General features: G+C 41.7%; 2 protein-coding genes, 2 non-coding genes and 1 pseudogene across 5 annotated transcripts; all 5 read left to right on the plus strand.

Moving 5' to 3' along the window:
• Positions 1 to 12,484: 12,484 nt before the first annotated feature.
• On the plus strand, positions 12,485 to 82,937 carry PPP4R2 (protein phosphatase 4 regulatory subunit 2). 2 transcript variants are annotated; one of them, XM_050781355.1, is made up of 9 exons: positions 12,485 to 12,744; positions 13,756 to 13,837; positions 60,999 to 61,169; positions 72,825 to 72,918; positions 74,807 to 74,844; positions 77,446 to 77,520; positions 77,776 to 77,919; positions 78,600 to 78,889; positions 79,145 to 82,937. In XM_050781355.1, the coding sequence occupies exons 1-9, from the start codon at positions 12,711 to 12,713 to the stop codon at positions 79,468 to 79,470; spliced, it is 1,254 nt and encodes a 417-aa protein (XP_050637312.1). In that variant the 5' UTR covers positions 12,485 to 12,710; the 3' UTR covers positions 79,471 to 82,937. The 2 variants fall into 2 exon arrangements, with proteins under 2 accessions (XP_050637312.1, XP_050637313.1); XM_050781356.1 differs by lacking the exon at positions 77,446 to 77,520 and having other exon boundaries at positions 12,486 to 12,744.
• Positions 44,708 to 44,773, plus strand: LOC126949486 (uncharacterized; annotated as a pseudogene).
• Positions 74,857 to 77,097, plus strand: EBLN2 (endogenous Bornavirus like nucleoprotein 2). Its single transcript, XM_050781359.1, is given in 2 exon segments — positions 74,857 to 76,037; positions 76,039 to 77,097. Coding segments are annotated over 2 exon segments (810 nt in total). The 5' UTR covers positions 74,857 to 75,870; the 3' UTR covers positions 76,682 to 77,097.
• Positions 82,938 to 95,791: 12,854 nt separating the features above from the next.
• On the plus strand, positions 95,792 to 95,895 carry LOC126949538 (small nucleolar RNA U13). Its single transcript, XR_007723816.1, has one exon. It is a non-coding gene; the product is annotated as a small nucleolar RNA U13 (small nucleolar RNA).
• Positions 95,896 to 122,759: 26,864 nt separating this feature from the next.
• On the plus strand, positions 122,760 to 122,955 carry LOC126949579 (U2 spliceosomal RNA). The gene has a single exon (XR_007723852.1). It is a non-coding gene; the product is annotated as a U2 spliceosomal RNA (small nuclear RNA).
• Positions 122,956 to 135,923: the final 12,968 nt, after the last annotated feature.

Consider the following 135,923-nt stretch of genomic DNA (forward strand, 5'->3'; position numbering starts at 1 on the left):
AGAAGACACATAGTTCCTTAAGGATATGGTCCTTGCTGATCCTGTTCTCTGCTCTATGCCCATCATCAACTCAATGGCTAACACATTTCTCATGCTCAAAAAATATTTAAGGGCCGGGTGCGGTGGCTCACGCCTGTAATCCCAGCACTTTGGGAGGCCGAGGCAGGCAGATCACCTGAAGTCAGGAGTTTGAGACTAGCCTGGCTAACCTGGCGAAACCCTGCCTCTACTAAAAATACAAAAATTAGGTCGGGCGCGGTGGCTCATGCCTGTAATCCCCGCACTTTGGGAGGCCGTGGCAGGTGGATCATGAGGTCAGGAGATTGAGATCATCCTGGCTAACATGGTGAAACCCTGTCTCTACTAAAAATACAAAAAATTAGCCAGGCATGGTGGCACGCACCTGTAATCCCAGCTACTCGGGAGGCTGAGGCAGGAGAATTGCTTGAACCCGGAAGGTGGAGGTTGCAGTGAGCCGAGATCTTACCACTGCACTCCAGCCTGGGTGACAGAGCGAGATTCTGTCTCAAAAAAAAAAAAAAAAAATTAGCTGGGTGTGGTGATGGGCACCTGTAATCCTCCCTACTCAGGAGGCCAAGGCAGGAGTATCGCTTGAACCGGGGAGGCAGAGGTTGCAGTGAGCCAACATCATGCTATTGCACTCCAGCCTGAGTGACAAGAATGAAATTCCGTCTCAAAAAACAAAACACAACAAAACAAAAAACACTAAGGAATAAATAAATGAAATTATTCATCTGCATCATGAATTGGGACCAATTCCTATTGGCAAAGCTTTGCAATACCCTGTATTGATTTTGAGTGTTCTCAGAAACCACTTTTCCTGTAAATGTTGGTGCTGGGATATAATAACCAATCCTATCAAGTCTTGGCCAGGCATGGTGGCTCACACCTGTAATCCCAGCACTTTGGGAGTGAAATCCCATCTCTGCTATAAATACAAAAATTAGCTGGGCATGGTGGTGCACACCTGTAGTCCTAGCTACTTGGGAAGCTGAAGTGGAAGAATTGCTTGAACCAGGAAGTAGTGGTTGCAGTGAGCCAAGATTGCACCACTGCACTCCAGCTTGGGCAACAGAGTGAGACTCTGTCTTACATAAATAAATAAATAAAGTCTCATTCAGTTAAAGTATATTGAGGCCAGGTGCACTCCAGCCTGGGCAACAGAGCGAGACTCTGTCTTACATAAATGAAGTTTCAGTCAGTGAAAGTATATTGAGGCCAGGTGTGGTGCGTGATGCCTGTAATGCCAGTACCTTGGGAGGCTAGGCAGGAGGATCATGAGGCCAGGAGTTCAAGACCAGCCTGGGCAATATGACAAGACCCCATCTCAAAAAAAAAAAAAAAAAAAAAATCTTCAGTTTGCTGGGAGTGATGGTGCATGCCTGTAGTCCTAGCTACTTGGGAGGCTGAGTCAGGAGAATCACTTGAACCCAGGAGGTCAAGGCTGTAATGAGCTATAATTGTACCACTATACTCCAGCCTGGGTGAGAGAACAAGACCTTGCCCCTAAAAAAAAAAAGAGAGATAATGTATTGATTGATTGTTTATTTACTTATTCATAAAATGACATGGTTAGGTCAGATGAGGTTAAAGTTCCTTATTGTGTAAATGCTCTCTATTTCCATAATCTGTTTTTTATAGCTCTGTAATAGATATTTGTGGGATTTTGGCTGCCTGGAAACCACCCCACTCCTGGTACCGATTTCTTTAGTCATTAAAACTCTTTAAGTTGTAAGTGACAGCAAATACAACTCAAACTAGTACAGAGAAAAAAAAGGTCTTGTGTAAGTGAAAAATCCAGAGATAGCTCTATATTCAAAGGCTCAAATGATGCCAAGGGAAATGTATCATTTTAACAATGCTTTTTTCATTAATATTTTATTGAAAACCAGACATCCTTCTAGAATTCCAGCCATAAAATTTTCATGTCATTTTAATAGAATCATTCCATCTTTGGAAAAATACCTTGTCTTCATGTTCAGATGAAAAATGGTATTGCCAACCTGGGTCAAAATATCAAGAAAATTGTTCTCCTGGTGTTTGTCTTAAGACAACAATGTCTTTTTCCCCTCATTGAAAACTATCATTAACCAAATAAACCCCTCATACCAGAAACAATTCAGTAATCTAAAATGAATGAATGATTTGGGAGGGGGTGGTTCCTTATCATAAATCTGATCTGTTGGACAAGAGTACTTTAACTATTCCTCAGTTCCACAGTCCCCATAGACTCCCAGAGGTGATAGTCAAATCATAAATGTTGATGTATCCACTATACTCATATAGGCTCTATGTCATGTATATGACATATAGGCTATAACTATAAAGAGACACCTGGGAACACCTATGCCTGTCTCATTATGGAGCACTTAGAGTATATCAAAACAATAGCATTTCTTTTTTCAGGATTGCTATTCTGGATCAAGTGACTGCAAATCTAAATGTCATATTAGGAAATTGAATTTTTCTAAATTATTGTTATTAGGAAAGATTGCAAGCAGCCACGTGCAGTGGCTCACACCTATATCCATCCCAGCACTCCAGGAGGCTGAATCGGGCAGATCACCTGAGGTCAGGAGTTTAAGAACAGCCTAGCCAACATGGCAGAATGCCAGTCTCTACTAAAATTACAAAAAAAAAAAAAATTTAGCCAGAAGTGACGGCGGGCACCTGTAATCTCAGTCACTCGGGAGGCTGAGGCAGGAGAATTGCTTGAACCCAGGAGGTAGAGGTTGCAATGAGCCGAGATCGCGTCACTGCACAACAGCCTGGGCGACAGAGCGAAACTCCGTCTCAAAAAAGGAAAAAGAAAAAGAAGATTGCAAGCCCACAGTTGAAAGAAAAGTAAAAGGACTGATACTAGCTTAAAAAAATACTAAATGTTTAAAACTTGATCATTGTTTATAACAGCTTCTCTGATATTCTATTGTTTGTAGTGTATTGTGCTTTTAAAACGTAAAACCAATATGTGCTCAAATGAGAGGAAATTCAAATAAAGTCAATAATTAAGAAAATAGTTGGTGTACTGTGTGTTGGAATTTAAGCTTCCTAAAGTTGCCATCTGCCTATTTAGAACCCACAATTTCTGGCATATAATAGATGACCAGCATAGCATGCCCTATCTTATTCCCTTAACATACATTATTTCCATGCATGCCAGCTCAAATTCTGATTCCCAACCTGTGACTCTGCCTGAAGACTCCCTTTTGCCACTGCAGCCTGCTCTGCTTACCTACAGAAAGCCTCAAAGTGTTGGGAAATTAACACCTCTGGGAGTAGTAACAATCGCTGACTGACAGGAGTTGCGGTAGATAAATACCTCAGCTCCTCATCTTCTCTGGAAGGTAACTCTGGTCTGTTCCATAATTGTGTCCCAGAATTTCCCAGTGTGAAGAAGCTCAAATTGCTCACAGTAGTAACTTCCTTAATAATATAATATATATTATTTATTGGCCTTCTTGCCATCCCTATCCCACTTCCCCACTCCTACCAGTGTTTCCTTGGATTTGGCCCCCAAATAGACCACTTGAATGCAAATCTTTGTCTTGTCATTTGCAATTGGTAATTTTTTTCATGTGAATAAAAAATGGAATTTTGGCCGGGTGCAGATGGCTCACGCCTGTAATCCCAGCACTTTGGGAGGCCAAGGTGGGAGGATCACCTGAGGTCAGGAGTTTGAGGCCAGCCTGGCCAACATGGTGAAACTCCTGTCTCTACTAAAAACACAAAAATTAGCCGGGCGTGGTGGCACCCACCTGTAATCCCTGCTACTTGGGAGGCTGGGGCAGGAGAATCTCTTGAACCCGGGAGGCGGAGATTGCAGTGAGCCAAGATCCCACCAGCCTGGGCCACAGAGTGAAACTCAGTCTCAAAAACAAACAAAAAAAGAATTTAAATAATAATACCTATATTGTATCTAAGTTTACTAACTGTAAGAATAATTATCCTCCTCCCCACTCTACGCCTTCTTCATGTCTGTTTTTGTTGTTGTTGTTGTTGTTTTGTTTTGTTTTGTTTTTGAGACCAAGTCTCACTCTGTTGCCCAGGCTGGAGTGCAGTGGTATGATCTCAGCTCACTGCAACCTCCACCTCCCAGGTTCAAGCGAGTCTCCTGCCTCAGCCTCCCAAGTAGCTGGGACTACAGGTGTGAGCCACTACACCAGGCTAATTTTTGTATTTTTAGTAGAGATGGGGTTTCACCATGTTGGCCAGGCTGGTCTCGAACTCCTGACCTCAGGTGATCTGCCCACTTTGGCCTCCCAAAGTGCTGGGATTACAGGCATGAGCTACTGTGCCTGGCCCTTCATCTCTGTGTCTATTTTTATTTTTATTTATTTATTTATTTATTTGCTCTGTCGCCCAGGCTGGAGTGCAATGGCACGATCTCAGCTCACTGCAACCTCCATCTCCTGGGTTCAAGTGATTCTGCTGCCTCAGCCTCCCGAGTACGTGGGATTACATGTGTCTACCACTACGCCTGGCTAGTTTTTGTATTTTTAGAAGAGACAGGATTTCACTATGTTGGCCAGGCTGGTCTCAAACTCCTGACCTCAAGTGATCCATCCGCCTCGGCCTTCCAAAGTGCTGGGATTACAGGCATGAACCACTGTGCCCGGCCAATATCTGTTTTTATTTTGGAAAGTTTGAATTAACTCTGCACAAAGTATTTAGAATTTAGCATTCTTATATATTCTCTCATTTTTCTCTCATCGGATTTTACTAGCTATTATGATGTTACCTATTCAAAGTTTATAACATTTCTCCTCCAGTTAGTAGCATGGCTATTACTTTAATTTTATTATGAATGATAACATAGTTGGATGATTGATTTTTAACTCCAAAAATCCCCCAATGCTTTTATTACTCCTCTTTCCCCTTTTAAGGTATGTACTTTAAATGCATTGTATGCTAAACTAAATTTTTTAAAATTTCTGACTTGTGTTTAGGGAGTCAATATTTTTGTACAACTCTTTTAGGATATAATTGAAATAGAGTAAGCTACATATATTTCTTTTCTTTTTTTTTTTTTTTTTTCTTTTTGAGATGGAGTCTCGCTCTGTCACCCAGGCTGGAGTGCAGTGGTGCAATCTCTGCTCACAGCAAGCTCCACCTCTTGGGTTCACGCCATTCCCCTGCCTCATCCTCCCGAGTAGCTGGGACCATAGGTGCCCACCACCACGCCCAGCTAATTTTTGTATTTTTAGTAGAAATGGGGTTTCACCGTATTAGCCAGGATGGTCTCGATCTCCTGACCTCGTGATCCTCTTGCCTCAGCCTCCCAAAGTGCTGGGATTACAGGTGTGAGCCACCGCACCCGGCCTCAATTGTTGTATAATAATACTTGTTGTACAATTATGTTTAGCAATTATATACTAAAGTTTTCAGGGGGTTGGGAGTATCTCTTCAGCAACTTCCTCTCAAATAGTTCAGAAAAAAAAATGTTCATTTTCTTTTTTGTAGTTGCAACTTGTTTGTTAGTTGGTTTTTGAGATGGAGTCTTGCTCCACCACCCAGGCTGGAGTATAGTGGCAAGATCTTGACTCACTGCAACTCCGGCACCTGGGTTCAAGCGATTCTCCTGCCTCAGCCTCCCAAGTAGCTGGGACTACAGGTGTGTGCCACCATACCTGGTGAATTTTTTGTATTTTTAGTAGAGACAAGGTTTCACCATGTTGGCCAGGCTGGTCTTGAACTCCTGACCTCAAGTGATCTGCCTGCCTCAGCCTCCCGAAGTGCTGGGATTACAGGCTTGAGTCACCACGCCTGGCCTGTACTTGCAACTTTTATGTGAGTTTGAAATCATTTCAAAAGAGAAAGAAAAACCATAAAGATTATTTTTGTAATTCTTTTTTTTTTTTTTTTTTTTTTTTTTGAGACGGAGTCTCACTCTGTCGCCCAGGCTGGAATGCAGTGGCCGGATCTCAGCTCACTGCAAGCTCTGCCTCCCGGGTTCACGCCATTCTCCTGCCTCAGCCTCCCAAGTAGCTGCGACTACAGGCGCCCGCCACCTCGCCCGGCTAGTTTTTTGTATTTTGTAGTAGAGACCGGGTTTCACCATGTTAGCCAGGATGGTCTCGATCTCCTGACCTCGTGATCCCCCCATCTCGGCCTCCCAAAGTGCTGGGATTACAGGCTTGAGCCACCGCGCCCGGCCTATTTTTGTAATTCTTAACCTATGTAAGTAAGAACAATACCTAACATTGATTGAGTCAGATTACTGGCTTAATTCTCTCAGCAAACCAATGATTAACTCACCACTATTAACTTCAATTTATACATAAGGAAACTGAGGCATTTTGATATTAATCATTCATCTGAGTTCAAACAGCTAGGAAGTAATAAGCCAGGAATTAAACTAGATATCTGATTTTAGACCTTTTTCTCTTAATACACTATTCAATTTTATCATATTCAATTATTGAATGTAGGTGTGTGTGTATATACAGTCATGCACCATATAATAATGTTTCAGTTGATGACAGATCACATAAATAACAATGGTCTCATAAGATTATAATACTGTATTTTTACTATGCCTTTTCTATGTTTACGTATGTTTAGATAAACAAACATTTACCATTGTGTTACAATTGCCTGCAGTATTTAGGACAGTAACATGCTGTATTGGTTTGTAGCCTAGAAGCAATAGAAAGTATCACAGCCTAGGTGTGTAGGAGGTTATACCATCTAGGTTTGTGTAAGTACACTCTACGATGCTTGCACAACAATGAAATTGCCCAACAGCACATTTCTAATCTATCTCTGTTATTAAGTGACACATGACTGTATATGTATTAGTCAGGGTTCTCCAAAGAAACAGAATCTATAGGATGTGTCGGTGTGGGTGTGGAGAAAGGGAGAGCGAGACAGAGAGAGAAAGTGTGCAGAGTTGAAGAAGAGAATGGCTGCTGGGTTCAGTGAGCATCCTTGATCTGTGGAATACCCTACTCTCCTCATAAATTCCCATTTTCTATCACACAGCCTGAAGCCAACTTCCACTACTACAGTCAGACCTAATCAAGATGGCCACCTAGGCAGCTTCACTCTGCCAGTTCCCTCCTCTGACACTGCTCTTACACCCAACATGGCCACCAGCAGCCATCATGCCTGTGGTGACACCAGAGAAAACAACCCAGAGTTTTTTGCATAGACCCTTTGTTACCCTTGTTTTCACTAAAAAAGTGGAAAGTCTCTGGGAAAAAGGTGAAGCCTGATGGTTTGTGAAACTGCCCTCGTACTTGTTTAGAAAAGTGTATTCAGTTTAGTTTATCTTCCTATCTCGTCTTTATTTGGTACCCATTATGTATACAGATAAGGACTTCAGGGCATGAATAAAAAGCCAAAAGAATCAAAGAACGTCTAAAGCTTTGTGTAGTGGTATTGTAACCCAATCTGCCCTCTGTTCTCCACCTCGTTTAGACTGGATATTGGTTTTTCTAGATTTTTCTTCAATTTCTTCTTGTCCCTTCCCACAGACCCATCTCAGAAGGACAGCCGAGCTCCAGTACTTTTCCCTGGGGTTAAAAAAAGATCCACCCACATGTTCTCTGACATAGTTCTGGCTATTTTCTCCCTTCCATCTCTTTCTGTCTCCATGTTCTACAGCCTACTCTGCGTCTCCTCCATGTTCAGGCCTTTTCCCTCTTGCGCACACCCAGAATGTGGGCCTTCATCTTGCCAGTCTTCCTGAATGTTCATATTTATTTAAGGTCCACCTCCCCACTAGACTATGGGCTCTGTGGGGGAACTTTTCCCCAGCACCTTGGAGAGCCTCACAGACTGTTTACCTTGTTAATACCATTCCCTCTGCCTGGAGGGCTCTTCTGTCTCAGTACAAATCTTTTCTGGTCTTTAAGCGAGACCCTTTCTAAAAAGCAGCTTCCATCTCTTCCTGGAAGAAATTTTGCAGGCCTCTGAATATCTGATATACGGCCTTGCTTTCTACCTTGCATGAGGGCCTACACTTACATCTTATCTTTGCTAGTATTTTGCAAACTTCTTGAGGACAAGAAAGTGTTTGGGGGCTTTGAAGCCAGTCTAGGTCCTTTTTTTTTCTTTCTTTCAAGATGGAGTTTTGCTCTTGTCACCCAGGCTGGAGTGCAGTGGCATGATCCCAGCTCACTGCAAGCTCTCCCTTTTGGGTTCAAGCAATTCTCCTGCCTCAGCCTCCCGAGTAGCTGGGATTACAGGCGACCGCCACCATGCCCAGCTAATTTTTGCATTTTTAGTAGAGATGGGGTTTCATCATGTTGGCCAGGCTGGTCTCCAGCTTCTGCCCTCAGGTGATCCACCCGCCTCGGCCTTTCAAAGTGCTGGAATTACAGGCGTCAGCCAAGGCGCCGGGCCTCTATATTTCAGTTTTCTTTTCTGTTAAGTGAAGAGGATCCTCATAGGATTTTGTGAGGATTCAATTAAATACTTTTGTAAACTGCTTAGGAGAAATTTTTTGATAGTTTTGTAAACTGCTTAGGAGAATGCCAGACACATAAAAGTATTTAATAAATATTAGCTGTTACTATTAAATTTCTTATTTGTTGCATTAGTTTCTAAAATTTAGAGGCTTAGAACAGTTATAGACATTGTCACCTTTTACAGTTTCTGTGGATCAGGTGCTGGGAAGTGACTTAGATGGGCCGCCCTAGTGTAGGATGTCTGCTAAGGTTGTGATCCAGATGTCAGTTGGGGCTGCAGTTACCTGAAAGAATTCCTGAGGTTGGAGGATCCACCTCCAAGGACAGTTTTTCTCTCTGTGGGGCCTTTCCACAAGACTGTCTAATGTTCTCATGACATGGCAGCTGGCTTCCCCCATTGAGGCCCCATTCACCAATTCAAGAGGCCAAGGCAGAAGCCCTAGGGCCTTCACACAGACAGCTCTGATTCAATGTGCCAGATTATACTAGGGCATGAATCTCAGCACGTGAGATCATGAGGGGTAATTGTGGGGGCTGGCTGCCACATTTGTACTCTGTTTTCTTCCCAGGAAATTAGCATCAGTAGGAGGCTTTTTACTTTTATTTTTTGAGTCAGGGTCTCACTCTATTTGTGGCCCAGGATGGATTACAGTGGCATGATGCCGGCTCACTGCAGCCTTAAATTCCTGGGCTCAAGTAGTCCTCCTAGCCTCCCGAGTAGCTAGGACTACAGGTGTGCGCCACTACGCCTGGTAATTTTTTATTTTTTGTGGAGACATGTTGCTAGGCTGGTCTCAAGTGATCCTCCAGCCTTGGCCTCCCAGGGTGCCGAGAATACAGGTGTGAGCCACCATGCCTGGCCAGTAGGAGGCTCTAGTAATTGCAGATACTGCGATACAGGCCTGCTGGAGAAGAATTCAAGGAAGAAGGAAGGAATGAACCAAACGAAGTTATTTCTTCAGCCTCATCTTTTGCTTCTTCTCCCCTTGCAATCTTGACTTCCAGACACTGGATACGGTCTATGACGGGCGACAAAGTACACACAGCAATGACAGCCTAAGGGAATTGTGGAAAGTATACCAGAGGAAGTGGTGTTTAAGTAGAGATCTGAATTTGCAGAGGAACATAGCAAAGTGAATTGGAGAGGAGGAGCTAACCAGAAGGGCACAGGCCTTGATTATCTGAAGACTAGGTGAGATCTGAAAAACCATAAGAAATTCAGTTAAGCTGACAGCAATGAAAGGGACAAAGCAAAGTGTTAGAAATTAGTATAATGTGTTCTCCAACAGAAAGTTCCAATAGAACTTTTTGCAGTAATGAAATTTTCTTTATCTGAACTGTTCAATACAGGAGCCACTAGCCACGTGTAGCTATTGAGCACTTAATGTGCTCAAAATGTGGCTGTTGTGACTGAAGAATTGGATTTTTAGGCTGGGCTCAGTGGCTCACGCCTGTAATCCCAGCGCTTTGGGAGGCCGAGGCGGGTGGATCACGAGGTCCAAACACAAGCCTGGACAATATGGTGAAACCCCGTCTCTACTAAAAATATAAAAATTAGTCGAGCATAGTGATGGACACCTGTAATCCCAACTACTCGGGAGGCTGAGGCAGGGAACTGCTTGAACCCGGGAGGCAGAGGTTGCAGTGAGTTGAGATCACGCCACTGCACTCCAGCCTGGACGGCAGAGTGAGACTCTGTCTCAAAAAAGAAAAAAAAAAAGAATTGGATTTTATTAAAGAAAATTAAATTTTATTTAATTTTAATTAATTTAAATTTCAATATTCACACATGGCTAATATCTATGATACAGCACAGCTCTTACAGTAAGAGACCCTTCTGAATAGTAGAGTGGCAGACAGAAGGGGAGGCTAAGCTTTGCCATGTAGGCAGTAGGCCCTTCAGACTGCAAGGGACCTGGATAAACTAAACCTGGTGCCTGGTAAGTGCTGGCCAAGTGCTTGATAATGCTACCCTATTCCCTTTCTCTGCAAGGATATTTGTAATTGAGCTAGATCCTCTGAACAATGAGGTCTAAAAACACAGGGGACTGGTTCTCTGATGGCACAACTTGAGAGACCTATTTTGGGTGTGTCTTTTGCCTATGTCTACCACCTAGGATCAGGGTGAGACCCACTGTCTTTTAAGAGGGTCAACAGTGTAATGGCTGTGTCCAAACTTGCATCTTCTTAGACTAAACAATAATCTTCTTCCCTCCCTCCCTTGGTCTTTCTCTTCCCCTCCTTCCTTCCATGACTTTGTGCTGGCTGGGTTTTTGGAAGAGGAGGTGGAACAACTCAGTACCTTTTCTTTTCTTTCCTTTTTTTTTTTTTTTTTTTTTTTGAGACGGAGTCTCACTCTGTCGTGCCCAAGCTGGAGTACAGTGGCGCTATCTTGGCCCACTGCAACCTCAGCCTCCCGGGTTCAAGGGAGTCTCCTGCCTCAGCCTCCCGAGTAATTATGATTACAGGTGCCCGCCACCACGTCCAGCTTTTTTTTTTTGGTATTTTTAGCAGAGACAGGGTTTTGCCACGTTGGCCCGGCTGGTATCAAACTCCTGACCTCAGGTGATCTGCCCACCTCAGACTCCCGAAGTGTTGGGATTACCGGTGTGAGCCACGGAGCCCGGGCAGTACCTTTTCTTTTAAAAGCTCACAGATAAGAGTATAAAAAGGTCCACGCACTGGCTGGGAGCCAGATGTTTTGGGTTCTGGGTTCTAGTTCTGTCTCCCCAGACTTGCTCTCGATGACACAGCTTTCCCATTTGTAAAATGTCAAGGCTGAAGAGGACTTCTGAGGTTTCCACCCTCTCCTACTTCCTGGGTGATTATGTAATGTAATAATGATCACAGTGGTAATAAAAACCGCAGCCACGTTGAGTGTTCCAGGTTTCACGCACTGTGCCAAATGTTTCACATTCGCCATTTCACTCAATCCTCTTGGCCGTTTTACAACCCCCATTTTATAAATAAGAACCCTGAAGCTGCCTGAGGTTAGGTAACTACTTCATGGCCACAAAAAGAGTAAGTAGTTGAGTTGGGATTTGAATATTGATTCCAAACCTTGAGCTCTTAATCACTTTGCTGTACACATTACTTCTTGCCACAGGTGGGCCAGTGAGGAATGAACGCTGGGTTAAGCAGGGAGGTATCTTGTTAGGATTATTAGTAATGCTGAGTGTATGTATGTATTTTTAATTTTATTATTATTTTTTGAAACAGAGTCTCGCATTGTCGCCTAGGCTGGAGTGCAGTGGCGCTATCTTGGCTCACTTCTACCTCCGCCTCCTGGGTTCAAGCGATTCTCGTGCCTCTCAGCCTCCCGAGTAACTGGGATTACAGGCACGCACGACCACGCTCGCTAAATTTTGTATTTTTAGTAGAGACGGGGTTTCGCCAATGTTGGCCTGGCTGGTCTTCAACGCCTGACTTCAGGTGCTCCGCCCGGCCCAGCCTTCCAAAGTGCTGTGATTACAGGCTTGAGTCACCGCGCCCGGCCTGTGTTTATTTTTATATAGAGAAGGGCGCGGGGGCCGGCTCACTTTGTTGCCCAGGCTGGTCTCGATCTTCTGGGCTAAAGCGATCCTCTCGCCTCGGCCTCCCTCCTTAAGTGTTCGGCTCACCGACGTGAGCCCCCTGCCTGGCCTCGCTGAACGTTTTTTAGGCGCATTCTGAACGTGAAGTGTACACACTGAATTCTCACAGCAACTGCATAGGGCATCGGTACCAGTGCTCTCACTGTACAGATGGGGAAAATGAGGCTCAGAGAGACGAAGTAAATAGCTTAAGTTCACATAGAGAGCAAAAAATGGCAGGGGTTCAAAGCCTAGGAGTCCGCCTGCACACCTGTCGCCCGACCGTTCAGCCTTCAGCTCCGCGGAGGCTGCGCCGGGGCCGGGGCCGGGCATCCGGCAGCCGCCGGGACGCAGCAGCGACTGACTACTGCGCTGGGCCCCAGCGTCACGCCTCCGCCGCGCACGCGCTCTTGGGTTCCGGGCCGGGGCGCGCGGCGGGAGCGAGGACGGCGGCAGGGAGCGTGCGCGCGGTGACGTGCCGGGCGCCATGTTGGAGGGTTGGTGGTAGCGGCTTGGGGAGGTGCTCGCTCTGTCGGTCTCGCTCTCTCGCACGCTTCCCCCGGCTCCCTTCGTTCCCCCCCCCGGTCGCCTGCGTGCCGGAGTGTGTGCGAGGGAGGGGGAGGGCGTCGGGGGGGTGGGGGGAGGCGTTCCGGTCCCCGAGAGACCCGCGGAGGGAGGCGGAGGCTGTGAGGGACTCCGGGAAGCCATGGACGTCGAGAGGCTCCAGGAGGCGCTGAAAGGTGGGGGTAGCTGCCCCCTCTCCATTCCCCGTCACCTTCTCCGGCTCGCTCGTCTCTCCTTTCAGGGCGGATGGTTCCGAGGGCCGGGGCTGGGGCCAGGCGCGGCGTGGGGAGAGCGTTTCACGGGCTCCCATCCCCCTCCACCTCCCCAGGGGCGGGGAGCCCTGTGGGCAGCTCCCTCCCGCCCCGCTCTGGCTTTGTGTCGGCCGCCGGCGTCTGGGCTGGGGGAGGGGAGCCGGGGAATCTCTTGCGGGGGCCCCAGTCTTTCTACCACCCGTTCGAGGGTCGAGTCGCGGAACCGCAGACTCCTCCCTGCCAGGCATCCTCCTTTCTCTGCCAGGCCACCCGCACGCCAGGCGTTGGGGTGGGAGAAAAAGTAAAAGGTTGGTGGGGGCGGGAGGTGGGGGGGGGGTGGCATCGCAACTTTTACGTTGTCTCAGGATGCCTTTTTCAGGGCTTTTGAAGTCATCCTTCCGCGCCCTAATTTCAGGGTGGTTGCCTTCACTGTACTTGATTGCACGCCTTCCACGCAACAGGCTTGAGAACAGTGGCTTTCAAACTTCGAAGAGAGAGATTTCAGCGTTTTGAGAATTATTCTTTGACATACAGAATCATTTGGGGACAGCTACTTGGGGTAGTTGGTGTTTCTTAAAAAGGCAGATTTATGGACTTAGATAAACAATTGGTGGGAATCGGGGCCTGGGGATTTTTATTTTCGCTGGATTCTCAGCTTAATATTATACTGGTGTTCCCCCGGACCACACTTCGAGAAGCACTGCGTTAAAAATGGTTTGTGAAGTTGAGTGCCCCCTTTAGGAGGATTCTTGTTAATCTGTAAAAGAGGGTGATATGTTAGAAGTAGAACTTGGAGGGTTGAGGTGGTTATTTGGTTGAGAGGCTTTTTGAAAAATTTTTTGTTTAATTCTTATTAAGGGAAAGGACTGGGAGGAAAGTTTGTTTTTAGAGGGCTTTTGAGAAAACTGATAACTTTTTTTTTCTTCCTTTATCTAGATTTTGAGAAGAGGGGGAAAAAGGAAGTTTGTCCTGTCCTGGATCAGTTTCTTTGTCATGTAGCCAAGACTGGAGAAACAATGTGAGTTGAAAGCATGCATTTGTCGTTATAGACCAGTGCATTATTCAGAATTTCTCAGGAAAGGGAAAAAAGTGTATTTTGGGATAAATAACTCATTCTAAATTGTAGAAGTCCTGGTCATTTAAATAATTGATATATAAATTTACATTTAAAGAACGTGTACACTTACTTGCTCTATATTGGTCTGTAACGGATTTTAAAAACTTGTACATATTAAAATTGTCTTTGTAGCTAGGCTTTGGCACCCCTGGAGAACGTATTAGTCTTAAGGAGCCAGAGAAAGGAAGAATGCCTATTCCATTATGACCCTTTTTGGCCATAACAAATAGGCTTATTTGTAGAATTTTGTAGCTTTGATTCTGTTTCAGAGTCTTGGTGGTATTTTCTCATATTGTGTGTACAGTTTTTTTTTTGTCGTATTTGCGTATGTAGGTGTTTGAAGTGTCACTTCTATTTATCGTCTTGAGGACTCTGATTATCTGACAAATTCCAAATGCTGCAGTTTTGACTGACCTGTAGACTTTTAGGATAGCTGATTTGTTACATATGCTCAGCATTTTATTAAGCTCGTTTCCAAATGTTCTGAATCTGAAACTTAAAAGTTAGGGCTGTGTTCAGAAGGAACATTCCAGGTCATTGTTTTGCAGTTTGTGTGGTAGACGCACTCTGGCTAAGTTTATTTGTAGAGGACAGTGCATCTTTGATGACTTCTTTTTGTAGTCTTTGGGTGGGGGCTGGGGCAGCAGGAAAGGGGTAGGTTTCTGTGGGTTCGATGTTAATATGTGGGTTATCTGCCTAGTATGAGTGTAGCTTTCAGCAAGTATTGTATAATTTCTCTGGCGTTATTATTAGCAAGTGTTCATTTCTCACAAGATTTGCTTATGATTGTAGTCTAGCCTTTTAACAACTAGCCTAATTTTAGAAAGGAAAAAACCTTTGCTGCCTCAGTGCTTGATTTAATGGTCATGTCTGCAAGCTGAATCTCGTTAGTATTCTATTAAAATATACTAGTCATTTTGAGAACGTCACTGTGATGTGTTCAATCTTGTATTTCTATTTATTACATTAAAAAATGGGAGCTTCTGGGGCGGAAGTCATTTTTACCTCCGAATTATAGTCTCATACAGAACATCTTGATTTAAAACAATGTAAAACTGTTAATTTATGCTTATACAGATAAGCCTAAAAATGACCAGATGCCATCTTTCAAAAATAAATTAATCCCTGAAACATAAATACTTAAGACTGCCACTATATTCCTCTTGAATTGCTAGTTGGCACAGACTTAGCCCTGTCAACAATGTCAAACCAAATAGCATTTTACTTTTGGCTGTTTTTTGATATACAAGATTATATCAAACTATTTGGAGATGAGTACTTAAAACCTCTTATTCAGTTTATCAGGTTTGTACACACTGCTTTCCCTTTTTGATAAAATACATTGCCTATAAATGTATAAATAGTTGAAAGCTTCTAAAAGATAGCTTTTTAATATCCTGTCTTACTGGAACACCAAGTGCCTGGGGAAGTTATCTGATTTTTTTTGGACAGTTATTTTATCCTGGTAGAAAAGGACTTAAAATTCCCAATCCCCCACCCCATATTAGGTGTTTATATACTCACTAAGCGTGTTTTGTACTGAAACGATTGGTGTACTTAGATTCTTACATTAAATGGAATTTGGAAAATATTTTTAAATTTATTATGTAAATAGCAGCCAGTGTTTATGCATTTAGCTTTAAGCTTTGATTTCTTTTTATCAACATGGAGTATCTTTGATACATTTGCAGAATTTCTGTTACCCATTTATGACTAAGCTTTGTCTAGTATGTGAGTTTGTAACAAGATAATTAAAATTTAAAGAACAGCAATTTAGACTTTTCTGATGTTTTAGGATGGGTGGATTGCTTAAGATAAGCGTTTCCACCAGATGTGGTGGCTCATACCTGTATCTCAGCACTTTGGGAAACGGAGGATCAATAGAGCTCAGGACAAAAAATTTAAAAGTTACCTGGGTGTGTTGGTACATGCCTGTAGTCCCAGCTTCTCCAGAGGCTGAGGTAGGAGGATTGCTGGAACCTGGGAAGTTGAGGCTGCAGTGAGCCATGATAGTTGGGGCCACTGTACTGCAGCCTGAGTGACAGAGTGAGACCCTGTGTCAAAAAAAAATTTCATAGTTGTTTTTATTTTCCAGTGAATTAATGCATTATAGCAAGAAAGCATTAACAGAAGTAGTATGTGAAACTGTTTATGGATCAAAATCAGTGACCCCCCAGGCTATTTATTTTTCTTTTCAAAAAACAATTGTTTTGACGCTTGTTTTTAGCTTTGGAGAGGTTTTAGAATTGTAAGTGTAGGTTTTTACAATGGAGGAGGTTGTAGGAAAAATTTGAACAATTTTACTTCTTAGTCTATTAAATTTACCTGTAAACATCTGATGTATGAAGTTAGGAAAGATGCCAAGACATACTAAATTGATGTGAAGAGGGAAACTATATATGTATATAACTAAAATAATTAATCCCGAAATGAATTGTTTCTGGCCACTTCAAAAAATTGTTTTTATGTTGCAAAGATTACTTTCACCTGAAAATGGGACATTTTCTGGAGCAACACTTTTCTGAAGGTAACATAGTTCCTGACATCATGCTAAATATATAGTATGCTCTGAATAAACAGGAACATATGGTGTGTTTCAATCATGAATATAAACATTTCATGCATTTCAGTCATGGATTTAAATGTATTTGATGGGTTTGAGTTGCAATTACTATCCTTTTTGATGGTCAAGTTGTCTCCCATTTGGCCAGTGGTAGCCTTTTCCAGTTGGCTCCAGAGTCCTTTTGACATGACTTTAGTAGTCTTTGATAATATCCTTATTCTCTGGTATAAGAATATGTTCCAGGCTCATTTCCTGCCCCAGATGTGAATTAGACATTTCTCAAGAAGACCTGCCTTTTAGTGGGAAATGGTGTTTCAAGACTACAATCCTGATGGTAGAGATGTTTATTATTACTCAGCTAGATAAAATACTAGGACTTGTATTTCAGAATCAGGAATACAGCGTTTAAAAACGATTTTTTTGTTGTTGTTATTGTTTAGGTAAAATATATAATTTGCTGGCCAGGTGCAGTGATTCATGCCTGTAGTCTCAGAACTTTGAGAGGCCAAGGCAGGTGGCCCAGGGTCACTTGAGCCCAGGAGTTCAAGACCAGCCTGGGCAACACGGTGAAACCCGTCTCTACAAAATATTAGCCAAATGTGGTGGCATGCGCCTGTAGTCCCAGCTACTCCCAGCTACTTGGGAGCAGGAGGTAGGAGGATCACCTGAGCCTGGGAGGTTGAGGCTGCAGTGAGCCATGATTGTGCCACTGCACTTCAGTCTGGGCAACACAGTAAGACCCTGTCTCAAACACACACATGCACACTCACACACTTATAGAATTCACCATCTTTACCATTTTTGTTTTCTTTTGTTTTTTGAGATGGAGTCTCACTCTATCGCCACACTGGAGTGTAGTGGCACGATCTCAGCTCACTTCAACCCCCGCCTCCCGAGTTCAAGCAATTCTCCTGCCTCAACCTTCCGAGTAGCTGGGACTACAGGCACGCCCAGCTAATTTTTGTGTTCTTAGTAGAGACAGGGTTTCACCATGTTGGCCAGGATGGTCTCGATCTCTTGACCACGTGATCCACCCCCTCAGCCTCCCAAAGTGTTGGTATTATAGGTGTGAGCCACCATGCCCAGCCCCATCTTTACCATTTTAAGTGTACAGTTTGGTGGTAGTAAATACATGTATATTCTTTTTTCCTCCTTTTATCTCTCCTATTCCTTGCTCACTCTCTAGTAATCACCAGTCTTTAGACTCTTATCTTCCTGAGATCCACTGTTTTAGCTCCCTCATAAGTGAAAATGTGATGTTAGTCTTTCTGTGCTTGACTTAACTTCAGTTAACATAGTGGCCTACAGTTGTATCCATGATGCTGCAAATGACAGGATCTAATTCTTTTTTATTGCTGAATAATATACCATATTTTCTTACCTGTTGATGGGAACTCAGGTTGGTTCGTTTTTTTAAAAAAATGTATTTTTGAGGCAAGGTTTTGCTGTCACCCAGGCTTTAGTGCAGCAACTCAGTCATAGCTCACTGCAACCTCAAACTGTTAGGCTCAAGGGATCCTCTTGCATCAGCTTCCTGAATAGCTAGGACTTACAGATAGGGTACATGCCACCATGCCTGGCTAATTTGTAATTTCTTTGTAGAGACAAAGTCTTGCCATGTTGCCTAGGCTGATCTCCAACTCCTGGCCTCAAGCAATCCTCCCAGAGTGCTAAGATTACAATGCATGAGCCATTGCACTGAACTGGTTTCATGTTTTGGCTGTTGTGAATAGTGCTGCGGTAAACATGGGAGTGCGTAGCGCTTTTTCTTTTTTTTTCTTTTTTTTTTTTTTTTTTTTGTGACGGAGTCTCGCTCTGTCACCCAGGCTAGAGTGCAGTGGCACAATCTTGGCTCACTGCAACCTCCGCCTCCTGGGTTCAAGCGATTTTCCTGCCTCAGCCTCCTGAGTAGCTGGGATTACAGGCATGCGCCACCATGCCTGGCTAATTTTTTTGTATTTTTAGTAGAGATGGGGTTTCACTGTGTTAGCCAGGATGGTCTCGATCTCCTGACCTCATGACCGTCCACCTTAACCTCCCAAAGTGCTAGGATTACAGGTGTGAACCACTTCGCCCAGCCCAGAGTTTTTAATTAACTTTTTGCATACCAAAAATCCTTGTTCTCTCAAGAACGCAGGCAGGGGATGGTAGAATCATGATGTCTTGTAATTACTGACTGTAACCAACATTACACATCAGAAAGTCTAAAATAATAATACAAATATTACTGCCACGAATATAATTACTAGGAATGTTAAAGGTTTTGTTTTTTTTTTTTTTTTTTTTAACATATTCTTTATTTCTATCCCCCATTTAAAAGTTTTAATGTCTACATTGTCTGAGCATATTGCTGTTATATAACTTTCCCTTTTGTTTTTTTTGAGACAGAGTCTCACTGTATTGCCCAGGCTGGAGTACAGTGGTGCGATTACAGCTCACTGCAACCTCTGCCTCCTGGGTTCAAGCGATTCTTGTGCCTACAGTGGTGCGATTACAGCTCACTGCAACCTCTGCCTCCTGGGTTCAAGCGATTCTTGTGCCTCAGCCTCCCGAGTAGCTGGGGTTTACTGGCACATGCCACCATCGCCTGGCTAATTTTTGTGTTTTTAGTAGAGACGGGGTTTTGCCATGTTGACCAGGCTATTCTGGAACTCCTGGCGTCAAGTGATCCCCGCCCCCAGGTGCTGGGATTACGGGCATAGCCACTGCCCCCCCCCCACTTTCTCTTTTAACTGTCAATCTTAGTTTTACAATAGGTATATATCTCATGCATACAATCAGTCCTTATGTCATTGTATTGTCTGTATCTCTAGTCAGTTTGGTTGTCTGAATGAAGCTTATTCTCTAATAGATTATTGAAAAGGGACTAATTGAAACAATATTTCTGGAGTTCTTTTTTTTTTTTTGGAGACAGAGGCTTGCTCTGTTTCCTAGACTGGAGTGCAGTGGCGCAATCTCAACTCACTGCAACCTCCACCTCCTGGGTTCAGGCGGTTTTTCTGCCACAGCCTCCTGAGTAGCTGGGATTACAGTTGCATGCCACCACGCACGGCTAATTTTTTTGTATTTTCAGTTGAGACGGGGTTTCGCCGTGTTGGCTGGGCTGGTCTCGAACTACTGACCTCAGGTGATGTGCCTGCCTTGGCCTCCCAAAGTACTGGGATTACAGGCGTGAACCACTGCACCTGGCCTAACGTTTGTATTTTTAGTAGAGATGGGGGTTTCATCATGTTGGCCAGGTTGGCCTCGATCTTCTGACTTGAAGTGATCTGCCCGTCTCGGCCTCCCAAAGTGCTGGGATTATAGGCATGAGCCACCGCTCCTGGCCGGGAGTTCTTACGTATATGTCTTGTATGTTGTCTGTGCCTTTTATTCTTTTTTTTTTCTTTTTCTTTTTTTTTTTTCTTTTTTGTGGAGCACGGGGTCTCGCTCTATTGCCCAGGCAGGTCTCAAAACCCCTGAGCTCAAGCTGTCCTCCCACCTCTGCCTCCCTAAGAGCTGGAATAACAGGCGTGAGCCATCGTGGCTGGCCTGTGCCCTTTAATCTTTAATGTCACTTTGGCTGGAAATAAAATCTTTGGTTCACATTTTCTGTCCTTGAGTATCTTAAGTTTGTTAATTCTGTTGTTTCCCCCAATAAAACTGTTAAAATCTATTTATTTTTGAGACAGAGTCTTGCTCTTTTGTCCTGGTTGGAGTGCAGAATCATGGTTCACTGTAAACTGTCTCCCACCTCAGCCTTCCGAGTAGCTGGGACTACAGGCACATGCCACCACGCCTGGCTAATTTTTGTGCTTTCTGTAGAGATGGGGTTTCACCATGCTTTTAGGCTGGTCTCCTGAGCTTGAACTCCCCAGCTGAAGTGATCTGCCCACTTTGTTGGCCTTTTAAAGTACAGGGATTACAGAGGTGTCACCATGCCTGGCCAGCTGTTAACATCTGATATTTTTTTTTACCTTATTAAACTGCCCACTCTTTTTGCCTACCTTCCTAAATGATTTATTTTCTTTAAAATACAGTGTGGTTTTGTGTGTGTGTGTGTGTGTTTTTTTTTGAGTTGAGTCTCGCTCTGTTGCCCAAACTGGAGTGCAGTGGCGCTATCTCGGCTCACTGCATCCTCCGCCTCCCGGGTTCAAGCCATTCTCCAGCCTCAGCCTCCTGAGTAGCTGGGATTACAGGTGTCCACCACTATACCTGGCTAATTTTTGTGTTTTTAGTAGAGACGGGGTTTCACCATATTGGCCAGACTGGTCTCGAACTCTTGACCTAGTGATCTCCCCACCTTGGCGTCCCAAAGTGTTGGGATTACAGGCGTGAGCCACTGCGCCAGGCCAAAATACAGTGATGTTTCTAGACTAGATCTTCAAAAACATTTTGAAAATCAATGTTGAATATTTTGGAGTCATTGTACTCAGGTATATGTTGTGGTCTTTTTTTTTTAATCCTCTTATCTACACACTGGTGGTGTAGTCTTTCAATATGAATTTTTAAATTTTTTAAAAATTAAGGTATTTCAAGAAAGTGATTGAATTGTTGTCTTTGGTTTTTTTGTTGGGGAGGGGAGGGAGACTATTGCTGCATCTTTGCATATCTTCAGTACTTGTCATTTTGTCTTGAATTCTTTTTAAAAAAGAAGAATCCTTTTTAAAAAAAGCAGTGTTATTGGCTGCGTGCAGTGGCTCACACTTGTAATCTCAGCGCTGGAGGTTGCAGTGAGCTGAGATCTTGCCATTGCACTCCAGCCTGGGCAACAAGAGCGAAACTCCGTTTCAAAAAAGAAAAAAAAGCAGTGTTATTGAGATATAATTGACGTACAATACACTGTATTTATTCAAAATGTACAGGTTGCTAAATTTTAATATCTACCCTCAGGAAACCATCAGCAACAATCAAGATTGTGAACATGTTCATTCATTACTCCCAGAAGTTTCCTCATGTCCCATTGTAATTTTCCCTCCCTGTGTGTGCTTCCTTCCCTCCAAGCAACTTTTTGTCAATGTAGATTAGTTTGTGAGTTCTAGAATTTTATGTAAATGGAACCATACAGTATGTATTCTTTGGCTTCTTCTATTCAACATAGTTTGCATTTCTTTTTATTTCTGAGTAGATGCATCGTATGAATATGCTACAATTTTTTTTTTCTTTTTGAGATGGAGTCTCGCCCTGTTGCCCAGGCTGGAATGCAGTGGCGTGATCTCGGCTCACTGCACCCTCCGCCTCCAGGTTCAAGCTGTTCTTCTGCCTCAGCCTCCCGGGTAGCTGGGAACACAGGCGCACGCCACCACGCCTAGCTAGTTTTTGTATTTTTAGTAGAGACGGGGTTTCACCACATGGGCCATGCTGACTCCTGACCTCGTAATCCACCTGCCTCGGCCTCCCAAAGTGCTGGGATTATAGGCGTGAGCCGCCACACTCAGCCCAGAGTAGCTTTTCTAACTACATGGAGCACTCTCATTGCTTTTTAAGAACATGGCAGTTTGCATTCTGAAATTCCAGGCTGGTGTTTGCCACTCCTGCTTTTTTTTTGACCCTTGTCTTCAGTTCTCTTGGCCCTTTCTCATTGTGGGGCTTACCTCTAGATTGGAGCACTGTTGGGTCACTTTCAAGAGCTCAAGTAAGCAAGACCTGCTTCATCTTTTCAAACTCACGACAGTCTATTCACTCACTGCTAGAGTTGGCAGAATCCATCTCAGTATCAGCTGCTGTTCTCAAATTGGTGTGCAGTGATTTCTAGTGAATACCTGTTGGCTATTTTATGATTGTCCTGTTCCTATGCCTTTGAGATACACCTTGACTTCTCTGTGTCACAGATCCCAGTAATGTTCAGGTCATGTGACTGTCAGTTTTTCCTCATCCACTTACTTTTTGGGGTCTGTGGAAATACTGTGTCAGTTTTGTTGTAAATATGGTCCACTGGTTTTTGGTTCTGCTCTCTAGTTTGGTCGGCCATAAGGTTTTAGAGAGATGAAAAACTGTAGCGCCACTGCCATCTTCTTAGAATTCTGCTTTTTAGGAAGACTTTTACATCCCTGTTAAGTCACTTCCATCATTTATAAAATGGGATAATAATAGTATCTTGAAGTGTGGGCAGGCAATACATAGGAAGCTCAGCACAGTGCTTGGTACGCAGAGTAAATGCTCGATAGATAATACTCGTTGTTAGGTTGTTGATAATGCATATTTTGATGCTGCTTTTTTCCCCCTCTCTCTACAGTTTGAAGTTCCTTGTGTTCAGGTATTTTGACATAACAGTAAGAAAATGAAAGGTTGTTTAAAAGTAGTTAACAATAACTAAGACCCGCATTATTATAAAGAAGTTCTCCTTAAGTCCATGAGGCTGCTAGATCCTTTTGTGGGGTTTCTTTTTTCTTTCTTTCTTTTTTTATTTTTTTTTGGTGAGACAGTCTCACTCTGTCACCCAGGCTAGAGTGCAGTGGTATCTCGGCTCATTTGAACCTCTGGCTCCCGAGTTCAAACGATTTTCCTGCCTCAGCCTCCTGAGTAGCTGGAACTACAGGTGCGCACCACCACACACAGTTAATTTTTACATTTTTAGTGGAGTTGGGGTTTCACCATGTTGACCAGGCTGGTCTCAAACTCCTGACCTCAAGTGATCCACCTGCCTTGGCCTCCTGAAGTGCTGGGATAACAGGTGTGAGCCACTGCACCTGGCCTCTGTGGGATTTCTTTACAGGGAATTTTGTGGTGTTTTGTCTAACATAATATTTCTTGAACACTTTGAAAATTGTTTCTAAAATGTCAGCCAAATACTACCTTCATGAATTTTTCCACATTCTTGTAACATCTGTACATTTACTTCTTTAATGCTTTTCTTCAGGTCAGCTGAGTTTTTTTTCCCTCAAATTTGTTTTTAAGTGGAAAGAAAATTACAGATAAAGGTCAAACCCTCAGCCACCGTCCCCCGCGCCCCTCCCCCATAACCACTGTGTTAATTTTTTACCCTTAATGTTGTTGTGGGAAATAAGATCTGAAGCCATTGGCTTAGTGTAGTAGTTATGTTTTCTGAGTCACTTTACAATCTATAAATACTAAAATTACTAAAATATGAATTGTCTGTGTGTCACGTAAAGTCCTCTCATGTGCTGTCATCACAATGGTTCTCAGAGGAAGCACAATATATTTTCAGTAAAAGTTGAATGGATGCCCTTTTGCTTCTAAATATTCCAGTGAGTGAAGTTATTAAGCTTTGAACATGAATAAAATTATAGTTTCTTTTTCATCACATCGTGTAAACCTGAATGGTACACTGGAAGTTAAGCACGCCAACTTTCTGAGTAGAGTTAATTTTTCTTATCTTCATTCTTTTGGGTGCCCAAATAAACTCATGTTTTCCATGGTCAGTTTAGTTTTTACTAGTTGTTGGCTACTTTCCTAATTGCATGTGAGTTAGCGTGTGGTGATGGTGGAGTAATGTCATGTCTTGGAGAGAGCATTGCTTGAGTTCCAAACTTAGCTTTGCTACTTCTTGATGAGACTTTGGACAAATTATTTGTGAGCTTGTTTCCTCACTTAAAAAAATGGGGTTTGTACCTTTAGTTGTTTCAACTGTTGAGAGGACTTAAATAATAAAGTACATAGCTCTAGATATGAAAACTTGGGGGAGAGTAAAAATTATCTGTATGCTGGGCATAACTAGAATGAATATGGCTCAAGAAACAAGTCTAAAGTACTTAATCTTGTGGAATGAACTGTGATTGGACAGTCAGGAGAGCACAAAACAGATTTAGGTTTGAATTCTGAATTTTATCATGTAGCTACTATATGACCAAGGCTGACTTCTCTCCCTTAATTTCCAGGTGTGTAAATATAGGTAATAAAGTAGGTCTATTTAAAGTGTTGTTATGGGGATTAAATGAGTTTATATTTATAAGGTGCTTAATGCAGCGACAGGCACATAGTGAGTGTCCCGTAAGTGGGAGTTACTGTAACTAATTATTCTACTTTTAATGATTTTCATCACTTAAATTACTATTGGTCACAGTTTCCTCAGATACTGAATGAGAGGCTTGTAATAGATAATCTCCAAGGTTCCTTCTAGCTTGAAAGCTTAGAGGAATCTCTGTGCTGCAGCACTATTTGGGGGTGGTATTGTAGCAGTAGCGATTAGGAGTGGGGAATGGGGCATGGTGATAGTGCTTAGTGTTAAAGTGTCTGATAATAATGCGAGATGTTAACTGTTAGGGAGTAATTAATAATTAGTGAATGGTTTGGAGACATTAAAAAGTTGAGAAGCAGTTGTCTATATTGCATGAGAAACAGCAGTCACCGCTACTACTAAACTCCTTATAGTCATAAAGAGGTTCTGAAAATACCTATGTTAGTGTTACCTTTGTGCACATGTGTATCTATATCTACAGATCCACTTTGTGTCTGCCAGTGAATGTATGGGTTCATAATGTTTATGGACTATTACTCTATATGACATTACTGGACACCTGTCAAAAACTTCATGTTGCTTCAAAACATCATTAGTAAGCTTCAGATCTCATTAGTAAGAAGATAAGGAATTTATAGTCCACAGAACACCATGCTTTCTCTCTGCTTGTAGACTGAAGGTCTTTTCCCTTTTTGATGTAGAAGTTTATTATTCAGGATCCATGGCAAAAAACTGAATCACTGACTAAAACGTTAACAGTGTAGATAATTGAGGAGAGTGTTTGCTGTTTAATTACTTGTGCCTATGAAAAACATTGTATGTTGAGAAATGTATTTTAGATCTTCATTTTCGCCAGCTCTCTGATGTGTTCGGTTGCCTGTCGTCTTTCTGGTTTCACCCAGTAGCAGTCCTATTGATGTGTCAGGCTGCCCAGGTTTTGCATTGCTTGTAATACATGTGTGTAGAATCTACTTGTAACCACTTGTACATTCCATTCCTGTCAGATACCTTGGGTAACCTGTTACCTGAATATTAAATATTTTTGAGAATTCACACCATTGACTATAAAGTGAATAATAGCTAATTTAAGTCTCACATTAGTAATAATATAAAATAATAGTAATAATGCCCTTAGTGGTTTTTTAAAAAAATGTGGCATACATGTGGTGGGGAAGAAGGGCTTTTTTGTTATCACTTACCACTTAATGCAAAAAAATAAAAAACATTTTTGTTTTGCTTTGTTTTTTTTTTTTGAGACAAGGTCTTGCTCTGTCATCCAGACTGGAGTACAGTGATGCAATCATGGCCCACTGCAGCCTCGACCTCCTGGGCTTAAATGATCCTCCTGCCTCAGCCCCTGCCCCCAGTAGCTGGGACCAGAGGCATGCGCCACCATGCCCTTCTAGAAACATAAAAAGCTTTATTGAGAGGCTCTGTAGAGTGGAGAGCCATTTGGAGCTGTATGTGTCATACTATCTCTCTTGTCTGTATGCTTATAATCTGTTTGACCGTTGCTTAGAAGACAGTCATGGTTAAAACTCTACTTTCATTATAATTTACTTGTGTGTCTCTGTCTCTCTCTTTTTTTTTTTTTTTTTAAAGACAGAGTCTCATTCTGTCTCCCAGGCTGGCGTGCAGTGGCACAATCTCAGCTCACTGCAGCCTCTGCCCCCCAGTTTCGAGCGATTCTCTTGCCTCAGCCTCCTAAGTAGCTGGGATTACAGGTGCCCGCCACCATACCTGGCTAATTTTTGTATTTTTAGTAGAGACGGGGTTTCACCATGTTGGCCAGGCTGGTCTTGAACTCCTGACCTCAGGTGCCTCGGCCTCCCAAAGTGCTGGGATTACAAGCGTGAGCTACCGTGCCCAGCCTTTCTTTTATTCCTAAATGCAAATATTTAATGAACATTTATTTTGTGTCAGACATTATCAAATATTTCATATACATAACCTGATTTAGTCTTTACAACTACTATCTGAAGTAGGTCTTTTCTCTTTTTTAAGAATGAGGCTGTTGAGTCTTAGAAGGCTTAAATAATTTGTGCAAGGTTATACGGCTGATGAGTAATGGAACTGGCTTTAAATCCTCTTGTAATTTGCATTTTATTAATACATACTACTTGCCCCTTTTTCAGTTGTCTAACATCCTCCTCCTCTACTGTAACAGTGCCAGCATCTTTTCAAAACCACTGTTAGAATTCGGAACTTTTAGGCCAGGCACAGTGGCTCACGTCTGTAATCGCAGCACTTTGGGAGGCCGAGGTGGGTGGATCATTTGAGGTCAGGAGTTCAAGACTAGCCTGGCCAACGTGGTGAAACCCTGCCTCTACTGAAAATAGAAAAAATTAGCTGGGCATGGTGGCAGGTGCCTGTAGTCCCAGCTACTCAGGAGGCTGAGGCAGGAGTATTGCTGGAACCCGGGAGGCAGAGGTTGCAGTGAGCTGAGATGGCACCACTGCACTCCAGCTTGGGCAAAAGGGTGAGACTCTGTCCCAGAAAAAAAAAAAAAAAAAAAAAAAAAAAAAAAAAGAATTTGGAGCTTTTTGCTTTTGGTAGGACTCTTTTTTTTTTTTTTGAGACAGAGTCTCGCTCTGTCGCCCAGGCTAAAGTGCAGTGGCGTGATCTCAGCTCACTGCAAGCTCCGCCTCCTAGGTTCATGCCATTCTCCTGCCTCAGCCTTCCGAGTAGCTGAGACTACAGGCGCCTGCCACCACGCCTGGCTAATTTTTTTTATATTTTTAGTAGAGACGGTGTTTCACCGAGTTAGCCAGGATGGTCTCGATCTCCTGACCTTGTGATCCGCCCGCCTTGGCCTCCCAAAGTGCTGGGATTACAGGCGTGAGCCACCGCGCCCGGCTGGTAGGACTCTATTATAATCGTTATTTCTGTAATTTCTGAGATTTTCAAGTGGCTTACCTAAGCTTGACCTCATGTACTGTGGGGGATTTTGGGGCAATTATGAGAAGGTTGAGTGTGGAAGGGTCAGTAAGATAGATGACTGATGTACCCTTAACATTTGTAATTTTGACTGTTTTCCAGTCACCTCAAGGAAGAAAAAACTTTTAAGTAATTGTAATTTTGTAGAGACATAAGTTTGAGATATACAGGTGATGAGACTGATAGATGTATTTTAGCTTGAAGTGACTCTCAGCTTTCTAGTTAATATATGCATCTTGGATTTGTTATTCTCATTTAAGTAAAAATCTTACCACATCCGTATTGCGAAGTAGTTCTGATATTCCCATTTGTAGGTGATGAAACTGGAGAAAAATATATGCTGTAGAAGTATTTGAAATTTAAGGAAAGTGCAAGGTCTTAAAGAACATTTGTAATTTTTGCAATTTTGTGTATATCTGGGAGGAAGGGGGAGGGTGAGATAGCTTTCTGTCAACTAATAGCAAAGTACGGTTGTCTCATCTGTGGGGGATTGGTTCCAGGACCTCCTTTGGACATAAAATCTGTGGATGATCAGTGCCTGATGTAAAATGGCATAATATTTGCATGTAACCTTTGCACATCCTTGGTGCATCTCTAGATTAATTATAATGCCTAATACAATGTAAATGATATGTAAATAGTTTTTATACCTTGTTGTTTAGGAAGTAATGACGAGAAATGTCTCCACATTTCAGTACAATTTTTCTCAAATATTTTCAATCTGAAGTTGGTTGGATTTGTGAATGTGGAACTTGTAGGTAGAGAGGGCACACTATATTTCTATTTAAAATTGTGCAACTAAAGGGAATTTGGTATTTTTATCAAATATCAAAGGGATTTTGTTTTATTAGGGATACTGTTGTCTATGGTGACTTCCAGGGTGGCTTTTGAGGTGGTGGCCATTTTTGTCTCAGAGTGATTTGTTAACTGGAGACTGGTCCACCTTTTCTAGGGCTTTTGCATACTACGGTGTTTCTTGCTGTAAGGAGCAGTCTTAAATGTAGGTAGAATGTAGGCTTGTTTTTTGTTTGTTTGTTTTTTAACCACCCTTACCAGTGAATGCTAGTGAATTTGAGATTTTCACGTTTGTAGGGTCTAGTCGTGTTTCTTTTCCTCTTGTGTAGGTATTGATACTTCTCTAGTCTTGCCCTGCTTGTTCATATTGGAGAGTTTTTGGGGATGATACCTTGTTAAGTTGTCATCCAGTTTTCTTGTAAATATTGTGTGTGGTCTTTGGTTTTGTTATGTTGCTTTTGGTAGGATATGGCTAAAATCAGTGCCATAGCCAGCATGTGGTTACTTAAAAATTATTTCTGACAAAATATTAGATGGTTAGATGAACAGGTAAGATTTTAAAAGTAGTTTTAAAAACTTGGATTTAAAATATGGAGAATATCTTGATACATGCTTTTTCTATTTACATCTTCACTTTGGTTAAGGAGGAATTCGGTGAGAATAACTGCATTTTGAGTGTAATGGATCACACGAATTAAGTAATTCTTGTGCCTATAAATGTGGAAAACCCACGTGTAAAGAGGATTGAAATTAATACTGCTTTAGATGTTTCTGTCTCATTTTACAAAAATACAAGAAAAAAGAAAAATGAGCCGGGCGCGGTGGCTCAAGCCTGTAATCCCAGCACTTTGGGAGGCCGAGACGGGCGGATCACAAGGTCAGGAGATCGAGACCATCCTGGCTAACACGGTGAAACCCCGTCTCTACTAAAAAATACAAAAAACTAGCCGGGTGAGGTGGCGGGCGCCTGTGGTCCCAGCTACTCCGGAGGCTGAGGCAGGAGAATGGCGTAAACCCGGGAGGCGGAGCTTGCAGTGAGCTGAGATCCGGCCACTGCACTCCAGCCTGGGCGACAGAGCCAGACTCAGTCTCAAAAAAAAAAAAAAAAAAAAAAAAAAAAGAAAAAAGAAAAATGAAACTATACTGTTTCTTATATATTCTTAATAGAATTTTCTGTACACATAAGTGTATGTGTGTTAATCCTCTTGTTAAAAATGGCATGAAACTTCTGCAGTTTACCTTTTGTTATTTTCTTTATTTAGATACCTTTTTTCTTTTTCTTTTTCTTTTTGTTTTTTTGAGACAGAGTGTTGCTCTGTTGCCTAGGCGGGAGTGCAGTGGCACAACCTCAGCTCACTGCAACCTCCACCTCCCGGTTTCAGGCAGTTTTTTTGCCTCAGCCTCCTGAGTAGCTGGGATTTCAGGCACGTGCCACCATGCCCAGCTAATTTTTTTGTTTTTTTAGTAGAGACGGGGTTTTGCCATGTTGGCCAGGCTGGTCTCGAACTCTTGATCACAAGTGATCTACCTGCCTCAGCCTCCCAAAATGCTGGGATTACAGGCGTGAACCACTGCACCCAGGCTTGCATTTAGATACCTTACCAAAACACAAAAATTTACCTCATTGTCTTCATGGGCTGCATAATATTTTATTGTTTTGGGTGTTCTTTATTTAATCTGTCTTCTTTGATGGTTTTTTGGGCTGTTTACAGTTACCAACCAATTCAAACAGTGCTTAAGTTAACATCCTGGCACAGATGTAAGAATGGGATTTATGGGTTCATGATTATGTACATTACTGTGTTTGACAGATAGTGCTAGCTGGCCTTCCAAAAAACTTGTTCAGTATGTGCTTCTGCTAACTAGCAGTGTATGAAAGTTATCTCTATATCCACGTCAGCACCAAGCGTTACTCAACTTTTAAAATTATTTTTATTTTTATATATATTTTTGAGACAGGGTCTCACTCTGGCCCAGCCTGGAGTACAGTGGCATGATCATAGCTTACTGCAACCTCAAACTCCCAGGCTCAAGTGGTTCTCCCACCTGAGCTTCCCCAGTAGCTAGGACCACAGGTATGTACCACCACACTCAGCTAACTTATTAATTTTTTGTAGAGGTGGGGTCTTGCCATGTTGCCCAGGCTGGTCTCAATTGAGAATTGCAGAACTCAAGCAATTCTCCCACCTTGGCCTCCCAAAGTGCTGGGATTACAGGTGTGAGCCATTGTGCAGAGCCCATTATTAGGCTTTTAAATCTGAAAATCTAGTACGTGAAAAATGCTTTATTTAATTTGCATTGTTTTATTTTGTGCTAACTTCTGATTCCTCATTGATACTGTTCTTCCTTTTTCAGATTTTTTGGCTAGATTAAAAAATTGGCTAGATTTAAAAAATTGCCTGTATCATTTCTTTCATTGGAGATTTGAAAGTGATAATATTCTAAATCTAGCATAACTTTGTTATGTATTAGTTGGAATCCTTGTTTATTTATTTATTCATTTATTTATTTATTTATTTTAATGAGATGGGGTCTTGCCGTGTTGCCCAGGCTGGCCTCGAAACCTTGGCCTCAGGTGATCCACCTGCCTCAGCCTCCCAAACTGCTAGAATTACAGATGTAAGCCGCCCCACCCAGCTGTAACTTTTTTTCCGCAAAATATACTCCTGGCCTGTTTATTAATAAACATGCCAAAGCAAGCCATTTAGGATATAGGAAGAAAATAAATACTGAGAGCACTCTGAGATCTCAGAAATGTCATAAAGTTCTATAAAACAGAAGGAATGAAAATAGTACCCACAAGATTTAAGATTGCCCTCTGCTATCTTTTTTTGAGACAGAGTCTCTCTCTGTTGCCCAGGCTGGAGCGCAGTGACTTGATCTCAGCTAACTGCAACCTCTGCTTCCCTGATTCAAGCAGTTCTCCTGCCTCAGACTTCCGAGTAGCTGGGATTAGAGGTGTGCGCCACCATGCCCAGCTAATTTTTGTATTTTTAGTAGAGAGAGGGTTTCGCCATGTTGGCCATGGTGGTCTTAAACTCCTGGCCTCAAGTGATTTGCCTGCGTTGGCCTCCCAAAGTGGGGATTACAGGCGTGAGCCACCCCACTCAGCCTACTGTCTTTTTTTTTTTTTTTTGAGAGTCTTGCTCTGTCACCCAGGCTGGAGTGCAGTGGCACGATCTCAGCTCACTGCAACCTCTGCCTCCCGGGTTCAAGCAATTCATGTGCCTCAATCTCCCAAGTAGCTGGCGCTACAGGCGTGTGCCACCATGCTCAGCTTTTTTTTTTTTTTTTTTTTTTTTGAGGTGGAGTCTCGCTCTGTCGCCCAGGCTGGAGTGCAGTGGTGCAATCTCAACTCACTGCAAATGCCGCCTCCTGGGATCACACCATTCTCCTGCCTCAGCCTCCCGAGTAGCTGGGACTACAGGCACCAGCCACCACGCCTGGCTAATTTTTTTATATTTTTAGTAGAGACGGGGTTTCACTGTGTTAGCCAGGATGGTCTTGATCTCCTGACCTCGTGATCCACCTGCCTTGGCCTCCCAAAGTGCTGGGATTACAGGCGTGAACCACCGCACCTGGCCTTTTTTTTTTTTTTTTTTTTTTTTTTTTTGAGTAGAGACAGGGTTTCACCATGTTAGCCAGGCTGGTCTCAAACACCTGACCTCAAGTGATCCTCCTGCCTCGGCCTCCCAAAGTGCTGGGAATACAGGCGTGAGCTGCCGTGCCTGGCCTCTACTATCTTAAAAATAGTTTTAAATGACATATTTTAATCTAAATATAAATAAAATATTTAATTTGACCTATGCTGTCTAATTAAGCTAATAATAACCCTTGACAATAAATCAGATCTGATTTTCCCCCCCCCACAGTTTCCTTTAATTCTATCATATTCTTGTTCACTTTTTTTTTTCAATGCCTTATAGCAGTGGTTCTAAACCAGGGCTGACAATGTCTAGAGATCTTTTTGGTTGTTACAGTTTGGGGGCATACTGCCAGCCTCTAGTGGGGTAGGGGGCAGGGGCAGGGATGCCGCCGAACATCCTGTGTTGCTCAGGATACTCCCCAGCAATGAAGGATTGGCCCCAAATGTCAGTAGTGTCAGGGTTGAGAGACTGTGCTTTATAGGAAAAAGCATACCTTCAGATTTTAAAAATGTCTTACAGTTTTCTTCTAGGATGTCTGAAATTTAAAAAAAATGTTAAGACCACCAGTTAAGGTCTTTAACCAAGTCTTTTAGTTTTACCTATCAGAATTCTATTTGAGACACTAAGTATAATTTTTATAAATAAATAATATGAATGTCCTAGATGTTTTTGTGTTTAATTAAATATAGGGTCTGTTAACTGGCTTCATTGGTTCATTGTTTTGTTTTCCTTTTTTTTTTTTTTTTTTTTTTTTTAAGATACAGAGTTTCACTCTGTTGCCCAGGCTGGAGTACAGTGGTGCACTGAAACCTCCACCTCCCAGGTTCAAGAGATTTTTTCATGCTTCAGCCACCCGAGTAGCTGGGATTACAGGTGTGTGTCACCACACCTAGCTAATTTTTGTATTTTTAGTACAGATAGGGTTTTGTCATGTTGCCCTGGCTGGTCTTGAACTCCTGAGCTCAAGTGATCTGCTTGCCTTGGCCTCCCAGTGCTGGGATTAATAGAGAATGGGGTCTGGCCTGTGTTGTTGAGGTTGGTCCCGAACTCTTGGGCACAAGCTGTTTACCCACCTCAGCCTCACAAAATGCTGGGATTACAGATAGCAGCCACGGTGCTCAGCCAGGTCATTCTTTATACCTGTGGGGAGAGAGCCTTTAATTCCTCACTTTCTTGATGGGTTAGTAACCTCATGGCTTCATTAACCACAGGTAACCATAGAGGTAACTATGAGGAAACTAACCTAACCTTTAGTTTCCCATAAACTCTGCCTATTGTTAGCCTGGCAGCTGTGTGTGTTTTACAGACCAGGTCAAAGGCCACTGCTGATACACCAACCAGTCTTCAGTGACAGCAGTGCTGACCACTTCCCCCACCCCCATTTAGCACCCAAAGGAGCTAGCTACCCTAGGCACTGGTGGTTACCCTGCATGCTGCCCTTGAAAGGGAATAGTTAGATACATTGAGTCTAGAAAGAGTGAGATAAAGTGAGATTGGTTATTTCTGTCATCTTGCAGAATTAAGTGTATGTTAAAGTGAAGACTCTGTTCTTTATATATGCATCATATATATGCATTTTGGAAACTTGACAAAGTTGGAAGAACTTTGGAAGAAGCTGGAAGTATAAGGTGGAGAAGTCTCCTAAATCCATACCAGCGTTGTTTTTGTTTGTTTGGTTGGTTTTTTTTTTTTTTTTTTTTTTTAGATGGAGTCTTGCTCTGTCACCCAGGCTGGAGTGCAGTGGCACAATCTTGGCTTACTGTAACCTCCGCCTCCTGGGTTCTAGCAGTTCTCCCTGCCTCACCCTTGTGTAGCTGGGATTACAGGTGACCACCACCACACCTGGCTATTTTTGTATTTTTAGTAGAGACAAGGTTTCACTGTGTTGGCCAGGCTCATACCAGCATGTTTTAATGCAACTATTAACAGTATTTTGTTAATGTATGGTAGAGGTGGTAAACTGGCTGGGACACTGGGCGTGCAGATACAGACTAGGATGGTTTTGGGGAAACTAGGAGGTATGGTCACTCTATTTTGTTTCCTTTGATGTCTCCTTTGTACATCATTGCTAGTTAATATCTTTCTTATATTTTTATCCTATCTTTCTTATACTTTTAGCCAGGCAGATACAGTTGACTCTTAAGCAACACAGGTTTCAACTGTGGGGGTCACCTTAAACGTAGATTGAAAGTACAGTATTTGTAGGATGTGTGATGGACTGCTGTTTTTGTATTCGTGGGTTCTACAGGGTTGACAGCAGGATTTAAGTATGTGCAGATTTTGGTATACACAACGAGTCTTGGAACCAGTTCCTGAAGTATACCAAGGGATGACTGTGCTGTTGTAGTGTTTATTTTATTTTATTATTTATCTGAAACACGGTCTTGCTCTGTTGCCCAGGCCGGAGTGCAGTGGTGTGTCCACGGCTCATGGCAGCCTTAACCTCCCGGGCTCAAGCAGTTCTCCCATCCCAGCCTCCCATGTAGTGTCTTGGTCTTTAAAATTTTTTTTTCACCTGGGTTCTTTTTACCTTTCCAGTCTTCTCTTGCCACCATTCGTAACTTTTCCACATTACTTGAAGTTCACTGAATATGCAGTGCTCTATTGTGCTGGTGTTAAATTCTCATAGCACCTTGTTGTTAATTGCCTCATATGTTCTTCCTTATGGATACCTTCAGCTTGTCTTTTAAGACTGTTCAGATGGCTCCATTCAAATATATATTATTTACTGAAAAGTTTTCTTGGATCTCCTTTTCTCAATCGAAACTGCCATATTTCTGACATGTATCAGTTGCATTTTCTGTTACAGCTGTTTGCTGACTAATCTGTTTCTACTTGTGGTTCTGTAAGTTTTGAGGGGGCGAACTTCCCTTACTCAGAGTGTGTCACACAGTAGGAGCTTTGTTAGATAAATGAATAGAGGTTTGTACCATATAATGACATTTTAGTCGTCGATGAACCACTTATATGATGGTGGTCCTATAATACTATAATACTGGATTTTTACTGTACTTTTTCTATTTTACATATGTTCAGATGTGTGAATACTTACCATCACAGGTTTATGGCCTAGGAGCAGTAAGCTATATACCATATAGCCTAGGTGTATCGTAGGCTATACCATGTGGATTTGTATAAGTGCACTCTGTGATGTTCATACATTGGAATCACCTGATGACACATTTCTCAGAACATACCCCTGTCATTAAAAGATACATCACTGTAGATGAAAAATAAAACCCTGTCTTCATCTACAAAGGAACTATTATTTCTTTTTTGCGGGAGAGGGGACAGAGTCTCACTCTGTTGCCCAGGCTGGAGTGCAGTGGTGTGATCTTGGCTCACTGCAACCTCCCCCTCCTGGATTCAAGCGATTCTCCTGCCTCAGCCCCCCTAGTAGCTGGGATTATAGGCGTGTGCCACCACACCCGGCTAATTTTTGTATTTTTAGTAGAGACGGAGTTTTGCCATGTTAGCTAGGCTGATCTCAAACTCCTGACCTCAGATGATCCGCTCCCCTTGACTTCCCAAAGTGCTGGGATTACAGATGTGAGCCACCATGCCCAGCCCCTAGGAGCTATTGTTTCTAACTCTAGAAAATAATAGAAATTATTATTGGGATTGGAGTCATGAGTGTGAGTGGGTGAAAGGGTATTCTGAGTGAAGTAAACTTGCTTTCTCTCTTCTCTCCCAATTTCCATATGTCCAGATTCTGTCTGTTCTTGGTCCACTTGGCTCTTGTCTAAGAGCTTCCCAGATTTTCCTAGAATGTAATAGCCTTGCCATTTAAAATTTTGTCATATTTTCCATTCGATATTAGGGGTATTTGGTTATAAATATTATTTTGCCAAGGTGTAGGCTTCTTCTACAGGGCATAATTTGGTGGTTTTATCATTATTTCCTTCTGCATCATACGTCACTATTCCTTCAAAATACAGATTTACTGTTTTAGCTTGGGATGCTATAACAAAATACCATTGACTGGGTGACTTAATAGAAATGTATTTCCTCACGGTTTTGGAGGCTGGCAGTCTAAAATAAGTGTGCCAGCATAGTCAGGTTATGTGGTAAAGCTTTCTTCCTGGCCCTGCTTTTTTGTTTTGTTTGTTTTTGAGACAGGGTCTTATTCCATCACCCAGGTTGGAGTGTAGTGGTGGGACCATAGCTCACTGTAGCCTCTATGTCCTAGGCTCAAGCAGTCCTGTCCTCAGCCTCCTGAGTAGCTGAGACTACAGGCACACGTCCCCACACCTGGCTTATATTTTTAAAAAATTATTTTGGCCGGGTATGGTGCGTGGCTCATGCCTGTAATCCCAACACTTTGGGAGGCCGAGTCAGGCAGATTGCTTGAACCCAGAGTTTTGAGACCAGCCTGGGCAACATAACGTGCTGAAACCCTGTCACTACACAGAAATGCTAAAATTAGCTGAGTGTGGTGGTATGTGCCTGAAGTCTCAGCTACTCAGGAGGTTGAGGTGGGAGGATCACTTGAGCCTGGGAGGTCAGGGATGCAGTGAGCCAAGATGGCACCACTACACTCCAGCCTGGGCCACAGAGTGAGACCCTGTCTTTTTTTTTTTTTTTTTTTTTTTTGAGACGGAGTCTCGCTCTGTCACCCAGGCTGGAGTGCAGTGGCCAGATCTCAGCTCATTGCAAGCTCCACCTCCCAGGTTCACACCATTCTCCTGCCTCAGCCTCCCAAGTGGCTGGGACTACAGGCGCCTGCCACCTCGCCTAGCTAGTTTTTTGTATTTTTTAGTAGAGACAGGGTTTCACCGTGTTAGCCAGGATGGTCTCGATCTCCTGACCTCGTGATCCCCCCGTCTCGGCCTCCCAAAGTGCTGGGATTACAGGCTTGAGCCACCGCGCCCGGCCAACCCTGTCTCTTTAAAAAAAAAAAAAAAAAAAAAAAAAAAAGGAAAGAAAAGAAAAGTGAAAATACTTTTTTATAGAGACAGGGTGTTGCTGTGTTGCCCAGGCTGGTCTTGAGCTCTTGTGCTGAAAACAGTCCTCCCACTTTGGCCTCCTAAAGTGGCCAGTTATTACAGGTGTGAGCTACCATGCCTGGTGTTTCTGGCATAATTGATGTGTACTCACTTGGTGGAGAGAGTGTAAGTTCTCAGGTCTCTTCTTATAAGGGTGCTAATCTGATTATGAGGGCTCCTCCAAAAGGCCTGGGCTCCAAATACTATCATATTAGGGGTTAGGGTTTCAACACATGAATTTTAGTGGTGTAGGGAGGGCGGGTAAGGGCACACATTCAGTATATAACACTTGTCAAAGATTTGTGCATTAGTCTTATCTTGCTTCATGTTTACTGGTTAAATTCAGGTATGGGTTGCTTTATTCTGATATGTTTTTGAAAATTTTGTTAACTAAGTTGTGCGTAGTAAATGTTTTAAGTGAACTCATATAGCTTACTTGAAAAGAGTGGGAAGGAGAAGGGGCTGGGTTTCATTTTATTTCATTAAACTTTTTTTTTTTTTTTTTTTTTTTGGGAACAGGATCTTACTGTTTCACCCAGGCTGGGGTGCAGTGGCAAGATCACTCCTCACTGTAGCCTCAATTTCCCTGGCTCAGGTGATCCTCCCACGTCAGCCTTCTGAGTAACTGGGACTACAGATTTGCACCACCATGCCTGGCTAATTTTTATATATTTTTTTGTGGAGATGGGGTTTTGCCCTTTTGCCCAGGCTGGTCTCAAATACCTGGGCTCAAGCCTTCCTCCTGCCTCTGCCTGCAAAGTGCTAGGGTTGCAAGCATAAGCCATCACGCCCAGCCTGGAATTTATTAAATGTATACCGAGCGACAAGTTAGATACTTTCAACATAAATTAGGAAAAAAATATTGGTGTGAATTTTCTCAAAGAGAAAGCTCTGTTTATCACAGTATTTGTGTAATTCCTGATTTTGTATTGTTTGCGCACATTCCTTCTCATGTTTATTAAGGTATCACTTAAGTCAACAAATATTTATTGAGTATATATTCTGTTCCAGGTACTGCACTAGGTACTGAGGATGCTGTGGTGAGCAAACCACAGTATCTGGTAGTAATTTTAAAAGTTATTTTAACAGTAAAGGATTATGTTTGTATATATATGTGTATATATATATTTTGAGACAGTCTCACTCTGTTTTTCAGGTTGGAGTGCAGTGGCGCAATCTTGGCTCACTGCAGCCTCCACTTCCCAGGTTCAAGTGATTCTCTTCTCCTGCCTCAGCTTCCCAAGTAGCTGGGTCTAAAGGCATCTGTCACCATGCCCGGCTAATTTTTGTATTTTTGGTGGGGATGGAGTTTCACCATGTTGGCCAGGCTGGTCTTGAACTCCTGACCTTAGGCTATCCACCTGCCTCGGCCTCCCAAAGTGCTGGGATTACAGGCATGAGCCACTGCGCCTGGCCTGTTTCTTTTAGTATTTTGTTTATTGCTTTTATCGGCATTGGCCTGTACCAAATACATTAACTTCATTTTAAAAATTAGCCTTGGAAGAAATCTTTTATAAATGGTAGCCTTTTAAGAGAGTAGTTTCTTTCAACTGATTTTTAAATAAGCTTAGGTTAGGGGCCTAAGACTGATGACGTATAGAAGGTCAACAAACAATTATTACTTTTGTTATGCATTGGAAAGTTTTGATTGTGAGGTGAAAGTTACAGTGTCAAGTGATAGTAGCCTTATAATGTGTGAAGTGCTTAGTTCACAATGTGAGAGAGCTTGGTTAGATTAGATGGGAGTAAAATTGAAATTTAAATTTTCGCCTTCAGAATTTTTTCTGCTATATATGTAAACTCCAAAGATTTTGACATAATTACAAACTTTAGTAAAATGAAGTTTAATCCTATAGTATCTTTGCTACCAATTTTAAGAACTTCAATAAATATTTATCATCATCATGTTTTTCTCCGCATTTTAATATCTCTGAAATTGGAAAGCCTTTGAAACATCAACAGTGACCTAGAATTGCAGCTTGCAGCATTTCTTTCTTTTTTAAAACAATGCAGTCTTACAGTTGATGCTGACTTAGATTTAAAGGATGCAATATTAATAACTCTTGGAAGGCTTAGGATAGTGGATAGTCAGTACAAGCAACTTGGAAGAGACATTCACTCTTGAAGGAAAGACTTATGAGTATTCCGTGTAAGTAGGCTGATTTAAATAATGATGTGTTTCAAGTAAGAAAAAGTTTTAAGAAACATCTTAGGCCGGGCGCGGTGGCTCAAGCCTGTAATCCCAGCACTTTGGGAGGCCGAGACGGGCGGATCACGAGGTCAGGAGATCGAGACCATCCTGGCTAACACAGTGAAACCCCGTCTCTACTAAAAAATACAAAAAACTAGCCGGGCGAGGTGGCGGGCGCCTGTAGTCCCAGCTACTCGGGAGGCTGAGGCAGGAGAATGGCGTGACCCCGGGAGACGGAGCTTGCAGTGAGCCGAGATCCGGCCATTGCACTCCAGCCTGGGCGACAGAGCGAGACTCCATCTCCAGAAAAAAAAAAAAAGAAACATCTTAGTATGTTGCTTTTATATTTAGTTGGTATTGTTTGCTCAGAAGTTCAGGTCATTATGAGGATTTGTGGATAAAATTGCATCCTTAATTTGTGACTGTTTAAGAGATTTTGCCTTTTTAAAATTGTTAATGGAATAATACAAAAACTTTACATTATGGAATCATTATGGAATGAGGTTTCTTTTTTTTTGTGAGACAGAGTTTTCGCTCTTGTTGCCCTGGCTGGAGTGCAATGGCGCGATCTCGGCTCACTGCAACCTCTGCCTCCTGGGGTCAAACAGTTCTCCTGCCTCAGCCTCCCGAGTAGCTGAGATTACAGGCATGCGCCATCACGACTGGCTAATTTTATTTTATATTTTTAGTAGAGATACGGTTTCTCCATGTTGGTCAGGCTGGTCTTGAACTCCTGACCTCAGGTGATCCACCCGCCTTGGCCTCATAGAATTGCTGGGATTACAGGCATGAGCCACGGTGCCCAGCTGGAATAAGATTTCTTTAATGTGCCCTTTTAAAAAATCACTGAATTTGCCGGGCGCGGTGGCTCACGCCTGTAATCCCAGCACTTTGGGAGGCCGAGACGGGCGGATCACGAGGTCAGGAGAACGAGACCATCCTGGCTAACACGGTGAAACCCTGTCTCTACTAAAAAATACAAAAAACTAGCCGGGCGAGGTGGCGGGCGCCTATCGTCCCAGCTACTCGGGAGGCTGAGGCAGGAGAATGGCGTGAACCCGGGAGGCAGAGCTTGCAGTGAGCTGAGATCCGGCCACCGCACTTCAGCCTGGGTGACAGAGCGAGACTCCGTCTCAAAAAAAAAAAAAAAAAAAAAAATCCCTGAATTTGGTATTGAGATGAGGCATAGACTGTTAAAAAAAACATGGCTGGATATTTAAAATACTTTTTTTATTACAAAAGTAGGAAACTTTGTTTAAAACAATTTAAATAGTGCAGTAGTTCATCAAAGGAAGACATGACAGTCCCTTCATTTCTATCCCGAGTAATACAGCATATTAATTTAGAATATACTTAATATTTGTGTGCACTCAATAAAATAAAAAATGGAAGTGGATCATTTAGTAAGTTGCTTTTTAAAAAGTCACCATGAAAAATGAAAGTACACTTGAGCAAATCTTTGTATGTTAAGGGATTTAGATTTTTTAGGTATAATATGCTTGGAAGAGAAACACCAGAAGCCACTTAAAAGAATAATTTGGATTACCTTTGCTTTTTGGTTTTCAGTTTGAATGTTTTTGTTTCTGAATTACAAAGTTTCATCATTAGTAGCTTAATTTTTCTTAATTTGTATTTTCACTAAGCATTTACCTTTTTAATAATTTTAAAAGGTAAAAAGCATATATTAAAAATAAAATAGTCTTTATAGATATGATTGGCTGAAATGAACAGCCTTTTTCAGACTAGAAACAAATTCATAAATATATACATAGTAAATTCAGATCTAATTTCTATGTAGGAAAATCAGTGTTTGGGTCTGATGCAGGAGCATTTATATATTTTGAAGATCTAGGATACTTACGTTGGAAAAATGTAAAATTCATCAATTTATAGTCAAGGGTAGAAAAAATTTATCAAACTAAAATCAAGGGATAAATTTCTAGGAAGAAAGGAAAATAGCAATAAAGTTACTTTATTGGTAGTGATCTGTCTTAGGATTGCCAATGTGTGTAACAACATAGAGGATCTTTGCATTCTGTAGGATTACCTGCAGAGAATCACACTAAACCTAAATTCTCTGAATACTTTGGTGAACCTTAAGGCATTGGGTTGTCTGCTGGACTGAGTGTTTTAAATGGTTCATTTGGGAATGTCCACCCAGATTTGAAATAATTTAGTAGTCTCACAGCACTTTAAATATTAAATAGGAAATAAACTTCTAAATTATAATTAGAAAGCCCAAAGGAGTCTTTCTCCTTCCTTCCTCCCTCCCTTCCTCCCTTCCTCCCTCCTTCCCTCCTTCCCTCCCTCCCTCTCTCCCTCTTCTTCCTTTCCTTTCTTCACAGCTCAGATTTCTGCTTGTAAGCTAAAGCATTTAAGATTTAGTCCCAAAATAATACTTGCCTTTTTGAATGCATCAAATTCATTTTAAAATGTTTACTTCCAAGCAGCACAACTGATTGTGGTTCACGTAAGCCCAAAAGAAAACTAGAAAAGAAGGGAAAGAAAGATTTATTAGAAGGATATTGAAGTAGCACTTAGAAACAAGGGTTGAGCTATGCTACCAAGCGAAAAGGTATGAGGATGGAGCCCAGGGACCTCAGCAGCGGAAGTTGTTAAGACTTGTTCTTCAGGTTCTAGCGAAGGACTGAGTTCCAGTCTTGGTATCTTCCATATTTTACATTTTTGGAGGAAAATAACTGATTGGCCTAGCCCTGGTCAGGTGGGATGATGAGAGAAACAGAGCTGGCTATTGGAGGCCCATCCATGTGTATTCAGTACCTTTTAAAGAAAATGGGAACCAAGAGCTGGGGAGCTAACTCATTAGTGTGTGCTGTAATCAGCATATATGTGTATACAGTACCTGTAATTCATCATACTGATAAAATGTGTTAAAATTATTGTCTTTAAACTGTTGTGAAGGTTATAATGGCAACTTACTGTGTCAGTGGGAATCACCTTCTGACCTTTAAAGGTCCAGATAAACTTAGCACTGACCTTTGTTCTATTATTGTGAGATGTTCATTGTTCTTACTAAGATCTTTGAATTGTTGAAATGCTTATATTTCTTGATGCTGTAGCTTCTGTTAGCCTAGTATCATGGAACATGATCTTATAAGGAAAAAGAGACATAGAACTGGGGATTATGGTCTGGGGAAGAATATAATAGTTGCTTTAAGGAAGTTAAAGTGCTTTGGGAGCAGTAACTTAAAAAGTTTATTTCTGGCAAGGAATATTTAGCAGTGCATCATGGTGCAAGGAGGCGTTTTAACTTAGTCTGGGCAGAGGGAACAGTGAGCAAAGGAGTAGTAAAGTTCAGAGCTGTGGAGGAAGAATTAGGATAAATTAGGAAGGGTCTTGCTAATGCATAGAATTTTGGCTTTAGAAAGACATTAGAAATTAACGAAGACTTTTGAGCAGAGAAAAGATAAATCAGAGCTTTGCCCTGGAGAAATTGAGTCTAATTCAAAGGAATTAGGAAAATCACTCAGGAGATTATTATGATATTTAAGCTAGAAGAGATGAGAATTTGCAATGGTGCAGCATTATGTGGGAATGAACATGAAGGTTCACAGACAACATTGGGTTATGGATCTGTAGATAGTATCTGTTCATCCTCACCTTGCCTGGGTTTTGTATAGGTTTTTCTAACTTGATTTTGCTTGCCCTTTCTAGTCTTGTCTAATACATGCTATTAATGGTAGTCATGCTACAATGTAAGTGTGTTATTCCCATAAGTGAAGTCTTTATGCACCTTCTCCCTTGCTCGAGTTAAAACTTAAGTTTCTTATGAGATTTAAGGCATAAATAATTGTGACTCTACTTAATTTGGTAATTTTCTATTTGTTCCCTGTGTTTTTCTTTTCTCCTAAATTACTCAGTTCTCTGATATAAATTCATACTGCGTCATCCCAGTGACTTTGTACATAACGTTCATTCCCTTTGCTGGAACAAAGACCTTACTTTTTCTTTGTGCACATTTTTTCTCTCTTCTTCTGTGTTGCTCTTGACTTTGTGCTTTATGTATGTATGTATGTATGTATTTATTGAGACAGAGTCTCGCTCTGTCACCCAGGCTGGAGTGCAGTGGCACGATCTCGGCTCACTGCAAGCTCTGCCTCCCGGGTTCACGCCATTCTGCCTCAGCCTCCCGAGTAGCTGGGACTACAGGTGCCCGCCACCACGCCCAGCTAATTTTTTGTATTTTTAGTAGAGACGGGATTTGGCCGTGTTAACCAGGATGGCTTCGATCTCCCAACCTCGCGATCCACCCGCCTTAGCCTCCCAAAGTGCTGGGATTACAGGCGTGAGCCACCGCGCCCGGCAACTTTGTGCTCATTTTAAAAGATACATGCTAGGGGTCATCTCTTCTAGAAAACCTCCATTGACCCTGAATTAGATGTGACTCAGCCCACTTCTGTCATCATATATAAAATTTGCTGTGCCAATGTTTTTTGTTTAGATTGTGAACTCCCTTAGGACAACTAAATTCTTTATATATCTTTTCTTACCACATAATAGCTTAGGGATGCGTGTTTGCATTAACTTTTGTTTGGCCTATATCGAGCTTATACAACCTGCAGGCTGCGTGCAGCCTGGGGCAGCTTTGAATGTTACCCAACACAAATTCATTAACTTTCTTGAAACATTATGAGACTTTTGCGATTTTTAAAAAAATAGCACATCAACTATCATTAGTGTTAGTGTATTTTATGTGTAGTGCGAGACAGTTTCTCTTCCAGTGTGACCCAGGGAAGCCAAAACATTGGACACTCCTCTACTATAATATTCCTATAACTAGATGTCATGATGTATTTTAGAGTATGGATTCTGAAGCCATAATGCCTGGATTGAAATCCTAACCCTGTTACTTATTAACTGTGCAATTATAGGCAGCTTATTTAACCTTACTTAACCTGTTTCAAAGTTGCTTATTGTTAATAAAATGGGGAGAGTAGTACCACCTAATTCATACATATGCTTCTGAAGATTGAGTTAGTATGTCCAAAGTGCATAGAACAGTACCTGGCATTTGTGGTTATATATGTGCTTGCTGTTTTTATTATGCATTGCAGTTCAAATATGAATCTGTTCCCCTATTTTTTTGTTTGTGTTTGAGACGGAGTCTTGCTCTGTTGCCAGGCTGGTGTGCAGTGGTGTGATCTCAGCTCACTGAACCTCTGTCTCCCAGGTTCGAGCTATTCCCCTGCCTCAGCCTCCCGAGTAGCTGGGACCACAGGTGCGCGCCACCGTTGCCTGGCTTATTTTTTGTATTTTAGTAGAGATGGGGTTTCACCATGCTGGCCAGGATGATCTCGATCTCCTGACCTCATGATCCGCCCACCTTGGCCTCCCAAAGTGCTGGGATTACAGGCGTGAATCACTCCTCCCAGCTATTCTCTTATTGATTGCCAAAACAATTCTACACATAATTCCCAGATCTGCTTGGAAGGTGGCATTTTTTCTGCCTGATTTCTTTTTTCTACTGTAGATGGTTTGTAAACATTATTCCCACAGAGTGGGCTTCAGGATATTCATTTATTCAATCACCAGATAATTATTCAGTGCCTACTACTTGACAGACTTTGCATTTGTTTTATATGTGTGTGTGTGTGTGTGTGTGTGTGTGTGTGTGTGTGTGTGAATAAATATGTGGGCAGACAGATGATTAAATAAAGTTATATATTATGTTACTGGATAGTAATGGCAATGCAAAAATAAGAAAAAGAGTAAGGGAAATAAGAGTTAAGAGTGGAGAATGTTACAGCTGTTTTAGAATTTGTCTAGTAGACTTTCTGGGAGGTCTTTACCAGAAAGCCTCCCCGCCGCTCCCCTCAAATTCCCATGTTACTTTTTTTTTTTTTTTTTTTTTTTTTTTTTTTTTGAGACGGAGTCTCGCTCTGTGGCCCAGGCTGGAGTGCAGTGGCCAGATCTCAGCTCACTGCAAGCTCCGCCTCCCGGGTTCATGCCATTCTCCTGCCTCAGCCTCCCAAGTAGCTGGGACTACAGGCGCCCGCCACCTCGCCCGGCTAGTTTTTTGTACTTTTTAGTAGAGACGGGGTTTCACCGTATTAACCAGGATGGTCTCGATCTCCTGACCTTGTGATCCGCCCGTCTCGGCCTCCCAAAGTGCTGGGATTACAGGCTTGAGCCACCGCGCCCGGCCACTTTTTTTTTTTTTTTTAAGTGTGAATAGGTAGTTGGATTTTTTTTTTTTTTTAAAGAGACGGGGTGGGCTGGGCACTAGTGGATCATGCCTGTAATCCCAGCACTTTGGGAGGCTGAGGCAGGTGGATCACCTGAGGTCAGGAGTTCGAGACCAGCTTGCTCAACACGGTGAAACCCCATCTCTATTAAAAATACAAAAATTAGCCAGGCGTGGTGGCGCACGCCTGTCATCCTAGCTGCTCAGGAAGCTGAGGCAGAATAGCTTGAACCCGGGAGGCAGAGGTTGCAGTGAGCTGAGATCGTGCCACCACACTCCAGCCGGGGTGTCAGAGCAAGACTCAATCTAAAAAAAAAAAGAGAGAGAGAGACGGGGTTTTACTATGTTTCCCAGGCTGATTGCAAACTTGTGGGCTCAAGTGATCCTCCCACCTCAGCCTCCCAAAGGCTGAGATTACAGGTGTGAGCCACCATGCCTGGCTAGGTAGTTGGAATTTTAAATAATATGGTCAGAGGAGGTCTCATTTAGAAGGTGACATTTGACTGAGGCCCAAGAAGTAAGGGAGTCAGCCATGCAGTATATAGAAGATAAATCCAGGTAGAAGACTTTTTTTTTTTTGAGATGGAGTCTCGCTCTCTCACCAGGCTTGAGTGCAGCGGTGCAGTCTTGGCTCACTGCAATCTGTGCCTCCTGGTTTCAAACAATTCCCCTGCCTCAGCCTCCTGAGTAGCTGGGACTACAGATGCGCGCTATCATGCCCAGCTAATTTGTGTATTTTTAGTAGAGACAGAGTTTCACCATGTTGGCCAGGAGGGTTTCGATCTCCTGACCTCGTGATCCACCCGCCTCGGCCTCCCAAAGTGCTAGGATTACAGGCGTGAGCCACTGCGCCTGGCCAAGGTAGAAGAATCTTTCATTGCAAAAGCCTTAAGTAGGACTAGTATGTTTAGCCCTTTCACAGACTAACAAGGAGGCTACTGTGGCTAAAGTAGACTGATCAAGGAGAGGAGGAGGTAAAGGAAATGGGGGAAATATAATGTAGGGCAATGTGGAGCACTGTAAAGGCTTTGGGCTTTGAGTGAAATCCAGAGCTGTTGCAGCTTTTTGTTGTTGTTGTTGTTGTTGTTCTTGTTTTTGAGGCAGAGTCTCACTCTGTCATGCAGGCTGAGTGCAGTGATGTGATCATGGCTCACTGCAGCCTCGAACTCCTGGGCTCAAGCAGTACTCCTCCATCAGTCTCCCGAGTAGCCGAGACTACAAGCTTGCGCCACCATGCCTGGCAAATTTTTAATTTTTTTGTAGAGACAGGATCTTGTTGCCCAGGCTGGTTGAACTCCTAGATACAAACAGTCCTCCCACATTGTCCTCCCAAAGTGTTGGGATTACATGCGTGAGCCACTGCACCTGGCTAGGATTGCAGAGTTTTGAGCAGAGGAGTGACACTGTCAGACTTAAGTGTTAAAAGAATTGTCCAATGAATGGCTGTGCTGAAAATATATTTGAGGTAAAGTAAACTAGAAGCTTACTTCTAGGGGAGAATTGCTCAAGTGGTGCTCTTGAGTAGGTGATCAAATGGCAAATCTAGTATATAAATAGACTAGAGCATGGATAGCTCCATCTGTGATAACAGGTGGGAATTCAGGGTGTGTACATGTACATGACAGTAGGTAACTGGTGGGACTCTGGAAATTCCTTATTTCAGTTTTATAAGTGCAACAGGAAGCAAGGTCATTGAGTGTGAGGGAGGGAAAACTCAATGTAGGGTTGAGGTGAGAAGATATGAAATAGTTACTGGGAGAGTTAGAGAATGAAATAGACTGGGGATAATGTCTGGTAGCATTTATAGTGTACTCAAGATCAGCCAGCATGGTTGTGGATTTTTCTTTGTCTTTGCTTTCTTTCCTATGTTTGTGTAGGCAAAGATTTGGTGGGGATTGCGTTGAATTTTTTTTTTTTTTTTTTTTTTTTTTTACAGTGAATCCAGAGAAGGGCTAGACAACGAACTATATATGAGGGAGTGATTATAATTTCTTTTTCTTTCTTTTTTTTTTTTGTTTTTGTGTTTTTAGATGGAGTCTCGCTCTGTTGCCCAGGCTGAAGTGCAATGGTATGATCTCGGCTCACTGCAACCTCTGCCTCCTGGGTTCAAGCAGTTATCGTGCCTCAGTCTCCTGAGTAGCTGGGATTACAAGCACGCGCCACCATACCTGGCTAATTTTTGTATTTTTAGTAGAGATGGGGTTTCACCGTGTTGAGCAGGCTGGTCTCGAACTCCTGACCTCAGGTGATCTACCTGAAATGCTGGGGTTACATGTGTGAGCCACAGCACCGGGCCTGATTATAATTATTACAATTGAAGCTGGGTAATGAAGGGAGAGAGGTTGTCAGAGGGGTGAGGGACAGTAAAAAGGTAATAGAATCAATGGATAGGAAATCCTGGTGGAGTCAAAGAATTTTTGGAGTAAGTCTAACATATGTAAATGTCTTTTAGCTCATCAAGAACTACAAAAATGTAAATAGCTAAGGTTTGACAAAGCTAAATGATATAACTCTTCTCTGTACTTTTCTGTTAGTTGAAATGTTTCATTTATTTTTATGGCTGACTGCAGTGATTCACGCCTGTAATCCCAGCACTTTGGGAGGCCAAGACGGGTGGATCACCTGAGGCCAGGAGTTCGAGACCAGCCTGGCCAACATGGTCTCTGCTAATAATACAACAAAATTAGCTGGACATGGTGGCACTCACCTGTAATCCCAGCTACTCGGGAGGCTGAGGCAGGAGAATCACTTGAACCAGGAGGTGGAGACTGTAGTGAGCTGAGATTGTGCCATGGCACTCCATCCTGGGCAACAGAGTGAAACTTTGTCTCAATAAAGACAGGAAAAATGAAAGAATTATTTCATTTATTTTTTAAAACAAGCAGTTTTGTGAATGGGTGGAGAAGCAATGTTGGGTAGAGATTTTGTCCTCTCTGATTAAAGAGGATAAAGTGCCTTTAGAAGTATTTCTAGGCCAGAGAGAATGCCAATATAAGCCCAAGCATCTTCTTATGGTCTAACACAGGTCTTTCTCGCTGTTCCAGTCTTCCTTACTAATGCCATCTCAGGACACTACTCTCATCCCCAAAGCCGTCTGCATATATCTACTGTATTACTCAGATGTTCTTCCCATCCTGAGTTTCTTGAGGAAAAGCAACCATTGGGTGCTTACGAGGTGTCAGCCACTTTACTAAGCACTTTGCTTACACTAGTGTTAATCGTTACAGCAACAAAAGTAAATACTATTATCCCTGTTTCACAGATGGGGGAAACAGAGAGGCTAGGGTTATCTGCCTTAGGCTCTACAAATGAGAAAGTGGTTGAAATACCTGGTCAGGCTTCCAGACTCCAGACCTCCACCTGACTCTTTTTAAATTGATATTTTTTATTATTTAGTTACTTTTATTAAAGTTATATGCACATGCTTTAGTGAATTCATTAATATGACAAAGGTCACAAAAAAGTCTCTGTGTACTTTCTTTTATCTCTTACTCCTGAGAGACAACCACTTTAAATTTTTTTTTTTTTTATTTTTGAGCTGCAAGTAAAACTGCTTTAAAATCATTTAGTAGTTGCTTTTGGTGTTTACCTTCCTCTTTTCTTCTCTTTTCTTTTTTCTTTTCTTTTGGTTTCTTTTCTTCTTTTTTTCTGGAGACAAGAGTCTTGCTCTACTGCCAGGCTGGGGTGCAGTAGCACGATCTCGACTCATTGCAACCCCCAACTCCCTGGTTCAAGCGATTCTCCTGCCTCAGCCTCCTGAGTAGCTGGGATTACAGGCACACACCACCATGCCCAGCTAATTTTTGTATTTTTAGTAGAGGCGGGGTTTTACCATTTTGGCCAGGATGGTGTTGATTTATTGACCTTGTGATCTGCCCACCTTGGCCTCCTAAAGTGCTAGGATTACAGGCATGAGCCACCGCGCCTGGCCTACCTTCCTATTTTTAAGGTGCAGTCTTTTTACTAGTTACTTTTTTCCTTAATTTTACAGTCTAGTTACTTTTTCCTTTTTTCCTTACTTACTTCAGACAGTAAGAAATATCTGATTTCTTACTAATGAAAGTTAAGATTTAGTTTCTTTTACGTGCTCCTTCTCCAAGTATAGACACATACTTCCCACTTGAACTGCTCATGTTTTCCAATATAATTACATTGAAATTTTAGTCACATTAGCGTTCAGTATATACATTGTCTCTGTTAATGCTATTTTTTTCATTTAGTTTTCTGTATGCTTATGACTAATTCAACTCAGATTTTAGTTGTTTACATATCAATTTCATGTTTAAAAAAAAATCTCTTGTAGAGCCTTCTTAACTGCTCCATTCTGGACTGGTTGCTCGCTAGACCTGCCTTAATCCTACCATGTTATGACGAAGATGGAAATCCTACCATCTTATGATGGGAGACCCATTTTTATCATCCTGTAATTAACTTTCTGTGTTGGAGTCTCAGTTTTCTAGATACCATGTCATGCTCTTTCTTGGTTTACATCATTGTTTTGGTGGAATGAGAGAAGGCACAATAACACTTTGTTTTTTGTTTGTTTCTTTTTGTACTTTCAGTGTCTGAAAATGTGTTTATTCTACCTACTTATTTGATAGTCTGGTTATTCTAGGTTGAAAATTATTGTCTCTCTGAATTTTGAAGGAATTTTTTCATTGCTTTCTTTGACACCGGTTGATAAAACTGGAGCCCTCTTTGTATGTGACCTGGTTTGTGTCCCTGGAGTTTTATAGAATCTTTGATTCCAGAATTACACAGTTTTTACTACAGTGTGCTTTGCTGTGATTCTCTTTGTCAACCCTTGTGTTGGTCACTCTTTAGCAACTCTTGTGAGTTCTCTTAATTTGAAAACTAGTATTTTTTAATTCTGGGAACTATTTATGGATTGGTTGGTTGAGGCAAAACATGCAAAAAATGAAATTTACCACTTTTTAACCATTGCTGAATGTACAGTTCGGTGGCATTAAGTACATTCACATTGTTGTAGAGCCATCATCACTACTCATTTCCAGAACCTTTTTATTGTCCCAAATATAAATTCTGTACCCATTAAATGATAATGACCATTCTTCCTTCCTCCCAATCCCTGTCTAGCTTTTGTGTCTTTGAGTTTGGTGGATTTTAGGTACCTCACTTAAGTGACATTATAAAATATTTTGTGTCTGTCTTATTTTACTTTACGTAATGCTTTCAGGGTTCAGGGTTGTTTTTACCTTTTAGCCATTGTGAATAACACTGCCGTGAATGTTGGTGTGCGAGTGTCTAAGTCTCTGCTTTCACTTCTTTTGGGTATACACCTAGAAGTAGAATTGCTGGATCATACGGTAGTTCTGTGTTGAACTTTTCGAGGAACTGTTTTCCACTATGGCCGCGCCATTTTACGTTCCTATCAGCAGTGCCCAGTGGTCCCAGTTTCTCCATATCCTCATCAATGCTTGTTATTTTCAATTTTTAAAAAATATTTTTGATTTAAAATAATTACTGGCTTCTTCTCCACTTTGTGTGTGTGTATTTTTTTCTTTTTAAACTGGTCATTTAGACTTTGGACCTCTTGTACTACTCTTATAATTTTCTGATTACTTCTCTCCTTTTTATAAATGTCTTTAAACAATTCACCTTTTAAAAAGAATGTTAAATAGTACCATCATTAAATCAGTAGTTTTGTTTTATTTTAACTCCTCCTCTTCCCTCCGAATCTATAGTTTTCTTGTGTAGAATTTTCCAGGTAACTCAGAAAACTTGCTGACTATTATTACTCAGGATGTGGAGATTCCTGCCAGTTAGTGGACCCATATTTTCCGCAATTTCTTAGTCTTCAAGAATCCTAGCTCCATTTGATAACTATGAGTAGTGCTTTTTGAATAACTTCTTTTGGAGGGATGAGACTACAGCAAGCTGCAGTTTTGTTTTGTTTTTTAGAGACTGTTCCTCTTTCGCCCAGGCTGCAATGCAGTGGCACAGTCATAGCTCACTGCAGCCTTGAACTTCTAGGTTCAAGCAATCCTCCTACCTCAGCCTCCCGGGTAGCTAGGATTACAGGTACGTGCCACCATGCCTGGATAATTTTTAAATTTTTTTGTAGGGATGGGATCTTGCTATGTTGCCCTGGCTGGTCTCAAACTCCTGGGCTCAAGCAGTCTTCCTGCCTCAGCCTTCCAAAGTGTTGGGGTTACAGGCATTGGCCAATGTGCCTGGACCTAGTTTTGTTCTTAAAAAAGCATTTCCAACAATTCAGATCATTGGTCTGGGCAAAGGTGGGCGAGACCTCAAAAGCAAAGACAACGAAAGCAAAAATAGACTAATGGGATTACATCAAGCTAAAAAGCTTCGGCGCTACAAGGGAAAAGTCAGCAGAGTGAAGAAAATGGAATGGGAGAAAATATTTGCAAACTATCTTTCTGACAAGGGATTAATAACTAGAATATATAGGGAACTCAACTCAAAAGCAAAAAACACCAAATAATCCAGTTAAAATGGGCAAATTATCTGAACATTTTTCAGAAGATATACAGGTATATGAAATACTTTCAACCTGGCTAATCATCAGGAAAATGTAAATCACAACCACAGTGAGATGATATACACCCCAGTTAAATGACTATTAACAAAAAGACAAGCCAGGCATGGTGGCACACACCTGTAGTTCCAGCTGCTTGGGAAGCTGAGGTGGGAGCATCACTTGAGCCCAGGAGGCAGAGGTTGCAGTGAGGTGAGATTACACCACTGCACTCCAGCCTGGGTGACAGAGTAAGACCATGTCTAAAAAAGAAAGAGTAATAGCAGATTCTGGCAAGGGTGCAGAAAAAGGGAAACACTAGTACACTGCTGGTGGAAATGTAGATTGGTACAGCTACTATGCGAAACAGTGTAGAGGTTCCTCAGAAACCTAAAAATAGGTCTGCCGTCTGACCTAGCCATCCCCACTGCTGGATGAATGTCCACAAGAAAAGAAATCAGTATGTCAAAGAGATACCTGCACTTTCTTTTTTTTTTCCATTTTTGAGATGGAGTCTTGCTTGTTTCCCAGGCTGGAGTGCAGTGGTGCAATCTCGGCTCACTGCAACCTCTGCCTCTCAAGTTCAAGTGATTCTCCTGCCTCAGCCTCCCCAGATAGCTGGGACTGCAGGCACACACCACCACGCCTGGCTAATTTTTGTGTTTTTAGTAGAGACGGGGTTTCTCCATGTTGGCCGGGCTGGTCTTGAACTCCTGATCCGCCCGCCTCGGCCTCCCAAAGTGCTGGGATTACAGGCGTGAGCCACCACGCCTGGCCGATACTTGCATATTTATTGCAGCACTGTTTACAGTAGTCAAGATAGAGAATCAACCTAAGTATCTGTAAATGGATGCATGGATAAAGAAAATGGGTGTGTGTATATATATATGTACACATATCTACATCTATAATACACAGATATATATATACATATACACACACACACACACACACCATGGAATACAATCCAATTCAGATATAAAAAGAATGAATGAAGTCTCATCCTTTGCACCAGTGTGGATGGAACTGGAGATCATTAGATTAAGTGAAATAAGACAGGCACAGAAAGACAAATATCACATGCTCTCATGCATTATGTTGGAGCTAAAAAAGTTGAACTTAACGGAGGTAGAGAGTAGAATGAGGGTTATCAGAGGCTGAGAAGGGTGGGGGGCCAGGGATGAATAGAAGCTGGTTAATAGGTACAAAAGTACAGTCAGATAAAAAGAGTATGTTTTAGTATTTGATAGCACAGTAGGATGACTATAGTTAATAATTTATTGTATATTTCAAAATAGCTAGAGAAGATCTGAAATGTTCCCAACACAAATGATAAATGTTTGAAATAGATATCCCAAATACTGATTTGACCAATACACATTGCATACATGTATCAAAAGTGTCACGTGTATCCCATAAATATGTATAATTATGTATCAGTACAAATTTCCAGTTTATCTTTTTAGTTTTGTCATATGTAGATGGAGATTCCCAGGAAGGGTTAATTCATTTAATAGTGTTGACATGTTCATTTTCCATGTATTCAGTCCTTAAACCAAAGTACAAATTGTTCTTTTGATAGGTACTTTGCTTTTAATGATTTTTTTCTTCTTTTTTTGAAAGTATGAGATACAGAAAAAATGCATTCCAGATAATTATTACTTACTTGATTGGTAATTTTAAAGTAGCACATAACTCTGGGGTATACTTTAAAATAGCAGTGAAAGTAATCTGTATATAAAATTACACAAAATAAATGAATACCAAAATTTTAAAAGCCAACATAGCAGACATTGTTAAGATACTTTTGTTTTACTTTCAAACTCAAGATTCTTCAGGATAAAAACCTTTGTATTAAAATATACAGTAATCTCTCACCACTTGTGGCTGTGCCAACTCATTTTTGTATTTCAGTAACAGATTTTAAACTTTAATCACTTACATATGCCTTTCAGTCTCCCTAAATTTAAAAATGGAATGATTATTGTCTTTGCTGTATATCACATGAATTGGTCTTTGGGTTGGATGAAAGGGGGATTTTTTTCCCCCTCTGCTTAATACACAGGTGACTATACCCAAGAAAAAAATTCTAGATTAGATCTTCATAGTCCGTTATCTTGTACAACTGAAAGTGATTCATGAGATAGATTTTAATGCTAATGAGTATTTATTTTTTAAATGAACCATCTGTATATTAGGTTTAGATTATTTAGATTTCTTTATCTCTGTTTCTTTAAAAAGATGTATATACACGTGCCACAAATTTTATTCCTCAAATTTTGTGACTTTGATCTTGGCAGTTCTGATTTCCCCAGTCTTTTTATTTTAAGGTAAGCAGTAAGCAGTAAGATGTTAACAAAAGGGATTGTGTGTTGTAGTGTCCTCCACCAGGGACCACTTCCCTCCCATGGTTCATTTGGCAATGGCTTAGAGATATTTTTTTTACCACTTGGAGTGAGGATTGCTACTGGATAGAGGTCAGGGATGCAAATATCCTACAGTGCACACAGACAGCAGCTCATCGCAAGCTAAAACCCTTTGACTCAAGATGTCCATAGTGCAGAGTTTGAGAAGCTCATTTATTGTTTATATTAAACACCTGCTCCTTGCTTTACTTTGGTCAATGTATTTCCAATTCCTTTTTCTGTAAGGTTCAGCTTAAAGTTCCAACTTTGTCCTGAAGCCCTTCCTTGGTGAGCCTAAACCTACATTGTGATCTCTAGGTTCTGTTGTACTATCACTGAAATCTCTGCAATTAAGTGTTTATGATGTCTTATTTTTTTTTATTTTTTATTTTTTTCTGTTGAGACGGAGTCTTGCTCTGTCACCCAGGCTGGAGTGCAGTGACACGATCCTGGCTCACTGCAAGCTCTGCCTGGCGGGTTCACTCCATTCTCCTGCCTCAGCCTCCCCAGCAGCTGGGACTACAGGCGCACGCCGCCACACCCGGCTAATTTTTTTGTATTTTTGGTAGAGACGGGGTTTCACTGTGTTAGCCAGGATGGTCTCGATCTCCTGACCTCGTGATCCGCCCGTCTCGGCCTCCCAAAGTGCTGGGATTACAGGCTTGAGCCACCGCGCCCGGCCGGAAAAAGGAATATTAAACTAGAATGTCAAATTTGAAAAATATATTCAAATGTTACTTTAGTGATGATGGTTGACTGCAGATTATGGATACATTTTACTTTTATGTCTTTCTGTATTATAATTTCTTACAACGGCTGTACTATTGATGTAATCAGAAAAAACACATTATTTAGTTTTTAAATCCTATTAACATTTTGGAGTAGTCTCAATATTTTTCAATTGACTGACTAATCTGTCCTTTACCATATATCAGATTTTCATTTATGTGTGGGTCTGCTTCTTCGCTGTCTTCTGTTCCACTGATCCGTTTTAATGTTCAGTTAATCAACAAGACGTAATATGATGTTGAATGATAATGTAAAAGAATCTCTTGTTTCGTGCCCCATTTATAGAGGTAGTAATTTGTGTTTTTAAATTAGTCCTTAAAAAGTCATAATTTTGTGTAAGCAACACAGTGTTTTCTTACTTTTGAAAATCTTTCACTTATTTAATTCAGCATTCAGATTAAATACACTTACTTTGTTTACCTCAGTTATATAATTAAGACTGAGTTGTCTGACATTTTAAGTCTTCTGATTGAAATATCTGCCTTTTAAACATTAAGTGTATTTTAAGCCTGTCACCTTTAATGAATGATCAGATCCATTAGATTTTATTGATTCATTGTTCTCAAATTCCTGTTTGATGTTTATAAATGGTGCAGTATTTGCTATCCTTTGGAGTAGCTAATAGTAGTAGGACTCTCCTGTGCTTTGTTGTGTTCTTAGTGTTCCTCACACTTTGTGTGCAATGCAGATAGGCTGAGTAGAGAGTAATCTTAATAGAATTGGGAATGGTAGGAAGCAGTACTTAAGGTGGTTGGCCGCTGGCCACTAAATTGTTGTAGCACCATTTGGGAAAAGAAAAGGTGGACTTTCTGTCCTTAAGCCTCTGGAAAATACGTTTAACCTTTAGAGAATTGTGAGAGAAACATGTTTGAATATGAACTTACGAGCTCCTATGGAGAGAAAAGGTCAGTGTAGAATCTAGCACTAGGATGTATTTATTAGAGATATGAATTGTACTTTCCAACAGGACAAAGTGCAAAAATAGGAAAATGGAAGGGGAGCAGAAAAAGAAAGTGAAGGGAGGTGAAGCTACTTAAAGTTAATGGGTGATTAATTTCAGTAAATTATTGAGTTAATTTCAGCAAAGTAGATTTAAATTTTGAGTATGTATTGGAGGGGATTTTATGTGGAGAAATTTGTTCTGAAGTTGAAAATGTGTTTGTGTTTCATGAGCATCTTTTTAGAATAATTTGATTTTCGTATTGAAAACTAAGGGTTTTTGTTGTTGTTGTTCTCATTTCTACTCATCCAGTGAATGTATGTTCCTAAGAAATTGTTTTTGTTGCCAAGTTTTTAGTTGATTTGCTCATGGCCTATTTTTTGTGCCTGAATATAACTTCTTGTTTTTGGAGATGGAGTTTCGCTGTCGCCCAGGCTGGAGTGCAGTGGCGCAATCTTGGCTCACTGCAACCTCCGCCTCCCGGGTTCAAGCAATTCTCCTGCCTCAGCCTCCCGAGTAGCTTGGACTACAGGTGTGCGCCACCATGCCCAGCTAATTTTTGTATTTTTAGTAGAGACGGGTTTCACCATGTTGGCCAGGATGGTCTGGATCTCTTGACCTCATGGTAAGCCTGCCTCAGCCTCCCAAAGTGCTGGGATTACATGCTTGAGCCACTGCGCCTGGCCTCTGAATTATATAACTTTTAGGGAAGCATTTTCTTATTTTTTTTTTTTTTTTGAGACGGAGTCTCGCTCTGTCGCCCAGGCTGGAGTGCAGTGGCCGGATCTCAGCTCACTGCAAGCTCCGCCTCCCGGGTTCACTCCATTCTCCTGCCTCAGCCTCCCGAGTAGCTGGGACTACAGGCGCCCGCCACCTCGCCCGGCTAGTTTTTTGTATTTTTTAGTAGAGACGGGGTTTCACCGTGTTAGCCAGGATAGTCTCAATCTCCTGACCTCGTGATCCACCCGTCTCGGCCTCCCAAAGTGCTGGGATTACAGGCTTGAGCCACCGCGCCTGGCCCTAGGGAAGCATTTTCTGTTTTTGTTTTTATCAAATAGCTGTCCTCCATCAAAAAGCTGTATCTTTCACATTTTATGAATGCCCTCCCCATATATATATATGGAATAGTATCACTTGAATTGCATCGTATTGATCTAATTTAGAGTAACTGCTTGATTTATTTGAAAGTTAAGACTACAGTGTGTTCATAATTCATGTCAATTTATGGGGCTTAATTTCTGTCTCATGAGTTAGTACCATAGAGTCTTTTAATCTCTTCAGAATTTCCATTACCTGGGGTCCCATTCCTCTTGTCTGGCTGTTCCCATTAATGTGCTTTTTTTGGACCTCAAAGATGTCATGTCAGATGGTTGATGGATGAGATTAAAACACACCACAAGACCCTATGCATATGTAAATCTGAACTCATAAAATACTATGAATTAGTGGGTGATTATTAAAAGTACAAAAAATTATTAAAGAAATGAAAAGTATAATCCTATTTTAGTGTAACTTTCCCTGGTATGTTTATGAAGTGCATGTGGGGAGTCTTATAAAGTTTAAAGATAAATTTTAGGAACCAAAAGCAATTGTACATTAAGAAGGATTCTTATTAGGCATATCAAAAATTCTGTGATGTGCAGATCTGCTTGTTAAACCTCAAATTCCCCTTTCTAAAATAGGATAGGGAAAGGAAAAAAGTAATCATGCAAATAGCTTTTCATCCTCACCATTTTAAAAAGTAGTAGCGGTAAAATACATTATTGACTCATTTAATAGAATGGAATTGTTGGATTACAAGTCTGCATTTACCTTCCTGAGGAACTGCCAAGTACTTTCCAAAGCAGCTACACCATTTTACATTCCCACCAGTAATGTATGACATTACCAGTTTCCCCACATCAACCCAGCACTTGTTTATTATTCATCTTTTTGATTATAGCCACCCTAGTGGGTGTGAAATGGGTGTCTCCTTGTGGTTTTGATTTGCATTTCTGTAATAGATAATAATGTTGAGCATCTTTTCATATGCTTATTGGCCATTTGTGTATCTTCTTTGTGGTGAAATACCTATTGAAATATATGTAATGTAAACCTTACCATTTTAACAATTTTAAGTGTACAGTTTATTGGCATTAAGTACACTCACAATGTTACATTACCATCAAGATCATCCATCTGCAGAACTTTTCATCTACCCAAACTGAAACATTGTACACATTAGAGAGTAAGTCCCTGCACCTTCCTCCCCACAGTGTCAGACGACTGTCTCTAAATTTGACTATTCTTGATACCTCGTATAAGTAGAATCATACAGTAGTCGTTCTTTTTGTGTCTGGCTTATTTCACTTTGCATAATGCCATCAAGCTTCATCCATGTCGTACCACGTTGGAATTTATTTCAGATTAAAGACTGTGTGTGTGTGTGTGTGTGTGTGTGTGTGTGTGTGTGTGTGTGTGTGTGTGTGTGTATCTCACATTTTGCTTATCCATTCATGTGCTCATAGCACATTTGGGTTGTTGGGTTTTGGGGATCTACTGAGAAATGGGATTCCTGAATCATAGGGTGGTTTCATAATTTTTTTTTTTTTTTGAGGAACCAAACTGCTTTCCACAGTGACTGCCTCGTTCCCACCAGCCATGCACAAGAGTTTCAGTTTCTTGGCCAGGCGCAGTGACTCACGCCCTTCGGGAGGCCGAGGCGGGCTGATCACGAGGTCAGGAGTTAGAGACCAGTGTGGCCAACATGGTGAAACCTTGTCTCTACTAAAAATACAAAAAAAATGGCCGGGCGCGGTGGCTCAAGCCTGTAATCCCAGCACTTTGGGAGGCCGAGACGGGCGGATCACGAGGTCAGAAGATTGAGACCATCCCGGCTAACACGGTGAAACCCCGTCTCTACTAAAAAATACAAAAAATCAAAAAAACAAAGAAACTAGCCGGACGAGGTGGCGGGCGCCTGTAGTCCCAGCTACTCGGGAGGCTGCGGCAGGAGAATGGCGTAAACTCAGGAGGCGGAGCTTGCAGTGAGCTGGGATCGCGCCACTGGACTCCAGCCTGGGCGACAGAGCGAGACTCCGTCTCAAAAAAAAAAAAAAAAACAAAAAACAAACAAAAAAATTAGCTGGACGTAGTGGCAGGCGCTTGTATTCCTAGCTATTTGGGAGGCTGAAGCAGGAGAATTACTTGAACCCCGGAGGCAGAGGTTGCAGTGAGCCGAGATTGCACCACTACACTCCAGCGCTGGCAACAGAGTGAGACTCTTGTCTCAAAAAAAAAAAAAAAAGTTTCAGTTTCTCTACATCCTTGGCCAGCCAATACTTGTTCACTTGTTTTTTGGATAATAGCCAACCCTAATGGGTATAAAGTGGTATCTCATTGTGATTTGGATTTACATTTCCCCAAGATTAATGGTGTTAAGCAGCATCTTGTGTGTTTGCTGACCATTTGTATATCTTCTTTGGAGAAGTACGTATTTAAGTACTTTGCCCATTTTTAAATTGGGTTTTCTTTTTTGTTGAGTTGTAGGAGTTCTTTATATATTCTGGATATTAACTCCTTATCAGATAAAAGATTTGCGAATATTTTCTCCCATTTCACGATTTGACTTTTTACTCTGTCGATAGTATCCTTTGATGCACAATTATTATTATTATTATTTTTTTGAGACAGAGTCTCGCTCTGTCACCCAGTCTGGAGTGCAGTTGCGTGATCTCAGCTCACTGCGAGCTCCGCCTCCCGGGTTCACGCCATTCTCCTGCCTCAGCCTCCTGAGTAGCTGGAACTACAGGTGCCCGCCACCACACCTGGCTAATTTTTGGTATATTTAGTAGAGACGGGGTTTCACCATGTTAGCCAGGGTGGTCTCGATCTCCTGACCTTGTGATTCACCCGCCTCGGCCTCCCAAAGTGCTGGGATTACAAGCGTGAGCCACTGCGCCTGGCTGATGCACAGATATAATTCAGTTTATCTATTTTGTTGCTTGTGCTTTTGGTATCACACAGTATCTTTATTTAAGAGACAGGGTCTTGGTCTGTCGCTCAGGCTGGAGTGCAGTGGTGTGATCTTGGCTTACTGCAGCCTCCACGTCCTGGGCTCAAGCAATCCTGTTGCCTCAGCCTCCTGAGTAGCTGGGACTAGAGGTGCATATCACCATGCCTAATTTAAATTAATTAGTAATTAATTATTTTGTAGAGATGGGATATTGCTGTTTGCCCAGGCTGGCTTCTATAGAAGTTCCTGGGCCCAAGTGATCTTTCTGTCTCAGCTTCCTAAAGTGCTGGGATTACAGGCATGAGCCACCACACCTGGCCCCATATAATATTTTTACGTGGACACTGGTTGCCTTCAGAATATTTTGGGAATATATCAGGAAGTTTTCGAGCTCTCAGTGAAGAATAAAAATTTTCCAGACTTTCAGTTTTTTGCTTAGAAGTTCAAATTTTTATCATTAGTAACAAATATTATCAGTTATTTATCTTACAGTGACAGGTTCACTTTATTTATTTTTGAGAAAATGCCTACCACATTCTCCTATTTTTTTTTTTTTTTTTTTTCTGAAATGGAGTCTTGCTCATCGCCCAGGCTGGAGTGCAGTAGTGCGATCCTCAGCTCACTACAACCTCCACCTCCTCAGTTCAAGCGATTCTCCTTGCCTCAGCCTCCTGTGTAGCTGGGATTACAGGCATGCACCACCATACCTGGCTGATTTTTGTATTTTTAGTAAAGACAGGGTTTCACCCTGTTGGCCAGGCTGATCTCGAACTCCTGACGTCAAGTGATCCACCTGCTGAGATTACAGGTGTGAGCCATCACACCCAGTCTGCTAATGTAAATAAGCTTTATTTGTGTGGCAGACCTTTCAGGTAAAAATGCTGTTTTATGAAAAATAGCTAGTTCAGCTGGTAACAGTCTAAAGGTATTGTTCTTGGAGAATGCCATACCTTTTTGATATGCAGCATAATTTTTTAATGTATATTTCTCATTTTTGTTACACAGCATATTTAAAAGATGTATTCAGGGGTTGGGATTTAATGAAATTAGTAATTTTTATATCTTTTATGCATGCTCCTGAATGACGGTATTCTCATTACTAATTATTCACATATTCTGTTAGTGTTAGTGTCATAGTATATTCTGTATTTGTGTTTTGTGTTCAAGAATTGTAAAACTCATGGTATTACGTATTTTTTAATTTTTTGCTTATAGGATTCAGTGGTCCCAATTTAAAGGCTATTTTATTTTCAAACTGGAGAAAGTGATGGATGATTTCAGAACTTCAGCTCCTGAGCCAAGAGGTCCTCCCAACCCTAATGTCGAATATATTCCCTTTGATGAAATGAAGGAAAGAATACTGAAAATTGTCACTGGATTTAATGGGTATGCACTTAATACTGTTTTAAAGATTTAATTTTTAGCAGAAGATTATAGATTTTTCTTTTAGTTTTGATGTGTCTGGTTGATGATTGATTATCCATTAGAATAAATTATTTGTTTCTAGTGACATGTACTTGATGAGTTTTAGCTTACAACTATTTAAAATATTTACAGCCTTTTAAAAAACTTGAACCACCTTTTTATAGGTATCAATGGAAACATTCATTTATCAGGAAACATTTTAATGGTTTTTCTTTCCTGTTTTATATTTGGTGTTATGTCTTCATACTTTATACAGAACCTTTATATCATTGAGAAATCACATTTCTTTTAAAATGAAGTACTAATTTATGAAAGTATTTTAGTGAGTTTTTGTTTAGACTTTTGGATCCTCATTTCTCTCCCAAGTAACCCCTTGCTTGTTAGTTACAAGTAACCATTTTTGGGCCCTTGTAAAACATTAAAAACACCAAAAAGATATTCTGTACAAAAGTAAAACTCCCTTTGTTCGTTTTGTTTTGTTTTTGAGACAAGTGTCTCGCTCTGTCGCCTAGACTGGAATGCAGTGGTGCGATCTTGGCTCACTGCAACCTCTGTCTCCCGGGTTCAAGCAGTTTTCCTGCCTCAGCTTTCTGAGTAACTGCCACCACACCCGGCTAATTTTTTGTATGTTTAGTAGAGATGGGGTTTCACCATGTTAGCCAGGATGGTCTCGATTTCCTGACCTCATGTTCCACCCACCTCGGCCTCCCAAAGTGCTGGGTTTACAGGCGTGAGCCACCGAGCCCAGCAGTACTCATTTTTAAAGAAATGTTACTGTGTCTCATATTCTGTCATTTTAAATTCTTTGTTTTTAGGACTTTTTTTTGGTTTTGTTTTTTGTTTTGTTTTGTCTGGAGACGGAGTCTCGCTGTCGCCCAGGGTGGAGTGCAGTGGCATGATCTCAGCCCACTGCAACCTCCGCCTGCCGGGTTCAGGCAATTCTACCTCAGCCCCCCGAGTAGCTAGGCTAGGACTACAGGCACGCACCACCAAGCCCGGCTAATTTTTTTTTAATTTTTAGTAGAGATGGGGTTTCACTATGCTGGCCAGGCTGGTCTCAAACTCCTGACTTCGTGATCCACCCACCTCAGCCTTCCAAAGTGTTGGGATTACAGGTGTGAGCCTCTGCGCCCAGTCAGGACTTTGTATTTTTACGGTTTCCTTTATTTGAAGGGAAGAAGTGTATGTGAAGTTGAATTATTCAATATTTAGTTTGGCGTTAATTTGGGCTGTGGAACAACAACAATGCTAAATATAATGAATTGTAGTTTTTCTAACCATGAATTCATAGTTAGAATTAGATATTATTTGAAGGATTTCAATTGTATTTTTAGATGGCATAAATGGCTTGATTCTTTAGGTATTTAATTGCATGGGATTTCAAAATAAGATAGTATAATCCAGTTAATGGTTTGCTTTACATCATATTCCACTGTTTTTAGGTTTAAGAATTTTGCTTGAAATGTCAAACCCTTATGCCTTGACTTTGGGTCTGTTACAAAAATACTTTGGGGGAAGAAATCACAGCTTTTGTCTTTGAGGTTCATCAGTTATAGTTACCCCCGGGGGCCTGGGATGGGAAGGAGAGACCTGTTTTCACTTTGCACCCTGTTGGACTGTTGAAAGTATTTAACCATATGTATATATTTCCATATCGATCTTAATTTTAAAATTTTTCAGAAAAAGGAAAAAAAAAACATTTCAGAAGCACTTATCCAAGAAATAGCCACATGATACGTTTTAGAAGCATGTTGCATAAGATTTACTGTTGAACTAAATACATTCAAGATAAGAATACTTCTCGGGGTTATTTGTAAATTGTACATATATATAAATAGTACTTAGATATAGTGACTCATCTTTTATTTCAATAAATTATGGCCGTCATTTAAAAATAAAAGTTAAGGTGAAACAGGTCAAATTATGCCGCTGCTTAGTAAGCAGATTTACTTGTGATTCTGACTTAGTAATAGCAAATACCATTTTCAGTTCTTTCACATTAAGTTGGGCTAGAAACAAATACATGTATTATATAATTATGTATACATATTATAATAAAAATATAAATGTAATTGTGTATTACGTATTTATTACATAAATCTAAATATTTGTAATTTCTTAATCTGTAAAAGAGGTAATTCACCTACTTCAGAAAATGATTTGAGCAGTCATTAAATGCTTGAGCATTCTTTTAAAACTTATTTTTGAACCGTTTTTATTTTATTTTATTATTTTATTTTATTTTATTTTATTTTAGTCAGAGATGGAGTCTTTGTCACCCAGGCTGGAGTGCAGTGGTGCCATCTGGGCTCACCGCAACTTCCGCCTCCCAAGTTCAAGCTATTCTCCAGCCTCAGCCTGTCAAGTAGCTGGCATGACAGGTGTGTGCCACTGCACCCAGCTATTTTTTAATTTTTATTTTATTTATTTTATTTTATTTTATTTATTTATTTTTGTATTTTTAGTAGAGACAGGGTTTTACCATGTTGGCCAGGCTGGTCTGGAACTCCTGACCTCAAGTGATCTACCTGCCTCAGTGTCCCAAAGTGCTGGGATTACAAGCATGAGCCACTGCACCTGGCCCGAACTTCTATTTTTTAAATCTGATTTTTCAGAATGGCAGTTTATGAATCACTTTTTCTGAGCAGGCAGAATCTAAGTCTTATTTAATCAGTGATACATTAAGATTTTTCTATTTTTAATTTACTTTTTTGGTCTGTATTTTAATATATGGGTATGTTGAAACGTCTAAAATTTTCAATTTTTGCGTTTTATATATACAGTTTTTAAAAATATTTACTAAGAAGTAACATTTTGTTGGTTTTCCACCAGTTTGAGGGTTTGTCCATTCTTATACATTCCTCCCCCCAATTTGTAATAGATTATCTTTAAATTACAAAAGTGGTGTATGTTCATGCTTTAAAAAAGATCCCCAGTGTTACAGAAGTACATAAAGAATGAAAGTAGAATCATGCTATATGCTAGTTGTAATTTCCTTTTAGAGAAGCTTCAACATGTCTATATTAGTACATTTAAAGCTATCTTTTTATTTATTTGAAATGGCTGCATTGCTTTCTATTATGTGAGTAGATTATAAGTTTTTATTTGCCTGTCCTGATTGATGGTAGGCATTTATTTTTTTGGCTGTTAACGAGCAGTGCTTGTAGTGAGCATCCTTCCACATATGTTTTGTTGATGAATGTCATGTTTTGAATATATGTATAGATTGTTGCCTCTTTTTTTTGAGGTGGAGTTTCGCTTTTGTTGCCCAGGCTGCAATGGAGCGATCTTGGCTCACCGCAACCTCCCCCTCCTGGATTCAAGGGATTCTCCTGTCTCAGCCTCCCGAGTAGCTGGGATTACAGGCATGTGCCATCATGCCCAGCTAATTTTTGTGTTTTTAGTAGAGATGGGGTTTCTCCATGTTGGTCAGGCTGATCTCGAATTCCTGACCTCAGGTGATCCTCCCACCTTGGCCTCCCAAAGTGCTGGGATTACAGGCGTGAGCCACCACACCCGGCCACATTGTTGCTTTTTTTAATTTGTAGAAATGTAATTGCTAGTTTAGCTTATGAACACTTAATTTTCAGTTTATCAATACTGCAAAATTGACTTAGCAAAATGTGGTTGTTGATGCTTTTTTCATTTGTAGTAAGTGCAGATACTGTAATTCTTCAGTACTCTATATGTGTCTATATTTGTGTTTCTTTGGTTGCAAGTGAAATGGAACATCTTTTTATGTACTTACAGCCTTTCTGTGAATTGCACTTTATATCCTCTTTTGGCTTTCTTTTGCTAATTTTCTTATTGGTAAGTTTTTGTTATTTTTGCTTTTAATTTGTGAAAGTTTTATATTAAATGCTTCCTAGTATTTTCCTATAAGAAAGATTATCCATTTTCTAAATTATTTTAGTGTATTATCACAGTACAAGTGGGGTTTTTTGTTTGTTTGTTTTTTGAGACACTCTTGTCACCCAGGCTGGAGTGCAGTGGCGCAATCTCAGCTCTCTGCAACTTCTGCCTCCCAGGTTCATGCCATTCTCCTGCCTCAGCCTCCAGAGTAGCTGGGACTATAGGCGCCTGCCACCACGCCCGGCTGATTTTTTTGTATTTTTAGTAGAGACAGGGTTTCACCGTGTTAGCCAGGATGGTCTCGATCTCCTGACCTTGTGATCTGCCTGCCTCGGCCTCCCAAAGTGCTGGGATTACAGGCGTGAGCCATTGCGCCCGGCCAGAGTACAAGTTTTTCCCTCTTTGAAGTGGAAATTGTCCATGCATTTGTTTACTTGATATCCTGAACTATAAGCTTCTGGAGAGCTGGGGTAACAGGCTTTTCCAAACAAGGCCTAGAAGAGTGAGTGCCTGAATATAGTAGGTTCTCAAACAGACAAGTATGGATTGACTAGATGCATGGATGGATGGATGAATGAGTAAAGAAAAGAATAAATATTGAGTAACTGGGCACTAGAAAAAAAAAATAAAAGAATAAAAGTGTATTTATATCTGTATTTTGTGTATTGAGGCATAGAAGAATCACAGTGGAATGCTTAATTTCTTTTTTTCTTTTTTTTTTTTTGGTCATTTTCTTGTCTTTTAAAATTACTTTGGAACTTTAAAATTTCATAAAAGATGGATTATAGCTACTCTCCAAAACTGAAGTTACAGTTTGAGAAACACCAAAAATTAAAATGAATGAAACTAAAAATTTTAATGAAATGGTCAATTAAAAGACCATTTTATGCCCTCTGATTGGGATTATAATAAAAAACAGTATACGGGTTTACTCAAACCAGGGCCATTTATGAAAATCCTCTTCCTATTACAGAGACCATGAATATAATTTAGGAATTGCTAATAGGTAATGGTTCATTCCTATAATGGCATATACATGAAGAGGCATTTTGAGGAATAGAGAGCGTGTAAGTTACATTCCTGGAAGTTTTAAAAGATACCATTTTATGTTCTCTGAATTTTTCAAAATGAAAGAATAATGAATATAAAAGTAAATTAATCTCTCAAGTCTTGACCCTTTCTTGTCAATGCTGTTATCTCTAAGACCTCTCTGAAGTAGGCCACCTCCTCACTCTGTGAATAGTAGACTAAAATAGCGTTCTTATATATTTATGAGGAGGTCTGGAAAGTGGAAACTTTTTTGATACCTAATAATCTTTATATCATCTGTTAGGCAAGTACAGTCAGTCACAGCTGAGAGTATTGCTCGTGATCTTTTAAAGTTATATATGAGACTTTTGTACTCCAAAATCTGGATTGTAGAATAAAACATAACTGCCATTTGATTTTCAGTTTGTGTGTGGTTTGCTTTACGGTTAGCTCCAGATAATTTGGGGACTGAGAGAATGGTTCTTTAGCCATTTATTACTTTTTTGTCTGACACTGTTGATCCACTTTATTGCTTCCTGATTTTTGTGCTCCCTAATTGACTGGGGAAAATAGGTGGTTGTGCTGTTAATTATTTGTGTGTTTGTTGAGTATATTAGTTAAAATGTACTTATTTGTGGCAGATTTCTGTCTCTCTCACACAAACCCACACCCACCCCCCCCCTACTTGTTTTTTCTTTACCCCCTTTCTTTCTCTTAGGATAATTACTTGAGAATTGGCATTATTATGTAACCACCCCTCCTTACTGTTCCCCACCTGGTCTTGTCTAGTGGTAACATGGCTTGATGTGATACTCTCTTTAATAAACTTAAAAATTGAAAATAACAGAAGTTAATTAACGTTTTCTTGCTAGTTATATTTAATGCAAATAAAATAACAATTCATACTATAGGAACTCCAAGAGATGATTAACTTTGTTAAAAGTTTTGACAATTGCTATAGATGAATTTTGGGTTAAGGAGTGGTGCAGACTTTAGTTTACTTACATCATTGGGGTTCCTTATTATTATTAAAAGAGGCAAATTAGCCAGGCGCGGTGGCTCATGCCTGTAATCTCAGCATTTTGGGAGGCTGAGGCAGGCAGATCACAAGGTCAGGAGATCGAGACCATCCTTGGTAACATGGTGAAACCCCATCTCTACTAAAAATACAAAAAATTAGTCGGGTGTGCTGGCAAGTGCCTGTAGTCCCAGCTACTCTGGGAGGCTGAGGCAAGAGAATCGCTTAAACCAAGGAGGCAGAGGTTGCAGTGAGCCGAGATTGTGCCGCTGCACTCCGGCATGGGTGACAGAGCGAGACACCATCTCAAAAAATAAGTGAAATCTGTCATTTGATTTGAGGCTTAAAATTATATGTGTATGAATTTTTTTTGGTGGGGACAGAGTGTTGCTCTGTTGCCTGGGTTTAAGCAATTCTCCTGCTGCAGGCACTTGAGTAGCTGGGATTACAGGTGTGCATCAACCACGCCTGGCTAATTTTTGTATTTTTAGTAGAGACGGGGTTTCGCCATGTTGGCCAGGCTGGTCTCAAACTTCTGACCTCAGGTGATGCACCCGCCTTGGCCCCCCAGAGTGCTGGGATTACAGGTGTGAGCTACTGCCCCCGGCTAATTTCGCCTCTTTTAATAATGATAAGGAACCCCAATGATGTAAGTAAACTAGTGTCTGCAGCACTCGTTAACCCAAAATTCGTAAATATAAATATTTATGAATGTGTATGTTTATGTAAATATTAAAGCCTGAGTACAGAAAGAGCATATTGCTTCAAGTAAAGCTAATATCACATTATTCTAATGGTATTTCTGACTTTTGTAAGACTTTGTAGGTGTAAACAAAATTATGAACTTATTCAGTCTTTGATAATAGAGATATTAGTTTCCATGAAGTTGGTTAAGTTTAAATCAGTATTTATGTTAACTAAGACATCACTAATGTCATTTAGTCAGAAAAGACAGTAAAATCTACATATACATGGGTAAAACGAAAGTGAATGACTGTTTTGACTTTTTTTTTTAGTGGGATGTTGGATTTTTATGGTCATTTCTTTAGCTTTTTACTCCAATAGCCTCTGTGCTACATGTTACCTTCCTTTGTCTTTTTCATGTTGAAAAATTGCTTATATAATATAAAGTTAAGATAGTTAACTGATTTTCTTAAGAGTCTGAATGAAGTGTGCACTTATTTTTTGAGTGCCTTCTTTTCAACTTAGTACTTTTATAGAAATTTAGGTTAAAATACATACTTAGGACATTATTTCTTTAGTGTTTAGCCTTACGACTTAAATTTTATTTTTTAAAAAAATAGCATTGAATTGCTACTTTATGTTGAGATGTCTTTCCCTGATATTCAGCAACTTTCTTGGTATTTGAATTTCCGTAGCTTTTAGGTGTACAAGACTTCTGCTTAAAAATAAATAAATAAATAAATTGGGACAGCTTGCATTCAAATTAAGATATATAAGGTAAAATGTACGATCCTATTAATTAGGGTTAGTTGTTTTCCTTGGAATTAAGGGGAATATTTTTAAAGACAGAGCTGTACTTTTGGTTTTGTTGGTCTTTGGACCATTTGTGCCTTCCCACAATCTCTGTCAAAGAGTAGACGGAATGATGACAATAAGAACCAAGATTTATTGAGCTTTCTAAAATATTTTAGGCACTGTTAGATGATTTAATACGCCATATACATTATGTCATATTTAGTCGTCATGATAATCTTTAAAGTGTACTTGTTTAGAACCCTTGTTTTCAGACAAGACTCATAAGACCCATGAAGACTTAGGTAAATTTGGTTTGAGTAAGGTCTCCTAGTGGGGTAACATACGTGTGTGTGTGTGTGTGTGGTGTGTGTGTGTTAAAATATGTATATATTTAGCAAAGGTGGATCCTTAATGTGTGTGTGAGGGTTTAAAAAAAATGTTACTGGATGTTGTAGGCACAGTTTTTAAAAATTTGAGCTGCTATCTAGTCATGTCCTTTTTTCAGTTCCTTCTATCTTCTTAGTTTTCCATTTTACCATGAATAAATCAGATGATATATCTGCAGAGTAAAGCCAGATGCTGCTTTTTTTTTTTTTTTTTTTTGTTAATTTGAGACAATCTCTCTATCACCCAGGCTGGAGTGTAGTGACTCGATCTCGGCTCACTGCAACCTGTAACCTCCACTGCCCGGGTTCAAGCAATTCTTTTGCTTCAGCCTCTCGAGTAGCTGGGACTATAGGCCAGGCTGGTTTTGAACTCCTGACCTCAGGGGATCCGCCTGCCTCACTGTGCCTGGCCCAAAGCTTTTTGTTTTACAGTATACCTTTGCTAATGAACATCTGGTCACCACTCCCCACCAAATTTAAGGATTTCAGTTCAGACTTTTCATTGAGAATGAGTGGCATGTGTGTTTAACACTCCTCTCCGTATATTTGCTTTTCTTAGTAGGTGTGGAAAAAGTCTTAATATTTTCAGAAGTTAGAATAAACTATTTTGTATGCTATGTCTAATGGATGAGTATCAGAGAGCAGAGCTTTCATATACTCATACCAAATGCATTCATTTTGTACTGGCTTATCTGGTTTATTCTTGTGCCTCCTTTTAGAGGCCTACCTCAAATTGTTTTCCCCATGTCATGCCTACTAAGCTTGGCGTACAGTTTATTCTGTCTCCATGGCACTTTCTATACAACGTTGTTATTTATTACTGCAATTGTAATTGTTTACATGTCTTTCCACTGTGCTGTTGAGCAAGGTTGGTATTTCTAGTTTATAATAGGCTCTTATATGTATGGAATAAGTTTAAAAGTACAGTGTGTATGTAAAAGACCTTTCAATGCTGTTGTTACATTCATTTATCATGCTAATATTTCCAGTAGATACATTGATTTGCAGGAAGTGTTTGGTTGGGTTTTAGACTGTCATGTGAGAAAAGGAAGTGTTGTGTGACATTTCAGTGCCATCTATTGGATACTTGATAAAATGACTTTTAAAAGCTTCTTTTACTTTTTGAAATAACAGTCATTTGAAAAAAGTTTCTGAAATTGTCTAAGAACTTAAACTCATTTTATCATAGGCTGTTATTGCTAGCATTGCTATGTAAACACATACCCCCCCTCCCAAAGCAGTATTAATATTAACCAACACATAAAATATTAATAATTGGCTACAATTTAACTTAGATTTCTAAAGAAAATTAGCCAAAACATTCAGTGTAAATGTTGTTAAACAAGAAGTTTTAAAATACTCATCTGTTAAAAGTAATTTTAATTAGTGAGAAAACATTAGGTTTTAATGTGGGAAAGAATTTTAGTTGGAAGAAAAAGCATAACGACTAGACAGTATTTTTCAGTTAAGTACTATTTGAATACCCAAACACTTGTTCAATACCCAAACTGTTGGTGCGATTTTGTATATTTTGAATAATAAACTTTTAATTACAGTGTCACTATGGGGTGATGAATGAGGAAAATAGCTTAGATGTGGTGTGTGTGTAAGGTTTGAAGAGCAGTGAACTAGAAGAGGAGCTAAGGTGAGTTATACCACTAACATTCCGAAGTCCACGATGATACTGGGTTTCATGGACAGACAGTTGAGAAACTGACACTGTTTGTTATACATGCGGAAAATGCTTAAACATTTTAAAAGTGGAGTTTTGTGTATTAGCTATAGATTTCCAATTATGTGTTGTCTTTATAGGAATGAAACAGAAGATGTGTAAGCTTATTGTTTCATAATTAATAATGCTGTTGGTGTGCTTTGTACTTCCCCATTTAAAGGGATTCTTCGTTTTGACATTATACTTCACTCTGAGTAGATTTTCAAAAGCAAAAAAGTATTCTTCCTCAGAAACCCAGAGCAATTTCTAGTTGCTTCTGAATGTTTGTGTTTTCAGGCAAACATTGAATCTTTTATTCTGTGCCTTGTCTTTTGGTAAAACGGTTTTCTCACTTTTAGGTTTGGATTCGATTTTAGGTTTGAGACAAAAGATTGATTCTTGGACTCTCAAATTTATCTAAAAACATTTGTTCTCCTATCAATAACATGTACTTTAAGCATCTTCAGAATTTTTTGCACGTTATACTTTGAACATAAGAATAGCATTGACACAAAGAATATTAGAACCAAATGTAGTTTATCCAGTTAGAAAATAAATAACTATAATTTTGTAAAGTATGTGTGGTACAGTGGAAAGGACATGAGATTTGAAGTTAGACTGGGTTTGAGTTCTGGCATTATAACTAGCTGATATACCTTGTGGTGGAAGAAAATTCTGTGTCACACTGCCTATAAAAAGTGAAGACCTTTGTGAATGTTAACTATTAATTTGAGGCTTTATAATTCTTTTCATTAAAGAGAATAAATAGATTGGTATGGCAGACACTGAAGTCTGAAGATTTATGTTTGTACTTCTTAGCTGCATTTGTCGTACCTCGTGCTCATAACTGCTGTTCTATTCAGTTTGTAATACTTATGAATGCTAATAGCTACATGAGCTCAAAACTTAAAAATATTTATAAAATGATTTTAGTTCCAACTTATATCAGTTTTGTATTTACTACGATCAAGCAAAAATTGAAGTATAGTGAAAGTATTCGGTAAAGTTAAATAAATATTGTGTATATTTTAAGTTGGATTAAACGTGTAGATTATATATGAAATTGTAATAATGGAGCAGAACCGCATTTAAAATACTTTATTTGTGGTTTTGTGTGAACATTTTAAAGAAACCTTTCAGTGCAGAAGAATACTTGAGGAAAATTTTCTATATTAAATAAACCCCAGCTTGATTATTATTTGTGTTACTTCTGTTGTAACACAAATCAAATTATCAGGATTTAGAATATTACATAAAAATTTTTTCCTCAGTTTTGAAGCTTTCTGTTGATTTTGGGTGTTCTAAGTTGCTTTAAAAAAAATTCCGTGAGTAAATAGTAGGTTTATATGTTTATGGGGTACATGAGATATTTGGATACAGGCATACAATGCGTAATCACATCAGGGTAAATGGGGTGTCCATCACCTCAAGCATTTATGTGTGCTTTGTGTTACAAACAGTTCACTTATACTCTTAGTTATTTTAAAATGTACAATAAATTATTGTTGTCAACCTGTTGTACTATTAAATACTAGATCTTATTCATTCTATCTAACTATATATATTTATTTATTTATTTTTTGGAGACGGAGTCTCGCTCTGTCGCCCAGGCTGGAGTGCAGTGGCCGGATCTCAGCTCACTGCAAGCTCCGCCTCCCGGTTCACGCCATTCTCCTGCCTCAGCCTCCCAAGTAGCTGGGACTACAGATGCCCGCCACCTCGCCCGGCTAGTTTTTTGTATTTTTTAGTAGAGACAGGGTTTCACTGTGTTAGCCAGGATGGTCTCAAACTCCTGACCTCGTGATCCCCCCGTCTCGGCCTCCCAAAGTGCTGGGATTACAGGCTTGAGCCACCGCGCCCGGCCTAACTATATTTTTGTACCCATTAGCCATTCACCTCTCCCCGCCTGCCTTTATTGCTTTTTAAAGGAAGGGAGAGTTGGTTTTTTGTTAAATAGAAAGGTATGCTTATTTTATTGTCTACTTTTAAAAGACTCATCCGTTTATTTCCCTATTATAGCATTTTCTTTTGTAGCTTAACACATGGGTGAGTAGATACAGCTTTACCTAGCAAAAGAAATAATGTTCCTAGTTCTCTTGATTATCAGTGATCTCACACTGTAAAATTATATTTTTTTGCAGTATCCCTTTTACTATTCAGCGACTATGTGAATTGTTAACGGATCCAAGGAGAAACTATACAGGAACAGACAAATTTCTCAGAGGAGTAGAAAAGGTATTTATTTTATTATTGGAATTATATTATGCTGTGGTGTAATAGCTTTTATTTCAGAAAAGAACATTGAGTAAGATCCGTTTCAGGTACCACTTCTTGAAATATGTTTTCTAGCCTACCTTGAGTTTCCCAAATTGTTTTCCAAATTGCATTCTATGTTTTACGGAGAAATTTAATAGGAGCGGGTAGAGGAGGGTTTGTGTGTTGATCATTGAAGTTTGGGGGAAAGCAGCTTATTATTTCTTGGAAATTCATAGTGTACATCAACTTATTAAAGGTTCTGAGAAGTTATAATTGCTATTTTAACTTTATAGAGCGTTTTATAAACTTACCCATGGAATTCATTTTCCCAATTCTGGAGTTCAGAGGTACATAACTTGGGAAACTTGTTGGTGCCAAGCATGTAAATGAGGTATTGAGTAGAAACATGCAGGTCAGATTTAGAGATAAACATTAATGTTTGTGTGTGGAGGGGGTTGAGGGAGTGTTAGAATAAGGGAAGGGTATTCTGAATAAAAGAAATGGTGTGGGCCTGGTGTGGTGGCTCATGCCTGTAATCCCAGCATTTTGGGAGGCTGAGGTGGGTGAATCACGAGGTCAGGAGTTCGAGACCAGCCTGGCCAACATGGTGAAACCCTGTCTCTGCAAAAAATACAAAAACTAACCGGGCGTGGTGGTGCACACTTGTAAACCTAGCTACTCAGGAGGCTGAGGTAGGAGAATTGCTTGAACCTAGGAGGCGCAGGTTGCAGTGAGCTGAGATGGCACCATTGCACTCCAGCCTGGGCAACAAAGCGAGACTCTTGTCTCAGGAAAAAAAAAAAAAAAAAGAAGGAAATGGTGTGAAGAACAAAGACTCAAGGTATTTAAGGGAATGAAAAGTAAGATACTGACTTGTCTTGAGTGAAAAATGAAGGAGCCCTGTGAGAACCAAGATTGGACTAATGGGTTCTAATTTTCAGTTGATGATTGGTCCAAAAACACTTCAGTGTTCATTTAAGGATCTGGTTCAAATTCACTTTATTTTACCCTGGGAACAGGAATCAAAAACCATTACATAGTGATTTACAATAGTTCTTGAGGCCATACTGGATTAATATATTTTGTTGATCCTCTGTACACTCAATTGAATAATATCCCCAAAGGCCAGGAAACTGAGATGGCTCATCAGTACTTATTTTTCAGCTCCAGGAGTTGTAATAATTACATTTTTGAGATCTTTGGATAAAGAAGCAATATGTTACAGTAGTCATATCAGGTGCCCTGCCTTTAAATCAGGGTTGCAGTGCTTCATAGTTGTGTGACCTTGGGCCAGTTTTCTCCTCTGTAAAATGTGGTTAATAATAGGGCTATGAAGGGGATTAAATGCAGAACACTTACTGTGACTCATAATAAACTTTCAGCGAACACTGAATATTAGTAAAGTTATTTTTACCAGGAAGATCATATAAATATATTACAAAAAAGGTTTGAGTCTTTCTGTGGGATATATGATGCAACATAACAGGCTATGGATTGGGTGTTGCTTTGTAAGGAAAATCAATTACATGTGTCCTAAGTACTTCAATCTCTCAACATCTTTGTTGATTCCATCTGAGCTTAGTTCCTCTACTGCATATAGTATATGATGTTAGGGGTCTAGAATAACTAGGACAAAAAATAAGTAGGAAAAAAAATCAGTGGCTGAGTAGGATATTCTCTTTTGGTCCTTTGTAATTGTTTTAGTTTTTGTTTTACCAGTTTTCATTTTTAACCATTTATTTTCCTTCATTAGCAAAATTAGAATCAATGGAAATTTAACCCACCAGAGTGATTTTAGAAACAAATGATTAAACTTTATGTTGTAGTACTTTTCTTCATACTAAATCACTGATTTTTGTTATTGCAGAATGTGATGGTTGTTAGCTGTGTTTATCCTTCTTCAGAGTAAGTATATTTTTTCTATTTCTAGTATATTATTTACTATATTTAATCATTTTATTGCTTCTAATACATTATTCTTAAAACAGACTGAATTTTATATGTAATTAAGTGTGATAACATACTTGTGAACCTACCATTCAGTCCCCAAAGTAGAATATTACTGATAACATCATCTGTATGTTTTTTCTGGTAAAGAGATTTGGATTAAAACGATTGGTGATTTACTGTAATTTTAACATTGTTGGATTTCCATACTGTGGTGGCACCCATGTCCCTGAGATGCCATTCTAGATGCCTTTCCAGGGTATCTCTAGGGCATAATTCCCATGTTTGGAATAGTTACTTGATGGCTTTTCTCTTTATGATGGAAAATATTTCCAGTTGTCAAGATTTATATATGGCAAAGTAAGAATTAAATTTGGACACAATTTCTCAACCCTGGAACTATGGACATTTTGTGCCAGATAATTCTATTGTGAGTGGGTGTCCTGGGGATTATAAGAGGTTTAGCAGTGTCCTTGACCTCTACCCATTTATGCCATTAGTGTTCCCCTCCAAATATCTTTAGACATTGCCAAATGTCCCCTGGAGATGTGAAAGGCAGAGAGGGGAGGTTGTCCCCTGCTGAGAACCATTGGTTTAAGGTTAATCTGACTCTGCTTTCATAGACTACTGAGTTACCCAGGCTGGACTGCAGTGATGAGTGATCGTAGCTCTCTGCAGCCTTAAACTCTTGGGGGCTTACGTGATCCTCCCACCTTAGCCTCCCAAAGTGCTGAGATTACCGGTGTGAACCACCACACCCAGCCCAATTTGTTTTTAGAATGTTCTCAAGAATATACTTACGTTGCTAAATAAGATACTAAAATAATCCCATACTATATTTCTTGACAGAAAAACTATTAAAAAATATATATATATGAGATAAAAATTTCCTTTATGAACAGAATATGTTTTGTTTTCCTAATGAGTGTGAGGTATTTTGGAAAAATGGTAAAGAAGTGCAGAGTCAAGTCATAGTGACTAATAATGGATTCTTTTCTTAAATTGTATGCCTGTGTTAATTCTCACAGTCTTTTTGTTTGGGTCTGTGACAGATCTTACAAAAGATCTTTTAGACCCATGATTCTTACCAAAATGAAAGAATTAAGTCGGAACCAATCACCCACAATGTCTCATCTAAGAAAGGACTCACAGACCAACAGATGACGCAATGGACAGGAGTGGGCTCCCTGACCTTCAAGGAAGTTTTGAGCTATCCGGGAAAAGCAGACAGTATCCACTGGATGCATTGGAACCCCAACCCAGCATTGGGGATGTTAAGGACATTAAAAAAGCAGCCAAGTCTATGCTAGACCCGGCACATAAATCTCATTTCCACCCCGTGACCCCCAGTTTAGTATTCTTGTGTTTTGTATTTGATGGGTTACACGAGACATCACTGAGTGTTGGTGTGAGCAAGAGGTCTAATATTGTGGTTGAGAACAAGAACAAGGAAATGGATACTCCTTGTGCTAGCGGATTCAAAGATATGCCTAACTTTATTGCCCTTGAGAGGTCATCAGTTCTCCGCCACTGCTGTGACCTTTTGATAGGTGTTGCCGCTGGATCAAGTGATAAGATTTGCGCCAGCAGTCTCCAAGTTCAGAGACGATTCAAGGCAATGATGGCATCTATTGGAAGACTTTCACATGGTGAGAGTGCTGATCTGCTAATGAGCTACAATGCAGAATCAGCCATAGACTGGATCAGCTCAAGACCGTGGGTCGGAGAATTAATGTTCACATTTCTTTTTGGAGAGTTTGAATCCCCTCTGCGCAAGCTACGCAAGTCAAGTTAGTTGCCAAGAAAGCACAGATGACAACCTATTATGCTGTGAGAATGTTTCTAGATCAGTGCATGGATGGCTCCATTGCTCTACCTGCCATTGTGTCTGAGATCCCAGTCTTTGAGGAGAAAAAAACAATGGTTAAAAAGACATTGGGGAAATATTTTGAGTTTGGGGGTGTACTTTGCCACCCCATTATTAGGCAGCTATCACCACAAATGTTTCCAAACTTAGCAGCAACGGCAAACTGCTGGCCCAAGAGGAGCAACCCCACATTTTCAGGATTTAAAGCTCCTGATGTTATACCAGGATCAACCATCACACTCCCTTTGCTTCAAATGGCATCTACCCCATAAGATCTTGAGCGGGGAGCATTGGGTGGAATCATGGATCCTTGCACTCTTAACATGAACTAATTCTCGTTATTTTTTTTAAAAAAGGGGGTGTGGTTGTTTACGCCTGTAATCCCAAAACTTTGGAAGACCGAGGTGGGCTGATCACTTGAGGTCATGAGTTCGAGGCTAGCCTGGCCAACATGGCAAAAAACCCCGTCTCTGCTAAAAATACAAAAATTAGCCGGGTGTGGCAGCGCACGCCTATAATCCCAGCTACTTGGGAGGCTGAGGCACAAGAAACGCTTGAATCTGGGAAGTGGAGGTTGCAGTGAGCCGAGATTGCACCACTGCACTCCAGCTTGGGTGACAAAGCCAGACTCCATCTAAAATAAAATAAAAAAAAAAACAAGTCATCCACAAGTATATTTTCTTTTCTTATAGGAAAAACAATTCCAATAGTTTAAATCGAATGAATGGTGTTATGTTTCCTGGAAATTCACCAAGCTATACTGAGAGGTGAGATTCTAGATTTTTGATACCTACAGATTTTGCATTGTCCTGATTTTGAGTAGCAGGCTTAGTGTACTTTCTAAAAATTGGGCGTTTTATGGATACTATAGGATGAACTACATAGAATTAGTTAATTTGGTAAGGCATGGACCTGAAAACAAAGTTGAAGCAAATACTTCTGTGATATGTTCACATCAGCATACCTTAAGAGGGATGACTTTTTATAAAAATAAGAAATGATGTTCATTTATCTTATTATAGGTCTAATATAAATGGGCCTGGGACACCTAGGCCACTTAATCGACCAAAGGTTTCTTTGTCGGCCCCCATGACAACAAATGGGTTGCCTGAGAGCACAGACAGCAAAGAGACAAATTTGCAGCAAAATGAAGAGAAAAATCACAGGTTTGTATGTGTTTTATATTTATTAAAAGTTAACATTTCATCAAGACTTATCACTATTTATAAGTTCTGAGGGACAGAACAAGGTTTTCATGCAGTTTATAGGAGCACTGGCTTTTCTTTGCAGGTGTAGCAAATGTTGAAGGTGGACACAGACAAGACTTTAAAATTGCTACTTTGTGGAGACTGTTTATGTAGGGTCTAAAAGTAAAGTAGATATGATCCATTTTATTTGTTATTTCTGAAAGTTACTTGAAAAGAGAAAAGATCTTTATAAATAAATTGGTTTTGTGAATCGTTTCTCACTGTAGTTCATAAAAGGACACCTTTTATTTTTATCTTCAAATTTTCTGTATCATTTTAAGGGAAGGAAGACTAATTGAGGGAGAGGACTTAGAGAGTATGTGTGTATGGAAGACTTGTGGGTTTATTGTAGGAGAATATTTAACTTACTGGAGAATTGCACAGAAAGGTCATACAGCTTTTCTGAGTCCTCCTGGGAATTATTCATCAAACAGTTTAGGTTACCTTGAAATTATTCTCTTGTGTTTTTCTTTGCTCAGGTGTTATAATTTAACTTTGACACTAAAATACAATTTAAAACATTATTTAACCTTAAAAATGGGGATGTAGAAGATGGGGAAAATAATCTTATTAATGACACTTTAAAAAAACATTTACAGTGACTCTTCGACATCTGAATCACAAGTTTCCTCAGTGAGCCCTTTGAAAAATAAACATCCAGATGAAGATGCTGTGGAAGCTGAGGGGCATGAGGTAAAAAGACTCAGGTTTGACAAAGAAAGTGAAGTCAGAGAAACAGCCAGTCAGACAACTTCCAGTGAAATTTCTTCAGTTATGGTAGAAGAAACAGAAGCATCATCTTCATCTCAGGATAAAGACAAAGAAAGCCGTTGTACCCGGCAGCACTGTACAGAAGAGGATGAAGAAGAGGATGAAGAGGAAGAAGAAGGTATTTAGAGACCATCTGTAAAAGGGTGGAGTAAGGAGATCCTCAAATTCTTGTACTTCATTTTTTTCGTGAAAGAATTTTACATAATGGAACTCCTTATAATGCTGATGTTGGGCTTTTCTCCCACCTGTATGTAGTTGCTGCTGAATTTCAGGGGATGTGATTTGAACTATAGAATATCAGAATTCATGAAACTTAACTGTGGAGGTATTTTGAAAATAAAATTTAACTACAACAACATTTGCTTATTTTTAGAGTCTTTTATGACATCAAGAGAAATGATCCCAGAAAGAAAAAATCAAGAAAAAGAATCTGATGATGCCTTAACTGTGAATGAAGAGACTTCTGAGGAAAATAATCAAATGGAGGAATCTGATGTGTCTCAAGCTGAGAAAGATTTACTACATTCTGAAGGTGGTGAAAACGAAGGCCCTGTAAGTAGTGGTTCTTCTGACTGCCGTGAAACAGAAGAATTAGTAGGATCCAATTCCAGTAAAACTGGAGAGATTCTTTCAGAATCATCCATGGAAAATGATGATGAAGCCACAGAAGTCACCGATGAACCAATGGAACAAGACTAACTATTTAGAAACATTTAGATGCAGTATTTTACATACAGTTCTGGTTTTAACACTGTATAAAACTTTTATGTAATAAAGTGGACCTTTAGTTTTACAAGAGAAGCAGGTTGTAAAATAAAGTACTTTATGGATAATTCCTGAAAGAGTTGTACATGTAAGAACTGTGAATATCAGCTCCTCTGGGTCCTGCTTACCTTACCGCTGACTTTTCTTTCTTTCTTTTTTTCTTTCTTTTTTTTGGTCTGGGCAAATCAGTGGTTTGTGTATAGATTTTTTTTTTTTTTTTAAATTTAGGATTAAAGTTTTTAAACTGGAAGGTAATTATAATTTTGAAAAGTTTTTTGAGATTATCACTTTTAGTTTATACATATGCAAGAAGCTTTTTGTCTTGTCTCTTTCTGATAGCTTTAGCAGTTTTCATATTTTGGTCATAGTTTCAACATTTTAACATGTGAATTATAGGGTTTCATGCTGGTTTCCAGATTTTATTGTTTGGCTACGTACTATGGAACTTTAAGTCATATATACATACATATATATATATTATTCTAAGGGGGGAAATGTTATATTTTTCTGTTTCTATAAGAGATGAATACAGTGGATACTTTTTCTATTGGTAATGATTGAGTTCACCTCTTTCAGAAGACATTTTCTTTCTCTTCTGAGTAATTGAAATAAAATCTGGCCCTTGTGAAACCCTGGAAATCTTAAGTCTGTTGAAATACCAGGTTAAACACATTCCAAGAGATCTGTTCAAACTCAAATTCTTTTGTATACTTCTGAGGTGCCTGAGAAAAAGACTTCATTATTTATGAGAAAATATGCTTTATCTTGGAAATTGTGTTCAAATGTTAGCTTACTATTTTGTAGAATGAATGTTTATGAAGCTGATATGAGACCATCTCAGAAGAACCAAGCAGGTTCCTTGACCTTTTGCTTGCTTTTCTGAACATTGTGAATATTACACGTGTCTTTCTAAATTATTCTAGAGTATGCAAATGTCAATGGTATGAAACACCACTGTACTGGAAGAATTAATATATTACTTTAGTATGTACCTGAGCTAAATGACTGAAGCTTTAGGGGTGCATAGAAACCACCATAATTTGTATGACATTTTGGAGTGAATTAAATATTTTTGAACATGCTTCTTCGACAGCCAGTGTTATATTTTTCAGATCAACACAAAGCACAATGATTACTCTAAATTCAATATTTTCAAATTTACATATTTAAAGTCATGCAAACTGCAACTTCCCTGTCAAAATTACTGGCTGCCAAATTTATACCTGTTTCTTCAACTGTACCTTTTGATATTTAGAGTTTTTAAATTTCTGTAAAGTAGATTTTGTAGAATGTAATGTGTTCACTGCCTTTGTGAAGCGGTATATAATTGTATAATTTCTGTGTGTAAATTGAATGCTTGGGCTTTCAATACAGTATTCATATAAAGCAATAAATATTAATGTTATGAAATATTCGAGTACATTTTTATCAAAATATGGAAGAATCCCCCTTTTTTAAGTTTCAGATACCTGAAATACACAGATGGGCTTCTAAAACTGATGCAAACAGTTTCTGACACTGTATCATATGCTTTTGGGTGATTTGGGGGGCAACCACAAGTTTTGCGTTTTGACTACTTAAATCGTCATGACTATAAATACCAAAACTATTTGGATCCATTTATGTTTGTAGGATAGTATACTACTGACTGACTTGACTGTCAAGTTCACAACAGGTAGATGATATATTTATGACTATGTCTAATAGTTAAAATCTGAATATTGATTTACTATATCCAAGAGGGGAGAAAAATTAAACATGTAAATTTTTAAAAAATTTTTCAAAAATGTTACAATGAAGCAAATTTAAGTTTAGAAATTTTGAGATTTTCTTTTGAATATTTATGAAATTGTCAGTAAACCTACCTAAGATCCTGTGACCTTTGATATTTTTTATTTTAATTGTAGTGCCATGGACCATTTGTAAACAAATTGATTTACTTTTGTTGGTTACAAGTTGAAGATTTAGCATTATGACTTTGAGGTCTGTGGTTTTATTTGTAAACTTGCAATTGCTGTATTTGCAAGGGCAAATGTATTTCTTTATTAAATAAAGTACAATAATGGTGAATGTACCAAAATGACATCACTTAACTCTATGAGAGATCTGCAGTTTAATCTATAGTTTAATAGTTTTAATATTTATTAGATATTCATATGTTGATCATAGATCAAACTTGTTGCTGTTTATACAGATAATTGTAGAATGCTCATGGAATATCTTTAGGGTAGGTGGAATACTTCTGTAGTTAAATTGGGAAAGCTTGTTCAGCTGGTTTTAGATAATGATGGCCATTTGGAAGTAAATTTCCACAAGTATTCATAGGTGCACTTAACACAGACTTTGCTTAATGAAAATGTCAATTCTAATAATAACTGATTCACTTACGAATTTTTAAAAGTCTGATTTTACGCATGTTTCTTAACGTACATCAAGCAAAGTCCTGTTAAAAGATCTAAATGAAGAATGGAGACCTCAGTGATTAAAGATACTTTGTTTCTGACCTTGAGCAGATTACTTACCTGTTCTCTAGACTATAACCCAACATGTAAAAAAATTTGAAGATTCTGATGAGGAAAGAGAGAGAGAGAGATGTATTATGTTTTTAGCACTTTTCCCTTTTAAAAAGTGAAAATATCCTTGTACATTTTTGAAAAATATATATTTTCAGTTCTGAAAAATGTAGCAAAAGTAGTGAAAATGTCATATTTTAAATGTTGATTATTAGATAAATTTAACCTGCTTAGAGTTTATTGTAACTACATCTTTCAGAAGTGTGTTTTGGAGCAGTGAAATTGCCAGCCAGGCCTTGTGGCTTGGAAAGGCATCCCAGAAATCCTCGGCCAGAAAGTGTGGCCTGTTAAAAGCATTGAGATTCAGAGTATTTTGTTTTGCCGGTGTAGATAGGCATGTATTTATGCATTTTTGCATTTGTAAAATCAGCGATTTTTCAAATAATGTAAATGTAATATACTAGTTAAAGGTACTTGGGCAGAATCTAAAGCTGCTACAATGTTTGATTATGAAAAAATGTAACATGGTAAGGATGAAAATGCAACTTATAAAACCAAAGGAATTGAAAATTTTCGGTGGTGTTTCAAATTGTCTTCTGAACAGGAATTTAACATTGGTTTTGATAAAATGAGGGTCAGTTCTCAAGATTTGTGCTAATCATAAAATGAATGAATGCAAAACACCTTGTAATTTCATATGGAATTATAAAAATTAGGTTTACTGGGTTTTGGCCTAGTAAGAGTGCTAGTATGTATTGGTTAGAATACATCTATTTCACATTTTAAAAATCAGTACACTCTTCAGAATTTTCTTTTATTTCAACTTGGAGCCTAGATTACTTTGCCAAATGTATTTTCATAATGCAATAAAATATAAATTAGAATATTTTTATGTGTGTAATTATTTTATGTGCCGTAATGGTTTATTTACCCTGCTGCCGCCCCCACCCACCTCACTGCACCCCACCCCACCCCACCCCACCCTACCCTGTGCCACCACCCACCTCAGATCCTCAACTGAGGCAACTTAATGCATGACTTTGTTACAGCCCGGTTTCTTATGTGGTGACAAGGTGTTCCAGCAGAGGGTGCATCTGACGTGACAGTTGTGTTTCTTTGCCAGGCAAGTCATGCTAATTGTCAACAAAATCCAGACTTTATAAATAAGTTTCTCCATTGCCGTAATTTGGCACTAGCTTGCACGTATATATTTACAATATTTGTGCTAAGCATTTTAAAGGCTGGGAGCAGTGGCTCACGCCTGTAATCCCAGCATTTTAGGCCAAGGCAGGTAGATCTCTTGAGGCCAGAATTTCGAGACCAGCCAGGCCAACATGATGAAACTCCGTCTCTACTAAAAATACAAAAATTAGCTGCGTGTGGTGGTGGGCACCTGTAATCCCAGCTACTCAGGAGGCTGAGGCAGGAGAATTGCTTGAACCTGGGAGGCAGAGGTTGCAGTGAGCTGAAATTGCACCACTGCACTCCAGCCTGGGCAACAAATCGAAAAAAAAATCATTTTCGAAATCCCACCTTCAGGCAACTACATGGCAAGAAGTGTAGAATTACCTGAAGTGGAGAGGAGGGTTCTGTTTTCAACTCTGGGTCTCCTTTTCTGTTTTTTGGTTTTTTTGGCGGGGGTGGGGTGGGGGGAATGGAATCTTCCTCTGTTGCCCAGGCTAGAGTGCAGTGGCACGATCTCGGTCTCAGCTCACTGGAACCACCGCCTCCCGGGTTCAGACAATTCTGTCTCAGCCTCCTGAGTAGCTAGGACTACAGGCGTGCACCACCATGCCTGCCTCATCTTCGTGTGTGTGTGTATATATATATATATATATATATATATATATTTTTTTTTTTTTTGTAGAGATGGGGTGTCACCATGTTGGCCAGGGTGGTCTTGAACTCCTGACCTCAGGTGATCTGCCCGCCTCAGCCTCCCACAGTGCGGGGATTACAGGCGTGAGCCACCACGGCCGGCCCTCTTAGGCATATTATCGCGCAGTAGCTTCAGTAGAGGGTAAGATCTGTGGCTCTGAACTAAGGAGAGTACTTGTCAGTGTGTTTCTAACCTTAAGAATTTTTTAGTTTTCAGCTTCTCATATTTGATCTCTTACCCCAACTCAATTTTATTTACTGAATAGTATAACTAGTACATAGTTCAGGGCTAATGATGGGAAGACTGATTTTTCCACTGGCTAGGAATAAGCTGTGTGAACTCTTCCCTGTTTAAAATGAAGAGTATGCAATTCCCTTTTATTCTTCAGAACGTTTTAAGTTTAAAATTTAGCAGTAGAATTTGTGGTCTAGGTTTTATATGTACATTTGCAGAGTTTTTCTTACCATAACTAAAAGTAATGAATATTCCAAAATGCCAGCCAATTCCCTGTATACTAGTCTGCCAACCCCACTGTTTTACTCATCTTTGTAACCTCACAGGCTAGCCCCATGCTTGACAAGTGATAACAAAATCGAAAGCAAGTGGTAGGTCCACAGCCTACTTTAGATTCCTATGTTTTACCGATCCTGTGTCTACTTTGCCCACTTCAAGGGTGCTAAGGTCACCCCTGCAACTTTGCTACTAGGTTTGTGGGATTGGGAGCAGTACATTCTGTTGAATGCCCTTGCCAGGAAATCAGTGGGTAGTTGGATGGTATCACCAGAAAGTGAGCATCTTAACAAAGGAAATTTCTGTGAATGAGACCGCTACCCCTTACCTATAGAAAGCACAGCACACCCACATATTAATAGGGGATAGGTGCTGCCACAGGGGGACGTATCATTAAATTACCCAAGTCCTGCTTTAGACATGGTATAATGGAACTTGATATTCAGTAATACTTGCAGCAAGAAATGTTTGCAGTTGAGTAGGCTTGTGAGGCTTTTGATGCTGCCTATAGTCGCTGAGAATTTGAGAGATAAATATGGATTCAGTATTCTGTCTTCATTTTGGATCATACTGGTTTTTTTGTTTGTTTTTTTGCATTGCATGAAATGCTACAGAATGGAAGGGTAAGCTTAGTTGGTGACTAACAATTCCCATGTGTATTTAGGAATGCATGCAATTTCCTACTTTCAACCTGAAAACATTGCTACTTGATTGGAACTCAGAATACAATTTCTCATCTAAATTATTTAAAATGTGGCTAACTTTCAGGCTATTATGTAAGAAGCTGTTTAGTCCTTCATGTGAGTGTATTACTGTGGTTAAATGTAACAATTGTAACATTTCTATTGAAATACGTGGGTTAGTTTCCACTGTGGGTTTGTCAAAAATGCCTGTCCCACAGCTCTGGCAGTGCAAGTAAAGACTCTGAAGGTGGAAGTGTGTTAAGATCCAGCAGCTTGCCAAATATGTCAGTTATTTTAAAGTCAGGGATTTAGCATAAATAAATGTATCTCAATATTGGGTGATTCAAAATGCAATAGAATTTGCAGTGTCTTGGGATCATTATCATAATGGTTTTGTATTGAATATTAGAAGTGTATCCAGGTATAGGAGGTAGGGAAAATTTTCCAGTATATTTCATGAGTTCCCTCTAAAAAACAACAGAGCACAGAAAGAATTCCAGGTGTTTGAGTATTCAGTTGGAATTTCATGAAATGATGACTATCAGCTTTCACTTAATCCCAACAAAGGGAGGTAAGAAGAGGTACACACAACATACAGATGCAGAAAAGCATGTCTCTTGTTAGGTAGCAACTTCTATGAGTTGTGTATTCGGGGGCTAAAGAGAGTAGATTTAGTCCAATTTCATATTTGAGGAATTCAGTCACCCTGAAGAAAATAATGCAAGATTTTAACTAAAATTGGTGTGTGACTTGCATAGATGCACAGAAGAGTCATATTAGTGCAGCTGTGGCAGTCTGGGAAGGCTTCTCAGCTGAGGCAGGTTCTGCTTGGCCTTAGGTGAGCAGGACCATCAGGTAGCATGGTGTAATGGGCAAAGGAGAGCGGCATGGGAGTTGCATGATATGGGTTAAGTCACAACTTCACCATTCCTAGCTGAGGCATCTTGTGTAAGTTACAATATTTCTTTGACCCTTAGTTTTCTCATCTGGAAAATGGGTATAATTAAATCTACCTGGTAGGATTGTTGGAAACATTAAGTGACTATGGGTATAAACTAGATCTGGTCCAGCACCTGATATTTCTTTTAAGGGAGAAAGGAGAAACATGAAGGGATGAGGGAAGATACTGGCTGTCCCTGGGGAAGACAACAGTTTTTTTGGAATCAAAGTTGAGATTTCAATCCTGGTCAATGCTAGGATAATAATAGTAAGCACTAACTGAACACTTACTTTATGCCTGACTTTATCCTTAGCACATATCATGTATTACCTAATTTAACCATACTATCAACCTGTGAGGTGCTTAATCTTAGGCCCATTTTATGGATGAGATATTTAAGGTGAAGAAAGGCAACTTGCCCAGGGTCAGAATGAGAATCAGTGGCTCTGACTCCAAAGCCCAATGGTTGTTATCCATTATGCTTAGGTGCTGGCTAGTCTTGGAGGGCTTGTAGAATTAGGGGGAGGGTGACCCTGAGGAGGTGGACAGCAGAGAGGAAGCCATTCCTGGTGGCTGAAGATTCTCAGAGCCACTTCCAGTTCCAGCTTCCAGTTGCCCACATTCAGAACACCAAAAAGCTTCCTCATCGTTCACAACAAACCCAAGCTCTTAGTTTCACGCTCCATGTATTTCACCATCTGTTTTCACCTGATCCTTCTAAATGGATCTCCCATGTTTTTCCATTAATTTAAAAATTATTTTTAAAAAAGGTAATGTTTACACCTGACAAAAATTCAAATAGAACAAAATAGTATATACTATTTCCATTCTCCTACCCTTGCTTCCAGATCCCTTGGTTACACCCCTCTCCCCTATGTCCCAGGCCAGTCTTAACAGCGGAGCAGAATGCTCCAGAACAAGGAGCTAGATTCCTTGGGTTTTAATCCCAGCTCTGCCATTTTCTGGCTGTGTGATCTCTGTGCATCTGTAGAATAAGGGTGATGAGGCCCTTACCTCACAGGGCTGTTAAGAGGATTAACCATTAGAAAAGGATTAACCATTAACTACTAGAAAGAAACATACTTATGCACTTTCAATTACTAACTGGTGGATAGTAAGCCCTACCTACAAATGAGTTCAAAAAACAGCATTTTGCAGGCTGGGAGTGGTGGCTAATGCCTGTAATCACAGCGCTTTGAGAGACCAAAGTGGGTGGATCATTTGAGGTCAGGAGTTCAAGACCAGCCTGGCCAACATGGTGAAACCCTGTCTCTACTAAAAATACAAAAAAAATGAACCAGGAATGGTGGTGTGTGCCTGTAATCCCAGCTAATCAGGAGGCTGAGGCACAAAGAATCGCTTGAACCCAGGAGGCAGAGGTTGCAGTGAGCTGAGATCATGCCCCTGTACTTCAGTCTGGCTGACAGAGTGAGACCCTGTCTCAAAAGAAAAAAAAAAGCATTTTGCAGAAATGTCCTGTATCCTCCAACCTGGGTGACAGCAAGACTCGTCTCACCAAAAAAAGAAAAAAAAAAAAAAATGTGCTGTATCTTTCCAGAAATAACTGTGTACCCTGGCAAACACAAGGCTGCCATCACTCCCTCTCCCCCACTCCCCTTTTCTTTTTTTTTTTTTTGAGATGGAGTTTCGTTCTTGTTGCCCAGGCCAGAGTGCACGATCTTGGCTCATCACAACCTCCACCTCCCAGGTCCAAGCGATTCTCCTGCTCAGCCTCCCAAGTAGCTGAGACTACAGACGCCCGCTACCACACCTGGCTAATTTTTGTCTTTTTAGTAGAGACAGGTTTCACCATGTTGGTCAGGCTGGTCTCGAACTCCTGACCTCAGGTAATCCACCCACCTTGGCCTCCCAAAGTGCTGGGATTACAGGTGTGAGCCAACGTGCACAGCCTACCCCACTCCCCTTTTCATAGTGAGTGCACACTGAACCCACTGAGGTAGATGCACCTGGTCTTTTTTTCCTTCCCCATTTACTAGAGTTTTGTGATATTCCAAATCACTACCTAGAAAGTGCCCTAGTCACCTTAACAGCTTCATAGTCTTTCAGTGTATAGATAAACCAAAATTTTCAGTTTTTCTTCCCATAACTAAAAGTAATGAGTATTCCAAAATGCCAGCAATTCCCTGTATACTAGTCTGCCAACTCCAGACTAGTATACAGTCCCCCTCTAAGTGATCTCATAGTATTTTGACTTGTGACTATTACTGGCTCGGTTCAAGCAGTTTGAGATGGAGACATTTGAAATCAGCTCCCTCTCAAAAGAAAAAAACAATTGAACAAGTCATTAAACTTTTAAGTGTTCTTTGTCGAATTATTAGGTAATGTGAAATAGACAGCCTTGCACCTAGGGATGTGGTTGGAGGTGAGAATGGAACCTTATCTGGCAGGCAAACCACATGCTATATTCCCAGTCATCTAAGATGGTAACATACACCATTATTTTATGTAAAGTAAGGAAATAAGCCGCCCACTGAAACAGGACACGTGCCTGCACAATGCATGGTCCGGTGACAACGGCCTCTCCTGGCTTGACATTTTCATTTCTTCCAAGGAAATTTGTGGGTATTTTCTCCTCTTAAGCTCTGCAAAGCTCTTGGTTTTGGCTTGGCAAGAAAATACAAAATTTCAGTCATCCTCACAATGACAAATACATGCTCTCCTAATGTCAAAGTTACTCCTTGCAGCTCTGTTTCCTTGACTTTTGGAAGGACATGCTAACTTTTTGTCTAACTGTGGAGTCAGTTTAGTCCTCCTAAAGACATTTCCAGTGGTGGTTAATTTCAATATGTATGCTATGTCAGCAACGCACATAAGCTCGATTGGATCAACGGCGATGACCAACTTCGCATACGTTCTTGCAACAGCAGCAGCCACAGGGATTCACGCATTGAGATTTCTGAGACAACAAAACCAGCGTTCTGGAGTCAAACATCTCGGAAAGAGCCATCAATCAATCCAGGCAGCGATCTGCTCATTTGTTCATCCACAGATGTTTATTAAGGGACTTCTTACAAGTATGGCCCTGGGGTAGTTAATGAAGACAGATAAACAAGCTAAGTAAAAATATATGTAAGATGGTGATAAGTTCAATGATCCTAAATAAAGCAAGAAAGAAGGAAGGGTTGTGGGAGAAGGTAGTTCTATTTCAAACATGGGGTCTCTGAAATAACACTTTATGTTGACTGCAGTGGTTGTCCCCCACAGAGGGGCTCGGTTCCCTTGAAGGCAGCGACTGCCATCTCTGAGAACTCACTTGCACCTCGAATAGGGTCTCTAATTTTTCCATCTCTCTTTCTCATACGCATGCACTTTCGATTACTAACTAGATTTGGTTTCTTAGTCATGTAACTGAATTATTTTCCATTGCACCAAAGCAGATATTCAGAGATATATTTTTAATATGTAGAAGTATACATATTTATGAGCATACTGTCACATTCTCTTTTCTTTTTTTTTTTTTTTTTTTTTTGGAGACAGAGTCTTGCTGTTGCCCAGGCTGGAGTGCGATGGTGCAAGCTCTGCTCACTTCAACCTCTGCCTCCTGGGCTCAAGCAATTCTTCTGCCTCAGCCTCCGAGTAGCTGGGATTACAGGCACCCACCACCAGGCCCGGCTAATTTTTTTTTTTTGTATTATTAGTAGAGATGGGGTTTCACCATGTTGGCCAGGCTGGTTTCAAGCTCCTGCCCTCAAATAATCCGCCCGTCTTGGCCTCCCAACATGCTGGGAATATAGGTGTGAGCCACTGCACCCGGCCTACATTCTCTGCCTGCCTCCACTCCTCATCCACAACCAGGTATTCATGAACGCCTGGGGCATAGCTCAATTAAAGTTTGTTAAATAAGTGAAGTCATTAAAAGAAAATTAGACAATTTTAAATGGTTAAAATGTCAAAATGACACAAAATTCTCCTTCCCACCCTTGTCCTTATGCCCCTTACTCCCAATCTATAGGTAACCATTTTTATTAGTTTCTTGCTTTTTCTTTTAGTATTTCCTGATGCAAATATAAGCAAATTAAAATATATAGTGGCTGGGTGCTGTGGCTCATGCCTGTAATTCCAGCACTTTGGGAGGCCAAGGTAGGAGAATTGCTTGAGCCCAGGAGATTGAGGTTGCAGTGAGCCATGATCGTGCCATTGGGTGGCTGGGCAAGATCCTGTCTCCAAAAAAAAAAAAAAAAAAAAGAATTAAAACATATTATCTTAGAGCTGAGTTTTGTGGCTCATACCTGTAATCCTAGCACTTTGGGAGGCTGGGGCAGGAGGATCACTTGAGGGCCAGCCTGAGCAACATAGCAAGACCGCATCTCTACAAAAAATAAAAATGACCTGGGCATGGTGGCGTGCACCTGTAGTCCCAGCTACTCGGGAAACTGAGGTGGGAGGATCACTGGAGCCCAGGAGTTGGAAGCTGTGATGTGTGACAATCTTGCCTGTGACTAGCCACTGCACTCCAGCCTGGGTGACACAGCAAAAATCCTGGTCTCAAAAACACCCAAAACAGTAAAATGAAAATGTCTAGTCTGTCTGTCTATCTATGTATCTATCTATGTATCTATCTATGTATCTATCTATGTATCTATCTATCTATCTATCTATCTATCTATCTATCTATCTATCATCATCTATATCTCTGTCATCTATATCTCTATCATCTATATTTCTATCATCTCTGTGTATCATCTATAACTGTCTGTCTATCTATCTATCTGTCTGTCTGTCTGTCTGTCTGTCTGTCTTATTTCTTTTCCTTACACAAAAGTAGCATACACCTTGCTTTTTTCACTTTTTTTTTTTTTTTTTTTTTTGTGAGACATTGTCTCACTCTGTCACCCAGGCTGGAGTGCAGTGGCGCGATCTCAGCTCACTGCAACCTCCGCCTCCTGGGTTCAAGCGATCCTTGTGCCTCAGCCTCCCGAGTAGCTGGGATTACAGGTGCGTGGCACCATGCCTGGCTCATTTTTTTGTATTTTTAGTAGAGACAGGGTACCCTGTTGGCCAGGCTAGTCTCGAACTCCTGACCTCAGGTGATCCACCCACCTCAGCCTCCCAAAGCACTGGGATTACAGGCCTGAGCCACCACACCCGGCCTTTTTCCAGTTAATACATCCTGCTGCTCACACCATACTCCCTGTAGAGATCACTCTTGTTCTTTCTTTCCTGTAGTCTCTAGAGTGGATGTACACTCCACTTATTTCTAATCAGGATTCCCAGAAGTGGGTCCTGTCAAAGGTAACTGCTTCAGTAATTTGGGTAGTTCCCATCAGTTCCCCTTCCTTGGGGTTTATGCTGTTCTGTTCTCTCACCAGCTGTGTATGGGGGTGCCTGTTTCTAATGGCCTCACCATCAGTGTGGGTTTCCCCAGGTGGAAGGGCGATTGGTATTTTTCCGTGACCTCTCAGTTCATGTCCTTTGCCCATTTTCCAAATTGGGTTGTTGGTCTTCTTTCTCTAGAATTTCTAGAACATTTCAGAATTTTCTTTAGCATTTCTTTTATAGGTTATGGAAATTAATCTTTGTGATGTGTTACAATCCTGTTGTTTTTCCAGTTTGTCTTTTTCCTTTGATCTTTGCATAACAAAAAAAAATCCTAAGCAAATTATTTTTATATATTTGAATTCGTGAGTTTTTTCTTTTTAATGGTTCTGGATTTTAAATTATTTTTAGAATGGCTTTCCCCGTTTTATTTTATTTTGAGACAGGGTCTCACTCTGTCACCCAGCCTGGAGGACAATGGTGTGATCACAGCTCACTGTAGCCTTGACTTCTGGTGCTCAAGTGATCCTCCCACCTCAGCCTCCTAAAGTGCTGGGATTACTGGCATGAGCCACTGTGCACCATCTGGCTCCTCCCATTTTAACTTATATGGTTTCATTTCTTACATTTAATATCTGGTTTACTTGGAGTGCTTTTTATTCTGATGCATAGTATGAGGTTTGGATCTGTTTGTCTTCGTGGCCAATACCATTTATTAAAAACTCATCTTTAGCACCTTGATTTGATATGCTGCCTTCATCACACAGTAAGTCCTGGGTTCATTTTGGATGTATTAATATTTCTGGATGTGTTCTGTCTGTCCATTCATGCGCCGATACCACACTGGCTTAGTTGCTGATGTGCATAGTGTTTTACATTCTAGTACAACTGTTTCCTTTTTGTTCTTCTTTTTCTGAGTTTTCCAGACCTAATCTTGTTTATTTATCTTTTCATATCAACTTCAGAGTCAGCTGTGTGATTCCAGAAAAAAATAATCTCTTGCTACTTTAATTTGGATCATAATACTTTATTTATTTATTTATTTATTTATTTATTTATTTATTTATGACAGAGTCTCACTGTGTCGTCCATACTGGAGTGCAGTGGTGCGATCTTGGCTCACTGCAACCTCCGCCTCCCAGGTTCCAGCAATTCCCCTGCCTCTGCCTCCTGAGTAGCTGGGATTACAGGTACCCGCCACCATACCTGGCTAATTTTTTATATTTTTAGTAGAGATGGGATTTTGCCCTGTTGGCTAGGCTGATCTCAAACTCCTGAACTCAGGTGATCCACCTGCCTCAGCCTCCTGAAGTGCTGGGATTACATGCGTGAGCCACCATTTCCGGCCTCGTAAAACATTTTAAAATTAGTTGTGGAAGAATTTGCATCTTCATGGTGTTGAATCTCTCTAACCAAAAACATGGTATATCTTTTTATTCAAGTTAACTTTTGTGACTTCAAAAACTTTTAAATTTCCTCATGGAGCTTTGCATATTTCTTGTTAAATTTGTTCCTGAGTGCTTTATCTGTTTTATTTTCTAGTTCAGATATCATCAGCAAACTACAGCCTGTGGGACCACTGCCTGTTTTCTTACGGCCTGTGAAGTAAGAATAGTTTTTATATTTTAATGATTGGAAAAAACACAAAGAAAAGTAGTATTTTGTGACTTGTGTAAAAATTACTTGGAATTCAAATGTCAGTATCCATGATGAAGTTTTACTGGAACGCAGCCACTGCCATTTCTTTATGTATTGTCTGTGGCTCCTTTCTTGCTAGGACTGCAGTAGAGCTGCGACCATGTGGCCCACAGAGCCTGGAATATTTATTATTTGTGCCTTGACGGAAAAGTTTACTGACCTCTGTTCTTTTTTCTTTTTTATTTTTTGAGATGGCATCTCTGTCGCCCAGGCTGGAGTGCAGTGGTATGGTCTCAGCTCACTGCAACCTCCCACTCCTGGACTCAAGCAATCCTGCCACCTCAGCCTCACGAGTAGCTGAGACTACAGGCATGCACCACCACTCCTGGCTAATTTTTTATATTTTTAGTAGAGATGGGGTTTCGCCATGTTGCCCAGACTGGTCTTGAACTCCTGGGCTCAAGGGATCTGCCCACCTCGGCCTTCCAAAGTGCTGGGATTACAGGTGTGAGCCACCGCACCCGGTGACCTCTGTTCTAAGTAGTGGATTTGTTTGTTTGTTTGATTATTTTTGAGACAGAGTCTTGCTCTGTCACCAAGCTGGAGTGCAGTGGCACGATCTTGGCTCACTGCAACCTCTGACTCCCTGGTTCAAGCGATTCTCCTGCCTCAGCCTCCTGAGTAGCTGGGATTACAGCTACTTACATGCCCAGATAATTTTTGTATTTTTAGTAAAGATGGGGTTTCACCATGTTGGCCAGGATGGTCTCGATCTCCTGACCTCCTGATCTGCCCACCTCAGCCTCCCAAAGTGCTGGGATTACAGGTGTGTGTGAGCCAGTGTGCCCGACCAGTAGTGGTTATTTTCATGTGTATTTCCGTCCTCCAAATTTACAGTCACTCATAACTAGCTTGGTCCTACTTTTGAAAATTCAGAACGCAACTGAAGAGGTTGAGGGAAAATTAGCAGAAAAACTGTCTTGAAGGGCTGCTGCCAATAATCAAAATGCCTAGAATGTTCTCAGTGGAGAAATAACCTTTAAACCATTAATGACCAATTTCAAGTCTGCTCTTCCAGGCAAAATTTGCATTCTTCCTTTAAATGGGCTGATTTGTTTGTGAGAGGTACAAAATTTTCTTTGGGAAAAGGAGAGAAAGAGTCAAACTCCCTAGCCACGTGACACTCACTGAGGAGAAATGACATCACATCCCCTTGAAGCTACCATCCCACCACGGTTTGCTTCGGAGTTTGCATGAACCAGATGCCTTGAGTGGAGTCAGCGGTTCCCGTCCTGGGAGGGCCAGCTGTCTGCACTTTCTGTGAAGACCTGCCCAACCTGCTGCTGCCTTTGTGAAGGCCTTCCTGTGGCTGACAGCTGCTCCTCATGTATCCTTCCTGAAGACATTTCCCCTCCCCTCCACCTTCTACTTCTCATTCCATTTATGACAACTCCTCTAAGTTTGTAATAAGACTTACTTCCACGGTCGTTTGTATGAAGAAATCCGAAAAACATTATTTTTCCAGTTTCTGTCTCTGAAAGCCATAGGCCCTTCAGTGTTGTGGTTTACGCCCAGGACCACCATCCCTCAGCACCACTCCCAGGACTGACGTTTCACTGAAAACGTCTCAGAAACTAGGAGCAATGGGGGGAATTTTGCACAAAACGAAAGTGATGGTGCAGTGTGTGGGCAGATCATTATTCTGTGATTGTCTTTCCTCTTTTGGCAGGTTGTTTTTTTTTTTTTTTTGAAACAAGGTCCCTCTGTTGCCCAGGATGGAATGCAGTGGTGCAATCTCGGCTCACTGCAACCTCCTTCTCCCAGGTTCGAGTGATCCTCCCACCTCAGCCTCCTGAGTAGCTGGGACCACAGGCACCCACCACCACATCTGGCTAATTTTTTTTTTTTTTTTTTTTTAGTAGAGACAGGGTTTTGCTATGTTGGCCAGGCTGGTCTTGAACTCCTGGCCTCAAGAGATCTGCCTGCCTCGGCCTCCCGAAGTGTTGTGATTACGGCATCTCTGCCCGGCCTTGGCAGTGTTCAAATACCCTTTCTTTTAGGAAATGATAGGGGTAGTAGGTGAGAGTTGCTGGTAGTGTTTTAGTGTCTTGAATTGGCAAAAGATAACACTGAAAACTCTTGGCTGGGTCCCTTGATAGACCATTGATTGATATCCCAAAGCCATTATCTGTCACTACGCTTGCCTAGTTTTTTTTTTTTTTTTTTTTTTTTTCTAACAGGGTCTCACTCTGTCACCCAGGCTGGAGTGCAGCAGTGCCATCTTGACTCACTGCAACCTCCGCCTCCTGGGCTCAAATGATTCTCCCACCCCAGCCTCCTGGTAGCTGGGATTACAGACGTGCACCACCAAGCCCAGCTAATTTTTGTATTTTTGGTAAAGATGCAATTTGGTCATGTTGGCCAGGCTGGTCTCAAGTGATCCGCCTGCCTCAGCCTCCCAAAGTGCTGGGATTACAGGCGTGAGACACTGCGCCCGGCCACTGCCTACCTTTTCTATAAAGGGTGGAAAGGCGACCTGCTGGCCACCCAGCTTCCTAGGCATAGCCCTGTGATACAGCCCTGGCTGATGAGATGAAAGCAGAAGTCCGGAGTGATGTTTTCTTCCTGGGAGAAAGTTCTGTGTCCTTGGCCCCTTTACCTTCTCCCTTCCCTGACCTCTTCTTCCTACACGGAACTCAGACTTCGGTCTTGAAGTGAACAGCTGCTTTCTATCTCGGAGGAGACTAGCCTGAGGATGAAAGCATGAAGCTTGGCAGGGCAAAACCCAGAAATGTGCTCGTTAATAAAACCTGGGATCCTTTGGTAGTTCATAAGCGTGATGATTGGGTTTTCACGCTCGTGTGTGAGATGTGCCTCCCTCAGACTTTGTTGTGATGTTGGCACATTCCCCGTTTGATGTGAAAAAAGAAAAAATGAAAAAGGTATCCCAAATCAAACTGGTATATAAAGTGATGAATTTGCCAAAAAGCCTTTTACACGTGTTGGACACAGACTCTTGTGGTCGATACAAACCCAAAATTAGAATTTGTGCATGTGATTCTTCCAGTGAATGCTTGAGGTATCTGTTTATCTTTTTTTTTTTTTTTTTTTTTGAGACGGAGTCTCGCTCTGTAGCCCAGGCTGGAGTGCAGTGGCCAGATCTCAGCTCACTGCAAGCTCCGCCTCCCGGGTTCACGCCATTCTCCGGCCTCAGCCTCCCGAGTAGCTGGGACTACAGGCGCCCGCCACCTCGCCCGGCTATTTTTTGTATTTCTTAGTAGAGACGGGGTTTCACCGTGTTAGCCAGGATGGTCTCGATCTCCTGACCTCGTGATCCGCCCATCTCGGCCTCCCAAAGTGCTGGGATTACAGGCTTGAGTCACCGCGCCCGGCCTGTTATCTTTTTAAAACTCCTGTATTAATTATGGAGAAAGACTTTTTGAAAGCAGGCGGTGGGTCTTGAGTCTCCCTCTTCCACCCTCTCCTTGACCAAACATGGCACTCCAAGCAGGCTTAGATGTTCTGTGCAACTCATACCATTCAATTGCTTTGTGAAGTATTTTGAAGATGCTTTTATTTCAGCCATTGATCTGACATTGATGTCAACAAAGTCTAAAAGCAGGTCCTTGATGACATCTTGGTCCCTATGGTAGCAATGTCTGAGGCAAATGGCAATGATGGAGGTGTTATAATCATTTTCATAAATGTATTTCAGTTAAAAGCTATTGAAAGCTTTCCTGGTATCTTTTGAGGAACTTCAAAGGGGACCCAATTAGTAATCCTTAATCACAGAGACATTTCTTTTAAAATTGACACCAGAGAGTGGGCTTCTCAAGTCACACAGCTGGGGATGTGAAATAAATGGTCATTAGTGTAGCGATTTTGGCATTTTATGTACCAGGTGATTTAGATTTAATTTCCTGGCCTGGCACAGTGGCTCATGCCTGTAATCCCAGCACTTTGGGAGGCCAAGGCAGGCAGATCACTTGAGGCCAGGAGTTCAAGACCAGCCTTGCTAACATGGTGAAATCCCGTCTTTAGTAAAAATACAAAAATTAGCCAGGTGTGATGGCGGGCACCTGTAATCCCAGCTACTTGGGAGGCTGAGGCAGGAGCCAGAGGCTGCAGTGAGCCGAGATGGCACCACTGCACTCCAGCCTGGGCGACAGAGTGAGACCCTGTCTCAAAAAAAAAAAAAAAAAAAAGATTTAATTTCCTAATCCTTACACTCCCAGAAGTAGGGACTGTTATTATCTCCATTGTAGAGGTAAACAAGATGGTGGCTCAGAGAGGGAAATTAATCTCTCTGACACACAGCCAGTTAACTGTTGAGTAGAATTCTCTGATGCCAAAGTCTCAGTTTCCCCTTTGCCTCAACCCTGTGTAAGGGCAATTTACAAAGTTTATGTGCAACTTATTTATTTAACTTTCTGTTTTTCATCCCCTTTTATGTGAAAACTGTCAATATGTGCATATTGAAAGCCTTTTTCTTCCTTTTTTTTTGAAGCAGAGTCTCTGTCACCCAGGCTGGAGTGCAATGGTGCCATATCGGTTCACTGCAACCTCTGTCTCCTGGGTTCAAGCGATTCTCCTGCCTTAGCCTCCCAAGTAACTGGGATTATAGGTGCGTGCCACCACACCTGGCTAATTTTTTGTATTTTTAGTAGAGATGGTTTTCGCCATGTTGGCCAGACTGTTCTCGAACTCCTGACCTCAGGTGATCCATCTGCCTTGGCCTCCCAAAGTGCTGGGATTACAGGTGTGAGCCACTGTACCTGGTCTTGAAAGCCTTTTTCTGTTCTCCTCTCCCCACTTCTTCCAAATCCATCAAACCATCTTATTTACAGTATTACTGAAGGTCAAGTGTTCTCTTTGAGGTTGTCATTGATAAAATGGATGGAGAGCCTGGGGGTGGTGGCTCATGCCTGTAATCTCAGCACTTTGGGAGGCCGAGGTGACCAGATCACTTGAGACCAGGAGTTCCAGACCATCCTGGGCAACCTGGCGAAACCCCATCTCTACTAAAAAGACAAAAATTAGCTGGACGTGGTGGCACATGCCTGTAGTCCCAGCTACTTGGGATGCTGAGGCAGGAGAATCACTTGAACCTGGGAGGTGGAGGTTGCAGTGAGCCGAGATCGTGCCATTGCACTCCAGCCTGGGCAACAGAATGAGACTCTGTCTCAAAAAATAAATAAAATAAAATAAAATAAAATAAAATAAAAAAATAAATTGACAGCGGTGAATGACTTTTTTTTCAAGGTCTGACTCGCCCACACTCAAGTTCTCTGCCCTCTGCCTCACACCTGTGCATGTTGCTCTACCATGACGCCTACGTAAGTTTAATTTTGGGCTTACTCTGATGCAAAATCGTTGTCCCAGAAGGGCCACTGTTACAGAGCATGTCAGAGTCAAGATGTCTTTGGGTTCTCTGATTTCATTTCACATCAAGTGAAAAGGTCCTGTAATATAGCAAACAATACACTGCTTCAGGTGAATTGCAGATGACTTACACAGGCTTTGATCAGATGAAGTAGATTGAACCACTATGTGAGTCAGTGAGTCTGTGGAAGAAATGTAATGTTGTAAGCCACAAGAGTGCAAGAAAATATTTGGAAAATAATGTTTTATAAGTTAAATTTGCCTATAATGTAATACCTTTCCATGATCTTGTGCATTTGTTCCACTGGAATACAGTATTGCCCAATTGTGGTAGGCATCAGATAATTCACTCACATTATTTAAGTAGATTCTATTTTTTTTTTTTTTCTTTTGAGATGGTGTCTCCTTTGTCACCCAGGCTGGAGTACAGTGGCGCTATCTCGGATCACTGCAACCTCCGCCTCCCGGGTTCAAGGGATTCTCCTGCCTCAGCCTCCCAAGTAGCTGGGATTATAGGTGTGCACCACCATGCCCAGCTAATGTTGTATTTTTAGTAGAGATAGGGTTTCACCATTTTGGCCAGGTTGGTCTCGAACTCCTGACCTCAAATGACCCACCCACCTCGGCCTCCTAAAGTGCTGGGATTACAGGTATGGGCTACCGTGCCCAGCCTAGATTCTAAATGTTTAATAGCAGGGAGAATATTTTCTATTTGCTTTGCTACCTTTGGTATGTTATATTGAATAGGTGGGTAAAATGTAGGTACTGAGTACACTTCTTGTTTAGTAGAAGAATGAAGTATTTTTAAACTTTGTTCTGAATTCAAGGGAAACTATGACAATAGATAGGCGAAGTAGATAGACTGCTAGAATCCATGAGGCAGTAAAGTGTCACGGTTAGGAGCACAAACTGCAAGGCTTTATCTATGCCACCGCCGTTCAGTAGAATTCTCCATGATGATGGAAATGTTTTATATCTGTATTGTACAATAGAAGCCACAGGCATCATTTGGCTGTTGACCTCTTGAACCTGTGACTAGTACAACTGAAGAACCGAATTTGTAATTTTATTTATTAATTTATTTGAGATGGAGTTCCGATCTTGTTGCCCAGGCTGGAGTGCAATGGCACAATCTCGGCTCACTGCAGCCTCCGCCTCCCAGGTTCAAGTGATCCTCCTGCCTCAGCCTCCCAAGTAGCTGGGATTACAGGCATACGCCACCAAGCCCAACTAATTTTTTGTATTTAGTAGAGACAGGGTTTCACCAGGTTGATCAGGCTGGTCTTGAACTCCTGACCTCAGGCGATCCATCTGCCTTGGCATCCCAAAGTGCTGTGATTACAGGGGTGAGCAACCCTGCCTGGCCTAATTTTATTTAATTTTAATTAAGTTAATTTAAAATTTAAATATGTGCACATGTGACTGGTGACTCCCATATTGGGCTGTGCTGAACATGGAGTGTAACAGCAGAACACAGACACGGTATACACAGCCAGGGTTTGCATCCCAATCCTGTCATTTTGCTAATTTTTTTTTTTTTACTTCAATAGAGGACATTTTCCTGAAGTCTGTCATTACAGGAGTTTCAGATTTCTTACATTTTTGCTCACAACTGTTGATCCATATGCTTTTACTCAACCCTGATAAAAATAACTTAGAACAAAGTATATCTGAGTAAATGTGCTTTTACAGTTTCTACGAACTGGAAGACATTCACAGCTTATTATTAATTATTATTATTTGTTAGTGTTGTACCAGTATTTGATTTTCTCAGCCTGCACCCCAAAGGGTGTGTTACCACTGGGCGGTAGATCTTGGAATGAAGAAAGAGATTAAGAATAAAAGTCCCAGAGTTTTGTACTGTCCCCATCAGGTCTCTCAATTTTCCACCCACTTTGTGTAGAGCAGAAGTGCGGCCTCATGGTGCCCTCCTGTGGCCATACGTTTAGTTGCAAGATGATGGTAGAGTTTTTCTTTTTTTTTTAAAAAAAAAGGAGAGAAAGAAAAAGAAGGAAAAAAGGTCCTGCATATGTTTTTAGTCAGCAACACGTTTTGAGACGTGACAGTTCTGTCAAAACAATATAATTCAACAAACTTCAAAGTAACCACAACAGAAGATATGTAGACACAATTTGGAGCGCTGTCTCAGAGCCTTACCGTGAAATGTGCCACAAACATTTTGAGGGACGAACAATGACATCTGCAAGGGAAGCAGGGTAAGTCACACTCAGGTGTGTGAGAATCAGAACAGAGACCCAGAAGAAAATCAGCTTAGACATGGAGGCAGAGCATTAAAGAAAAGGCAAAAGAAAGAAAATGGAAATTTCTGGTGCTGGAAGCTGTTAGCTGCCCATGTTTGAAGAAGGCAAGCTCTGCAATGCCTTCACTTGTATTCATCTAGGCAGGTGTGAACCAGACAATGTCCCTGTCTTCAGGGAGCTTACATTTTAGAGGAAGGGGAGATAGAAAATCAACACACAAGGAATTGAACAAACAAGATACTTTCAGAAAGCAAAATGCACCGTGGAGAAAATCAAACAATTTCCTGAGATGGCGATAGATAGAAATTAAGAGCCATGAGGAGGAAGAGGAGAGGGAGAGAAAAGAGAGAAGGTCTCAATGAAAGAAGTGGTTCAATTATGGCTACATTAAAAGAAATTATTTCTAAAATTTATTTATTTATTTATTTTGAGACAGAATTGCTCTCTGTTGCTCAGGCTGGAGTGCAGTGGTGCATTCTCAGAACCTGAAACCTCTGCCTCCTGGATTTGAGTGATTCTCTTGCCTCACCCTCCAGAGTAGCTGGGACTACAGGTGTGTGCAACTACTTCTGGCTGATTTTTTTGTTGTTGTTGTATTTTTAGTAGAGATGGGGTTTCGCCATCTTGGTCAGGCTGGTCTCGAACTCCTGATCTCAAATGATCCACCTGCCTTGGCCTTGCAAAGTGCTAGGATTACAGGCATGAGTTACCGTGCCTGGCAATTTTTCTTTTTTGGAAATTGAGGCAGAGTCTATGTTGTTCCGCTGCTCTTGAACTCCTGGGCTCAAGTAGTCCTCCTGCCTCAGTCTCTACCTGGGACTACAGACTCAGCCTCCCAAGTACCTGGGACTACAGATGCACCCAAGTAATTTTAATTTTTATGTATACATAATGTTTGCACATACTTATGGTGTAAGTGTGATATTTTGATACATGTACACAATGTGTAATGATCAAATCAGGGTAATTAGCATATCAGTCACCTTGAACATTTGTCATTTCTCTGTGTTGGGAACATTCCAAATTTCTTCCAGCTATTTTGAGATATATAATACACTATTGGCCAGGTGCAGTTGCTCATGCCTGTAATCCCAGGACTTTGGGAGGCCAAGACAGGAGAATTGCTTGAGCCCAGGAGTTTCAGACCAGTGTGGGCAACATAGTGAGACCCCATCTCTGTATTCACACACACACACAAAATAAATTATTATTTTATTTTATTTTATTTTTTGAGACAGTCTCAAATGCAGGTTCTGGCTGTGGAGGGTGCGTGTACCCTGAGATGGTGAGGACAGGGATGGAGCGGGGACACCGAAGGCATCCCGTCCGTTGATCCACTGGTGCCCTAAGTGCAGTTCGGCTGCTGCTCCAGGGCTTCCTTCTCCAAGGAAACTCTAGGCATGGTTAATATTTCTCCTTTGGGTGAGGCCCCAAAGCTACCTTGTCCTACCCGGTCACGCTGCATCTGAGACGCGGATTTCCCTCCTGCAGCCCATCACCTATTTGATGACAGCTTTCCTTAAACTTTGCTCTTGCCCTCTAATCCCAAATCTTCTTTCCTCAGGATCTATGGCCCCAAGTTTTTCAACATTCCTCCCATCCTGCCAACAGACTGATGGCATCCCAGTTCGCTGGTTAATAGTCCTCTTAGCACAGGTGCCCCAAGCTGGACACACCCCTAAGCTATAGTGAGATCACTGCAGAAATGTGGAGGCCATCACCGTAGACCAGGAGTTTGCCAATTACAACCCTGTGAGCTAAGAATGGGTATGCATTTTTAAACCATTGGGGAAAAATCAAGTGAAGAATGCTTCATGACATGTGAAATTTACATGAAATTAAAGTTTCAGCATCTTCAGTAAAGTTTTGTTGGCACGTGGTCACACCCATTGCTTTATTTACTGTCCATGGCTGCTTTTGAATTTCAAAGACATTGCTGAGGGTGGTGGTGGTTGAGCTCTTACTAGCCTGAAAAGCCTAAATATTTACTCTCTAGTCCCTTGGGAAAATATTGGCCAATCCCGGACACGGAGTGATCCTGGATTTCTTTTGCCTATTCAATTAAAAAAATTGACCTTGGCAGGGCGCGGTGGCTCACGCCTGTAATCCCGGCACTTTAGGAGGCTGAGGTGGGTGGATCACAAGGTCAGGAGATCGAGACTGCCCTGGCTAACATGGTGAAATCCTGTCTTTACTAAAAATACAAAAAATTAGCCGGGTGTGGTGGCAGGTGCCTGTAGTCCCAGTTAGTCGGGAGGCTGAGGCAGGAGAATGGCATGAACCCAGGAGGTGGAGCTTGCAGTGAGCCGAGATCGCGCCACTGCACTCCAGCCTGGGCAACAGAGTGAGACTCTGTCTAAAAAAATTGACCTTAATGTTTATATTGAAAGGCGAATGCAATCATATGATTCAAAATGTTAAAGACACCAAAAAGATCCCATCCCTTGCCCACCCAGTTCTCCTCTGTGAGGGTGTCCAGGGTTCCCAGCTCATACAGGTCCTTCTAGATATATTGTATGCAAATGTAATCAAATACCTGGACCTACCTCTTATCTCATTCTTGTTTACACAGCGGAAGCATCCAATAGCATTATTCTAAGCTGTGTCTTTTTTTTTTTTCTTTTTTTGTGAGATGGGATCTTGCTCTATCAGGCTGGAGAGCAGTGGCGCGATCTCCGCTCGCTGCAACCTCCACTTCCCGGGTTCAAGCAACTCTCCTGCCTCAGCCTCTCGAGTAGCTGGGATTACAGGCTTGTGCCACCATGCCCAGCTAATTTTTGTATTTTCGGTAGAGACGAGGTTTCACCAGGTTGGCTGGACTGGTCTTGAACTCCTGACCTCAAGTGATCTGCCCGCCTCGGCCTCCCAAAGTGCTGGGATTACAGGTGTGAGCCCCTGCGCCCGGACCCTTTTTTTACCCCTTACGTCTAACAATGTATTTTGAAGACGATTACACAACAGTTAATACGGACCCTCTTTATTCTTTCTTACAGCTTCAGCATATCACGTACCTGTTTAACTCCTAACAGTACAGATTTAATCCATAATTAATTTATCCCTTCCAGATGAAATTTTAGGTTCTTGTCAATTTTTATTTTTATTTTTTGCTAATACAAAGAGTCTTTTAATCTTGTATATGTATCATTTCACAAGTGGACAAGTGTGTATGTAAGATGAGTTCCTAGAAATAGGAATACTGGTTCCATGAGTATATGTTACTTGCTTTTTTTTAAAAAAAAAAAAATATTTTATATATATTTGTATATATTTTATATATATTTATATATATATTATATATATTTATATATATTTTATATATATATTTATATATATTATATATATTTATATATATATATATATATATTTATATATATATATATATATTTTATATATATTTTATATATATTTGTATATTTTATATATATTTGTATATATTTTATATATATTTGTATATTTTATATATATTTGTATATTTTATATATATTTTGTATATATTTTATATATATTTGTATATTTTTATATATTTTTATATATTATATATATTTGTATATATTTTATATATATTTATATATTATATATATTTATATATATTATATATTTTTATATATTTTATATATATTTATATATTTTTTATATATATTTATATATTTTTTATATATATATTTTTATATATATATATGCTGGAGTACAATGGCATAACCTTGGCTCACTGAAACCTCTGCCTTCCATCTGCTTTTGGAGAAGACAAGCCTTGAACACAGGATTATAATTTAAAGGGCCTGCAGGATCCTGAAAGTTATGTTTCCAAAGGTTTATACCAGGAACAATATTCACCCCTCACTTTCTTCAGAAAATAGATAAAACATAAGTAATTAATAATTTTTTGGGGGAGCCATTCTCTAGGTGAATTGGAAATATGCCAGGATATTATCATAAAATGAAAAACATAGAAGAAAACATAGTTTTGAGACCAGGCGTGGTGGCTCACGATGGAATCCCAGCACTTTGGGAGGCCAAGGAGGGAGGATTGCTTGAGGCCAGGAGTTCAAGGCTAGCCTGAGCAACACAGCAAGAGACCCCCATCTCTACAATTTTTGTTTTTAATTAGGTAGATATGGTGGTGCAAGCCTGTGTGTGGTCCTAGCTATTCAGGAGGTCGAGGTGGGAGGATCATTTGGGTCCAGGAGGTGGAGGCTGCAGTGAGCCATGATCATGACACTGCATTCCACCCTGGGTGACGGAGCTGGAGTCATCCGTCTCTTTCTCTTTCTCTCTCCTTTAAAAAGCTTATAGGCCGGGCACAGTGGCTCACACCTGTAATCCCAGCACTTTGGGAGGACGAGGTGGATCACGAGGTCAGGAGATCGAGACCATCCTGGCTAACATGGTGAAACCCCGTCTCTACTAAAAATACAAAAAAATATTAGCCGGGCATGGTGGCAGGCGCCTGTAGTCCCAGTTACTCAGGAGGCTGAGGCAGGAGAATGGCGTGAACCCGGGAGGCGGAGCTTGCAGTCAGCTGAGATCGTGCCACTGCACTCCAGCCTGGGCGACAAAGCGAGACTCCATCCCCCCCCCAAAAAAAAGGCTTATAAAAGCAAAATTTTCAGTGTGCCACAGAATTCTTCAGTGATGAACACAAAAGCAGGACTTGAATTAACTCAGTTGCACAAGTTTTCCTTGTTATTGAGGGGTGCTTTCCGAATTCTACTCTAAAATATTAAAGAAATGGGCTTAAAATTAAAGAATAATAAAATAAAAATGCTCTTATACTCACAGTTTTATATTTCTGTAAGAATTCCTGGAATTCGGAAAATAATTTGGTTTAATCAAAACTTTGCTAACCTTTTCTGTTTTGTTGGTCAAGGAAATATGTGTTTGTCTCCTCTGACAGAGTTCTAGTCAGTTCCTGTTGTTTACATTTATGATAAATTTTCACTATGCTACAATATTATTTTTTTGTCCCATATTTTATGACATTGAGACTGGATGAGAGAGAACCCATAGCATAGGCTTAAGTTTTTTTTTTTTTTTTTTTTTTTTTTTTTGAGACAGAGTCTCTACTGGGTTGCCCAGGCTGCAGTGTAGTGGCATAATCTCGGTTCACTGCAACCTCCATTTCCCAGGTTCAAGCAATTCTGCCTCCGCCTCCCAAGTTTAAGCAATTCTCCTACCTCAGCCTCCCAAGTAGCTGGGATTAAGGCATGCACCACCACGCTCAGCTAATTTTTGTAGTTTTAGTAGAGATGGTGTTTTGCCATGTTGGCCGAGCTGGTCTCGAACTCCTGGACTCAAGTGATCCACCTGCCTCACTCCCAAAGTGCTGGGATTACAGGTGTGAGCCACCATGCCCGGCCAGGCTTACATATTTGATGTTTAGTCTATGACTGAATGGACCATGTGAGTTTGAGTTTGTGCTTGTGTGGACCATTAATGGGCTGTGCAATTATCAGGTGAGAGTGTGCTGATGGTGGCCACACCTGTCGGTGTGCTTGCAGATACGACCCAATGAGGTGCACGTGAGTCTCTCAGAAGCCTTTGTTTTCCAGCTGCTGGGGAATTTCGGTATTTCAATTAACAAGGACCCAGGGCAATCATTCTCTCTCCCGGTGAAATCCCATTCCCTGCTGCAACGTCCCTGCTGCTGGGGCGCACTCCCTGTCTTCCCCTCCTGGTCACCTCTCCTCTCCACTCAGGTGTGCACTGCTTCCTCCCAGACACCCATGAGGCATTTCCTGTGCTTCCTGCCACCACCATGCCTGCCTTTTCTTTTTTTTTGAGACAGTGTTTCACTCTGTCACCCAGATATTGGCTCACTGCAACCTCTGCTTGCCTGTGGGGATTCTCCTGCCTCAGCCCCCGAGTAGCTGGGATTACAGCACCCACCATCATGCCCAGCTAATTTTTGTATTTTTAGTAGAAAGGTGGTTTCGCCATGTTGGCCAGACTGGTTTGGAACTCCTGACCCCAAGTGCTCCCCCAGCCTCGGCCTCCCAAAGTGCTGGAATTACAGGCATGAGCCACTGTGCCCGGCCCTACCATACCTTTTGAGTAAGCTGCTGGAAAAGAAAGAGTTAAATCCATGAGACTCAGTAACTGCACGGAGCAGGAATGGCAGGTGGCTGGCGCTGAACAGCGGAACATGTGTTGAGAAGGATTCTGAGGCTGCATCCAGGCTCTGAGCGGAATAGAGGGCAGCGCCGGGTGTCGATTCAGATATGCGGCATAACCTCTGCCTCCCAGGTTCAAGCGATTCTCCTGCCTCAGCCTCCCAGGAAGCTGGGATTACAGGCGGGCGCCACCACGCCCGGCTAATTTTTGTATTTTTAGTAGATACCCTGTTTAGCAGAGCACACCCTTGGAAATGCTACGCTGCACTCACTATCTCAGGACCAGCTTGGGTCTCCCCGAGGGGCAGAACAAAACCTTTCCAAAGGTAAAGCCTCACTGTCAAACAAGGAAGAGGCCAGCAAATGACAATAGCTGATTGAAGAGTTTCTGTGGAAAACACCTCACTGGTTTAGACCAAGTCCCTTCAGGGGACGGGGCTGGGAGTAAGCAGAAGCCATGCTTCCTGCCTGGCTTGGCAGGAGTGAGGGGCTGCTGGACGCCCCCGGGGTTGCTGGCTCTGGAGAGGGAACTGGTAGTGCTGGAGGGTGATCCAGGGGGAGCAGCCCCCGCCTCCACCATTGCACAACCACCTGCCTGCTTTCTGCTCAGCTTTCGCCAAAGGCCTGCTGGCGGCTTGCTGCGCAGCCGCGAACCAAAAGGCCTCTTTGTAGATCCTCTCCAAGGAAGCTCAGGAGGAAACAGCTCCCCTCGGAAGCGGTATTCACCATTCACTGCAGTCTGCCGAGTCCCTGTTGGGTGCCGGGCCCAGTGCCGGGAGCTACAAAGGTGAGGTGTGGATTGCAGGTACTATTTGTTTCCAGGAGAGGCTGAACGTTTCACTCTTTGTCATGTTGAGTTAAGGATTTAATTGCATTGAACTGGATTATTGGAAGACCTACAGCATGCCCGCTGCTGTGCACGTGCCTGGCATTGAGGAAAAATGGTGTGCAAAACCACACTTATATTATTTATAAGTTACTAATGATAAGTAGCTTGTAAGTTATCTATTAGTATATAAGTTACATATAGAATGTAAGTTGCCCATAGGGAGCTTACATTCTCCAGATGAAGTCTGTACACTGTCCATATACTGGGTTTTTTTGGACACAGTCTCACTCTGTCACCCAGGCCAGAGCCCGTGATCTTGGCTCATGGCAACCTCTGCCTCCTGGGTTCAATTGATTCTTGTGCCTCAGCCTCCCGGGTGGCTGGGATTACAGGCATAAGCCACCATGCCCAGCTAATTTTTTTTTTTTTTTGGACTTTTTAGTAGAGATGGGGTTTTACCATGTTGGCCAGGCTGATCTCAAACTCCTGGCCTCAAGTGATCCACCCACATCAGCCTCCCAAAGTTCTGGGATTACAGGTGTGAGCCACTGCACCCTGCACCCAGCCTGTCCATATACTTTAACGAGAGCATCAAAGCATAGGCGCCTGTGCCATTTAGCAGCTGTGCAAATTTGGTCAAATTACTCACTTCTCCAAACCTTGGTTTCCTGATCTCTGAAATGGGTAGAGCAATGGGCCTTCTGCTGAAATAATTAAATACCACAAAAATGAATAGCACCTGACAAAGCACCTGCTGCAAAATAGGCCTCAATATATGTTTGTGTCGGTGGATCATCAGTTAAATAGGAATAATAAGGGTATATTTAGTGTGACATAGATCTGACCCAAGTACCCTGGACTTTGTAAAAGGCTTAAACCGGTGCCTGGGAGGTAAGCTTAGCTATTAGGGAAGTGAAGGCAGCAGTGCTGTGGTGACTTAGTTCTATTTGAGCCCAGCTAAAACAGATGTCTTCTCAAGGTCTCTGTGTCCCAATCTGTAAAATGGGCATGACTGTAATTTTGCCTCTTGGCCTGTAGTGAGGATGAAAATAGTCAACATATATGATTGGAACAGCTTGTCCTGCACCAAGGTCTGGTGGCCTTTGTGACTTTGGTCTGGAAATTTGTTGTTGCCATTTATTTATTATAAGCAGCTCAACCTGATCAACAAGCTCATGGCACACGTTGGAGCAGAGAAAATGTACTTTAAGGAAATCTTAGGGAGGCTGCTGGGGCTGGGGTCCCAGCCTGGCACTGACCTTCTGGGTCACTATGTGGGGACCACTTGCACCCCTGGTTCTCTGTTTACCATCTGCATATTGGGCCTCATACTGGATCACTGGTTTACATTCAGGGTGGTGAACAGAGTCACGTGGGGAGCTTTTAACATGTGCCAGGCCCCAGCCTGAGGATTCTGAAGCTCTGGTTGGGGATCCTGGGAATTTGTATTTCAAAAAAGGGTTCCCAGGATTCTGAGGCCCACAACAACCCGAGGTCTCTAGGTTCCCGTTCACTTTTCTATCCGGTAATTCAGGGAAGTCTTGAAAATACTCTGTGCAGGGCCGGGTGCGGTGGCTCACGCCTGTAATCCCAGCACTTTGGGAGGCCGAGGTGGGTGGATCACAAGGTCAGGAGTTCAAGACCAGCCTGGCCTAGATAGTGAAACGCTGTCTCTACTAAAAACTACAAAAATTAGCCTGGTGCAGTGACAGGCACCTGTAATCCTAGCTACTCAAGAGGCTGAGGCAGGAGAATTGCTTGAACCTGGGCAGCAGAGGTTGCAGTGAGCCAAGATCGCACCACTGCACTCCAGCCTGGGCGACAGAGTGAGACTCCGAAAAAAAAAAAAAAAAAAGAAAAAAAAAGAAAATGCTCTGTGCTTGGACTCCACTGACTTGGATCTCACGTGGTTGGCATGTTCCTGTGAAGTAGGGAAGGGTAAAGGTAATTATTTCTGCTCTTCAGGTGGAGGGGAAGAGAAGGAGGAAGGCAGGCTCATCCGGTCCTCCTGGGATCCAAGTCCCATGACCTCTGGGCTGTCTCCATGCTGAAAGTCTGAGAGAAGCTCTTTCAGCTGGGCAGACAGCAGAGGGGAGCTTTGTGTCCTCCCAAGGTCCTGGAAAGTTGATTGATTCTTGCTTGTTAGTTCGCCTTGTTTCTCATAACTGCATTACGCAGAAATAAAAACCAGCCTTATGCTTGGGAAACGTAAAGTAAGAATGTCCCTTACTGAGAACCCAAAAATACTAGTAGTGGATGAATAAGTTATGGGAATTACTTTCTGAATATGAAACATTATGATTTTTTTTGCATTTAGCCACTTTGAATTGTTTTTAAAAATAAGCTTGAGTATAAATGAATTATACACACACACACACACACACACACACAACATATATAGATTATCTATCTATCAATCAGTCATGTAATTTAGAGTCTGGGAGACCTAGGATTAAGCCTTCACTTTGCCAGTAACTCGCTGAGTGCTCTTGGGCAAGTTACTTAACCTTTCTATGTCTTAGTTCTAATACATTTAAAATTGAGAACAATAAAATCGATTTCAGAGGGGTGCTGGGGCAGATTGTATTTTCCAATGATGGCTGCAGTACTATCTCCCCTCCCACATGTTCTTTATGTAATGTGACCTTGACAGTTCTGCCATCAAGAGGTGGGGTTCACGTCCCCTCCCCTTGAATGTGGTCTTGGCTGTGGTATGGCAGAGGGATGCTAAGTGACTTCTGAGGCTAGATCATAAAAAGGCCATGCGCTTTCTCCTGGGATGCTCACTTCTGGACCCCAGCTGCCATGTTGTGAGGAAGCCCAAGCCAACACATGTCAAGAGACCTCAGGGAGTGACATCCCCACCGCAGTTCCCAGCTGACAGGCAGCATCAACATCACACCTGTGAATGAAGACACCTGCAGGCAATCCTCATCCCTAGCCCTCCGTTGCCCCAGCCTTGGCATTGCCAGGCTGAGGCCCCAGGTACTGTGGAACAGAGATGAGCTGTCCCTACTCTGATGGACAAGAATTCCAGACTCATAGACTCTGTGAGCATAAGAAAATGGTGGGGTTTTTTTTGGCCATGAAATTTGGGGTCATTTACTACATAGTGATAGTAACTGGAATGATTACTATGATAAGAGAGATAATGTATGTAATGTGCCTAATTGTCACACATTTGTCTACTGTTAGTCACACAATGTCTACTATTATAGTGGGACATTTTGCCACAAACAAGTAGACAAAAATGTAATAGGAATGTAGGAAGTTTCAATAGCATCAGCAATAAGCTTGACTTAAGGGGCATTTGTGGAATTCTGTACTCAACAGTTAGCAAAGACACATCCTTATTGATATTCAGGAAACAGTTATAAAACTGGACCATTACCAAGCCATAAAACAAGTCTCAATGAACCCAAAATTACTGATATCATAGTTCATTCTGTCACTCCACAAATTGTTCTTGAGGTTTGGTACGGTCCAAGCACCCAAGGAATAGCAATGAGCCTAAGCGATCAAGTTCTCCACCTCCTGTCGTCTTCATTCTAGAGGGAGACAGAAGACAAGCAGCAAAGTGGGTAAATACCTAATGTTAGGTGGCAATTACTATTACGGAGACAAAAACTAGAGCAGGGTAGAGAAGACAGGAAGTGCTGGGTTGGGCTGCAATTAGATATGAGGTGACCGGGAAGGCCTCTCCAAGGGTGACATTTGAGCAGAGATTGGAAGGATATGAAGGAGTGAGCTGCTCAGCCTTCTACTCTATTCCATGCAAATCCACCCTTGTTTTTCTCTTTATCTTCCATTCTGGTGGTATCTTCCGTTCTCTGAAGTTTGAAATATGTGTAGGTGAATCAGTAGTTCCCAAACCTGGCTGTGCCTTAGACTCACTTGGGGGAATTTGTTTTAAAAACACAGATTCCTGGGCTCCACTGTCAGCTTTGGAGGGTGACCTCCTTGGAATCTACATTTCAACACACTGGGTGGGCCTAATTCTGATGGGCAACCAAGTCCCAGAACTGTTGGTCCAATCTCCCTTTTCTGTTTGTAATTTCTCCCTTTGCTTGAAATGGAGTAATTTACCCTAAGACTGCAGGACAGCGGTTCTCAGCAGATGATCCCTGGCCCAGGAGCATCACCATCACCTGAGAAGCTACTGGAACGAGCAAACCTCAGATCCCACCGCAGACCTATGCATTCAGAAATTAACAAGCCCTCCTGGTGATGCTGCTGCCTGCTGAAATTTAAGAACCACAGCGACGCCCTGAGTGTTTGGTTCTCTCTATTTAGTTCTTTAATTCAATTGGAGTTCTATTTGTGGTGTGCTTCTAAGTCATTCACTTCTCCCAGTTGTTAGGAAACATTTACTAAATGTTTCTTCTCATTCCAGAGAGTTTGAAATAATTTATTGAGCACCTATCGTAGGCCAGGCTGGCCTAGATATAGGGGCTACAAAGACATGTCCATGCCTTACAAAGTTCAAAACCTAGGGCAAATAGGACTGATGTATGAGTGCTAAAAATACGCCGCGAGCCATGAGCCACGTTCCAGTGAAAGCTGACAACACAGCTCAAAGTGGAAATCAAGGTGGGAGCGGGGGAAAGGCTCCACGGAGGCACATCTGGGATCCACCTGGCAAGAGCTGGATCCTCCTCTTACCAGACTCATGACACCCAGGTGTAGAAAGGACATGCCAGTCTCCCCTCCCTGTCAAACAACCTGGCTCCCTTGAAGTAGCACGTGCTGACTATTTGGGGTGTGTCCTCTTGTTCATACAGACAAGTTAGAAACCTTGCTGGCCACTTACAGGGTGTCTGGCATGGAACTGTACAACTGTTCTGTGTGTATTTTTTCTCACTCAGTATACCTGGCCATCCCTCCAGGCCCAGGGTCGAGGCTTACACAGCTTCTTTTCCATCCTGGGCCCACTCCGTGGTGTGGAATGCCGTCACCCTCTCAACTGTCCTCCCGTGGATGGGCTTCAGCCTTGTGTCTGGGTTGTGGCCATTTATGGTGAACAAGGGGTGATCTCCATAGGGAAGGAGGGAGGGGAGTTGGAAAGAGCTGTTCAAAAGAGGACAAGAAGGAAAGTCGAGGACTTTTCAATTTAGCAGCAGAAAATCCGCTTTTATCAAGAATGATGGGAAGACACTGTTTCTAGTAGGAAATGTCTACAACTAAAGGTATGGTTGAAAGGAGTGAGCTTGATGGGGTGTCGCTAGTGATCTGATTTTGGGCCTCATTGGCCTACCCTCCCACCCCTGTATTCGAGTGACCGGGGACCCACTTCTGCAGCCTGGGGAAGCGTCCCCCTGCCTCCTTCTGCCCCAGGCTTGGCGGCACCCCAGCCCCAGCTTTCTGCCTCAAGCCTCAACTTCCCTCAATTCTCAGCCCGGTGGATCTCCAGGGAAATCACCTCTGTGCAGTTTCATTAATGTGCGCCAAGGCCATCAAAGGGGGTTGTGTAAGAAATGCTGGCAGCCCATGGAGGCTCTGGGAGTTTCAGATCCGGCCTTCTTAGCAACAGGAAGCCCTTTCTTGCTCAGCATAAACAAGCCCAGACACTCCCCCACCGCCCCGTCCCCTCAAGGTGCCAGTTTGCTTTGAAATCTGCAGCAAAGGATTTCGAGGTGTGGCCTCATTTTGGCAAAAGCCTTAATTACCATTATCTTAAGAGTCTACACTCCCACCTCCCATGTATAACTTAATAAAAGTCATATGTGACAGAGGATTATCTTTCATTCAGTGGAGTAAAAGGTCGTCTGTCTTGTGTCCCCATTGTTCCTAGTAACAGACACTCAGGAGGGAGCTGATGTGGATACTGGAGTTGCAGTTTATACAATGTCCAGCAGAGGGAGCACGATGCTTTGAGAACAACCTGGCTCCTGGCTATTCTGGAAGAGGAAAGCCTGTTTGCTACCAACCCCATCCATGTAGGAGTTGTCTTCTCTGCATGTGCAGCAGCAGCTAATGAAAGAAGTCCAAAGGTTTCTCGCTGGGAATTTGAGAATTCGAGGATAGACACATCCAACAATGGTTAAATCCTGCTGGTCAGCTCATGGGTGTGCCCTAGTTGGCTGTAATAATTGGCATTTAAATCTGTAAGTGGACAGTGGAGAGAGGCTGGCTTCCCACCTTAATGAGTAAGTCAGAGCCTGCCTCAGAGGCCCTGTTAATTGTTAAAAACTGATCTTTGAGCAGGGTTGGAAAGAAGTGACAATATTTTGGTCCCCAGAACCTGTTTGATAATTATCTTCAACTGTCTACAGCAGCCATACAGAGACCTGTGCTGTACCTGTTCTGGGTAGAATTATGGATTTGGAAGCCCAGGGAAGAACTGAATGTGGCACTGGTGCATGAAAAGGCCAGGTTTCCTCTGGAAAGACCTCTGTTCCCTGTTCTGCACAAAATACTTCCTGCAGCTGGCACTGAGATTGGTGCATGACAGGCGTCATCTTGCTTAATCTTCATGACCATCTAGTGAGGTGGGAGCTTTGATCACACTCATTTTAAAAATAAGGAGCTAGCTTAAAGTCATTAAATATTTACCCAAGGTCATATAATGGCAGAGCTGGAATGTGAACCCGGGTCTGTGTGACACCATTCATTCATTCTTTCATTCATCAGACATACATTGTGGGCTCCTTGTCCCAGGCAGTGTGCTGGGCAATGGGGAATAAGAAATAAGAAAGACAGACCCCAGTCCTCACAGAGTCTTCATCCTAGGAAGGGATGGTGGACTCAGAGCAGATAAAGTAAAAACCAAGATGCTCTTGATAGGTGCCCTAAGGAGAATAAAGAGGGAGATTTGACAGACAGTGTGGGAGTACTGCTGGGAAGAAGGATGGCTTTTTAATTTTTTTTGGGGATGGAGTCTCGCTCTGTCTCCCAGGCTGGAGTGCAAAGGAGCCATCTTGGCTCACTGCAACCTCCGCCTCCTGGGTTCAAGTGATTCTTGTGTCTCAGCCTCCCAAGTAGCTGGGATTACAGGCACCCGCCACCACACCTGGTGAATTTTTGTATTTTTTAGTAGAGACGGGGTTTCACCATGTTGCCGGGCTGGTCTCAAACTTCTGACCTCAAATGATCTGCCTCCACTTCTCAAAGTGTTGGGATTACAGGTGTGAGTCCCCATGCCTGGCCAGAAGGACTGCTTTAAATAGGATGTTTGGTGAAGGCGTCATGGAGATGGGACAGATGAATGAGATCTGAGGATGAGAAGTCGCCATCCATGGAAAGATGTGGAAAGAACATTCCAGGTGGAGGGTCCAGTTCATGCAAAGGTCCCGAGGTGGGGCAGGCTGGGCAAGGCAGCGTAAGAGATTGGAGGGCTGCTGAGGCTGGGGCGCGGTGGATGAGGATGGGTGAGATGGGCTGGGCCTCATAGACTCTGTGCCCCTCTCCACTCTAACACAGGCTCCCCTGAAAAGTGTATGTGACAGAGTCCAGCTTCCTCGGACATATGTGCTGCTGTCAGATGCAAGACGAGCCCATGGCTGGATTCCAGCTCATTTCACCTTTTTTTTTTTAAACATTTAATTCATCCTCGCTGGCCTCCCTCACTCCCAAAGGAAGACCCAGCTGCCAATTCCCTCTTTATTCTAATCTCTCTCCGGGTCCCTCCATCTGCTTTGGACCAGGGTAGAAACTGCCATCTTCACCCCTGCCAAATAAAGCCATACGTCTTGTTTAGCCCCACTGGCACTCAGATCTAAACCTTCAGATCAAGGGCAGGCCATGCCTTGGGATGACCACATTGTTGAGGAAAAGGGAATTCAGCCACGCTGAGGTTGAAGAAAAACTGCAGTGGTGCATGCGTGAGGATGGCACTGTCGTGGTGTCCGCAAAGGGAGGGAGAACAAGACAACCCCGATGTCCATTGACGGAGGCTGGAGAGCCAAATTTTGATCCCTTAATGTCACGGAACAATAAGCAGTCATTAAAGTAATGACACAGAGCCACATGCATTGACCTGAAGTGATGTCCACCATGTATGGCTAAGAGGAAAAAGCAGTTTGGAAAAAAGATGGTGTCGTGCGGGTCTGCATTCGAAAAAGCAATAGCTTTATGCTTGTGAATGCGAGTGCCTGGACCCAAGTTGCAAAGGACACACAGCAAGGCATGTACAGTTATTCTGCATGGTGGCATTTGGGTGATTCTAAGAGATTCATTCTCTTGCTTGTAACTCTTCAGTGGGGCCCATTGTTCTAAGGATGAAGCCTCATGGACCACACAAGATATGCTCATGAGGCCTCATGTTGTCTGACCCATGCCTGCCTTGCCAGCCTGAGCTGCTCCCTCTCTCTCGGCCCACAAACCATCTCTCCTTTCCTCCAGCCTCGGTCCTGGCAGTCTCAGGACCTTTGCAGGCTCTTTCCTCCACTGGGAAGCCTCTTTCCTGACAGCCCACTTTCCCTGTGCTGCCTCTCCTTTTTTTCTTGAGACAGAGTCTCACTCTATCATCCAGGCTGGAGTACAGTGGCACAATCTCGGCTCACTGCAACCTCCTCCTCCCAGGTTCAAGCGATTCTTCTGCTTCAGCCTCCTGAGTAGCTGGGACTGCGGGCATCTGCCACCACGCCTGGCTAAATTTTTGTGTTTTTAGTAGAGACGGGGTTTCACCACGTTGGCCAGGCTGGTCTCGAACTCCTGACCTCGTGATCCGCCTGCCTCAGCCTCCCATAGTGCTGGGATTATAGGCGTGAGCCACCGCACCTGGCTGCCTCTCCTTTTATCAGCTCAGTCTTCACTTCTTTAGAGAACCTGCCCTGACTCCCCAAGGCCAGACTCTTCCAGCCCCAAATGTCTCTCCTGGAGGTCCCTGACCCCATTGAGAGGAAATGCCCAGTCCTTCTCCCCTGCTCAATTCTCAGTTCCAAGAAGGCAGGGACGATGCCAGTGTGCCTCCTCTGTATCTGCTCTATGTGCCACCAAACAGCAGTCCAGAGCTTTACTGAGTGAATGACACGAATGCCTTTCTAGATGGCCTGCATTTTTTTTTTTTTTTTTTGGTGTGTGTGTGTGGTATGGACTCTCACTCTGTTGCCCAGGCTGGAGTGCAATGACACAGTCTCAGCTCACTGCAGCCTCAGCCTCCCGAGCTCAAGCAAATCCTCCCACTTCAGCCTCCCGAGTAGCTGGGATTACAGGTGCCTGCCACCATGCCCAGCTAATTTTTGTAACTGTAGGAGTGATGGGGTTTCACCATGTTGGCCAGGGTGGTCCTGAACTCCTGACCTCAAGTGATCCAGCCGCCAAAGTGCTGGGATTATAGGCGTGTGCCACTGCACCTGGCCTGGCCTGCATTTTTACAACTAGCTTTATTCCTCCTTTGAGGAAAAAACCAAAAATATTTTTTTTTCCAGCAATGCGGGATCATTGCAAGAATGTAAAATAATCCAGAGGATGTTAAATTATCCCTATTATATCTTTTTTTTTTTTTTGGAATCAAGACACTAAAGCAGAAAAAGGAAAGAGGTGAAGGCAAGACATCTCCGTATCTTCTTTTTTCTTGAAAGCTGTGGTGTGGTGGAATGTGGCTCTGGAGTCAAACTATCTCAATCAATCCCGTTCCAGCACTGCTCTCCACCAGCTGTGTGACTTTGGGCAAAAGGCTTTAACTGGCTGAATCTCAATTCATATCAGGTGGAGATAGTCATGCCTGCCTAGGGTTATTGTGAAGACTCAATAAGATAATACACATAAAATGCTTAACACAAGACCAGTGCATAATAAGCATTTAATAATGAATATTCACACAACCATCCGCCTATCTCTGTCTGGCTAATGCAGAGCCCAGAGTCAATCATTTCGACAGTTCCATGTAAGCCGGGGCATCATCTGTTTTGCTCCCTACCATAATCCCAGTCCTAGGATGGTGCCTAGCACATAATAAAAGTTCAATAAGTATGTTTTGAATTCATTCAAAGACATTGATGAATCTCTTAAGATCCTAGTCAGCATTACTCATTTTTCTTTTTTTTCTTTTTTCTTTTTTTTTGGGACGGAGTCTTCCTCTGTAGCCCAGGCTGGAGTGCAGTGGTGCAATCTCAGCTCACTGAAAGCTCCGCCTCTGGGTTCATGCCATTCTCCTGCCTCAGCCTCCCGAGTAGCTGGGACTACAGGCACCTGCCACCACGCCCAGCTAATTACTCATTGTTCTTAGATGGCAGAATTGAGAAAAACCACTAAGACGTCTTTTCCCCTGTTTATTTTATTTTATTATTTATTTGTTTATTTGAGATGGAGTCTTGCTCTGTCACCCAGGCTGACGTGCACTGGTGTGATCTTGGCTCACTGCAACCTCCACCTCCCAGGTTCAAGTGATGCTCCTGCCTCAGCCTCCCGAGTAGCTGGGATTACAGGCCCTCGCCACTATGCCCAGCTAATTTTTTTGTATTTTTAGTAGAGATGGGGTTTCACCATGTTGGCCAGGCTGGTCTTGAACTCCCAACCTCAGGTGACTCACCTGCCTTGGCCTTTCAAAGTGCTGGGATTACAGGTGTGAGCCACCATGCCTGGCCTATTTTATTTTATTTTTGGAGACAGAGTCTTGGTCTGTCACCAAGGCTGGAGTGCAGTAGTGCAATCTTGGCTCACTGCAACCTCTGCCTCCCAGGTTTAAGCAATTGTGCTGCCTCAGCTTCCCCAATAGCTGGGATTACAGGTGCACACCACCACGCCCAGCTAATTTTTGTATTTTTAGTAGAGATGGGATTTTGCCATGTTGACCAAGCTAGTCTCGAACTCCTGACCTCAAGTGATGTGCCCGACTCGGCCTCCTAAAGTGCTGGGATTACAGGCGTGAGCCACTGTGCCCGGCCCCCTCTCCGTTGTTTCTGTCTACATATTTGGAGACCATTCCAAAAGGAATCTATATCCAGGGGAAATCTAGGGAAAAACAGAAGAGCAGGCATATAGGTAGAGGGCTCCCAGCAGAATGATGAATCCACACTTGCTGCTCGGTCAGTATCTAGTTAGGCTTTAAAAGGAACAGTTGGTTCTAAACTTTTTCCTTTTAATAGGAACAGCCCATTGTTCTTTTCTTTGTGTTTCAGACAAAGGTAAGGTCGTATTTCTTACATTTCCAAAAATGTGCTCAGTGGACTAGGCTCGGCAAGATGTTGTATTAAACCAATAAGTAATTTTTTTTTTTTTTTGAGGTGAAGTCTCACTCTGTCGCCCGAGCTGGAGTGCAGTGGTACAATCTCGGCTGACTGCAACCTCTGCCTCCCAGGTTCAAGCAGTTCTCCTGCCTCAGCCTCCCGAGTTGCTGGGACTACAGGCACCCACCACCACACCTGGCTAACTTTTGTATTTTTAGTAGAGACGGGGTTTCACTATGTTGGCCAGGCTGGTCTCGAACTCCTGACTTCATGATCCGCCTGCCTCGGTCTCCCAGAGTGCTGGGATTATAGGCCAAAGTGCTGGGATTACAGGCATGAGCCACCGCGCCCCACCCCGATTAAGTGATTTTTAAAAATGTAACACACATCTAACATGGATGGAACATGTGCTAAGTGGTGTAAGGCCTTGTATTTGCTGTATCTGCGTTAACTCAGCTGGTCCTCATAAGGTCCCTCTGAACTTGGTCAGTTTTCATCTCATCTATCAATGAGGAAACTGAAGTACAGAGAGGGCGACTAACTTCCCTGCAGTCACACAGCCAGTGGCTGAGTCAGGTTATGAACCCAGATGCTGGTTCCAGAGCTTGCATTTAACTGCTGGGCTCTGCTGCCTCTTAAGTAAGTTTGGAGTTTGTGACAGCCTGAGTTGGACACAGTGAAGCAGGGTTTTGTGCTGCAGGATCTCTCAGAGCCTTTAATATGCGAATGTGCACTGTGACTCTCCAAAAGGTGGGCTGAGAAAACACCATTTCTCAAGTTCAATTGTCCGCCACGCCCTTTTTCCAGACATTCCTAGTAACATCCTCAGGAACTAATGCTCCATTAGTTCCTGAAACGGACTGAAAAGGGAATCCCATGTGCTAGGTTGGGGTATTTTGGCTGTTTCATTGGAATTTGTTTTTAAAATGAGCCACTACTTTCAAGAGTTTTGTCCCTGGAATTGAACTAAAGCTCTAAACCCAGTATAAAAATGAACATAATTTCAATTCCCTAACTGCTTTTGTTAGTAAATTCACTGGGTACTGAAAAAGGGACAGATTTGGAAGGCAGTGGAGCCTGGGGATATTTAGGAGATTTATTTTTGGCATGGCCCCTGAATCTCCTCCTGTTTTATCATGGGGAAACATTTGCCGGTTTGGGCTCAGCTGGTCTAGTGAACAGGCGCCCCGCCCCACCCAAGCCTCCTGACAGTCAGGTGAAGATGGATGCATCAGGCCTGCCAAGGCCTCTCGCCTGCCAAGGTGATCCAGCCCAGCTCTCTGCGCTGTGCTTTGGGGGGCATCCATACACCTTGAAAGAAAGGGCATCCTGATCCCACCTTGGCTGCTAAACTTGGGTGCGTGTGATGAGTTCAACACACACAAACTCACACCCACATGAGCCCTTGAAGTCCTAATATCAAGGAAAGCACAAATACTTTATTTCCACATGAAATGTATGGGTTGAGATTGGCTGAGTGTGATAGAGAATAAGACTCATGTTGATTTCTGGGCGGTTCTCCTCAGACTTCAGCTCATCTGAGTCGCTTGGGGGGTCTGTGAAAACACTGATGGCTAAGCCCCACCTCCAGAGCTGCTGATTCTGTAGATCTGAGGTGAGGCCTAATAATGAGAATTTCTAGCAGCTTCCCAAGTGATGCTGCACTGCTGTCTGGGATTGTACTTTGGGGATCACTGACATCAGAGTTTCTTGGTTAGAGTCACCTAGCTTAAACTCCCAGCTCTGCCATAAAAAAATGATTGAGCAGGAAGTTCACATATCATAAAATTAACCGTTTTAAAGTGAACAATTCAGTGGCATTGAGTGTACTCACAATGGTTTGTAAGCACAACTTCTACTCAGTTCCAAAACATTTCCATCACCCCAAAGTGAACTCATTCATCAAGCACGTTCTCCCCATTCCCTCCCTCCCCTAGCCCCTGGCAACTGCCTATTTCAGTTCTGTGTCCGTCGATTCATCTGTCTGGATATTTCATATAAATGTAATTGTACAACATGTGGCCTCTTGTGTTGGGTTTTTCACTTAGCATGATGTTCTTGAGGTTCAGCCATTTTGTAGCATGTATCAGTACTTCATTCCTTTAAGACTTTAATAATATTCCTGTGTACGTGTGAATGTGTGTGTGTGGATAAACGATTTGTTTGTCCTATCCATTCATCCGTTGATGTCTGCCATTTTTTAGCTGTGTGTAGTTGAACAAATTACTTAACCTCTCTGATCTTCAACTTTGTTGTTGTTGTTCTTGTTCTGTTACCCAGGCTGAAGCGCAGTAACGTGATCATGGCTCACTACAACCTCTGCTTTCCAGATTCAAGTGATCTTCCTACTTCAGCCTCCCAAGTAGCTGGGACCATAGACATATACCACCACTTCTGGCTAGTTTTTATACTTTTTTGTAGAGACGGTGTTTTGCCATGTTGCCCAGGCTGGTCTCAAACTCCTCAGCTCAAGTGATCCATCTGCCTCATCCTCCCAAAGTGCTAGAATTACAGGCATGAGCCACTGCACCCAGCCAACCTAAACTTTTTACCTGACGATAATAACATAGCTGCTCCCTTGTGGAATTGTTGTAAAGGTGAGTGAGATAATGCATGTGAGCTGCTTGGCACACCATTTCTCAAGTTCAAGTTCAAGGCCTATATTTAAAGCCTCAATCAATGGAAGTGACTATTGTTAATATGCTTTGTCTTAACTTAGTATTTCTCATAAATAGATCCTGTGATGCAGATTTGCCTCTAAACAGTTTATTTGGGAGGTAATCCCAATAAACCTTTTTTTTTTTTTTTTTTAAACAGAGTGTTGTGCTCTGTCATGCAGGCTGGAGTGCAGAGGCACGATCTTAGCTCACTGCAGCCTCCGCCTTCTGGTATCAAGTGATTCTCCTGCCTCAGCCTCCCAAGTAGCTGGGATTATAGGTGCCCTCCATGACACCCGACTGATTTTTGTATTTTTAGTAGAAATGGGGTTTCGCCATGTTGGCCAGGATGGTCTTGAACTCCTGATCCCAAGTGATCTGCCCTCCTCAGCCTCCCAAAGTGTTGGGATTACAGGCGTGAGCCATTTCGCCCAGCCCCAAGAAACATCTTTAGGGGAGTTAGGAACATTACAGGTGTGAGCCACCGCGCCAAGCCGAGGACATCAAATAGTCTAAAGGGAGACATTCCAACATCAATTCTGTGACTTCGTGATTCCACAAAAGACCCAAGCATTGTCTCTCTTTCCATTCTATTATTCTTCAATGTTGGCTTGCAGCCTCATGATCACAAAATGGTTGCTGCACCTCTGGGTATTACATCTATATTCAAGGCAGGAAAAAGCTGAAGTACATCTGTCCACTATATCAGGAAAGCAATTTTTATCAGACTGCCCCCTTCCCCGTCAGATTTTTAGCTACTCTTTAGTCAGAAGTGGGTCATAGACATAGCCAGTCACGAAGACAGCTTGGGAATTCATGCACTTAGCTTTCCAGCATCTATAGCAGAAGCAGATCAGGAAGAAAAGGGTGGGAAAAAGGTGTGGAGTTACCCAGTCAACAATGTCTGCCAAAGGAGAATGAACCTAAAAGCACTTCAAAGCCATTTAACAGCAAATTTTGTTAGCAAATTATCTTTCCAAAGCACTTATCTTAGTTTTCTTAAAAATGATCATGTTTGCGTGGACTGCTCTCCACCGCCAGGTCTCTTCCACAGACCCCTCTCGCTTTAGCCCTCAGTCTCTTTCAGTTCCGTCTTTTCTCTCAGTTCATACAAACAAGGAAGTCGCCCCCAGTGGAGCCCCGGCTCCCCAACAGGAGGCGGGCCCGGGGGCGGAGTCAATCCTGGAGGCCACGCCCCCTGGGAAAGTGCGGGGCATGCAAATTTGAAATGAAAGCCCGGGAACGCCGGAACAAGCACGAGTGTAAGATTTCCCTTTTACACGTGGAGAATAAGAACTCAGCCCGACTGTGTAATGGCATCAATAGTGGTGTGGACGAGACAAAGGGAATGAGGCAAGGAGCAAGGCTGGGGCTCTCACCGCGACTTAAATGTGGATGAGAGTGGGATGGTAACAGAGGTGTGCGAAAGCAACAGTATCGTTTATTCGGCGTTTTAGCTAAGATCAAGCGTAGTATTTGTTCTTATCATTATCAGTTTGACGTCTGATACATTCTGTATCTGAGGAAAATAAGTTAGACGGGTTTTTGGAGCAGCGAGATGGCATAGGAGCTTGTCCTGTCCACTGCACGTATCGACAGGAATGGTGCACTTCCTTGAGGGATACAATGTCTTTACAAATTTAAAAGGGAAGAGCACTGCAGAGTAGTTTGCACACCTGGTATGTGCGGTTTGCAGACACATGGTGGGCTTTTCAGCACTTCCATTTTCGCTGTGACTACAGCGCTTTGGGAAGACTAGGACCCAAAATGAGACTACCCGTTTCTGTATCTCCATGCAGAGAGACCGTGTTCAATGTTTCTTGGAGGTCCTAAGATCTCAGCTTGGCAGTCAGGTGGTGGTGACCTTTTAGAGGAAAGGGGTCCACCAGTGTTGCCCAGCCTGGACTTGAACTTCTTCCTCTTTTTTTTCCCCAAGTTCTGTACACATGTGCAGAACGTGCAGGTTTGTTACATAGGTATGCATGTGCCATGGTGGTTTGCTGCATCTATCAACCAGTCATCTAGGTTTTAAGCCTCGCATGCATTAGGTATTCGTTCTGATGCTCTCTCCACCCTTGCTCCCCACACGCCTGTCAGGCCCCGGTGTGTGATGTTCCCCTTCCTGTGTGCATGTGTTCTCATTATTCAACTCCCACTTATGAGTGAGAACATGCAGTGTTTGGTTTTCTGTTCCTGGGTTGGTTTGCTGAGAATGATGGCTTCCAGTTTCATCCATGTTCCTGCAAATGACATGAACTCATTCTTTTTTATGGCTGCATAGTAATTCCATGGTGTATATGTTCCACATTTTCTTTATCCAGCCTATCACTGATGGACATTTGAGTTGGTTCCAAGTCTTTGTTACTGTAAATAGTGCTGCAATAAACATACGTGTCCATGTGTCAAAAAAAGAGACCGTGTTTGCACTTGTGTCTAATTAGATGACATAATGTTCAATTTAATTCATTTATTATTCAATGCACTTAATTTAGTTGATTTATTCTAAATTATATCACAGCTGACACAAGCAGGTTTAGGCACAAACGCAGGACACTCAAGGGGAGCATCGAGTCAGCAGCAGGGAAGTATAGGGGGTGCCTGTGCACTGGGTGAGCGAGGGGCCTCAGGCAGGGGCTTTGCTGAGGGACTCCACATCAGCAGCTAATCAGGAAGTAAGCTAGGTAGGGGTCAACTGAGAGAGCTTCTACCCATCAAAGCACCGTGCTAGGCTCTGTGAGAAATACAGATAAGAAGTGAGATTTATGCTGTCCTAACAGCACTACCTGCTCATCAGGGATATGAGTAAAGGAGTGTTGGGGTCCGTGTGTTTCCTAAACAAAGGAATGAACACACAAGACAACACAAGACAAGACAAACATGGTGGCCGCCTCGAATGGCGTGCTCTGCTTTATTTTATACAGTCATTGGTGGAATGTTGCCAAGTCACAAGACACATTGTTGTTTTTCTGACCTTTCCCTGACTTTCTGGATTTTCAAGATGTTTACACATAAACAAGCCCCCAACGCCTTTCTTCGTTTGCAAGAGCAGGACTTATCGGGAACGCCCTGTTTGTGAGCACGTAGTCCTCTACAAAGGAGGGAGTAAGCTTAGATGGGCCTGAATGATTCAAGAAGGTGGGGAGAGAGGAGTGCTGAGTGCTGGACAGAACAGACTGTCCAGGTGAAAAGACTGCAGTGGACACTGCCCATACCCAGCCCACATCCTCTCTGCCTTGCATTGCAGTGCACACAGGCCTGATTGCAACAGCCAGCACTGGCATCCTTTTACCTGAGGGCTTTCTGACTCAGGTAAACCAACACACCTTACTCTGACCCAAAATGCTGGAGAATTAGCACCACCCCCTTCCACCCCCAGATCTGCCTCCCAGATCTGGCAGGAGCCAGTGTATAAGCCCCCAGCCCCTTGCCCTTGGTGGGATGGCTCTGGGGTGTGCTCTGCACTGCTTCCCAGAGCTGCCCAGCAGGGTTAAGCTCCTGGTGCCCACAGTGGTAGCTGGCCTGATAATGCCATCTAGACGGACTCCTTCCTTCCCCATCTCACTTCCTAACTCCCCTCAAAATGTTTCTTGGGGCTGGGCGCAGTGGCTCACGCCTGTAATCCCAACACTTTGGGAGGCTGAGGAGGGCAGATCACTTGGGATCAGGAGTTCAAGACCATCCTGGCCAACATGGTGAAACTCCGTCTCTATTAAAAATAAAAAAAAAAATTATCCAGGTGTGGTGGTGCGTGCCTGTAATCCAAACTTGAATCCAGAATTCAGAGATGGTACATTATGGCTGTGGTTTATGCAAGGAAGATGTGCAACTCCAATTAGGGAACCCGTCTCCAAAGGTATTCATCATTCTTCAAAATACTGGCTAGTGATGATAATCTATACATTTGAAGTTAAAACAAAATGTTATGTATGTAGCCCCAGTATAAGATGAGAAGAGCATCAGTCAAACACACAATGGGAGATATTCTACAGGATACCTGGCTAGCACTCCTTAAGACTGTCAGGGTCATAAAAAATGAAGAAACCGTGAGAAAATCTCACAGTACATGGGAGATTGTGGGGACATGACAACTCAGTGCAATGTGGTAGCCTAGACTGGGTCCTGGAATGAACAAAAGGATATGAATGAAAAAACTGGTGAAATGTACCAATGTCAGTTTAGTTTTGACAAATCATGATAAGATGTTAATAAAAGAGGAAACTGGCCTGGGGCAGTGGCTCACACTTGCAATCCTGGCATTTTGGGAGGCCAAGGTGGGTGGATCACTTAAGCTCAAGAGTTGGAGACCAACCTGGGCAACATGGCGAAATCCCATCTCTATAAAAAGATTCAAAAAAATTAGCCCGGGATGGTGGTGAGCACCTGTAGTCCCAGTTACTCAGGAGGCTGAGGTGGGAGGATCACTTGAGCCTAGGAGGTTGAGGTTGCAGTGAGCTATGATTGCACCACTGTACTCCAGCCTGGGTGACAGAGGGAGATCCTGTACCAAATTGAAAAAAAAAAAGGGGGAAACCAAGTGAGGGGTATAAGGAGACCCTCTGTCCTATCACTGAAACTTTTCTGTAAATCTAAAATCACTCTACAATAAAATATTTATTCTCAAAAATATTGTGTATATACATATTTTTTGTTTTTGTATCTCATCTGGACAGATTCTTGATGAATTCACCACTTCCCAGCCATTGGAATAAGAAGTGCCTCTGTAGCGTTTGCTGGTGCCCACTCAGACCTCTGCCTTTATTTTTGTGGACAAAGAAAAATTTACAGGTAACTTTTTCTCCCTTTCTAGTCTACAGCGCACAGCCAGCCTATCATAAAGCTGCTCATAGTTTCAAAAAATTATTTCATTCATATATTTAAACTTTTTCTTTATATTCTTTATTTACATATTTTACATGTAAATAATTTTTTACTATTTAATTTATAACAATTATTTTTACTAACTTTACATTTAATTTAAAAATGTTATTTTATTGTATCAGGCTGGGAGAGAAGCTAAACAAATATGGTGGCCAGAGTCGAAGCCTGTTGTCTTTGCCTGTTGGTGGCCAGTGCCTTGGGGTTCATCCTTTTCCTCTTGAGGCCCATGTCCGCTCGGGGAGATTGATCTACAACTTCATTCTCACCTACTGGGGTGGGAAAATGACCCAGGCCAGTCAGACACACAGCAGTTTGCTTAGGGATAAGAGTCAAACTCAGGACTTTGCTGGAGTTCCCGGGAATGGTGCCCTCTTTTTTGGCTGGGGATGCTAAGTTGCAAGATGTGCTCCCGGAGCTGGTGACATCTGTGCCATCATCAGAACAGACGCCTGCCTGGCAAGGAACCCAGAGGAAAGCGGAACCCAGGCTTAGAGATGAGCCTTCCTGACATTGTTTGAGCATCTGGGATCCAGCCACGTTCAGATGCCTGGGCTTTTCCATATACTGAGCCAATGAATTTCCTTTCTCTCTTTTTAAAGCCACATTGAGTTGGATTTCCATTTCTGTCACTTGCAACCCCAGGAGTTTTGTTGGAACAGTGGCCCTCACTGCTGTTTGATTATGGTGTGTCCTTTTTGGCCCTCCCATCATCCTGGGTGTGAAACCACACACTGCCTGGTCTTGCTCAATATTCCTAATTGTGTTGGGTGGGCATCCTTGCTCTGCCCTCTCTAGCTGAGAGCAAGTTAGAACGAAGGCAAATTCCTTAATTGCTCAGAGCTGCAGTTTCCTTGATTGTAAAATTGCGGGGTAGGGTGGGGGTGGGGATGAAACCCTCTATCAAGGGGCTGTTGGGAGAATGAAATGAGTAATGTATATGTGGCATTAACACAGTTCCATATTAAACATTCACATTTGAGTAATTTTTATCGGTGTTACTATAAATAAAAGGCAGGTTATCACAAGCAGCAATCCTATCTTTCTTCTCCTTGTATCTTCCACAATGCCTGGCATATAGCTGGAGGCTGGAAAAAATTTTAAAGTGTTAAGGGCTTCTGTGCCAGTTTCTAGGAATAAAAAGATAAGTGAGACACAGTCTGTCCGTTCCAGTTCCTCAAGGCTGGGGGGAGCCACGGCCTGATTGAAGACCAATCAAGAATAAAGATATGGCTGGGTAGGGTGGCTCATACCTGTAATCCCAGTACTTTGGGAGGCGAAGGAAGGAGGATCACTTGAGTCCAGGGGTTCAAGACCAGCCTGGGCAACATAGTGGGACCCCGTGTCCATAAAAACTAAAAAAATTAGCTAGGTGTGGTAGCACACCCCTGTAGTCCTAGCTACTCAGGAGACTGAGGCAGAAGAATCATTTGATCCCAGGAGGTCGAGCTTGCAGTGAGTCATGATTGCATCACTGCACTCCAGTCTGGGTGACAAAGTGAGACTCTGTCTCTAAAAATAAGAAATTAAAAAAGAATAAAAATAGCACATAACACATGGCAGTTCACTAAGGCAGCACACATTGAGCCACTCCTGCCTGCCAGGCACCATGCTAAGAAAGCTACAGTGAATAAAGATGGGAGGCTCCTGCTCTCAGCCAGGGCCCATGACAGAGGTGAGCAACTTGCTCATATAATTTTAGGAACAGGTAAAGAGGTGTTGTATAAATGGAGTAATCCCTGTGTTTGAAGACCTCTTAGCCAAAAAGCATGTGAATTTTATGAAATGTTGGGTAGATGGTCCAAAGCAAAAACCCTTCCCAAATCATAGGATGGGCCAAACGGCCTCTCTCACCTAGGTAGACCCTCCTTTTTTTTTTTTTTTTTTTTTTTTTTTTTTTGAGACAGTGTCTTGCTCTGTCACCCAGGCTAGAGTACAGTGGTGCAATCTCAGCTCACTGCAACTTCCGCCTCCTGGGTTGAAGCGATTCTTAGCCTCCGAGTCATGCCTGACTAATTTTTGCATTTTTAGTAGAGTTGGAGTTTCACCATGTTGTCCAGGCTGCTCTTGAACTCCTGACCTCGAGTGATCCACCCGCCTCAACCTCCGAAAGTGCTAGAATTACAGGTGTGAGCCACTACGCCCTGCCGCCCCTACTTTTAAATTCTAACAAAAACAAAAGCAATAGTTTAAAAATAATGATTTTTTTTGATGCATGATTGTGTGAAAAAATATTGATACAGGAACAAATAAGGTCTCTGTTACTACTTCTAGAACTTGCCTAAAAACAGTAGATTTCCTTTTGTGTTTATTGTTTATAAAAAAAATCACTTAAGAAGCTAAATGTAAGCCATTTCAGAGTTGCAGATGTGCAAAATCTTTATGAGAAACATTTGACCTGATTTGTTTTACTAATTAACAAATAACCCTCCCCTGAATAGTATGTTTCACCCGACAGCACATTTTTAATCAAGGCATACATGGTAGCAAACCAAGGTTTCTAGGAAAACCATGAAAAGTCACCTCGGCTGGAAGGCTGGAGCGTGTCACAATAACACAGCGGGAACCTGGATGAGAGGAGTGGAGAGTTAATTTGTGGAGGGGAATGAATAGTCTGCTTGATGGAAGAACAACTTTCTGCCCTGTCTGAAGATGTGACAAATGGCCATGAGGAGATTGCGCCAGGATGGCTCCCCGAGGGGCTCAAGGTGAGGCCTGATTGTTGCCCAAGGGCTGAAGGGGTCCAGTGGCATGAGGAGTGATCAGAGGAGAAGTAATCTGGAGAGAAAAGATGTCAAAGAAGCCTGTTTCCATTGAGCCATGATGGTTGGGCCAAATAGTCTGAGTGTCTCTTTCAAGACACAACAGTTGGAAATATCAGGGGTGTAGGGAGAGAATTCGCTGTCATCCTGGCGGGGAGGTGGGGAATGGAAATACTGAAGCCGTGTGGGCTCTGCTAGGCCACAGGGCTGCACCGGGACACTGAAAAATGTGTCTTGACACACAGGCGGAGCTCAGGAACCTCAGAGAGGTGGGAAGGAGAGGCCGTAGGAGGAATCCAATTCCCCCAGGCACTTAGGGAGAGAGGCTGTGTCTGGATATAGGGCCTTTTATATTTCAGGACATTGCTGCATTTCATCTCCAACTTTAAAAGTTAGCCTTTGATAGTTTTGGTTTATGCACGTAGTTGAAAATAATCCTAGGGCTCAAAGTGGTTACGATTCTACATTAAAGAAGGAGCTTAGTTTAGTCCTTCTCTCTTCCTCCCTGTCTCCTTTCCCCTCCCCTCCTTCTTTCCCTCTCTTCTTTCCCTTCTTCCCTCCTTTCTTTCTGAGGGAAGCCTCAGGTGGAATTTTAAATCTAAATGACACCTACATTTCTACGAAGTAGATTTAAAAATTTTTTAACCCATTTCTGTTAATAAAAATTCAATCATTATAGAAATGTGTAACCTTAAAAGTAAACATCTCTCGTGATCTCACTTCCCATGGATTATGACTTTTTATGGTGGCGTGTAGTCTTTCACATATTGATTGATTGATTGATTGAGACAGGATCTCACTCTGTCACCCAGGCTGTAGTGGCACAATCTTGGCTCACTGTAACCTCTGCTTCCTGGGTTCAATAATCCTCCAACCTCAGCCTCCCGAGTATCTGGGACTACAGGTGTGCACCACCATGCCCAGCTAATTTTAAAAAAATTATTATAATGGCTGGGTGCAGTGGTTCATGCCTGTAATCTCAGCACTTTGGGAGGCTGAGGCAGGCAGATCACGAGGTCAGGAGTTCGAGACCAGCCTGGCCAACAAGGTGAAACCCCATATCTCCTAAAAATACAAAAATTAGCCGGGCAGGGTGGCAGTCGCCTGTAATCCCAGCTGCTCAGGAGGCTGAGGCAGGAGAATTGCTTGAACCTGGGAGGCAGAGGTTGCTGTGAGCTGAGATTGTGCCACTGTACTCCAGTCTGGGTGACAGAGTGAGACTGTGTCTAAAAAAAAATTATTGTCATTATTACTATTATTTTTTTGTAGAGACAGGGTTTCACCATGTTACCCAAGCTGGTCTTGAACTCCTGAGTTCAAACATCCTCTTGCCTTGGCCTCCCAAAGTGCTGGGATTAGAGGTGTGAGCCACCACACCTGGCCTTCAGCTTTATTTGTAAGGTACATGCTAATATATTATTGCCTTATCAGAAATGGGACTGTTCATACATATTTGCTTTGCTTCCTGTTGGTGGATATTGGTATCTGTGACTGCCCATTATCTTTGAACACCCTTGTTACCTTTTGAAAATTTTCCACAGGCGGATTTGCTTTGCTTGCTTAATGACCTATGGTGGAGACTTTTCCATACCGGGACTTGTAGATCCACTGCTTGCTTTGTTTAATGACTGTGGCTGTGTGTTATCCCATTATATGGCTGTATAATTGTTTTTTTCACCCATTTCTCACTAATGGATTGGAGTAAAATTTATAAATTTGGAAACTTTCTCTTTCTCTCCATACACACACATCCTAAAAGAAAGTTGGAGTTTATAGCACTTCTTTGTAGGGTTTAGGAAGAGGGAAATCCTGCCGTGGGTGTGCGTGCATCTAGGATCTGCACAGTTGTGCATTTTTCAATGGCAAAAGAATCTCTTTGTATATGCATTACTTATGTATGATTATATATATTGCATGGGTTATGAGAAAGCTGTGCTGGTGAAGGTGGTGAAGACCCTGCTCTTCCTGGAAAGCCTTGATAAATAAGAAAGAGGCTGCAGGCTGCAGATCCATGCTTTGAGCTATGCAGGAGCTAGATGTGCACAGAATAATGTAAGATCCCCGCTTGCATAAGAGAAACAGAGTGGCCACAAGGCCCTGAGATTGAAGAGCAAAGTGTAGTAACAGGGGATGTTAATAAATGATGTTTTAACCATGGCAACATTTCAGGAACTCGGGGGTACAGGAAGAAGGATGCTAGGAAAGAAAGTAATGTTATTCCAAAGTATGTTGAAAGGAAAGTTGGATAACAATAGAAAATAAAAAAATCATCTAGAGGTCAAAATAATCAGGGTGATACTCTCTTGTCTAGTAATTTGGGGGTAAAATTAAATTATCTTTCCTTTGCCCGTGACAGAGACATTGTCAATTTATCACAGCATCTTTTTTTTTTTTTTTAAATCTTTCAACCCAGAGGCAGCTTCACGCGTCTTCTTTCTTTATTGTTTTAGGCTAATTTAAATTAGTCAGAGCTGACTAGCAAGGTAACTGTTTGCCATCCAGGTCTATGGAGATCTCCTCTACATGAGGGGCTGGATGTCTGGGTGGAGGGGCTTAGCAGAGGCCTTGACGAATTCTCCTGCTGTTTCTAAACCTTTGTCTTTCCAGGGGGAAAACAAAACAGCATGGAATGGTGGCACATTTGAAGAGTTTAGCATTATCCTGAGTAGAAGTGAAGCCACTTGTCCATTTGGGAACTTTGGGTAAGTTACCTAATTTATCTTGGATTTAATTTGCTTGCTTGCAAAGTAGGGGAAAGAATACCCTACAAGACCACAAGAAACATTAAAAAGTAAATGGCATGCTATTTGAAACAATGCAAGTGCCAGACACATTCTTCCTTTGACCATCATTTAAAAAATTCATTCCTAATAGTTCTCATATATTAAGAAATGCATCCCAGGGATGTCTACACACCTTCAGTGATCAACTCGTGCCAGTCTCTTCCTGTCCTCCTCCTGCCACACTTTAGCCTTTTTGTTTTGTTTTGTTTGGTATGGTTTGGTTTGGTTTGGTTTTTGTTGTTTTTTTTGAGACGGAGTCTCACGCTGTTACCTAGGCTGGACTGTAGGAGGGCAATGGTGCGATCTCGGCCCACTGCAACCTCCGCCCCCTGGGTTCAAGGGATTCTCATGTCTCAGCCTCCTGGGTAGCTGGAATTACAGGCACACACCACCACGCTCTGCTAATTTTTGTATTTTTAGTAGAAATGAGGTTTCTCCATGTTGACCAGACTGGTTTGGAACTCCTGACCTCAAGTGATTGCCTGCCTCGGCCTCCCAAAGTCCTGGGATTATAGGCCTAAGTCACTGCACCTGGCCTGGCTATTTGATCTAAATAACAGAACCATATCTCTCTAACCAGAGTCATGGTTGGAAGGGTTGGTCTCTTACCCAGGTGGGCCAATCAGAATATCCCATTCCCTGGCTGCTGTGATTGGTCCATGAGTAAAGGCAATTGGTCACCCAAACTGGTCCAATCAGAGTTTTTCCTTGGACTTTCTCAAATTGGACCGGGAAGAAAAATGCCCTGTTTTCTCTGGCCAAGGATATAGGGATGAGAGTCTGGAAGTTGTCATGTGTCAGGCCTCTGTGATCTCTGGCATTTGACAGACAGTTCTGTGGGAAGAGAGACTACAGAAGTGCTGCAGAGAAATGCAGAGGCAGGAGATGGGTGGGAAGTTGAGAGAGCTCCAATTCATGGTCTTAGCCATTCCTGGGCCCATGCCCACACTGCTGACCCCCTGATTTGGGAATGTGAACCAGTAAATCCCCTCTTTCTCCTGAGCTGCTTTGAGCAAGGTTTTTTGTTTTTTTTTTTTTCTTTTTTTTTTTTGCCATCCATAACCAAGAGAATGCTGTCTAATAGAGTACCTAGGCAACTGGTGTTTCCATTTTAAAAATAAGACTCCTGGGTTTAATGTAAATGTTGAGGCAGGACTGGGCCAAGGATTTGGTCCTGAGCCCACTGCCCTGCCCGCTCCTTCTATCCACTCTCAAACACCTCATGTGCACCAGCCCAGAGTAGGACAGGAAGGGGAGGTGGAGAGTACTGCTCTATTGGGAAATACCAGAGTAATGAGGAAGAGGGCTCTCTCTCTTCCTTTCATATTAATGTCTTTTACAGTCTGCCTGCTAAAAGAAAATACTCCTATGTATTTTATTGGGAGTATGTAGGTTATAAGCAATACATTCAATTTACTACAAGGAGAAGATTTATTGTAAAGATATGGAGAGAGGAACTGGGCCTCTGAGGCTAACAATAATGAGAATAGTAAATACTGTCTAGGGCCCAGCTAAAGAGGTAGCCACTTCTTGGTTCCTGTAGAGTGAGGGAATAGATGGCCTTATATGGCTAGTTCTTCAAATATTTCTGTAGAGGCTGAAATTCCAGATTTTTAAACCTTGGCTCTGATGCAGGATAGGCAAGCCCCAGAACTGGGGCTTAGCCTGGGAGGGTTCTTGGCTTTGCCCAGGAAAGAATCCAGGGGCGAGCTGGTGGTGGTAAACAGTGACTTTGATTGAAGTGGCAGTGCGAAGCAGCAGAGATGCTACTTCTTGTGGAGCAGAGCTATCCCACAGGCAGTGTGCCCAGGGTAGCAGCTCAGAGGCAGTTTTATAGTCATATTTATACCTATTTTATTTATATGCGCACTAAGAGGTGGATTACGCAGAAATTTCTAGGAAAAGTGTAGCAATTTCCAGGTTGTTGGGTTGTTGCCATGGAATGGGGTGGTAGTATCTAGGTGTTGCCATGGCAATGGTAAACTGACATGGCCCACTGGTGGGTGTGTCTTTTGGGAAGCTGCTTCCACCCTCATCCCTGTTTTAGCTAGTCTTCAATTTGGTCCTGTGTCTGAGCACCACCTCTGGAGTCGAGCCTCACCTCCTACCTCAGCTCCATTAAAACAAAGCCACTTTGTGGGCCAACTAAAAGATATACACACCCCAGACTGAGGGTTGAAGGGTTTGTGACTGTTCATAAAATCAAGTAGGCAGCCTTTATAGAATTTATGAGTGATTCAAAGTTTCCTATATTCTTTATGGCTTTGCCCCTTAAAAGGAATCCCCAACCAAAAGCACAAGCATCAAAAGAAAAATTAGATAAATTGAACTTCATTAAAAAAAAAAGTTGGTTCAAAGTGAAGAAAAATAAAATAAATGGAAGAAAATGTTTTCAAATTATATATCTGATAAGAAACTAGTATCTGGAATATATAAATAAATCTTACAACTCACTGGGCGTGGTGGCTCATGCCTGTAATCCCAGCACTTTGGGAGGCCGAAGTGGGTGGATCACCTGACGATGGGAGTTCGAGACCAGCCTGACCAACAAGTAGAAACCCCATCTCCACTAAAAATACAAAATTAGCTGGGCATGGTGGCATATGCCTGTAATCCCAGCTACTCGGGAGGCCAAGACAGGGGAATTGCTTGAACCCGGGAGGTGGAGGTTGCGGTGAACCGAGATGGTGCCATTGCACTCCAGCCTGGGCAACAAGTGTGAAACTCCATCTTAAAAAAAAAAAAAAAAAAAAAAAAAAAGAAATCTTACAACTCAAAAATAAAAGACAAATAACCCAGTTTAAATATGTACAAAAGATTTGAACAGATATGTCTCTAAAGATTATTTATATATATAACATATATATACATAATATATGGCCAATAAGCACACAAAAATATATTTAATGAATCAAAACCATAATAAGCTACCACTTCATACTCATAAGAATGGCTATAATAAAAAAGAAAAACAATTGCAAGTGTTGGTGAGGATGCAGAGAAATTGGAATTTTCATACTCTGCTGTTGGGAATGTAAAATGGTGTACACTGGAGAACTGTCAGTTTCTCAAAAAGTTAAGCACAGAGTTACATATGATCCTGCAATTCCACTTCTAGATATATATACTCAAGAGAATTGAAAACATATGTGCACACAAAAGCTTGTGCATGTGTTTTCATGCTTGTGTATGAAAATGTGCATGCAGCATTATTCGTATGAGCTAAAATGTAGAAACAAAAAAATGAAGGATGCAGCACTATTCATATTAGCCAAAATGTAGAAACAAAACGAATGTCCGTCTACCAGTGAGCAGATAAATAAAATGTGGTGTACCTCTACATTAGAATATTATGTAGCCGTAAAAAGAAATGCAGTATTGGTACACGCTATGACATGAATGTACCTTAAAAACATGCTAAGTGAAAGAAACCAGGCACAGAAGACTACATATTATCTACTTCCGTTTATGTGAAATGCCCAGAATGGTCAACTCTCTAGAGGCAGAAGTAGATGACTATCTGCCAGGGGTAGGCAGGAGGGGATGGGGACTGGTAGTAGCTTTATCTACTTCTGAGCCTATGTTCTGGAGAAGTTCTTACCAAGAAGAAGCCATTTCTAGCTAGGCTGATGATGCCCACTGTAGCTCTTAGCTTCCCTATATCCCATTAATCCTTGGCTATGATGACTTCGTGTTCTTTGATTAATGGCTTTCAAGAAGGATTTCATTTCTGCTGGATTTTGACAAATTGTGGGATGGACTGAGGCCACAAAACCTGGTTTATCTTGTGGCGTCAGTGAGGTTTGAACGTAGGTCTTCAGAGATGAAAAATTACTTATTTAGCCCACTCTATCAGGAGGCTTCCCTTGATCTAATCCTGTGTGGCCCAATGTGTGATGACCACACAGCCATGGCAACCATTGACTATTAATCCAATGCCCACAAACAGAGAAGAGAGCTGTTCTGTACACACTGAAAGATTTGGTTGGCTCAGCTGTGGCGTGTCAGTAAGCCATGTGATCAATGGAGGAATGGCCATAAAGCATCCTTTTGAAACCTTGAAAGGAATTGGACATTTACAATCGTGAAATGGGATGTTAGGTATCAAAGGATCAGTCGCTGTAGCTGTTAAAATCAGGATTTAGGAATTTACGATGCTCTTTAGTTATTCCCTGTCAAT

The sequence above is a fragment of the Macaca thibetana genome, chromosome 2 (assembly GCF_024542745.1).
Source record: "Macaca thibetana thibetana isolate TM-01 chromosome 2, ASM2454274v1, whole genome shotgun sequence".
NCBI lineage: Eukaryota > Metazoa > Chordata > Mammalia > Primates > Cercopithecidae > Macaca > Macaca thibetana.

Bases quoted from the DNA above. Each gene is read 5' to 3' on its own strand.
- PPP4R2 (XM_050781355.1), top strand. From the start codon at position 12,711: ATGGACGTCGAGAGGCTCCAGGAGGCGCTGAAAG. The intron at 13,838-60,998 runs GTGAGTTGAAAG...TTTTGCTTATAG, and splicing joins GCCAAGACTGGAGAAACAAT to GATTCAGTGGTCCCAATTTA. The intron at 78,890-79,144 runs GTATTTAGAGAC...GCTTATTTTTAG, and splicing joins GGATGAAGAGGAAGAAGAAG to AGTCTTTTATGACATCAAGA.